Raw genomic sequence first — 144,179 nt, 5'->3', positions numbered from 1 at the left:
TCATCTTTTACCAGTCAGTCCGTTTGTTTTTATTCCCAGTCTTTCATCCATTCATCCGTTCTTTGCTGATAGTGAAACCTGTCATCGCATCTAGTTTCCACACTCAGCAAAATGACGTCATCTCAAAAAGAAACAAGAACTTGAGTTTGGATTACCTCGCTGAATCCTTTTTTAAACAGGGACTCTCGTTTCTAATTGTCCCCACAAGTGTTTCCTCCAGAACCCATTTCAATGCGGAGAAACTCACTTACAACAATTTTCTCGCCGACGTGTAATGCTTGTAATTTCCGATGTGCAGATCTGCTTAAAGAAAAGATTCACAAACAAAAATCAGTAAATATAAAACAAAATAAAATGAAAAATAACAAAAACAAAATGCAGACGCCCGGGTCTTAGGACTTGTCACTGAATATTCTTCCCATCAATAAAAATACCAACCTAAACCTACACAGAGTCAAATCAACACCACCTCAACCTTTTCATATTCATAAACCTATATGTTTTGCGTTCGTGAAACAAAATTGAACCATTAAGTAAGTTGAGCTCTTGAAATGTTTTAATTCTCTTAATTCTGCCAGTTTATTTCAACACTTATTCAATGACTTTTATTCAACTGCTACTTGGTCACTCGACTTTTACCTGTTCAAATTGCCTAGGGTTCAACAAAGTCTAGATCCCCGTTATCATGAAACTTGAACGGTGTACGATGATTTACTTACAGTAGTTTAGAATCATCACTCAACCTAGCTCTACTACTGGCACTGCGTGACTTTTCTCACACTGGAAACCAGAATTTAGTACAGAACTTTAATGCCTCAGGGAATCGCGTTCAAGGGCTGCCCCCCCCTTCTCTTCTTCTTTGTCCGTGTGTTCCTCCTTTATTAAATCTCCATCACAATGACGTGGCGCTCTGAAATAAAACTCACACTGTTAATTCCTCGTTTTCACTCTGCACCACTGCTCAGAGTGTTTTCTTTTCTTTTTAGTGTAGAGTAAACAATTAAGTCGAGGCCTTAAGCCCCAGATATCTCGCACGGGCATCATTTTCATAACCAAACCGCTCCGGACTCTGCTCCCCAGACCACACAAATGCCCTCTGGGCTTATTATTATAGCAAATTCTGTATTTGACTTTGTTGTGTGCAGCATTGAGCCTTTGTCAGTAAAGCATTCTTCATTGCAGCAGCTGGAGCATTGTGTGTCACTTCTTAGTAAATTAAATCAACATTTTGATTTTAGTGCATGGGTATGTATCAGTTTTTACTCCCTCAACAAGTGCATAAGTGTTCATGTGTGTGTTTCCCTTCATTCTAAGTAGGCGCATGCAGAAGTGTGTGTTCGTGTGTTGGTATATGTTTGTGTTCATCACCTTCCTGTTCTGTAGTTTAGGTAAACCAGCGGCCTGACGCATGGCCTAGGGTCCTCCCCTCCTCTTTGGGTCTGTTTTCATCCGTTGTTGCAGCTGCCTGCATCTTCTCCTTGTACCTTGACCCTTTTGCTTACTTTGCTCCACGGCCTTCTGCAGCTCTGCTGTTCGGCTCTTCTCAGAGGTCAGCATCCTTCTGCTCACCGTCCCTTTTCCTCCGGGCTTAATGCGCGTCTCGTCACAGCTCTGTCAGCTGACGCAGCCTGGGAATTTCCCCCGTGTAGTGAAACGGGCTTTAGGTTTAGTGCTCTCCGTCTCTGCTGCATGAGATCACTCTTTTGCAGCACTGTTGACATCCTCAAGTTGTTGTTGTGAGTCCAGCTGCTGTGGCCTTCAGGGGTCAAAGGGTCAAAGATGGTCGCGGAGAGGGCAACGATGGTAGAGGGGAGGGTAGGAGTCCAGGTCAGCTTCGGCTCTCAGAAAAAACAAAAACAAAACAAAACAGGCGAACAGGAAACTGATGTTGTGTTGGCTGTGCTGTGTTGGCTGTGTTATCCCGAGAGGGGAGAAACAACGAGATCTCGTCTCCCCCCTTTTTTGTTTTTGTTTTTTTTTTTTTTTTTTTCCATATAATCAACTCATAACCCCTCAAGTTGACAGGACAACACAGGTACGTGTTAAAATTCTTAAGATCCTGTTTAGAAACCTAAAAAGGAATTTCCTATCATTCAGTAGTCATTTGTCTTAAACAATCAACAAAAACATGTCCCAAGTCGACCCTTTTAACCACTAAATTTGTCGTGTCCTCACTTAATCCTCAGACCAGTGTCTTTGTCTTTTGACGTTACGTTGTTGTCCTGCAACCCAAAGCGTTTAATTGTCAGTAATGTATAAACTATATCATTTAAAAACAGGTGTATGTTAAGTGTCGCTACTTTAACCTTGCATGTACGTGCACATGTATGTAAGCTGTTTCTTCATTGCATGTATGGGTGCGTCTGTATATGGGTTACTTTAACTTTTTCTCAAACGAGGCATTTCTCTAACACGCACATGTGTCTGTTCCTCACCCTTCTCATATCTTTCTCTGGTTGTGTGTGGTTTTATTTGTTTCAGCGATTTACCAGGAACATCTTTTCCTTTTCTCCATGTCTTCCGCCAGAGGTTAACACTGGTGAGATTCAGGGACACAGCACCCAGAGCAGTTCAGCGAGAAAAACCCGCCTCAAACTACATTCTCTCTTTTTTGTTTTACCGGGAGGGGTGAGGACAACTCTGGTGTCCAGCCGTGAATTTTAGCCAAAGCTTGGCCTGTCTTCTGCTGCCGTACTCAGGCTTCCAGGTTAAGAAAAAACACCTGTATGAAGACACTAAACATACATTTAGTATTTGTATAAACATAACTGCCTAAATCATTGAACTCTTGAGGAGGGTGTATTTCAGAATCAGAATCAAAATCAAAAACTTTATTGTCATTGTCATGAGACCGACGACATTAAGAATGGTCCCCGATCATTGCATCATCCCTAGTAATATCAAATATAAAAAAACAATAAAATTCAATCAATAAAATAGATAGAATACTTAAAATACTAAGTATTCCCACCGTCATGCTTCAGACCGTGCATAGATTAACACAAGAGTGGCATGGTGGACATTTTTGTAGTATTCAGATGTGTTATTGCAGTTGGATAACAGCTGTGTTTGAGTCTATTAGTCCTTGCTCTGATTGCCCTGTACCGTCTGCCTTAGGGCAACAGTTCGAACAGGGAGTGGCCAGGATGTGAGGTGTCTTTTATGATGTTTTGGGCCTTTTTAAAACAGTGGGCGTTGTTTGACTCTTTACTAACTTTAAAACCCCACCATAACAATTTCTCACTGACAAACTTCTATGCATCCATTTAAACATGCGAAGCCAGCACAAAATCACACACATACCCCTACAGCAAAGCTTTAACATAACCACAATGCAACTCCTCCCTTAAACGGGAGAAATCACCCTGAATCAACCAACTCTATATAAAACGTCAAACAAAGATAAACCACAAACATTTCTACACTTCTGTGTCTTCCACGCAGCACAATAGGCAGAAAAACACCGATTACTCACAGTCTACAACAAAAGAAAAACCTGCTCTTTTCACAACTCTCACAGCTAAAGTCAAAACTCTTACCCAGTGCCTCTGAAATAATAAAAAAAATCACCAAATACTCGATTACTCTTTTCACTCGCTCCCTCTCACTCCCTTCTTCCTCATACAGCATACACGCTCGCTCCCGCGGACCCGCTCGGCCCCGCGGGCTCACTCGGCCCCCACCTTTTTCCTCTCACAGAGACAGAGAGAGAGACCCTTTTCCTTTTTTTTTATTTCTCCAGCACACATACACACACAGAATCCCAACTGAGAGAAATAGGGAGACAAGAGAAAAGAGTTGTAGAGAGGAAGTTTTTTAGCAGGAGTTTCAGATCTAACAGATTTATACAACTTATTTACACACACCGGTAATTTATGTTCTATTTATTGATTTTAAAGGAGAATTTGGGCCAGCTGGGTTTCTGCCTCTGTTAGGCACTAACAGCTGGGGCGCTGCTTTAAAGGTGAGTCAGCACTGAAATATCCCTTCAGGTGTTACCAGGCTTCTACCAAACCGGAGTCTGGCGGGTAACCTTGCCTAGAGCTTCCTGATAGGGGTGCTAGTTGGTTGTCACCTTGTTCACACGTCTCATTCACACTTCATACATTACCTGCAGTCACTCATTACCCTCCTTATGTATGTAATAAATGTGTAAAAAAAAAATTCTATGTGTGGTGTATTATTTTAACCAAAAGAGGAACCTAGTTCCTTTAATTGTGTAATCTGTGAACAACGGAGAACCAAACTGTCCTGCCCAGTGTTCCACAGCAAGCATTCAGCGTGTATTTATGTGTGTCCAATATCAAACAGAACATCAAAACATTTAAAACACTAAAATCATCGGGGTTTTAAGAAGAGATCCGTTTTCTCCTATTGATCAAAGGGACCCCTCCTTTGGACTCCAACCAGTACTTCTCCTTTTTAAGTTTTAGAGGATCTTTTCTAATAAAGTCCTCTGGGCCTTCCTAACCCTTCTGTAGTTTAGAGAATATTACTAAAAAATATTCTCAAGGCCTTTAACCTTTTAATTTGTTTAGAAAGGCGTTACTAATAAACCCTTTCAAGGTCCCAGACCTGCACTGAGGTATATATATCCGACACCGGAGAGCAACCCGTCGGCTGCAACCGTGGTCAGACCTCAGTTCACTCTTATCTTTATTCACTTATTCACTTATTTCTTATTCACTTATCTCTTATTCACTTGTCTGATTCTCAACAAGCCTTAAGTAAGCCAGACAATTTTGGTTATGAATTACTAGGAGTTTGGACACTAAGTATTTTTATAATGTTCAATATAGCAGAAATAAAAGGTCTGCTTACCTTGTTTTTGTGTGCACACAGCTTTTGTCCAAACTCCGTTCACTCAGACCACTGCCGATGTCCTCCCACCCGTTCCAGTTTGGCCTGGAGCGGATCCTGTTCGTGACGCCAATTGAAGGATATAAAAAAAAAACAACAGCAATAGAATAATATTAAACACAAAGTGAACCCGTCTTCCTTCATTAAATAGGTTCTTTTAGATGTTAAGGAGGAATTGACTTAACCAGGCTGGCGGAGAATGAAGACAACCGGACACCTGCAGCAGATGGGGAATCAGTGAACTTTTATTGAGACAGAGACAATCTCTCAACACAGCTCACATCAGGAGATTCCTAATATTTGCTGTGAGGATGGGTATATATTCTCTAAAACTTACAGGAGGGGGTTGTGAGGAAAGTGCTGCATTAGCAGAAAAACAACTCCATAAAAGGAAATCGGCCTTGGGTGTTCTAGCCTCTTCGCTTGCAGATATCTTCCACCTGCAGGATGAGGCGATCGCTTCTTATCGCTCTCAAGGCCAAAGTCGTGAGCACACATTTTTATTACACAGTTGCACAGTAACTTTAAAGCTGAACAATATTTAAAGCTGAATAATGTTTGATCAGATTATATTTTCTTCACTATTAATCCTTTAATTAAAGTGTTTTTAGTCCGATTGCCACAGGCATATGAACTCAAGCACCTAGCCTTGTCTGCCTTTACAAACATTTCTGTAAGAACAGGTCGTTCTAAAGAGCGCACTCACTTTGAATGTACTGTAATAGGATGGCACCATTGTAATACGTGAGTTTGTGAAATTTCTTCCACAATCAACTGTAAGAAATGATGGAATGAATGCAGCGTTCCAAACCTTCTCTAGCATTAAAATCAGTGCAAAAACCATGTGCTGAGAGCTGAGCAGCTGGTTGGTGTAATGTGTAGTTGACCCAGTACTGTGTACCTGCTACCTACTTTGTGCTAGGTAATTTTATGTACTAAGAACATGCAAACAGCTTTTTTTTTAATGCTGTTAAATCAGGCAGTTTGATATTTGAGTCTCACTCTAGGAACTGCAGTTTTTGGCACTTATACACTGACTTACACTTTTCAGCCCAGGAGTCAGCCACTTGTTTTTTAAAAAAAACACCACCAAAAAAAGACACCTCTAAAAGACACTCGAAAAGAGCCACGTTACTTTGCTTCCAGGCATTATGCTAAGCTAACTTGCGCCTACCTCTAAGCCCGTACGGTACTTAGACAGGAGATTAATTTTAATCTTGTGTAATTCTCCCTAATTTGTGGAGGCCATTTACATATTATGGTGTGCACAAAAGTGATTACGAGAGTTAAGCAAGGTATCATATATAGTGTCTGAGACCACATCAACAATCTGTCATATAAAGATGAGAATAATCAGAAAGGTTGAAGACTTCCACCCATCATTATCCAACTTGGGCACCATGGAGCTGGAGCCTATCTCAGCTGTCATCTGGAAGACAAACAAAGTAAAGTAAGTAAAGTAAAATGTATTTATATCGCGCTTTTCACAGATAAAAATCACAAAGTGCTTTACAACACAAGAAATGGAAATATAAAACAATATTTCCAACAGATAGATAAAATGATAAAAACAACATAAGGGGAATGCTTTTCTAAATAAAAATGTCTTCAGCTGTTTTTTAAAAGAATCAATGGAGTCCGTGCAGCGAAGAGACAGTGGGAGAGAATTCCACAACAGTGGTGCCACTGCCTGAAAGGCCCGATCACCACGAGTTTTAAAACGAGCGTGTGGATGAATGTGGTTTCAGCAGGTCAGATAAATATTGGGAGCTTGACCATGTAGGGCCCTAAAGGTCGGAACTAAAATTTTAAAATGAAACCTAAAACTTACAGGCAACCAGGGAAGGGAGGCTGAAACTGGAGTAATATGAGATCTTCTCTTGGTGCCTGTTAAGAGACGTGCTGCAGCATTCTGCACAGTCTGAAGACGATTTAAGGCTGATTTGTTAAAACAGGTAAAAAGACCGTTACAGTAGTCTAAAAGGGAGGAAATAAAAGCATGAATAATCATCTCAAGTTCAGACTTTGACACCATTAGTCTGAGTTTTGAAACAAACACTCACACTTACATTCGCTGAAAGTTACATGTATTATGAAGAAGAAATATCACATTTAATTTCATGTATGCCACCGATAATGTTGACTTTTTTGTTAACAAGTTCACATTTTGAGACTAATGGGGTTCAGATCTACTCATCAAAGGCTTGTTCAAATAAATCAACCGCCATTGTTCACCTGGCTGCGCCTCAAGTTTCCAGCAGAACAATGCTCACTAAGTAGCATTGTGACAGTGAGAAACACGGCATTGCATCCGTTAAAGTATCAAAAGTCAACATTTTATTCTCTGTGTCAAATCATGGCTAAGTGAGGGTCTTCTCAGGAGGCAGCGCATGGACCTCTAAAAGACTTTGTGGAAACTGGATCACTTTTATCCAAAGCGCAATCAAGCAGACCAAAAGTGAGGGCACCATCAGCAGATGGGTTTTGTTTTCTGAGAGTTAGAAAGGAAGCAACTTCATCACAGGTACAGACTTTACTGAATTCAAAAAAACCCAGAACATCCCAAGATTCCAATCCAAGATTTGAATCAAGAGATGAGAGTGTCTCAAATCATGAGCCATGGTTAATAAAACACTTTCTCAGGAGGGGAAATAAGACTATACATGACGGGATTTTACAGTGGATTGCCAGAGAAAAGGATGATCAACTGATCCTTGTTTGCAATCCATGGCAGCAGCAGAAAGGTGTATGTAAGGGGATTAAGACCAGAGAAAATGATATCGCAGCAAACTCTCAGCGAACCGCAGTGGTGGAAATATTCAGATTTTGTGACTCTGGAGTTGGACACCTACAGTGAATTGACCCGACTCAGATCAAGGAGATCCAGAACTGTATTCCTCAGAGACTTGCTTCACCCTTTGGTTTGCATCTTTGTGGTGCAGAATAATGAGTTCTCACCCACCTCAAAGGTTTACAAGAATTTCTTCAGACCTAAAGAACACCAACGTGTGCAGACTGTTACGAACTTTCCTCCACAGTCACTTGACCTCAAACGGAGGAGGCCTAGCATCGCACTTCACAAGAAGCTTCTTAGAATATTGTAAAATTATTCTGGGATGCTGATGTTCTGAATTCATATAAAGTTTTTTTTTTCAAAGCTCAACTTTTCAATCAAAAATTTAAAGGGGACCTACTATGCTTTTCCCTTTTTTCTATATAGTCATGGGTTCAGGAACACTCACCGTGCCATCCACAAATGCAGTTTAAAGCTCGATCATGCAAAGAAGCCATATGTGAACATGAAAAGCTGCCGTCCTCTCTGGGCTAAAGCTCATTTAAAATGGACTGAGGCAAAATGATTCATCTGACCGCAGAAGAGCTGTCAGATTAATCGAAATTTCAAATTCTTTTTGGAAAGCATGGATGCCACATCCTCCACACTAAGGAGACGGCCCCTCTTCTTATCAGCGCTAGTGTTCAAAAGGCTGCATCTCTGATGGTATGGGAAGATCACTTTGTATCCTTCTGATGCATCATGATTGTGAACATGAGCATGCTGATATTTCCCTTCAAAGAGAGCAAAATGCACTGCAGACAGCATGGCAGATAATAGGAGCTTCTATGGAAAATTACTGGGCCTTGTTCTGTCCCCATCAAGCTTTTAGTTTTTCCTCTTGTTCCAGCTCCTGCTTTAAACCTGACTGGTAAGGTTGTCCTAGCAATTAAATCCCCTTCCTGTCACTGCCTCTGTCACCTTTATTTTTATTTCTCCCTTTGCTCACCCTTCCACGTTTTCCCTTCTTCCAGTTTCAGGACTTGTGTACAGACTTGCAAAGGTTTCCGATAGAGAGAAATTGGGCATCAGTCTCTCATCTTTTTTCTTTTCTTCTGCCTTTTCTTATCATCCCTTTCTCCCTTCGCGCCCCCTCTATCCTTCTCCTTTATGCCAGACTGTGACTGCTGTCCTCATACAAAGAGCTGCAGCTTAGACTGAGACAAATATACATGCTGCAATAAGGCTAAATGTCTCCATTTCAATCCCATCTGCATTGTTCTTCATTAAATTCTACTATAGTGGTGTAATATAGGGAAAATTACAAAAATTCTAATGCTGTCCAAGTAAATATTTTCTATAGCTAGAAACACATTAATTAGACACTGGTTTGTGGGTTTAACACTGCTGTGCTTCTCACTGCACAGTTTTAGGTAAAATAAATGAGCTATGCCTGATAGCCGATTCTTCAGTTGATCAATCTACAAATAAACACATAAATTCACATTTTAAAAAAACCTCCAATAATGCATCAAAAATCAATGATCCCAAGCACTGGAACTATGCTGATCACTTAAAAGTCAGGTCATGGCTTCCATAATCGGATTATATTGTTCACCCGGACCTGTCACTTCCCTTTATTGTGAATTAGAAGCACTTAATGAAATGAGGATTAACTAATGAAACTAAAATTGTGGAAAATCTGTGCCAGCAGCCTTCACAAAGTCAATTGTTTATCCATCAGGGCTGAGATTATATATAAACGGATAAAGTGGTTTAATGGGGGCCACTTAAGTGAATATTTTAAAAGCCCTTGTTAAAAAAAAAGGCTTTAATTAATCATTAGGGTTTTTTTTCTTCCTACCCTCTACACCCACTGCTAATCCAGGCCTGGTGTTCCTCATCCTGACAGCCAATGAAATCGAGCTTGGCACCTTCAGCCCAACATTATAAGCAAATGCACAAGAAACTCTGCCTTAGCCTGCTGGATATGTCTCTCGCTCTCGTCTTACTCTCACTCAACACACCAGGGCTACAATTCCCAGTGACAGGCTTCCAGCCTCAGTGTGTGTGTGTGTCCGTGGAGGAGGACCTGGGAGTTCTGCGCCATGATACTCAAGCTACAGAGCAGCTCTTTTTGCTAATTGCAGCTATTAGGCCTCCAGAGACCATCTCAGAATCTAGCATGGTTAATGAGGAGTGCACAGTGAGATAAATGAGACATTGTATATCTAATGTTGGAACAATGATAGAGTGACATTAGATGTGCAGTTGAGGGGCACTTGATGCATTTGCTTCCCCCATGACCCCTCCACCCATCCCAACAGCACTGAAGAGGTATCGCTAAAAATGTTTTTTGAATGGGGATAATAGAGGTTATCATTTCCCTTTCCCGAGTGCTGATTAGGTCTTTGTACCCGAGCGATAGGTACTGTGGCCTACTCGCTTCTCTGTTTATCGTGAAAACCAGCTCATGCTTCAAACAATCCCGGGAATCAATGTTTTCAAAAGCCAAGAGCTCAACAAAGTTCAGGACCCTCGGGGGAATATAGAGTCCTTCAATTAAACATAAAAGATTGTCACCATCAAGAGAAAAGAAAATCTTTCGGCTTCAAAAGTTCGATTCGGGGACATAAAAATAACCCTCCCACTCTCTCTTTATCTTGCTCGTAAGATATTTATATAGTGGAGTTTGAAGGAATTGTAAAGCTCAGGCTTCATGGCCTCATGGTTTTTCACCCACCAGCTGCAGCAGGAATGTCACCAAATGACAGTGAAAAAGATTGGATGTCACTTTAATTTTAAGTCATAATATACTCATCTGGCGACAGCATTAGTAACAGCAGTCAAATGGGCCGATGCTTTTCACAGTAATGAAAAGCTACTATTTATGGATGTCTCTGCGCATTCTCTAGCTTTGCAGGAAATGTGATGGGCAACAGCAACGAGGTAGTCATGTTGCTCACTGCGTAAACACATGGTGAGGCTATGTATAGGTGCAGCGTGTCACCGAGGTGGTGGATGAGTATAATCTAGGTCTAATAAGCAGGGACAGTGGCAGCTCCGGGCCGGCAGAATGTACAGGGGGGGATATCAGTGGCTAATTCAATGAATCATGGTGTCAGTTTTGATAACCTTGTGACACTGCCACCTCACCCTTTAATCTAACACCCAGTACCAGTTTCTACACCAGGAGCACACAAATAGCATGTGTACACTTGATTTTATTGCTGGGAATACTTTGGAGGACTGTTGGACTCTCTCCTCAGTGGTTTTCTGGTGTAAATAAAAAGAAACTGTATTAACACAGCCTTGCAAAACCTTCAAACCTTGACTCATGTAATACAAATTTGAGATGTCTGTCCATTTACAATATATACAGTCATTTGAAATGGGAGGTTTCCCAGGACTCTATTGCACTCCATCATTCAGTGGCTTGTAAAACCATCTTTAGCAGCAATAACTCGGATTAATCACTTTCTATATGATTTCACCAGCCTGTCACACTGTTAGGGAGGAATTTTGGCCCTCTCTTCTTCACAGCATTGATTCAGTTCATTAATGTTTGTGGACTTTCGTATATGCTCAGCTTTCTTAAGGTCCTTCCACAGAATTTTATTTCTGATTTCAGGTTGTGGTCTGGACTTTTTCAGCCACTCTGTTTCGCTTCAATGTGTGGGATCGCTGTCCTGTTACATGACCCAATTTTGGCAAAGCTTTAGCTATTAGACAGATGGCCTCCATTTACTTTGTGGTACAGATGAGTTCAGTGATTGAACGGCGCCCAGCTCCTGAGACTGTAAAACAAACCCAAATTATCACCCCTCCACTACCGTGCTTAATAGTTGGTATGAGGTGTTTGTACTGAGAGCCTATGTTTGGTTTGGTTTCATCTGGTCAAAGGACATTGCTCTAGAAGTCTCAGAATTCATTCAGGTTCTGCATAATCTAAGCCATGTTCGTTTTTTTAACATGCCACCTAGGGTCTGTAGAGTCTACGATGTTGCTGAGCTTATGGTGAATTTCCTGGGATGTTGATTCCTCTGAAAACTGTGGCAGATACCTGGTCTCCTGCTCCACACCAGCAAACTGCCAAAATAGAGAGTGTCATACTTGCTGATCATCAGTTAATCTCGTACATTTGATGATCAACACCTGGCTGCTAGTTACTTAGTTGGTGGACTTAGCTTTTTGCAAGTCTTGTCAAACATTTTTCATTCACATGACTGTATATAGTTAATAAGGAGGGCTATGAGCTTTCTCTTACTAATGTTTGCATTTACTGTCACTTGTAATAATAATAAAATAATAATAATAAATTTTATTTGAGGGTGCCTTTTTAAAACCCAAGGTCACCTTACAAAGAGAAAAAGATATCAATAAAACAGTAGATTAAAACAGATTCTAATCAATTAAAATATAAAAAAACAGCAAAATACAAAAAACAATGAATAAAAACAAACCAAAAAAACAACAACAAATAAACAAGAGTTGACAGCAAGTAAAATTTATATTAAAGAGAGTAAGCCAGTTTAAAAAGTAGCTTTTCAGTTGTAACTTGTGTTGTGATCTATATTTCTTAACCCTGGAGAACCCATGGGGTCGGCTCTGACCCCATGGGTTCTCCAGGGTTAAGGCTGAAGGAAGTGAGTTCCAGAGCCGAGGAGAAGAGCGACTGAAAGCTCTGTGCCCCATAGTGGTAAGGCGAGCACTTGAGGTTTGATTCGTTTTAACAAAACTCAATGAAAGACAAAGAAAGTAGAGACTGCCCATCCTGAAGTGACGGGCTCGTTGAAGTAGGAGGCAGAGATGAGATGCGGACCATCGGGTGTTAATTCACCAAATCATAACAAAACTTACTTTCTGAACTAAACTGATATACTTAACACACAGCTTGCATAAAAAAAACTTTATTAATATTAAATCATGACTGCAGAAAAAGCAACAACTATTGAATAAATATTGCCTAACCTGGCCTTGATCAACCTTTAATGTAAAATAAGGGTTGATATGCCCGTCCCATCCCCTCCTCAATTACACTTTGTTATAACTGGAACCTGTAAAAGCCTTTCAGGATGTCTGGAGACTCTTCGCCTCCTATTGTAGGTAGATTCTATAAAGTATATAGTATAGTAATTTACTACATAAATATTAAAACACTGTATTAAAACTATTATTTTCAATTGGCCTTACCAAACTTGCTGTACTAATCTATATTTCTAGTCCTAGGGCAGAGCTTCATCACTACCAACTGACAGGCTACCAGCAAAGAATCAAGTACAGAAAACATCAATCAATAAAACATGACAAACCTCTTTCGATGGGTTTTATTCAGATACTATCTAAGATACTCATGTGTAAGTGTCTAAGTAATAAAGAGAACCATCGTTACACTTTGCTACAATACAAGTGCAAAGTGGAAGGAAGTGTTTAGGGGGTCTTTTGATCGTAAAATAAAATTCCCATTTATTTCTCCATAGATGATATTACTTGACATTGTGTTGTTTAGCTGTTCGTTGCACTCCAAAGAGTCAGTGTATCAATATCTCCAGTAATTACATTGTGTTTTAAATTTCGGCTACCAAAGTTGCAGCAATTATAAATGCACCTTACAAGCCAAGCTAGTTCATCATCAGCGTCCAGGACACCTCAGGAGAAGCAAACAACTCTAAAGTTCTCAGCTAGTTTTAACATTACATTACTAGTAACTGAGTACTTGTATCAGTTTAATTAAAATGAAGCTCTCTTGATTTAATCATTAGTGCAAAATGTTAACAACTGGATAAAACCCTAAGAGGGATGTGTAATGTGTTTAAATGTGTTAAACTCACTGTCATGTAGACTGGCAAAAAATGTAAACACGGAAAGCTTAAGATATTATAGAATGGGGAGGACGGTTAAAGCTGAACATAACCATGCTGAAAAAAGCGATGACAACCTGTATTTTCAGTAAATTCTGGATTCTGTTTTTTTTGTGTGTGTGTGAAATCCAGCGACCGTGACACTGTGTTTTATTCACACACTCAACAGCGAAGTGTTTTTAATCTGTGCTGCTCAGCCTCGTGCCTCTGACAGGCTTTATCTATAAAGCCAGCTATGTTCAGGGACAAAACAGGATTTGTCTGAAATGAAGTTGAAGAATTAGCAGTGGACATAAGTAAAATTACCTGAGAAAACCTTGTATTTTATTGTTGACTGAGGCATTAGCTTAAGGACATATTTAAAGAAGGATACACAATTTGAAAATGTACTTCACTTATATGTACACTGTTCCAATAAATAGTAATGTCAAAATATCTTACTGTATATTTTACAGTTTTGTACTGTCTTTCTAGAATATCATGAAATTTACATAAGCAAACTGTGATTTTACATGTCAAAGGTAAAATAACATAACATCACTGCACATATAGTAAAACACAATTTACTTGTTTTTTTAAATATATATTTTTTTACATATGCATATTTAGTTTGTAAAAATACATTCACAAATGTTTCATGATTTCACAAATATCTGTCCGTTAAATGAAAGATTGAACTGTTGAATTCAAATGTAATGCTATGGAAAAGTATATAACATGAGTCCTATAAGCTTGTGTTACATCACATAAGTATTATTATCCTTGTGATTTAGGGCGATTGTGGCTCAAGAGTTGGCAGTTCGCCTTGTGCTCAGAAGGTTGCTGGTTCAAGCCCCGACTCAGACGCTCTCGGTATTGTGTCCGTGGTCAAGACTCTTCACCTACTGGTAATGGCCAGAGAGGCCGATGGTGCGATATGGCAGCCTCGCCTCTGTCCCAGGGCATGCAATTCATTATTATTTAAATTAACTGTATATTTCTGTACATTTACGTATTATGATTCATATTGCCACATTCAGTGACCTTGTTTATAGGTAATTTCATTGTTTGATCACGTTAAAATGTTCCTAATTTAATGTCTAAAAGCACTTAGAAAAGGCAGAATCCCATGTGAAATTAGCGCAACAAACTCTATTTTCATTACTGGAAATAACTGTATTTTCATGAGGAAGTTATTTTCTGTTATTTTACGGTAGTGTTTTGGCGCCCCAGCTGCCGGAATATTATCGTTTTTTTAAGATGTTTTTTGTAACAGTGTAGATAGAAAACCTTTTTTATATTTATTTAGTATAGGAATAATTGTGAGATCTTTTTCCAAAGGAGGCAGGTGTATCTTTTCATATGTGAATCACTACACTAGGGCTCTCAAAACCTGCAACATGAACATGGACTTTGTATACGGTCTATGCAAGTGAAGGATAGGAGCTCATGCATTATGCATATACAAGAGGGACTGTAAATGAAATTAGAAAAATGCACTCTGCTTGATGAAATATGACTGAAATATTTAGATAGCACAGAGGTTCACAGAGATATGACCTAAGGTTCAAATTCATTCAGCCACTGGATCAACGTCCATGAAAAATGCTAAATTAAAAGTTAAAGTTAAATTTTATTTTATAAGATGTTGTAATATTTCTGTTGCAAGAAGCAAATCAGATTCTATGAAGCAAACCTGCGCCTGTAAAATAAAATAATATGGATGGATGCATAGGAACCACAGCTAGTCTGGTGGTTAAAATAAGATTGCATTCAGTATTTATTGTGACTTCAGCTGTAAATGAAATGTATGTAACTCACCTTACACCCAAAGTGAGAGGTTTTACTGAATTTCTTTTTCAGCATGTTGTCAAATGACAGCTTGGGCAGCTGAGCTCTCTGATAGCGTGGCAAGGCGAAGCCAATTACGCTGTGTCTCCAGTGCGAGTTCATACTTGTGTTTTTCTGGAGAGAAGATGTTAAGTTGATGATGTGGTTTAGACAGTAGCACCATCTTTTTCTCCCTGTGACGTTCTGTTGTTGCATATCATGGTGAATGCTTGGGTACATGTCAAATCTTGTTTTGGAAATGTATTCTGCCCACAGTAAAATCTTCTTTTCTCTCTGAGGTTTAGGTCCTGTTAAAGCTTTGAAAAGGCTTTGTTCTTCTGGCTCCACTGGAGGCAATCCACCACTATATTTTTGTATTCAATTAGAAGCTTGTCCAATACTCTTCTTAATTTAATTTCCAGACTTGGTTTTCAGTTTACGAGGACATCTTGGGTGTTGTAATTGGAAGCTGGTCACGGAAGTTTATTATTCTCTTACTGGAAATGCGTCTTTAACGATTCCTGGAGATTATGCAGATGTCTGAAAATTCTTCACTAGTTTTTTGGCATTGGCTTTTAATCTTGCTTGGTTTTTCTCATTTCTATAAATAGATATTTTCATATGAGTATGTGGAGTATACAGGTGAGGGACAAGATTTGGGTATGGAAGCTTTTTGTTTATAATGTGGCCTACTTGTAGACCCAGTTTTATAGATCCATCACATTTGATCAGGGTTTGTTTGCATGCCGGGAAACAGTCCATGCAGAGAGAATTAGAAGAGTTGCATTTGCCAAAATGCTGTCTCACAACCACTAGCTATTGTCTACTATTGTCAGTTTATTACCTTTTCTTAAATGAGCTGGAGGACTGAACAGAATGTCTTGAACCAGGCAGGAAGCCCCAAAATATTGTCCATTACCCTTGCAGCTGCACAGAGATCTAGTTTTCCTTGGTGTGACTTTTGGAACAATGTGCTTTGGACATTGGATGACATTAAAAGCAGTAATGGACAACAGCACATGGAGAAAAATTAATTCAGCATATAAGCACAAATACCTCAAACCAACTGTGAAGCACGATGGTGGATGGGTGACAATTTGGGCTTGTTTTGCAGCCACAGGACCTGGACACCTTGAAGTCTTCAAGTGAACCATTAACTCCTCTGTATTGTAGAGTATTGTAGTCAAATGTGAGGCCATCAGTCAAACAACCATACGTTGACCCGAATTTGGTCATGAAACAGGACAATGAAATTAAGTTGCTGTCAAAATCCAGACTTGAGTCCCTGCACTGCACAGAGTCCTGTGAAAGCTTTCTTTTTCACCTGACTCTACAAACGTAATAGCTTAAACAGAGCAGCTTAAACAGGATTTCTAAAAACGTCCCACGGGACCAATTTGCTATCATCTCTGATATTAACACTGACCAGCGGATGCTCTCTCTGGGGGTTTCAGTTATGATGACAGACACGTAGCTAGAACCGTTCATCCCTATCTCTATTGTGATTCATAATGAAGTTATAATCTTCACAGTGGAGAACGAGCAACATCAAAGATGTGTTCTTTGTTCTTTCGCAACTTCAGATGAATATATTCATTCCCTTCTCAATTTCCTCCTTTTCTTTCTTGGCAGTTCCTCTCTCCTTTCTGCTTTTCTTTCAGGCTTAAATCTCTGTCACTCTCTGCTTGCTGATGTTGGAGTTTTCTCCGGTACTCATCTCCATTTGGGATTTCTTGTACAAATCCTTTTCCCCATCAAAGTACTTCTTGTTCTTCTGTCTTTCTTTTTAAGACCAAGTCAATACCTGGATACAGCAGGGGCCATGAAACCAATCACTGGCAGTAAAGACAAAACTATTTGTATCTCTTAATTCAGCAAAGAGGTCAATGGACTGAAGGTTGTATTTTTCTTTTTTCCCCCGTAATCTTCTGGACAAACAAACCGATCAGTTTAAAGGCTAGCTTGACAGACGGGGCTGCTGTTGATCAAAAGGCCTCATTAACATTTCAGTCTGCCACTGCCCAGATAAGACAACAACAGCCATTTTGAGATGGGTGCCATCTGTCAGATGTGCTGGGTGGCCAATAATGATGGTGATATTTCATGTATGTTATCAAATAACAGATGCCACAGGTTTAATGTGTCTACTTTCCATTTTCCTGAAAGTAAGCATAATGATTTGGAAGCTATTTTTTTTTAAGTTTAGAAGAAAAATGTAATAATCTCTCCCTCTAAATAATAAAGAAAACTGAACATTGACTACATTAACCTTACAAATGTGTACTAAATGGCTCGCTTCAGTTATATGATGAAGAGAGCGTTCACCAAGGTCCAGTCTAAACAAACCGAACAGAAGACGGAGGGGCTGATGTAAACAACACGGTAGCTACAGAGGCCTTAAAATTGAATTAAATTATAAAACAGGGACTAACCAATGATATAAAACCTGATACGCGTTTTGAAGTTCTGTTGCTCTGTTCACTGTGTCCCTCCAGCTGCTGGACAAACATGCTGACAGTCAAATCAGACAAGTTACTGAGCCTTTTCTCTTTTCAACACTGGATCAGGCTTTCATAATTGTGCGGGCAGAGAAGACTCACGCCAGGAATACTAAAGACTTTATTCACCTTAACCAATGGACACATGATGCACGTTTGACTTGCTCGCTGGCTGCGGTTCAACTAAGACAAATAAGAATGAAAATCTGGGCTTCATTACACACTGTGTGGCAGACTGAAGGACGGCTGCAGTGGCCGCAGCTCATCTCGTCCCACCACGTAAAGTTGCAATGCTTGGACACAAATAGCAGATCTGTCCTGCTGCGAGATGCCTCCTGAAATCATTTAGTTCCACTTAAAAGGATTAACAAGTTAGACTTTTATTGCTCCATAGAACAAAATGAACTGAGGTCGATAGAGGCTGTTGATCAATACTAGTGACTCAGTGACTGCTCAACCGCAAAGTCTAAGAAGCTTTTCTTCTCCAGCCAAAAAGCAAAGTGGGGCAGAGTTATGAAGCCGATATTGTGCATGTTGATATTTCACGGCCTAACGAATCTATATATAAGTTCTGTGGGTGGTTAGTGAAGTGAAGGAGGTCAAACCACAATAAATCCTGAAAGGATTCACTATATTTATTATTGGTACTGATTCTATAATTACTATGAAAAGATGATTATAATGTATTATGGAAAGCAATATTTTTCTCCATCACAAACTTGTAAACAGAACAGAAATTCACTGTGTTTAAACTGTGTTCTGTAATTATCTAATGTCAGTTAAAAAATTAAATGAGCATGAACAATATTGCAAATTTTTTATTCATATTTTTAATCACGTTGTACAGTGTATGTACTCCGTGTTGTATGTTGCAAGTCATTGAGAATGGATACATTTGGAGTTAATGTACGTTTCTTAAAAACCCACCTTTGAGTTAAAGTGAGACGAGATAATTATAGTAGGTGTTTAAATACTATTATTTTCTGTTCTGCTGACAATTATGTGAAGGGAGAAAAATGGTATCATTCATAATGCATTATGATCAAATTTTAGGTTGGTTTTTAAGGTGGTAACACCTTTAAGGTGGTAAACACAATAGGCCTGTGTTTACCCCCAGCCCTTCACTCCCTTGCTGCTACACAGTTGCTAAAAACAAGCACACAGATGGTGTGTTCGCTTGCATCTTGACATCCTTCTGATTTGGAGGCTGTCAGAGCTGTAATCTGGAGACAGGTTCGGCGTGATACAAACAAATCGACGCACTGTTCAGCATGCAGGTGTTTTATTGATCTTTGCATTGTAATTCATGCTGGAGGCAGGATTGAGTGGCACTACAGTGCTGTGAATAACTAAATGCTGCCTTTCTGATTTTTCTTTCTATTTATTTATTTATTTTTGCAGATTTTGTCACACTTAGATGTTTCTGTTAGTGTGAGCTGCCTGTGTCGGCTCACACTAACTTAGCGTCTTAGCAAAATAGAGTGTAAAAGAAATTCACCCGTTATAGAGTTGAAGTGGGAAATAAAGAAAAGCTGTTTTGTGATTGGTATTCTTGGTTTTAATTTTAATCACTACAGTTGGCCATTGTTCCATGGGTGTCCAAACGGACTGAGTACCTTCTGGAACAAGTCTATGCTGGCCATTAGAGGAACTCCCATTTTTTCACACAGTTTCTGCTGTTAGAAAGAGCTGTTAGCATGGCTACTATACTTTTAAATGTAGTGCATGTGTCTATGTGTGTTTGTGATGGAGGCTGTTGTGTGTTTGTTGAACTTCAAAGAGATTGAAAGCATCAACTAAATCACCCGTCCCATTTTCCCAATCAATCCCACTTCAGCTATACTGCACTAGCCCTCCAGATATTTCCTCAGACTGGGGATCAATAAGCTTGAATGATTGAAGACCACTAATCCCATTGATACCCCCCCTACATTTGACTAAGATCTACCAAAAGACCAGGAACCATTTTCCTTTGCTTTCCCTAATTTAAGTGGGCTAAGTGATGGATAGAGAGAGGCTGTGTCTGTATCTTTAGGCTTGATTTTGATCACTGGCCACAGAGTATATTTGTACTTGCTTTGAATTTGTCACAAAGACTTTGGAGTGGTATCCATTTAGGCAAGTGCTGTTACAAATCAGCTGGCTTTTTACTGTATTTATCTTGGCACAAAATCCACTGGCCAAGAAACCAACTGGACGCTGTAGGCACTTCCTCTGAATTCAAGCCTCTTTGAAAATGTGTGATACCCAAACAAAACAGGGCCGCTGTTTGCTGTCCATTTCTGTGCTGACTGAGAACAAGGAGCTCTATACCAGTTGTCAGACCACTGATATTTAGACATCGACGCGACAGTCATCCCCACGTGATTACTTAGGATTCAAATCAGTCTTTTAACAATACAGCCTTTGTTGGCTCACAAAAACCCATCTGACCTATACACACAGCAATCCCTTGTTTTCATCCTCTGTCTTTTAGTGTTCTGCATCTGCAAACGACCTCCGGTAGAAGGAAATGAGATGCAGCAGGAGGCCTGAGAGAAAGCTTTTTGCTGGTTTAAGATCAGCCACAGGTATTAAGCTGCTCTCAGGGCCCAACAAAGCTCAGGCAAAAAGCCCAGGCAGGCAGGTGGGAGCGCGAACAACAGGGAATCAGATAGAGGGGGATTCATTGAGACACACCAAGGCACTATAATCTGAGGGAAACAGAAAACCAGGGCTTTAATGTTTGTTTTATGTTCAGAAAATTAGTGTCGGAACGCCGCTATTTGATGTTGGAATAAGAGATTGGGAGATGCTGATACTGATTTCATATTTTGTGAAGGTGCTTTTCCCCCCACCGCTCGTGTTCTCTCACATCATCATTTCTATCACGGCCATATCTCGCTCTCTACTCAGTCTGCACCCTTAATCCTACCTCTATCCTCTCACTCACAGATTGCTGTATCACACATACTTAAGAGTTTTCGCCTTTTTTTTTGTTATACCTCTGGCAAGAAAACAGACCTTCTCCTTTTTTCCCTCTCTTTGCTGCTTTGAGCACGTCATCAGTCTAATGCAATCAAGACCAGCCACCTGCCAACCAACACCTTTTACGGGACAGGACAACTGAATTTAGATTGAAGGAAAGAAATTCTTTCCAATGCAAACACACACACACTTAAATGATCTCTGTTTTTCCTTTGGTTTAATATGAGAATAATATGAGAACCCCACAATAACTTAAAACATCTCACAGATGGGTTGTTACGTAGAGAAAGCCAAAAGGTGAGTGCCTGTGTGTGTTGCTCTATTAAGAGTATCAATATCTACAAAATTAATACGGGTGCTTTAGCCACTGCAGCCTTAAGGGAAATAACACAGAAATGGTTTGGCATAAGGCCAAATCAATATATCCTTTAAATGACAAAACCACAGGCGACAGAGGTCTTGTGTGTGCTATCTATTGGACAGCGTTCGCAGTAATAGAGTTTGATGTATAGCATATTTTATGAGGTTGTAATATTTCAAGGTATGTGATATTTTACAACAACTGATAATATCCTATACTGCCTTTGCTGCAACAGATATCATAAAACAAAATCCTGCAAATCACAAAAAGCTATGTAATAATAAAGGCAGACAGAGCAGACATAAAGCCAGGCATGGTTCACGGCCAGTAAACCCAATATTAAGGAGTGTGTTGCAATACGTCCCCTACTCTCTGGCTTCATACCTATTCTGTTCCTACTGAATTTGCACAGAGAGACCTGTTTTTGTAAAGGAAGACAAAAACAAACAACTTTTTGCTTTTCAGGGTTGAGAAATGCGAGGAGACTTTATCACAATTTTGTCCGACATTCGATAAAGAAAGCGTACGAGAAACAGCTGCCCTTCTTTCTCCCACTCCCCCATTCAATAAAGCTCCCATTGAGGAAAGGAAAACAGCAGACGCACCTTTTCTTTTTACCCTGAGGGGAAGGTACTTCACATCGAGGCCATCACTGAAAGGTCAAGCCGCTCCGAATCTCATGGAAACTCCATTTAGGATACACACTTCCTGTGTCGTACTGGGCCCTGTCCAGCTAGCATCTCAGTTACAATAACATTTCCACAACCTGGCCGGGGGGGGGGGGGGGGGGGGGGGGGATATGAGCTCCAGAGGTGCAGAGAATGTCAGGACAACGCTCTGACCTTTTAATCGCTGTGAATACAGATGGGCATCTAACACTCTGTTGATGTCAGGAATATAACCTGTGTCGTTCACATTTACAGTGCCCTTTCACTGTGTCATTGCTGCATGTGTGTCTCTCTGTAACATGTTCAATTTTAACATTTAAGTATCTCTCTCTCTATGTATATATATATGTGTGTGTGTGTGTGTGTGTGTGTGTGTGTGTGTGTGTGTGTGTGTGTGTGTGTGTGTGTGTGTGTTTCCTATCATCAAACATCATTTATTAAGGGAAAAAGGCTATCCAAACCTACAGCCCTTGTGAAAAAGTAATTGTTTGCTGAACCTAATAACTGGTTGTGCCACCTTTGGCAGCAAGAACTGCATGCAGCCATTCATGATAACTTAATTTTGTTTTCTCTCAGTCAGATCACTGTAAACTGAGTGCTCTTGAGCTTCAGCACACAAGCTGAAAATCTTCATCAAGATTTTCTGACAGATACCAGAATTCACGGTTCCATCACTTGCAGCAAGTTGTCTTGAAGCACCAAAGCAGCCCCAGACCGTCACACTACCACCTCCATGTTTGAGGTTTAGTATGATGATCTTTTTATGAAATGCTATGTTAGTTTTACGCCATATGTAACGGGACTCAAACCTTCAAAAGTTAAACTTTTCTTTCTTCAGCCCACAGAAAATTTAACCAAAAGTCTTGGAGATCATCAGCATGTGTTTTGGCAAATGAGCCTTTGTGTTCTTTTTGATCAGCAGTGGTTTTCATGTTGGAACTCTCCCAATGAATGCCATTTTTGTAATCCTTTCTAGACCAATAAATGCCAGTAACGTTGTTTCTTAGCTTCTTCTTTTCAGATTGTGACAATGTGTTGCTTGTTGAGATCGTTTAGCCTGCTTCACTCTGTCAACCAGGTCCTATTTAAGTGCTTTGTTGACTCAGCAACTCTGACAGTAATCCAACCCGAGTGTGGCTGGTGAAATTGAACTCGGCTTTCCAATACGGTAAATGTGTTTAATCACATTTAATTCATTTAAGTTTGGATAACTGTTTTTCCTTAATAAATGAGAAGAACAAATACTGTTTATAAAATTGCATTTAGTATTTACTCTGGTTATCTTTGTCTGATATTAACATTAGTTTGATGATCTGATACGAGTAAGTGTGACAAAATAATAATAATCAAGAAATCAGGAGAGGAACAAATACTTTTTCACACAACAGTGTATACAGACACAAGATACACCCACAAATGCTGATGGTTTCTCCTCCTGTAAATTAAAAATGTGTCAAATCCATTGTTATGGTCCTGAGAATATGGTGAACAGACATGATACCTCTGTCTGTTTACAGACATCAGAGTAATGCCTGGCATCCAAGGTATTACTGCTCCATGCCAAACTATGTCAACCAAATGTTTGCTTGACAATATATGATGACAAAAAACAAACAAACAAGATACAATCTAGAGAGAAGGACTTTGCTTGCTTCCATGAAATTGGCCTCTTAGGTAAATGAGAGTGTAATGAAAGCCCTCTTCATTACTAATAGGAACTCCCATCACATAGATTGGCGCTTTACTCATTTGTAAACATTGTAATTAGTAAGGAATAATTGCACTGACTCAAAGTTCATTTGATTGGTTCATTTATATTTTTCTCTTAACCCTGGGAGGCCTAAGTCATCATCACTGATGACCCTAACTCTACACTGTGCTTCCCGAATATACTTTTTTTTATAACCCTGGGTGCTGATGCTTGGTGCAGCCAGCAGAAGGTTCCTTTTGCTTTTTAAGTGCTGACGTATCAGCCCTGCTTCTGGGTCCAAGCTTCGCATTCATTAAGGTTGTTGTCTGTTTACCATGTTACAAGGCTTTGTATCTTATTTTATTTATTAGAATCAAGCTCCTAAAAGTAATCAGTGATCATTGTCAGCCTCTCTGGCTTTTTATTAGCACTATTTATGTGCAGCTTGTCTTTAAGCTCAGTTTTTAAATCTTCCAATGTAACGTCAGACCATGGGCTCAGTTTGCCAGAAACCAAAATATCTGAAAGTTTCAGAAAAGACAAGAAACAAAATCTGAGAACAGAGAATCACTCTGAGACTAAGTGGAATGTCTGTGGCTACTAGCTTAGGATGAGGAATTTTTCATAGCGAGCAACATATTAATGACTAACCTTGTGTTGTTTATGTATCATTTCTGTCTTTTGACAGAAGTTTGACTTTTAGGAGAAAAATTTAGCATTGCCCTCAATCTTTGATCTGCTAATGTTTTTATATTATCCTAGCCATAGCTAGCCTAGCCATAGCTCTATAGCTAGCCTCTAGGTAGCACACGATTATACGGCAGCTAGCCCAATTTCGATAACCCTACGAACTTTAGACTGTGTGAGTCTAAAGCCAGGATTGTACCTCCTGTAGAGAAACAAAGACAAGTGTCTCAGCAGTACACATATGCACACACACACAAGCAACACACTGAAAAGCAGAGGCAGTTTCGCTGGCTGACAGTGATGGGACTTTGTTGATACGCCACGACAGCAGTGAAGAGATGAGCACAAAGAGGAGAAGTCAGAGGAGAGGAGAGGAGAGGAGCAAAGAGGAGAGGAGAGGAGTTGTATGACAGGTCTATAGGAGTGTGCCAAAATGAGAAGAACAAAATAAAGAGTTAGAGAAAAAACTAAGAAGAGGGTGGGATGAGTTGCAAAGTCAGCAGTCAGGAGATAGGTGATTGTGTGGAGGCTTCTTGGTAGGGCTGCAGGGAGCAGGTGGAATCGGCAGCGAGTTGAGTGTGTATGCGCACATGCTTGTGGGTACATTGTACACCATCCACTATGAGTGAAAATCCCAGATCGAATAGGTTCATATATCATCCTCCTAACGGTATTGGCTGTGAGTCAAATCTTTGAGATATCTCTTTCTCTCTCATTTTGACTTAATGACTCCAGGATCTGTCTCCATTTAGCACTATTTTCGCTCAGCTGTCATAACTGTTGAGATTTACTGCAGAACCATTTTTTTCACTCCCGCTGCAATTAGAAACACAAACATGTGTCTGAAGGCTGGATTAATAGCGAGAGTTCAGTGTTTTAAAGCCATCTGGATGATTACATTATTTTGATGTCCTAACATGAGAATTTTGCCCTTGGAGCACGCCCACCTCCTTGTGAAGGCGGTCGGCACTAAACTCAGAAAATGTTGTAATATAAATGTTGATTTTAGGAGATGGTATCTGTGAAAGAGGTCACGTAAAAGCACAATGTAAAAAAAAGTGTTTATCAAAAAGAGCATGTCATAAGATAAGAATGTTTTTCACTCTCGTGGTAGTTACGGTGATTAAGACTCCAGCTGTGTGGAGTCTTTCATAAACTGTTTATGCTGAGTCTGAGTCTGCAGAGGGTCCCGGTGATGTGGAAGACATCATGCCTCGTCCCTGTACCAAAGACGCCTCGTCCCAGTGGCCCCCAGGATTACAGGCCCGTGGCACTGACCTCCCACATCATGAAGACCCTGGAAAGGCTCATCCTGGACCAGCTGCGACCCATAGTAAGACCACACCTGGATCCCCTTCAGTTCGCTTATCAGCCTCGTCTCGGAACAGAGGACGCCATCATCTACCTGCTCAATCGTGTCTACACCCATCTGGACCAGCCGGCGAGCACTGTGAGGGTCATGTTTTTTGACTTTTCCAGTGCTTTCAACACCATCAGGCCGACCCTCCTGGGTGATAAGTTAGCAGCGATGCAGGTGGATGCTTCTCTGGTGTCCTGGATTGTTGATTACCTGACAGGAAGACCACAATATGTACGTCTCCCACAGTGTGTGTCTGACAAGATGATTAGCAACACAGGGGCACCACAGGGGACTGTCCTCTCCCCCTTCCTCTTCACCCTCTACACCACAGACTTCAGCCACTGCACAGAGACATGCCATCTTCAGAAGTTTTCTGATGACTCTGCGGTGGTTGGATGCATCAGCAGGGATGATGAGACAGAGTACCGGGCTGTGGTCGACTCCTTTGTCACGTGGTGTGAGCAGAATCATCTGCAGCTCAACGTGGCAAAGACCAAGGAACTGATCGTGGACTTCAGGAAGACCAGGAAACACTTGACCCCTGTTTCAATCCAGGGGGTCAGTGTTGACATTGTGGAGGACTATAAATACCTTGGAGTACACATTGACAATAAACTGGACTGGGCTAAAAACACCACAGCACTTTACAGGAAGGGCCAGAGTCGTCTCTATTTTTTGAGGCGACTGAGGTCCTTCAACATCTGCCAGAAAATGCTGAGGATTTTCTATGAGTCTGTTGTGGCCAGTGCGATCCTCTATGCTGTTGCATGCTGGGGGAGCAGGCTGAGGGTCGCAGATGCCAACAGACTTAATAAACTGATCCGTAAGGCCAGCAATGTTGTGGGGATGGAGCTGGACTCCCTCAAGGTGGTGTCGGAGAGGCGGATACTGTCCAAGATAAAGACAATGTTGGATAACACCTCCCACCCACTCCATGACATGTTGGTCAGTCACAGGAGCTCGTTCAGTGAGAGACTGAGATTACCGAAAAGCACCACTGAACGACACAGGAAATCATTCCTGCCTGTGGCCATCTCCCTGTACAACGCATCCACTTAACACACTGTTTGCTGCTACAACTACACATGTTTCTTTTCCAACTATTTATTTATAAGTGACTTATGTATGTATGTATGTATATATATGTGTATATATTGTACTATTCTTAGTTAGCGTATTGTCTGTCTTGTCTTAATGTTGGTTTAAAATGGAGCACTGTAACAAAAAATAATTTCCCCCAGGGATCAATAAAGTATTCTGATTCTGATTCTGATTCTGATTAATTCAAATATTTGCATGAAATTGAATATGTGGGCATGTGGAAAAATAAGATTCAGAATGAAAGGTACAGACATTTGAGTGAGGGTAAGCAGTTTAACGCAGATGGAAAAAGTGCCATGTACCAGAGAGGAAATGTCATACTGAGCAATGTTTAAAACTTTAAATTAAATTTTAGATTAAAGTTAGGAAAAGTTGTTCAAAACTCTAAATAGGTAAAAATAAGAAAATTCTTACTTAAATTTTGAAACAATATGAAAAACGAATATCTGACTTCTGAAATTCAATGTGCAAACACACACACTCAAGGTAGGAGAAACAGGGAGAAAATTACGAAGAACTGTAATGAAAACAGATTTTATGGAGTGATGAACCTAATTAGATTTTTTTTGGTTTGGTTCAAATTGTCAGAATGACAGAGGAGGACAAGAGAGAGGTACAACGGTCATAGTTTGTGCTGTTGTGGATCTTGTTGAAACTGGTGGAACCCATATGATTGGCGACAGCTTCGTTTTTCAGCATAACAATGATCGCAAACACACTGCTAGTGCAGTAAAAGCATACCTGGATAGAAAAACACTCAGTGGAGCACTATCAGTCATGTACTGGCCTCCCTTGAGCCCGGACCTCATCATTATTGAAGCAGTGTGTTATCATCTTGACAGAAAATGGGGGGGGAAAGGGCAGCCAAAATCCAAAGAAGAGCTTTGAATGTCTTTTAAGAAGCCTGGAGAACTATTCCTGAAGACTACTTAAAGAAATTGCAAGAAAGTTGCTGAAAAGAGCTCAGACTGCGATGAAAAATAAAGGTGGTCATACCAAAGATTGAATTTCAAACTCAGTATATATACAGTATTCTGTGAATCTTTGCATGTTTCAATAAATTGCTGCACTTATTTCCAATTTGTTATAAAATATAAAGAAATTGGAGATGCTTAAAACATTTGCACAGGACTGTATAAAGTAATACTTTAGTAGAAATAAATGGGTTAAAGTTCCAGATTTATGAAAGAGCAAAACATGGAAGAATAGAGGCTGAACCACCAATAAAGAGGGAATGCTTATCATATATGAGAAGGTACAATAAGATATTGTCTGCACCAATAATATCCCTGCATCTAGTTCCAGATGCTGAAATGTTATCACCATATTGTTTTCTCAAAAATATGAAGAAAATGCTAAGCAGAGGTGTTTAATTCAACCCTGCAAAGTGATGCAGTGGTTCCTTGTTGACTCTCGAGAGTTCAACTCTAATCACCATAAAACCACAAGAAGTAAATGAATTTCATTATCTTCGGAGGCCTGGTCTTTAAGCTAAGCTAAGCTATGAAAGCGTCTATGAAAGCAGTGACAATCTTCTCATCTAGCACTCGCCACATTAGCAGTGAAACATGATTGCCCAGACTGAGAGATCATTTCCTGCAAAATGCACTGGTCTCTTTTGTAATGCAGCACAACTTCACTGGTTAAACTTAAGGTCAAGGAGTACCTCGGGCAATCAGAGCGAAAGCTAACAAACAAATTTCCCACAGATGACTGTTTTTAACAAGGAGCAGGAAGGGCGCCGAGGGTCGCTACTATATCTGGACCCGAGCAGTGAACTCTATATTGGGGAGGCCTGGCAGTCAACAGAGCCACACACTCTAAAATAAACACACGCTCGTACCAAAATGATCCAAACAGCAACAGCAATCCATCCAAGCCAGCCTTCATTAAAGTGGTCCACCCAAGTTCTAATTATAGGATTACAGAGCAGCCAGCAGGACACAGCGAGGGCCTCTGGTTGGATGCCGCCAGATCACTGTACCTAGTGACCCAGGTATCCACCCACAAGCACACACACATACACACACTCCTGCTCAAAACACTCATTTATACACTACCCATTTTTGTCCTCCTCTCCACAGGACTCGGGAGTCTGAAGTCACCCAAACCAAACAAGACATACACCTGGTAAGTATAGTGCTGACTGCGTGACTCCTAAACATACTTAAAAATAACCTCAAAGGTAGAGAAAGCAAGGAGAGTCAGTACCAAAGTGTGATAGCAGAGGGTAGTAGACTGGGTCAGGAGATCTCTTTTCAATAACATCTTATTATAGCCACAGACAGTCTGGGCTTTTAAGATGTTTTAAGTGATGCCCCCAGAGTAGAGGTGTCACCATTTACCAGTCTTAAAGGGGAAAGACGCATCCTCCCTTTACTACTTTCCAGATTTTTTAGCCCGCTAGGGACTTCTTTTATTTCTTCTTCCTCTCATTTTTGACTCATCCCTTAGAGGTCAGATAAGTAAATGAGCTGCAGGCTCATTGATTATTCACACTGAGTAGTTTGTGCAGGTAGAAATCAAAGACTTTAAACTTTCATGGGTTCTAAGCTTTTATACAAACACGACAGTGATGGCGTGTTTGGGATGTTGGTTGGTATCTCACTGTAAGATCATGTATGTTTTACAATATTTTTTGTACTTCAGTAGTTTAAACAGGGTGATTCCTATAGATGTTTGTGGTGACATTTGGCATGGTATGGATGTTCAGAATCAACGATGGCAGCTTTGGTGAGCCTTTCACTGTTTTCATTGTGCATCATCTTCAGTCTAAATTTCAGTTAGGTTTCAGTAATGTGAAATAAATTATTAAAGTTTTCGCACATAAGAACCTGGAGCTCTTAATTAGCAAATACTAAGATGCTAGCATCTAAACAATGTCCATTTTTAGCTTCACAGACCTGCTGCCATGGCTCTAGTCTAGTTTCCAGTGCAAAAAAGAGAAATTTTAAAGCAAAGCTATCAGAAAAATACAGTGAGCAAAGTGTTAGTTAAATTGAGCTCAGCCAATCCACATCAGCTGACAGGCTGATTCATTCACATTCACATCCACCCCAGCTCCTCCCTTCATGCTGTCTCATGTCTGTTGTTATTTATGCCTGTGTGTGTGTGTGTGTGTGTGTGTGTGTGTGTGTGTGTGTGTGTGTGTGTGTGTGTGTGTGTGTGTGTGTGTGTGTGTGTGTGTGTGATGAATTGTTAAAAACACTAAGGGAAAGCTCAACTTTTATTAGTTGCTTTTTTTGCCACTATAACTGCAGTTACAAAAACACATAAAAAAACAGTATTTAGGCAAGACAGCGTACAACACAACTTCACATTGGGCAATAATAAGTTTTACTGCAGTCTGTGAACACACACACACCAACAGGACGTTGGCTGCAGCTCACTGAACATGCTGTCACTATCTCTAGATTGGAGATTCAAAAAGACTTTAGTGCCGTTGTACTGCAGTGCAGAGATGACAAAATTAGGTAGGCATCCCGTGGTTCTCCGTTTAAAAAAAAGAAAGAAAAGCAGACAAAATAAAAAGAGACATAAGTTAAATGGCAAAAAAAAAGAGAGATTTAAAAGTAGCAATAAAAATTTGAACAGTAGTAAACTATAAATACATAAATACACGGGGGGTGGTCACTGATTCGGGAGCCTAACAGCTTGGGGGGGGGGGGGGGGGGGGGAGCTGCTCAGCATGCTTGTGGTGTGTGAGTGCAAAGTCCTGTAACATCTGCCAGAGGGGATCAGTTCAAAGCGGGTGGTGAGTGGGGATGAGTGGGGTCTCAAGTAATCTTAGAGTCCCCTTCTCTGACATCTAGACAAGTAGATTTCCTCAACTGTAGGCAGCTGTGCGCCACACTGCAAATCCCTGTGGGCCTGCTCAGTGCAGCTGCCGTATACCAGTGCAGTGATGTCCTGAGTCGGCACGCTCTCCACTGTGAATTCGAAGAAATTGAGGAGGAGATCTCATGAAAGTTTGATTCAAGTAAAGGTTTTGTTGTTAGCTGTGTGCACTCCAGTGGTGTTCGCTACCAGCAATCTAAAGCTGGAGACTCAGATCGGTTCTTTTCTTCTGCCACTGCGATCCACTTGTTCCTTCTGGTATTGAGGGCATAACAATGCCCTCTGCAAAAAATGTTTATGGTGTTTGTTGCATGGATGGCTTGGCAGTCACAGGTAAAGATCTCATACAAGAGCAGGCCAGCGTGCGGGTGACCTGCAGCGTCTTTGGAAAAAAAATCTCCATCAGTTGATTAAGCTGGAGATGGCTGGGGTCAGCTGTAAAGTCTGTCAGCCCTCGAGGGTCACTTAATGTTTTCACATCTGACTGTTATTGAAGCATGACCGAACACCTCTAAGCGAGGAGTTCAAACCCAGTGCTGGACTTCCTCGTGTCCCCGGCAAGACGCATGACACACAAACACAGCCCTTCATTTATTAGTTTAATTTATGGTGCTTTTTGTATATGGAACAGGAGGACAACAGGTAGCTTTAGCTGTCAGGTCAGTGACTGTGATAGTGCTAAATATGAGAAAAAAAACCCAGCCCACTTTAGTTTACCATCTTGTCATAATTATTCATGGAGGAATACACTGCATATTTTGTAAATACGCTAATGCTTGTGTAGAGGTACTGATGTGTAAAGGGCTGCCAAGATGTGCTTTTTTTTAAAACCCCCAGGCATCATCTTGAGGAACAATGAATTCTCTATGAATATTACATTTCTTACAAATGAGATGCCAATTATTATTTTTTTATCAACAACTTCCATCCCTCTGTAACTAAGAACAAAGTGATGATCACAAAGAGGACACACATATCTCGCATACACCCTTAATATGCAATCAAGCAAAATGTCAAGCTTGCTTTGTGCTGACACCCACAAGTGATAATTGTGTAAACAAAAAGCTCATCATTCATTCAAATATTATAGAGAAATAGATGAAAAGGGATAACAAAAGAATACAACCCGCACCGAGTACACAAGTGTATTGAAACTGAAAGGAGAGCGCTGCGTTGGGTGTGACTCATTCAGAAGCTATCTGATTATTTTAAAAATTTCACCAGCTCTCTTGGGATTTTTTTCTAACCTAAGATGTTATTGTAGTAGTTTAAAAGTGTTTGTGTTTACACATCGGACTCCCAAGCTGGGCAACTGTTAATGGAAGATGAGGAGGGTGGGGGCTGAGAGGAGGGGAAGAAGACGAGGAGGAGGGTTGAGGAGCGAGAGGAGCGAAGATGTCGTGAGGCTTATTGGGGCCAACAGAGGGTATTGTTATCTATAATATCCATTCACATGTGCTGTATCAGATGCAGTGAGTGCGGCGCTTCTCAGAGATGGAAATTAGTCTTGTTCCCCACTCAGCCCTGGTCACACCAAGGGCGCATCAGACAAATGAATTTATGCAGACAATACATATGCAACGCTGATGATACAGAGGGTCGTGCGAATGGCTGAAAAAGTGATGGGATTTGAGAGAGCCGCCTGTCAGTTTGTGATTCAACCTGATCTCACTTCTGTCCACATAAAACTAAAAAACTGTCAGCATTTCATTTCCGTGCAGCTTCAGGGTGAATTTCATGTTTTGGCTGCTCCTGGCATGAGAAAATCACACAATGACTACAACTAAACTAAAGCCAACAATAACAAATGATAACAAATCTTGCATGTTGCATGTTAATCTGCACTGGGGAAGGCAAAAGTGGGAAGGAAAAAACCCCTTTTACAGGAAGAGACCCTGAGGGAGAGGCAGCCCTGCTGTGAGCAACTTAGAATTGAGTGGAGTAAGAAAGGGCAAAGACAGGCTGTGGAAGAGAACCAGAGGTTAATAATAACTAATGATTCAATTTAAAGTGGTGTATAAACACATAGAGAGTGAAGAAAAAATATACAGTGATTCATGGGATGCTTCCAGCAGCCTAGGCCTTTTGCAGCCTAACTAAGGGAGGATTCAGGGTCACGTGATCCATCCCTAACTATATGCTTTGTCAAAAAGGGACGTTTTAAGCCTAATATTTAAAGTAGAGAGGGTGTCTGTCTCCCGAATCCAAACTGGGAGCTGATTTTACAGAAGAGGGGCCTGAAAGCTGAAGGCTCTGCTTCCCATTCTACTTCTAAATACCCTTGGTACCAAAAGGTACTATGATGGCCTGATTATTTAAGACCTTGTATATGAGGAGAAGGATTTTAAATTTGATTCTGGATTTAACAGGTATAGAAATCTAGAAAAATAATAATTATTAATTAAAAAGAAAAAAGTTCCCAGCCTATAATGGCTCCATTCCTTTGATACACCCTTTTCTGTAAGAGTGTGAGACATAATCCAGCATGGCGCGTGGATCATATCTTCTTTTCAAAAGTGTTTTAAAATACTTTCGTTTAATCTAGTGTACCATGAACAAAATCTTTCTAGAAGAAAGTCTTGCACCTGGCAGACATCCTGGCAACGCCTGTGGGCAGTTATTTCAGGTTATCAAGGCCAAATCTGTACTTAAATGAACAGAAAGAAACACATAATTTATATTGGCAGACATAACACCTTCTTATACCACTTAAAACTACTTAAAAAGTGTGCCAAACCCATGAGCGCTACTGCAAATGTGCAAATTTGCTCAATCTAGATCAAAATGCCGTGCTTATTTCTGTTAAAGTCACAGGCCATGCTAAAAAAAACAAAATACACTTGCCAACATCTTTAGCAAGATGATGAATAGATAAATGAAACCTCATAAACATGCAGGTGTTAGCACAACAACACGACATGCTCATAATTTTCCTCAGGTGGCAGCTGATTGGCTGTTGTTTTGCTATTCAGCGTCTCTGTTATTTACAATGCAATAAAACCTAACGACACAGATTGTTTTGATATAGATCTTTGTTTTATTTTATTTCTTAATTTTTTTCTTTACATGAAATCGATAAAACGGTAGAGCTGCTAAGAAAATGAAAACATCATTTCGACTTGAATCCCCTCTCCCCTGAATTGATTTGGCAGACTTTGTACAGTAGCGAAGCTCACTCTTCACTGCGATAGTCCAGATAGGAGCGCGGCTCACGCTATCTCAGTATCTTCTGAGTGATCTCGCTGAGAGACACTGTGAAGTGTAGAGGACATAAATCTTATATATTTACGACCTTTGCTGTAGTCAGCTATCTGTTAGGATACCCAGCCCCTCTACTTCTCCTGATCTTGTCTGTGCAAGGTCTAGGTGCTTTTGATAGTGTTCCCACATGGCATGTGATAGTGGATGGTGTTTCTCAATCAGTCTGTTGCATCATAGGTTGTCACCGAAAGCACACCAGTCAAAAACAAGTTTTGTTTTTCTTTTTTTCAGGCATGGCGTTCCAGACAAAGGCTGAAATTTGACACTGGAAACCCCAAACTTAGGTGTCTTTGTCTGGCTATTGTTATGTTGTTGATTTTTTTCTTGTTTTTGAGCTGCGCTTCGTTTGTGTTTAAACTCGTGTTTCTGCTCAATAATAGAGTGAGGCCAATAATTGGGTGTTGCAAATTGTCATCTCACAACAGTCCACTTCTATTACCACAGCCGAAGCGTTAATGTCCTGTGACAGCACAAAAATAAGTAAAGAAAAATGTGTTGACACATCACCCCCCCTTACACACCAACACAAAATGAAAAAGTGGGAGAATCAACCATTCCTTTGGATTCCAATTGAAGGGCTCAGCCATGATTGCGCATGACAGGCCTCGCGAAGAACCACTGACCCATCGACTGCCGCGATCCATGTCTGACTGACATCGATACACATTCATCTCTGCTTGTTTCACCTCAGGCTAGTGGGCCACAGGCTGCAGTGGCTGGCACGAGATCTGGGCGGACAACAAGCATCACTTTGTCTTCGGCGCTGACGCCGTGACTGACATCAAACACCACAGAGGCCAATCTGATGGACCTTTTTGCTTTGTTGTGAATCAGCCACTGTTAAAGGGGCCCCCAAAATGTCACTGGTCATTGTATCTTATATTCGTTAACCCTCCATTACTCACTAATATAGGGGTAAGTCCGCCTTAGGGTCCTCCAGGGGAATTACAGCAATCTTATATGTGACTCAATAGACAATGCTGCGGGGATAGGTGGATAAATCCATTGTTAGTGTCTTTCTTCCTGCTTCCTCCTCAGTGTATCTCCAGCACACACGCACACACACAAACACACACACACATCAGATTAGCAGAGATCTCTACACTGTTGTTTTAATTTTGCCTCTATAGCAGCTTCATTAACATTCACAACTAATGCTTTGTTCCACTGGGTAAATTCCCGTACAGAGCCTTTCTTAAGTCATCTCCACTTTCATTTCTTATGAATCAGTGTTAGTGCAGCAGCCACTGCCACAACCTCCCCCCTCCCTCTGTCTTCTGGGCCCTTTTTAATTATAAACCAATCTAGAGAGGTAATCACAGACAGCATGATTAGTTACTCATAAACATATGCATATATGACATATAGTAGTTTATTGCTTCTTTGAACCTATTTACAGCCACTGGGAAGGGTGTGGGGGACCTTAATGCCACTCCAATTAGCCATAAGGATGAAACGTTACCCAGCTGACCAAATAGTTTGGCCGAGAGAAGAAGAATCTCTCATTTCAGTATTTAGTAAATGGACTTTTTGTGGTATGCTATATAGGTCTGAGGTGAGGGCAGCAGGAAAGCAAGGAGCCTGTTCATTTTTCTTTGCTGCCAAAGTCATTTCTTTGCCTTCAGAATGCAGCGCTGAAAGGTGCTTTGTGGTTTTCATTTCATGCAGCCTTTAAACATTATTGAAGATGCGATTGCTGCTGAGTGGCAGCAGTGGAGGATGGAACTGGATCCTCAGACTGATGAGCGGTCTAATAGGCCTGTCTAATGTATTATCGATGGATTGAGTGCCGTCTCGGAGGAGACATTTCAGAGAGATTCCAGCAGATGAATTTGAGATTTAAAGATAAATAAATAAATAAAATAAAATACTTTGCTGCTGCGTGTGAGCCAGCCTGGATATTGGCCAGGAGAAAGACGCCCTCTTCTTGCGCAGCCGGGATGTGCAATGAGGATTTATTCCAAGAGGAATACAGACAAGCAGTTATATGCTTCACATGGTCTCACTGTCCTCCCCCCTTCTCTCGCTCTCCCTCCCTCCCTCCCTCCCTCACCCTCTCTCTCTCTCTCTCTCTCTCTCCTCAGCCAATCTGTGCACTGTGACGCTGCGCAAAGGCAGGATCTAGCTTCGGCTTCATCATCATATTTAACACACCCACCCAGATTCACACATTCTACAAGAGGTGCGATCTCTTGTCCCGCTGTACTCCTAAAGGTTGCCCGGCCCCGGGAGGGAGGGAGATTTCGGTCTCCTGTTACCTTACTCCTTTGGCTCGCCTCTGGTGGTTTGACGGCTCTCGATGTGGCAGAATTACGCATCCCGGATCGCTTATAGGTGAATTGGAGTAAACACGTCGACTACTTCCCGGGGACTTTCCCCCAGAAACAACACTTAAATGTGAAGAGCTGCACTTCTCGTGTGTCTGTTCCGGGCTGACGTCCCGGCTAACCCAGGCCACTCTTCCTTGCGCAGGCTGGTCGGTGAGATCGATGCGCGCTGTCGGACCTCTCGGGCACCGACGTTTAACGGATCGTTTTCTCTTCTTGTCCCGGCTGCTTCACTCGTCTTGTAGCCTGCATTCCCTCTGATAATTTTACTGGCGGACAAGGAAAGGAGACCGGGGCCAGTGCGAAGAGGATGAGGCTTGAGCAAATCGACCGTTGGTCTGAAGCGACTCGACCTGTTTTACCTGGACTCGTGCGGATGGTTTGGCGCTTCGGGGATCTCGCCTAAAACCCACAAGCAGGACTCTGATGTTGAAAATACAAAGGCTGAACACTGAATCCTTTACTCAAGACGGCAAGCGAAGATGGGTCCTACGTGTTTAATGTGTATTTCATTAGATTGGCGTCCAGTCTGATAAACATCATCAGCGATGTAGTCAGCCTGTTCATCTGCGTGCTGATCATTTGCAGTAAGTACTCACATCTACTCAAAAGGGAGACCATGAAGATGATTCTCCTGCGCAAATTCCGGGTTTTGATCCTCATGGTGTTCCTAATTGCATGCTCCATGCACATCATGATAGACTTGTTACCAAAGCTGGAGAGGCACGGCAGCACCGGCTGCTCCTGCTCGCACACGCCGAGCGAGGAGCCAAAGAGCTGGGGCAAGCAGGGTTGGCCTAACAAACACAGTCTGCGGATCCTCCAGGACTTCAGCAACGAGCCCAGCTCAAATGTTTCCCTGCACTCCCTGGAGAGGGTCCCGGTTGCAGGAGATAAATCCCAAGCTTTCAGGAGACTTGACCATCACGGACAACGTGGTGACAGGAAGAGGCAGTTCATGCAGGACGCCGGGGTTGACAAGAACGTGCCGGCTAAAGGTTCAAGGCTGTCAGCTCTGTATGACCATCCTTTATATAAAACGTCGTTGCCGCCTTTGACAGACGAGGACACGCTGTTCAACGTCAACACGGACATTAGATTTGACCCCAAAGCAGCGGAGGATCAGGCATGGTAAAGTGTTTAAAGCCAAACTTTAATGCAACAAAACCTACAAATAAATATTTCATAATTTCTTTGAACATTACAGTAAAGTTCAGTCATGTGCAATAATAAAGTAATAACATTACAAGTAACAGGAATACTAATAATAACAATCTCTACCTCTCTGTTCTCTCCTTGTCCCTCTTCTTCTCTCCAGGGCTGGGGAGAGCAACATAGACGAGTTCAGCCAGACTGGGGAACTGACAGCCGATTCCTACCCCAACTGGCTCCGCTTCCACATTGGGATTAATCGATACGAGTTGTACTCCAGACACAACCCGGTCATCGATGCTCTTCTGAAGGACCTGGCTACCCAGAGGATCACCAGCGTGGGTGAGTCATATAAGTCAGCACAGGGGGGCAGCTTGATCGAAACAAAAACCAGTAGGTGGGCTTCAGTGAACAGATGGAGGGTCAAAATTACATTTGGTCTGAAGACACCATGTTGACACTGCAGAAAACGTTTCTCACTTATTTTGGGCTGACATGCGTCACTGCAGCGTGTGTGGATTAAATCTGTGCATTTTGCAGCTGAAGGTGAAAGAGCTCAGCCACCTTTCCGGTGTCATTTGGTGAACCGCTAAAACGAGATTATAGGGAGTGCGGTGTCTTACTTCAGAACTGGCTGATAGGCCAGTGTCTACTGATGGACACAGATACCGATTGTTGTGCTCATGGTTTAAAACCTGTGCAATCCAATAAAGATATCGCTTGTGATGACTGGGTCAGCTCACCCAATCATCACAAACATGTCTCATTTTTAATTACAGTTTACACAGTTCTCCTCTTTCCTGGCATTTTAAAATAATGACCTGTTATTAAATGGCTTAACTAGTGTGGCCAATGGCGATAAGCAAACACAACAGATGCCGATATTGCTGGTGAGAAAATTATAAGTACAGTTTTTAAGTCCTTCCTTTCTAAGTTAAGCTAGCACAAAAAATGATATGTTAAGAATCAAGAAAACTCTTTTCCTTTCAGGTTAAGAAGGCCAACATCGACCGATGCTGATGTCTTTCCACAAACATTTACAGAGCTTTAACCTAAATAACCTCTATTTAAGCAAGAAATTTTTATTTAAGTGTATGCGTGATGATCCTCTGGACTTCTATTATACATGTTTAAGTTTTGGAAATCCAAAATCATGATCACAGTGGATAGAAAATAATCTTACAGGAGCAGATAAAGCTTCAAGGCTACTTGCTGGGATAAAAACGAAGCCTAGTTGTGACTGAAGTGCCTTTTATTGATCATCACTTTTCAGTCGCTGCATGCTGAGCCTGTTGAACTGACAGCTCTGTAATGCTCAGCTCTGATTCCCTCTACACTACTGGGTGGAGTTATTATGTGAACAACTGTTTAACACCACCTGAAGCGGAAAAAGGGACGACTGTATCTAAAATTATTTCATCGGCGAGGCCCAAAATACAGCAAGCCGCACAAAACAAATTTCCTCTGCACGCTCGCGTAAGCAGCCCAAGTTGGGCCGGCGGTTGTGAGGAGGGGCTGCTAACTGACTGCGAAGCGTGCTCCTTGATCTCAAAGTTGTACACACAAGCGTGCATGAAGATGGAAGCGAGCTGTGGGCGCTGAATCCGATCAGCTCGCACGCTCCCGCCTCACAAGGCTGAAGGTATAATATAACACCCCGGTCTCTTCTCATGTATTTCCACAAAAGCGTCGCAGTGGAATACATCAAGCCCGAGAGAACACCTGGTCTCGATGCAAATCACACAGCTACACTGCCGTTTGAATCAAATCAAACTCCGACTTTTTATTTGATTGGCAGGTGGGCCATAAACCTAGCAAGCGGCAGAGAACCCCCAAATACTTGAAGAAAGTGTCAGTAGATACCTGATAGAGGTGATAATGTGTTGCGTCATCTGCCTATACTGAACCTAAATCTTTCTTTTTACCTTCTTTCTCTGTTTTTTTTTTTTTTTTTGTTCCTGCTTGGCTCAGTCTAGCTTCCTCATTCCAAGAGTGCTTGTTGACCTAAGGTCTCCTATCATTAGCTCGCTGAAAAAAGGTAGATTCCCAGATTTCAGGTTTTTCTGCCAGTGACTAAAATCTAAGTGGTCTGCAGCAAAGATTAAAAAATTGTTGGGGATGCTGTATACTTATGAAACTAGCCTTCATGCAGCATAACTAGCAGAGGAATATCCTTCTTTTCTGTTGTTCTAGTCAAGACGCTCTCTAATTTTCTCAGATTTTTCTTCCTCTTGCTTTCTGTCTGTCGGCCTGGGTGGATAGCGGAAGCAGTTCTCAGCATCTCTTGCCAGCTGAATACATGGTGGCTCAGTAATTACAGAGTCTTAGCACAGGCCTCAGGCAGGCTACCAATAGAAGCCAACAGTAGTCATCTATTATCTCAAATTCGGCATAGGAGATCTTAGATGTATTATATGAAGACCGAGCATGGAAAAGAGGACAATATCGAAGCTGATAGGATGAACCTGTAAGCTCACAGCCCGAGCAGAGACACAGGTAAACGCTTTGCAACACGGCAGGCTCGGTGAATACGGTTTGCTCGCTGAGAGTGGAAGCTGAAACATTATTTTCATGGCCCCTTGCATGCATGAGTTCCTAGCGACTACAGTCAGGGGTATCCATTATTTGAGATATCCCAAATGTCTGCATAAGCACACACACACAGCTTTGCACAGCAGCAGGTGGGGGGGCAGATGGACACTGATCTTTCTGCCTCTATTTTTCTGTAAACAGTCTGCTTGCCGTCATGATTCATGTATGTAAACATAAATGAACACATTGATAGAGGAGGTCGTTCTCTGGCAACGCGCCACCGAAAAACAGCCTCCAGTCGATCAGTGTGTAGGAAATAACGGGCACTCTGTCATCTCTGCTCCCTTTTTTTTTTGGTGAATTTCAGTTTGGTTTTCTGCTGTCATTCTGGCACCAGCTAGTCCCATGAGGGCCTTTAGACTGCATTATCGTGTTCAAAAAGGGAGAGAACATGAAAGATGGAAGGATGAATAAAAAAACACAAAGACACACACACACACACACACACACACACAGAAACAGCAACAGAGGGACAGACCCCCAGGAGAATACTGGGGAGGGAGTAAACAGCAGAGGAGCAACGAGCGCTGGATGCGCACTGGGTGTCCTTCACCCTCTCGCTATCCTTTGCCATCAAACAAACACTGTGACATCAGCTCTCTGTCTTTTTGGAGTTCAAACACACAAACATAACTGGCTTAGAAAAGACACATTGCCACCACTCGTGTATGAGCTTACATATGCAGCGGGGCTCTTCACTTAAATAGCAGAGGAGATTGATGTTTCTGCTGTGCTGTGAGATGTCGCTCAAGTGTAAATCAAATCATTCCCATTTAAAACAAGATCATGCCTAATCCATCTACAGGTTTGCTAAATGTAAGCAGAACATACTTCAAATTTATGATGTATGAGAACAAAGGGTGCAAAGTCTGTTGCTGTTAAGGAATTGCATTAATACACATGTATGGCAGTGTTACTAGCCATACATGTGCACAGGCATTTAATGAGCGCTTTTATACTGTGAGATACCTGAAAAAAAATTATTTATACACAACAATGATTATTAAAAACCAAAATAAAAAATAAAAGTGAAGTTAAGTTAAAAAAAGAGTAAAAAGTAAGAGTGAGATTGTGCGAGAAAGTAGTGCAAACAACATTAATAAATAATATGTGGGCTATAAATTTTAGAAAGAAACTTAGAAACAGTAGCAAGAAGGTATGATTCAGAAATTTAATGGGAGAAATTTTTGATTTAACTAAAACCGATATACAGTGGGTCAGTTTATCTCAGGGCAGGACTCATTTCTTCAACATACCCGCAAAACATGTGTAGCTAATATCAGTTGAAGTTAATAGCGACCTTGTCTGTTTGACTCCAACAGCAATGAAATCTGGAGGCACTCAGCTGAAGCTCATCATGACCTTCCAGAACTACGGACAGGCACTATTCAAACCCATGAAGTAAGTTTTTTTTCTCATTTTGAGATGTGCGTTCCTGCTAACCTTACATTTCTCCTGCTCGACCACACATGAAGCAGCGTTGACCCTGCTCTCTTTAAGAAAATAAAAACCAAACAAAAAAAACGACCTTCTTCATATGGTATTAAAGCTTGAGTGCCATTTCAGCATAAAACACGAACTGTGCAGCTTTCTGCCTTGGCTCACTTCCTTTTTTTCCGCATCTCACCACCTACCCATTCTCCTCACAACATCAATCTCATTTCCTCATTCTCCTTTCTGGCAATATCAAATTGCTTTCATTTCAGCACAACCTTGATATTAGATTGAAGGCCGACATCATTCTGCTGTGTCAGAGCCAAATGTTGAATAGGCATTTCACCTCTCGCAGCTTTAGGATGACACATCACATTCTTCAGTGGCCATGTTGGAGGCCTTCGGCTCTCAGCCTGAGACATTTTGTTACTGATTCCATCTGATTAGTTTTCCGTGTCCAGATATTATCGCACCATCTACTCGAGCTAAATGCCCCTATCTTGTTCTCAGCATGTGATCCACATGTAAGCAGACACCGTTGATCCAGCTTATCATAATCCAGTAGAAATGTATTGTTGCTGATATTTGCCTGTCTAGACTATTTCATCTTAATAGATTGTTGGTGATTGTTGGCAAGATCGAGGTAGGGATCGGGATCATGGCTGTAGGGGTGGCAATGTTGGTTGGTTCACCCTTTGATCAAACTTTGGTCCAGAGCAAAGGTTAAACAAGGCAATTGTAAATACTAAGACTACTACTAACATCCATGGCTCCCAGATGACAAATCCACACTAAAGTACACCAGCAGGTCAATTTTTTTGTACTAACTACTAACTGAATTGCCACAGAACCTACTGTCATGATTCGTGTAAGAGAAAGCGTGATGGATATTTTGGATGTTTGCATGACATCTTCTTTTCTTCTTGGACTGAAGTGCACATTACCTTCTCCATGAAGCGGGTACAGACACTCCCCTCTCTTTGATGATGAGCTTTAATTACTTTGATAACCTTCTTTCTTCATTAGGTCAGAACTTTTTTTCAATTTGTTCCAAGACTAATACCAGTAGCAAGTTTAAGGGTGGTGATAAAGTTATAAGCTGCCACTTTTCCGTCTTCACTGGTTCTTGAGAGCAAGGCCGGTCTTGAAGCAGTACTGTCCATAGATTTATTCCTTAGGTTCTTTTGTAGAAAAAGTCAGCTAACATGCTAAAAATGACATCATTAACCTCCAAACTGTAAGCTTGGACCTACCCAACAGGTTATATGTGAAGATATTTATATTTCTATCATAAAACTGAAGGCGATGGGCTTTCATGCCCATGTGAAGTGGTGCCACAATTCCTGTGAGCCTTATGGTTCAGCCACAAAGCCTCTGTTCTTTGCCTCATTTCTGTTTTTAATCTTATTCCACTTGTGAATCAGTGAACTACAGTAACCTGTATTTACCTGTGCAGACAATTTTAAACCCCTTTGGCCTAACCTGTAAATGTCTACCCAGTGGTTCCCAGCTGCCCCCTTTGGCCCACATACTGTGAAATATTTTATTAATTCACTTTTCCTTTGTCTGCACCATCATATTTAGAAGAGAATGCATCTTGTGAAGAGTGCTCCTAATTCCACATCAATTGATGGATTTAAATGTCACCCGTCCTTTGCTGTTGTGATTGTGATTTAATTGTGGGTTAATGGTTCTCTACGCGGGCTGTTTTTCTGGCCCCTGCATGTCAGTTTGGAGAGCGGGGTTAAGCCCGCGGATGATAGGTAGGAGGGAGGGAGGAAAAGCTATTCAGAGACTGTTGTAATTACTGTTTCGGTCGCACCCCACAAAGTCAGGCCAGACGCAACAAGCCTGAAATCATCCTTGACAGGCGGGGGAAAAGCAGAGATAAGAATGAGGAGAGAGGAGGCAAAGGATGAGAGAGAGTCTAGGGAGGTGAGGTGGGGCGGATTGGGGAAGGAGAGACAGATGAAGAGACGTGGGGAGAGAGCGTTGTCAATACATGCACGGAGTCCAAATCCACAGATTATCTCGGTGCACTGCCTCGAATTTGAACCCAGGCGCAAAATGTGAAATGACATTTTCCGAGAAAAGCACGGGCCGATGGTGTTGGATGTAAATCTGCTGCTTGACACTCGTGGCTGTCGGAGCCGCTGTGATGTTTGATAATCCTGAAGAACGGCAGGAACAAAGGGGAGCTATTTCATTTCCTCCAACTTGAATGCACTTGTCCTTAACAAAATAGGGCAACCCATGCAGACATGTACGTGTGTGTGTGCTCATTTGGGCTGCAATCAAGTTCTTGACAGATTTGCACAGTCATTCCAGCTATGTACACCATTTCCCTCACAGAGATCACACATGACACACACAGACACTCAAAAAAAACCCACACACACATCCACTTAACACTCAACATCATCCCGTCGTTCCCAAATCTGCTGGTGTGTTTCCACACGGTGCATCAAAGAGACAGAGGCTGAGAGATCAAAGACTTCTCTGGCTGCGCGCTTCTGCTCGACTCCTCTCAGCTCTAATGCAAATGTGTGCCAGGCAATCAGGCAGCGAAAGGCAGGCAGGCATGCATGCAGTGTATGGGGTAACGATCGACCCTCCAACCATCCATATCTGTGTAAAACTGCACTCTCGCTCCTCCTCTCTATATGGTTATCAGCTCTTCTGTCTCTTTCTCACTTTTAGTATTCTCCATCATTCTCCTCCTCTGTGCATGCAACACTGTCTGCCGTGTGTTTTTCTCTCTTTACTGAACAGCAGAAATGCAGAAATCCATTAACAGGCCTTCTGTATCGATCCTTTAGGTATTCTTTCCCCTGTTTTTCCCCTCAGTTAGAGTCAATATCAGATGCCACAGTCAGTATTTCTTTATGCATTTGGAGAAGCAAAGTACGCCTCAGTGTGTACTTGAATGTGGCAGATATTTATTTAGCTTCTTGCTGTACTGGGTCACCACAAAGTGGCCTACAGTATCTGTCTGTACTGATGCAATAGGGATGAATCAGACCATTAAATCTGCTGTCTGTGGTCCAGCTTTCCAGACATGAAATAAACCCAGTCTTAACTAGTCTAATCTAACTCCAGGGTTATTTTTGCAATAATTGTTAAGTCTGTGCTCTCTTGGAGGATCGAAGAGGCTTCACGGGATGTGGCTAAAATCCCAGCTGATGCCCAGCCCTGTGTTGCTTAAGCAGACAGATGAAAACATCTTTGTGCAATGTCTGTAACAACAACTGCATTGTAACCTGAGCACCATTCAGCTGGATGAGTAAGCTCAATTATCATCTTTGTCATCCTCTGCTTTCGTTATGTCTGTGGTCTGGACTGAAAGAACATTGATTTACAGCAATTTTACAATTTCTGCCTTTAGTGCGGCAAAAAAAGAAAGAAAAAAAACTTTTCAAGTTGGATGAGGAGCCAAAAGCTGGTCCTGTGGTCCTGAGACTCATAGGGAATCTTTCTAGAGTCTACAGTGTAGCCTATGTAAGTGATTACATCGTAGGCAATTGCCTACATTTATGCTTGTCCTGGTGCTTTATGTGTTAATTAGTGCGTTATGTCCTGTTGTTTTACATGCAATGGAAGCTGATAGGAAAAAATAACATGCTAGGACTTTATTCCCTCCCTTTTGTTGTGGTAATGTTTTGGGGTGCACATATAATTATGACTCGAGTTTTTCTGCTTTTTTGGACATTCCCCATTCCAATATTCTTAACATCTCATTTCAGGAAATTTGCGAGTCCTTATATTGAACCTATGATTATTATTTCTCATCCCGAGATCTGATTGTTTTTCTCTCACTGATAAATTAAAAAACTGAAGCAAAAAAAGTAGCTGGAAATGTACAGGAGGAATCGAGGGTGCTGAACAGGCTAATCGCATTCCTCAAACCGACGTGTAGTTACAGCTCCCAGGAGGAGCACATAAGGTTATATCGTATGTTATGTTGTAGGGTTCCTGTAAAGTGGTTTTTAAAATCAGAATTTTTAAAACCAAGAATAAACACCTCACAGGTAGAACAAAGCAAAATGAGACATAGTCACACTGGTTTTGTATTATATGCAAAACCATTCCAACAATTACTGCAAACCATTTCTAGATGCAAAACATCAGCAAAAGCAAAAAAGCCTTAAAAAGATGCATTTGAGCACAAACAGATGCTAAATGACAGCAAAGAAACACAAAATGATCATTAGATGATGGAGGTACCTGCAAATAGATGAAAAATGACCTCAAACACATAAAATTCAAACCTCCAAAGAGGTACAAAGACAGACTTTTGGTGTGTCTTTTGCACTTGTAAGTTGGAGGTTTGTGGAGATTGTGCCAAGTTGTCTAACAGTTAACATCAACCAGTAACCAGTGAGCTGTTTTTTCTTTTAATTATTATTATTATTATTGTTATTATCATCATCATTATTATTATTATTATTTATGTTTTACAGCCGTGCTGGCCTTGAACAAAACAATGGACTGCATTTCTGTGGCACTGTGGTAGAGTCATCCACAAAAGCTTCTGCATATGAGATGATAACCTCTCCACCAGGACTGGTTGAGTCATTTTGCACTGTCGTTTTATATATGAAATGACATCTTTTAACCAAAGTGTGGCACACAGGTACATTTTAGGCCCCTGAAGGTTCTAAATCTGTATTAGAAATCATCACGTTGCCAAGCAACTACATAGCAACAGGATAAAATGATTTGCTTTTAGCATTTATGCACCTATAAAAACATTATATTGTTTTCAATTCACAGCCAACAGCACGAACAAGCCAAACAATGCTAGTATGTTAAGTGTAGCTGACCTGTTTGAGTAGGATTACGTGATATTTAAAGGATCTAGAATCTTGAAAAATAGTCTAAATGGCAAAATGAGCTGCTTTGAGCTAATAATAATGAATGGTAACTGTGAGCTATACTTAATACTACAGTAAACTTTGATATCGTCCATTTTTACCATCAAACCATCCATCCATGCTCAAACCTAGCTCAGCTCACCTTTGCGTGAAACGTAGGATACTTTAATATCAGAAAAGCCTCCCATCCACACGTTTGATCAAAACACTGCAAAAACTGACTTTTGCTATTTACCATTACCATGTATACAAATCACATTTTCAGCTTCTGCAGCAGTATTACATCAAAGACAAGCTCAGATAGGCCCTTGGGGCTCACCAACAGGTAGCAGAAAACTGTGATTTATTTTTTTAACTTCATGTTCAACCCGGGTTTGTATGAATCCAAAAACCACTCGGGATGCCTGTGTTCCCTGATAATTTAACACTTTTTTTTCTGTCTTTGATGGACTGGCAGCTGTGAAGTCCTGCTCTGTAATATCTCACATTAGTTCCAAAGGATCACTAATCACAGCTGTTCTGGTCAGAAACTGCAAAAAAAGACTGCAGTTGACTGAACTGGTAGTACATGGTGGCAAAAAAACAAAAAATTGTCCATTTAAAAGGTAACAGTCTCACTGGGAGTAACCCTCCAGCAATGACACATTTTGTACCTTCAAAAGCTTACGTTCAAGTTCAAATAACAGTAATACATATAATGCCTTTTCCTGTCACAAATGTCCATGTACTTGTTAGTGGAAGTTAAAAAAGAGGTATGCAGGTTATACTCTATGGACTGGGCGACCTTTGGTACAAGTACTTGTGTGTTCAGCTGTTGCTGGGCTTGATTGTACTTTGAACCTGAGGCACTAGGTAACAAAAGCAAGCACTTCTGTTCTATTTATCTTCATCTCTTCTTGTGTTTTCCCCCTATCTTTTGTCTTTCTGTCACCATGACTTTGTGCTAGTGTCAACGGCAAAGACGTGACTGTAATATTTACACTGAAATTAGTCTCAGAGCACACAAAGCCCATTAGATGATGAGTGCAGATGATCGACGAAGGGATGCGGGGGAAGGACTGATGATTGATATAATGATGGTCTTCCGTTCCTTCTTGCTTCCACTTAATTGTATCGCTTGTCAATCAGCCCGGCTGTTGGCTCAGTCGCACGCAAATCAATTCCAGTGTTCCTCGAAGAGATATCCGCTCTTTCCGCTGCTCCTCCTCATCGAGAGATCTATATCTGTCTCGAGTCGGGGTCCGTGAGTAATTTTTGATTGACACGCCGGGGACACAAGAGACTGATGCCACACGTCACCTCGTTTGTGTCGATAACATATTGACCGCAGCGCAAAATAACAGCGCGCAGGAAACGTCTGTGTTAAATGTGAAATATTAGTGAGAAATTGCCTGTGTGTGCGGGGGGGATGTGTCATCAAGGTGCGTAAGCTGTGGAGGGTGGAAGAATAAAATAGAAGGAGCTTTGTTTAATAAGGGCATGTGTCCTTATTATCCTTGTCCTGCAAGCTGCCCAGATTTGTCCTTGAAAGAGGCAAATGACCAAAGACTGAAAAAAAGGAGCAGGACAGTTCAGCGATTGTTCCAGCATGTATTCAAACTGTGACAGTGCCAAGCAAACACAACGCCTCCGCGGACCAAGCTCTGTATTTGTCCCTCAATTTTTGTTATATATATTTTGACTTATAGTCGGGTTTTTGGTTGTTTGTACATGCGCTCTTGTTTACTGTATGATATTGTATTCACAAGGTCTTCTGTGCCTGTGCTTTGACTTTGAGTCAGGAAATAAAGGGATGAAGCGCCTGAGGACAAGTCATTCAGAGCGCGGATGATGAGTGCAGCTCTGTTTGGAAACAGAGGAAATTCATAGCAGCACAGAAGCAACATCAGGGCTGAAAGTTCCACGTTAACCCCCAAACTGCTGGGAAACGTGTCTGGAAATGGTGCAACGCAATATAATATTAGCAGAATATTATAAACGCTTGTAAAAGCAATGACCGCCCTTATGAAATATCTGAGGCCTATTCATTTTGTGCGTTACCGCTGGTTCTGTTTGATTGTTAAATAATTAATCTAAAATTATAGCCACAGTGCGATGTGTGATTTAGCAGCACTCGCTGCCTTTCGCTGCTCTCTCTCTCTCTCTCTGGCTAATATTTTGACTGTTTCCCCAGTGCTATAATTGTTTCACCAGGGTATTATTGTGCAGCCTTTGCCGAAGCTGAAATTAAAGTGTGTACGAGTGCTCAATTTAAAAGAGGTGCTCGCGCCAGCAAAGCAGGGACAACGCACACACCAGTCTTCTGCATGTGCTGTAGAAGAAATTTGCAGTAGCTGAGTGTACGCTGCAGCGGAATGATTCATACGATCAAATGAAACCCTTAGGCTTAGTAATCTGACCCCCTTTCTGTCTTCCCCACTGAGACCGTGACACACTGTGGGCTGCTTGTGCGCCAGGATCACGCAGCTGCTCTGTGTTTTCCACTAAATGTGTTAGTCTGACTGCTACATGTAGCGAGATGGGAATAATCTGACTAAAACTAATTTGGTGTAATTCACCCTGATGCCATGGAGTCTTACAAATATAATCTCACTCTTCTTCAGTGTTGCCAGGGATGCCAGGTTATAACTCACCTGCAGTTGTCCCGAGGTGAATAAGGGGAAGGGAGAAGATTGGGTGCATTAGTACAGTGCCGATCACAAAACAGATGTAGTCTGAGACGAGGCAGTCGACAGAACGCCCTGAAAAAAAAATGTTTGAACTTTTGATTTTTTTTGTTGCTAGAGTGAAGCGTGGCTGAAATGATCGATATTGGACAAGGTAGTGCCGCGGGGCAGTGATGCACACTGTGCTGTTCAGCTGCGGCCTGGTTCCAGTAAATCACTGCTTTTTATTTTATTTTTATAACCCCTGAAACACTAAGAATGTACTCAGTTTCCCTTCCTTTATATAAGCATATAAGCAAAGCAATAGCTTACATTAAGAGCTTTTTATTCAACATTATTGGCTCATTGAGGCTACAAAATTAACTCCATGGGAAAAATCATCCCCTTCAGCTTTTATTCTTATTGATGAATAACCCTCCAAAATCTGTACACCGGTCCCACTTCCCCAGTTTATTTCAGTCAGCAGAAAGTATACCAGCAGTTTGATTACAGTTACATTGGAATGCTTATTAAGTCATCTAAAATATTTCCAGTTAACTGACTTAGTTTTCAGTCACTTGTTTTTTCATTTTAATTACACAAAGCCAGTGCAGCAGGTACAACTAATCTAACTATACCTTCTCAAATTACATACCGCAGTTACTGCTAATTAAATGCAATCATATTTCATTTTGTCTGGAATTCTTGATAAATATCAGCTTGGCAGATTGAAATGTACTTTTTTTTTACAATGAGCAGAGCAGCAGTCTTCATATTCCTGTCCCTGTCCTACCACAGTATGAATGATTAACTCAGCAACTCACTCTCACAACCCTTCTGATAAACATTAACTCTTTGAGTGCCAACCCTAACCCTAACCTTACCCCTAACCCCGGGAAGAATAGGAACAGGAACAACTTTGGCCTTCACCAAATCTAAGGTTATAGTTACCACTTACGATGACATTAATGGTAAATTAAACACAACAGCTGAACGAATGAAATGCAGTCATATGAAAAAGAAAATGTTCACATCACTGCATAGAGTGCTGTGAAAAACTTCCTTTTCATATGACTAAGTACAGCCTATGAGCCAGTAACTTGTAAAAGCACCTTCAGCAGCACTAACATGAAGTAATCATTTTCTGTGTGACTTTAGAAGTCTTGTACGTCTTTGAGGGGGAATTTTGACCCGCTCTTCTCTGCAGCATTGCTTTAGTTTTTTTGAGATATGCCCCGATCCTTTTCTTTTCCATCGATTCTGTTGTAGATTGGCAGCTGTGCTTGGGTTCATTGTGCTGGCCAGGCTTTAGCTGTCATACAGGGCCTCACATTTCTAGAATACTTTGGAGTTCATTGTTGACGTAAAAACTGCAAAGCATCCAGGTGCTGTGGCTGCTAAACAAGCCCAAATCATCATCCCTCCACCACCGTGCTTCACATCTTGTTGAGACGTCCAGTCCTGGAAAAACTGTGGCATTGTGGTAACACACACAGCTGAGTCCTTCAGACCAGCAACCACCAACACCCACTTCTTTTACAGATGTGGTCACTTGCTGATCAATTATTAAATTGCATTTGATTAACAGCACCTGGCTGCCACTTACCCACTTCCTAGAGGCAGTAAGAGGCTGTAAAAGAACTCATTATCATAGCATCCATAATATTTTAGCTAATCTCTGTAATTTGCTACTGCAAACTTGGAACTTCCACTCTATGTATACCACGTATATTAATACTAATGGAAAAGTACAGACTATAGAAGACGCACATAGTAGATACTGTATAAGTAATCCCATACCTTTAAGTAGAGAGTAATCAGTAATCACCTTAAATATTTTGGTTTTATCAACCCAAAAAGAAAAAAATAACAGTGATAAAAAGAAGTTTAGAAAAAAATAATGCCACTAAATCTATTTAATTACTCAGTTTATCTGCTGTGAAATTCCCTATAATTAAAATTAAAGGATAAACTCTCTCTCCTCTGAAATAATCTCTTAATTTGGGCCAATGTCATAGACAGCATAGAGGCTACACTATAGCCAACCCTGCTATGAGTACTCAGCAGCAGAAGCTTACGCAACTAATCTACGGTCTAGCGGGGATGCAGGAAGCTGCACATGAGCAAGTGTCCCACTGTAATAATCTACTAATGTACTGCTGGCATTCTGCCACCTACAGTAATCAGGCGTCATGATTTACCGGTATGTAGAATGTAGGTATTAGTGAGCCTGAGATACTTTTTTATCCTCCACTAACATATTCTATTGACATGTCTGTTAGACGCTGGCATTCACTCCTTTTATGTAATTTACAGTTAATTTTCAGCAGTCCCAGCATCAGCATCCATTCTTCTCCCATCTTCCACACTATACATTGCTGTCGCTGCAATTGAAATCTCACTGTGTGTCTGTGTATGTGTATGTGTGTGTCACAGTTTTACTGCCACCTCTGATGACTTTGGACATGAAGGCGTCCCAGCTGTCACAGTACTCATACTGTCGGTGCCTAGGAGACAAGAAGGAGAAAAGTGTGCTCCTATTTCTTTGTCTTTTTGTGCTGATCCGTGTGCGTCTGTGTGTGTTTGTGTGTGTATGTTTTTACTCATGCCCCTGTGCATACAGCATGGCTCTTCTACGATACTGTTCCACGTAGTGTTTTCCCAGGCCTTCCAGGAGCAGGAATGTCTTGACGATATTATCAGTCAACTGCCCCCTTCAGGTAAATGTTATCAGCCTTAATGTTGTGCTGAAGAAACGATAACACAGTGTTGCAGCCAGCAGAGATGACAAGCCAGCATCCAATCTGCATATCAAAGCCTCGGCTAAATTCCTCTGCCATCTGTGTGCTTTTGTGTGCGTGTGTATGTGTGTTCGAGCAATCGCCAGAGCTGCACATGCTCACGCACAGACATGCATTTTAAATGCGTGCTGCGCTGCCATTTTTCTGCGGTCTCAAAAGCAAGTTTTTTTCGACTGTCACAATTGCGGTTCATCACTGATAAACTCATTGAAGAAAAAAGCAGTTAATTACTCGGGCATAAACTCCTCAGAAAACCTGATCCTGCTCTGTATTTCTATGGGAAAGCAGGCTTTGATACCATCTGTCATCTTGTCTCTTTGCTTTGAAGGGACTGTCACTCAGAGGCAGGCTTTACTCTGTCTCTGTCTGGACACAGTACACCTCAGCAGCTGATGTGACAATGGCAGCAGGTATTGATTCATCTGGCCTGAGTCCGGCCCCTCCACGGTGCTATTACTGCGAGCCAGATGCTGGAAGCAGAGGCACAGAGGGTGGCTGGAAATGAGCCCTTAATGTCTTCTGAGAGTCAGTGTCATGTGTCCTGTGTTTGGTATTGTGTACTCGACTTGGGTAGAAAGTCGAGTACGCGCTTTTACAATCTGGGACTGCAAAGCATAAACTTCAGAGAAGCTTTTCGCACCTTTGATTTTGTTTGTTTGATTTTGCTTCTCTTTCCGTGGGCCAATCCACGTTAAAGCTTCCACGCTTGTATTCGTTGTTCGTTTGCTTTCAGGACGCAAGATACAAATCAAGCAGGACCTGTAAACAAAAGTCACACTTCCTCACATCTCATTTTTTACTGGACAGAGTTTTAGAAAGCTGTCATCTTGTCAAGACAGAAATTCTGGCAGAAGGGCGACTTTAAATAAATCTTAACTTCAGTCCCTTTAACTCCAGCCAAGAATCGTGGACTAATTTACTTGCTGTGCTGTTTATACCAGCGTAGGAGCGTGTGGAGAAAACGCTTGAGTCTGAGGATCAGTCCTTGCAGTTTTTTTTCCTTTTGCTCAGCTCATCTCGCAATTTGGTCTTTGCACATTTGGACTGTTTACAGCGATAGGCCTAGATGCAGTTTCGCTTCTAAGGAGCGGCACGGCATGCCTCGGTCCAGTTAGTTGAGCCTGTGTGCTCAGGATGAACAAAGCCAAGGTACTGGTGAAAGCGTTGCTAGTCGTTTTAATTAAAGGAGAAGGAGTCTTTATTTCTGGACTTATTCTGAAGGGGGGAAACAAACCTAATCTGTTCTCCTGCCATGGTGCAGGACAGCTCTGGTTTTAGCAAAGTTTCCAACGTTTTATCGTTTGTTGGAGCTCCGCTCTGGTTTGCAGCAGAGCTCAAGGCCTCTTCTGTGATCTTCCTTCTTTTTTTTTTCTTGCCTTCAATAGCCATTAAAGCTCATTGTCTCATCACACTGTCCTGGCAGCAGGAACTGATCCCTTTTGTAAGCTGCAGTTAGTGTCAGGAAAAAACACCTTTAGACTGTAATGAAGCAGGAGGTAAAATACCATGATCAACCATTGCTTTTCAGCATTCCTGATTGTCAGGTTTAATTATAGCACTGCAAGGTCCTTGGCTGTTTTTTTGTTGTTTTTTTTTGCAGCATTTATCTCATTTCTTGAGATACAAGTGAAGCAGCTAGTCTCAGATGGGAAGATTAAAAAGTCAAACACAGCACCCGTGTCTCAACATGAATAGATGCCTAACATGAATCGCAATGAGAAAAAAACTATACTGAACTGTGAGTCTTTCTCTCCACCTTTTAGGAATGGATGTCTAAGAACTGATCATAATTTACAAGTGATGACAGCATGTAATTTGTTCCACTGGGATGTGCTGATTTAGTGGCACAATAATATTCTCAGTTGCTCTTTTTTTGTTTTTTTACTGGCCACACTTCAGTTTCATTACAGTTTATAGGGGCCCTCTTGGCATGTTAGCGCTCTCTGCTGAAATAAAAACAACAAAGACAATCGTTACATAATTTGACAAAGTGACAACAAGTGCGGTAATGTGACTTTGGAGGCTTCTCATTCAGAAAATAGACAAATCTACTGGAAGAAAGACTTGCTTGCCTGCATTAGTGCTGGAGGGACCAAGCATAGATTTTAAAAGACGGATGCAGCCACAGTTACATGACCGGCTGGTATGCAGACTCACATTTTGATGCCTTAAATTTATTTTTATGACCATGCCCATATCTTTTATTTTTGAAGATATTTAGACAAAAGTGTGGAGTTGTTGTTGCTGGCTGATGCTTGCAAGCTGCATTGTATGGCTACATGGATACAACAGATACAATAACACAATTTCACTCGCAAAAACTGATTGCAATGGAAGACTTCTTGAATGAGCTGTGCAACCAAATGAGTGAAGGCCTAGCAGATGGCTGTATTTGCATTGGCGACCGCCTTCCAGTCAAATCTGCCACATCTCTTATAATGTAAATTTTAAGCCTTAGTCAAATTTTACCTGCTGAATTATAAACAAAATCTTTACTCAAACATTTTGATGGGAGCCTGAAGTGGTCATTCAGTGAATTGCAGTTTTTTGGAACTTCTGCTTAGGCCTCAGTCACACAGGCCTAAAGATTAGTCAGAGAATACCTGGCAGCCACTGGTTGCTAAGGAAAAATAAGTATTTCCCGGTTGTCGAGTGGTTGATTCAAGTTGCTGGCAGCTGCCAAGTGAAACTGGTAACAAAACTGGTTGCGCTGCATACTTCATTGTGATTGTTTCCTCACTAACACAGTGTCACTGTTGCCTGTAGTTTGCATAAAAGATGCAGTTGAGTTGTCAAGAAAAACTTTAACTAACTAACTTTAATTAACTCTCTAAGCTGTAGTGAAGCTTGAAATTTGCAATAGAGAATATTAGCTTTCAAACTGAAAGTTTACCACTGCAAACAGCACATTACAAACAACACAAATTTAACTTTGAATAAAAATGTTTTTAGCTATCAGTTTGACTGCTGCTTAGCAAGACAAGTCACTGTCTGCCATGCTAACTACTGGGAACCTGCTATTGACTGGAGCTCGCAAAGAGTTTCTTGGTGCAAGTTTTACTGGTAGAAACCTCCATTTACCATTCACCAACCAGTCAAAGAATACACTTTTTTTCCATAGAGACTGGTGGCTGTGGGTGACTGACTGGTCTCTAGCCCTGTGCGATTGGGGCCTTAGGTTGCAGCTTTGCATGCATGTAATAATAATAATAATAATACATTTTATTTGAGGGCGCCTTTCAGAAACCCAAGGTCACCTTACAAAAAACACAATTAATAAAAGCAACAATAGTCATAAAATACATAAAATAAGTTAAAATTACAAAACAGAGCGTGACAACAGATAAAATCAGCATTAAAGCGAATAAGCCAGTTTAAACAGATGTGTTTTGAGCTGTGTCTTAAATACGGAGAGGCCCCACTGTGTTCACCAGCTAGTTGTTCACTGTGCTGGTGTTGAACAGTTAAAGCACAAATTGATTTTAAAGATTTTTGTGAAAACAACCGCCGCCTGCAGCAGTCAGCTAAACAAAGAGCTGAAATTACTGTAAAGCTACGAAGCACTATAGATTTATTGGCAAGTCCTCTCAGGTTGTCAGTGTTTTTCTGTTGCCCTTTACAACTCAGTTGCTATAAAACGTAAATATATTTAGAAGTTGAGCAGTGAATGATTTACAGTCTGACAGTTTTTTTGTGTCCTCATCATTTGCAGGAGAATCACGATACATCAACCCATCAGTTTCAAAGCAAATGTTTTTTTCAGCCAAAAGAAGTACAAAAAAATGACAGTGGGATTATTTGAATGTTGGGAGTGTTTTGGCCCTATACCATCTCCCCAGCCACACAGATTATTAATGTCAGTGGGGTGTGGATAAAGAAAGGATAAAGAAAAGACCATATGGCTGAGCTCACCAAAGGATTATGATTTGTTGTTGTTTGCAAAAAAGAAAAAAAAGAAAAAGAGAGGGAGAGGCAGGAAAAGTGACTTCAGCATTGTTAGGCCCTGCGAGGAGAAAGCAGCTTGGCAAAATTGCACGGATTAGTGTGCTGCGAGCGATGGTGCTTCTCTACCAACTGTGATGATGTGCTGTGTGTTCGCTTAACTCAGTGTAGGGCTATGGAGGAGGGGGGAGGTGGTAATGGCAAGGGGTGGTGGTAGCGGTGGGGGCATTTACGGTGTTTGCCTAGTGCCAATTCAAATATGAGCTTTGGAGTTTCAGTTCTTGCCCACACACGAGCTAACTTCAGAGGGGGCGTGGCTGACTCATCATTCAAAGTAATGGTCCGGTAAAATCATAGCCTAGAGTCTAAATCGAGGCAGGGTTTTCACCTTTAATTCTACATGTCCTCCCCTACTTCACTGTCAATGAACAACTCAAGCAGGGAGACCGCTTAAACATGCAGCACGCAACACTCCCTCCTCTAAATGTAAGAGTGTAACTCGTAATTTATCAGTCAGTCTGAAGAGAGGCTTTCGCATCTTTCATAGTGTGTAAGGAAACATTAAAAGCAGTTTGTTTGCGCTCTCAGCTGTGCAGTAAATGGAAAAAGCTGCAGTTAAGTGCAGCAGATGTAAGAAAAGGCTTCACATTAAATATGCAAATATACACAGATTCCTTTTTTTCCCCCCCCCATGTATTTTTTATACGCTGAATTAAACGTGCATGCATCTGTCATGCTGTGTACATCATTAGTTACTGTTAGCTTGCTGTATTTGAAGCCAGTTTTTCTCGAGGCTGAAGAAAGAAGGAAAAAAAATTGGCATGTTACATGAAGATTTGCTGCTCGGTGCTCTTGTAGGAAAATGCGTGACGGTACACGAGGAACTGAGTGGCAGTTTGTGTCTCAGTGGCCAGTTTGGCTTCTTCACTTTTCAGCTTTTTTCCTTTTCTCTTTGTGAATCTAGAAGATAGTTTTACATTTTATATGTAAGCCTAACTCATAAAGAAACTGTCTATCTGGTCCATTTGTGACAGTGTTCCCAATTGTTTTTGGTTGTTGTAGTCATTCCTCCTATCCATACATGATTCTGGAGATCTCTTAATAATAGGATTTAAATGTAGGAGATGCAGAACTAAATCTAATGCACCCCAAAGGTTCAGCTAAAACTAATAAGAGGTTTTAACACTGAGTGCCTTTTCCTAATGTTAGCCATGTTGCTCCAAGCAACGCCGGTCTGTCAGTTGGTTGCTTTGCTCATTTTCAATTGATTACCATGAAAACAGACATGCTCCCCACAAGTGGCTCCCAAGTAGGAGTGGGTGATATAGCCTCAAAATTATAATATATATACAATATTTCACGAAGATTTGTGATAATGATATTTCTGATAATCTAAAAGAAAGAAAATACTGAAAAAAGTAATGTTTTATTGATGCTTGTGGCTCGCAGAGCGCATGCTTTTTTAAGTGTATGTAAGGGAAGGGCTTTTTCCATCCTTTTCCAATGAGCTGCTATCACTGATGACACACTTCCTAATTTGAAGTGTGAATCTACTGAAGCAAGTTGCCAGCAGCAGCAGCATTATAGTGCAATCATAGTGACATAGAGTAAGGCAAATGTAATAATAATAATAATAATAATGGATTGGATTTATATAGCGCTTTTCAAGTCACCCAAAGCGCTTTAAGCAGTAAAAATGTAAAATAAATGCTTAAGGCTTTAGTTTAACAGTAAAAAAAAGCAACTTAATCTTGGAACCGATCAGAACGTGGAGCCTGCACAACTTTGTAACATCTTGGCTTGATCTTTCTCGTCCTAATTTCCCACCAGGTAACCACAACGGTCATTTCCATCCACTGTTTGCTTTTCTTGTCATATGGAGTGCAACTAGTGAGTGTCTCACTATATTGTTTGTGTCTCTGGGCCACCTCCCCCTCATTTACTGTCAGTGTTTAACCCAATGAACATACATGACCTTTCACTCCTGCTGGATAAAATGAAAATTACCACTTGTGCAAATGACATTCTACCTGCTGGGCTGTTTAAAAATGCTCTCTCTGCCACTGGCCCCTCTATTGTAGAGATATGCAATGCCTCTCTGTGGTCCCTAGTTTCTGTAAGCATGCTGTTGTTGAGCCGATATTAAAAAAGAGCAGTTTGGATCCAGCTCAGCTGAAGAATTATAGGCCTATCTCTAAGCTTCCATTATTGTCGAAAGTTCTGGAAAAAGTAGTTGCAGATCAACTTTCCACTTTTTTAGAAAAACATGAAATGTATGACAAATTTCAGTCGGATTTCCGTAAAAGTCACTCAACAGAAACCGCATTACTTAAAGTCTCTAGTGACATTATGGTGTCAGCTGACTCCGGAGCATCCTCAGTCATGGTTTTGTTGGACTTGACATCTGCCTTTGACACCATTGACATACCATCCTGATTAACAGGCTCTGGGACGTAGTCGGTGTGTCCGGTCTGGCTTTGAAGTGGTTTCAGTCGTACCTCTCCAACAGATCTTTTAGTGTTTTTGCAAATCAGTTTATGTCACATTCTAGGATCTGACATGTGGGGTACCGCAGGGTTCAGTTCTGGGTCCTCTTCTTTTTCTTTTGTATATGTAGGACTTATAATTAGGCAGTTCCCTGAGGTGTCTTATCACTTCTATGCTGATGATATTAAGCTCTATTGCTCTTTTAAGCCGATGGAAGTCCATAAACTGTCCTCTTTAATAAATGTTTTGCTTCCATTGAACAGTGGCTTGGTGACAACTACTGTTGAACTCTGAGAAGTCAGAAACATTAATTATTTCCCCCGACAACCAGATATCTCTAATCAAACAGCATCTTGGTTCTCTTGGCTCATCTGTTCACCCGAGCCTCAGGTACCTCGGTGTGATGTTTGATTCTACCATGTCCCTAGAACAACACTCTCGCCAGTTAATTAGGAACTGCCTTTTTCAGCTAAGAAACATCTCCAAACTGCGAACTTTGCTGTCTAAATCTGAGTTAGAAATGGTTATTCATGCTTTTATTTCATCTCGCTTAGATTATTGTAACAGCCTTTTTCTTTGTTTGAGCAAAAGGAATCTTGACCGTCTCCAGTTAGTCCAGAATGCTGCTGCAAGGATTTTAACTAAAACACGAAAAAGAGAGCCCATTACACCAGTGTTACGTTCATTACACTGGCTTCCAGTACATTTCAGAATTCATTTTAAAATCTTAGTACTGACTTTTAAAGCTTTGAATTGTGATGCCCCTGCCTACATTTCAGATCTTTAGAACCCCACGCTCCCTCTCGCAGCCTGAGATCATCTAATCAAAGGCTGTTGGTAGTCCCACGAACCCGTTTTAAGACCAGAGGTGATAGATCTTTTAGAGCGGTGGCCCCCAGGTTGTGGAATGCTCTCCCTCCATCATTACGTTGCCTTGATCGTATTTATTCTTTTAAAAAGCAGCTTAAGACTCATTTATTTAGATTGTCTTTTAATTAGATTTGTTCTGTATGTTTGATTTTTGATGTATTTTATGTATTTCTGTTTTTATATTACTGTGAAGCATTTTGTGGATTTTATCCTGTGAAAAGTGCAATATGAATAAACTGATTGATCGATTGATGAGAAAGGAGGAGGAAGGAAAACAGCGACTTCATCCATGTAGCCTAATGTTTAAATACGGAATTAATTGTTTTTTATTACTAATTTTTATTTAATATTTAAATGACTAATATCATTAACTTTGTCCTTTAATATCTTTGGTATGCTAAAATCAGTAAGCGTGATGTTCCACACCTGGACTCTGACAGCACCTTTTAGGCATTTCTCCTTTACCTCTTCATTCCTCTTCCAGCTTTTTCAGTTTTATTTCCTCATTCGCCTCTCTTCTGCTTCGTATCTAACCCTCCCCAGGCTGTTTCCTGTTTTTCTCTGTCCCTTTTTTTCTTCCCGTCACTTCTTTTAACCATCACTCCTCTTTCCTCCAGCCACACCCATCAATCTCTGGTCTTGGGAGAACTGAAAGCGAGAGGCGAGCCCTGCTTTCCCTCCCTCCAACAACACCTCCATCCTCTCATTTTCTCCTGATATAATATGAGTGATTCAGCTGGAAGGAAATGGCTCAGTGTGCCGTATTTGCTGCCCCTCTGCTCCTCTCCTGTGAGTTTCCTGACCCACTTACCCTCCCAGCTTTCACATCTCTGGAAAATCTGAATCTGTCATATATTGTTCCTCCTTTTTGCAAAAACTTGTTTTCCTCTGCTCATAAAGCCTCTCAGACGGCCCCTATAAATGCTTTACGAGCTCAGTTTTGTTGCTTTCCACCATTTTTCATTTCTGCGGTTTCCTTTTGTATCTGTGAGGATTTAATGGTGGCACAATGGCAAAAACAAGTTGAAACCTGACAGGTTGAAGGAGTAAGATGCATCCTCTTTTTGTTTTCTGGTCTTATGAAACAGAACAACACGACTCGTGTTAGTGAGATCCCATCAGTTTCTCCAGGATAATTTCCTCGTTCCATCTAATTTGTTCCCTTTCACTGTTTCTCACCCTCTTCTATATTTCTGTATCCATCTCTGTGTTTTTCACTGAACGTCTCTGCAGCAGTGCTCCACATCTTTATGTAGGGAGTCCATCTTCCCTCCCTGTGCACCCTTGCCATGCTAGTCCCATGGCTCCAGGGTTTTCCTATGTGTATTTATTATGTATTTATAGGCACTGAGCACTGTTTTCTATCTGCTTATCAACAGCCACCATGTACCCCACCCACCAATTTACCAGACACAGCCCTGGGATTTCAGGGCACCACAGGCCCTGGCTGCAGCCACTCAGACCTTGATCCCCGTTCTCTCTGTCTTTCATTTAAAAATAAATAAATAAAACTTTTCCCAAATCCCTTGATTTGTGCCATACCTATTTATGCTTTTTCCCAACACCCATTTTTTTTATTACTTTTCTTTCTTTTACCATCTTTCCCTGCTAACCCACTTCCTTGGCTTTCTGCCTCTCCCTTCTTAGTCAGTGTTCTGCTCTGCTGTTTCACAGAGGTTCGTTGCTCTCAGACTCCCAATCCCTTGCTGCCCCTGTTTTTGTTTTGTTTTGTTTTTTTTTGCCAGGAACTACAGAAAAGAACTTGCTTAAGCGCTCAGCTCTTCTATTCCTGTCGACCACGTATTGCTTTAGGTATGAGGTGTGAGCTGTGGATCAACAGAGATTTGGGTGCCATAAATCACACGTGCTAGTCAGCTACCATGTTGCATGTTGCTAAATCAAGTCAGTGTGCATTTTCCCATGTTTATGATTTTGCAACAACACATTAGTCAAAGAGGAGACACGCACATAAGCGCACAAGTTGGATCCTGCTACAGTGGCATGCCACCACCTTCTTAAGCAGGCGGCAAACAGTATAATTACACTAATTGTCTCAGCAATAAATTTCAATTCAGACATGAAAGAATTTGGAGGGGGCTGCATTACTAATTACTCGCATAGTTTGCAGAGTGTTGGGACAGAGACAGAGCTTTAATGTCAGGAACTGGCACAGTGGTGGATGGTGGATAATTTTAAGCTAGAATTGATTAAAGAAACTCACAAGTCGAGGCAGAGTTAAATTAAATAGTGCACAGCAGGCACATGATTAAAAAAAACCTTGTTGGTTGTTTGTAGTGCGCTGTGTGCTGGAAGTAGTGAGAGAAGGAGACAGAGATAGAAACGACTTGGGAGGTAGACAGAATGAACTGTTTGTCTCCTCACGCCTAATTCGGCTTCTCAGAAGGGGACGAGCCACGACAAGATTTGGTGACATCTTTTATTGAAAGTAGTCACGTGCTTGACATTATATAGTTCCCAAATTTTTCCTAAGAAATAAATCAGCTGGTACCGGTACCGGTTCGTGAGTCGTTTGTTACCGGGCCGCGAGAGTTGAGGCTCGGGTGTGAAATTTATGGTTTTCAGGGCTTTTATCGTTAACTCGGTCTTTTCCCGTGTTGTGGTTCCGTGTCTTATTTTGAAAGAAATATTTACACGTTACCATAGCGACCAGAGAGCATTAAGGGGCAGAGAGGAGGATGTTACTCTCTGTTGTTGGCGCATTTCAGGAGGACGCTGCTAATGAAGTTAAACAATTACACAGTGAATTACCCTTTATTAATATATTTGCAAAATACCACCGTTTTTGTCTTGGTTGGATCATTTTATTTTGTTGTATTTATCCACCAGTGAAAATATTGCCTGACATCAAACCGGTCCGTGGCGCAAAAAAGGTTGGGGACCGCTGATTTAGTTAATAATGTTACTCCATAAGCAGCTGGCCGTGCTATTTTCTATGCAGCAAGGTCGGAAAACGATGTTTCGGACTCTTATCAAGAGTTAGATGGGAAAATCAAAATGTGTCTCGTGTACACAGTGAAGCAGCTGTTTTGTTGTTCTTGAATAGTGAACAGAAAAACATTATTTGAAGTCATTAAACAAAGATTTATATTTGTAGTTTTTTTTTTGTTTTTTTTTCATCATTGTTTTTATTGCAGATTTTCCTTTAACACGACAGTGTCTCGACAGTAGACACAGAACAACAAAACAGTACAAACACAAAACGTACACAACAGCTCTTAAATAAGGCATAATACAAGATACAAAATACAAAATATAACATACAAGAGGTGGTGAGTCAGTCTTACAGCGCCCGGGTGGTGATCACGTGTGTAGTAGTCCTTTGAATAAGATAGCGGAAAGGTCCGGTCCAATATAGTCCAAAAAGGGGTGCCACATCCCATAGAACTGACCCACACTGTGGTGTATAACGTGTGTGAGGTATTCCAGAGGAATCAGTTCAAAAACTATTTTGCGCCAGCCACAGACAGTGGGAGTCCTATCGTTGATCCATTGTAAGAGGATATTTTTCCTGGCTGCAAATGTTAGAGTGTTATACAATCTTTTGTTGGCCGCCGCTTTTAGGCGGTCACTTGGAAGACCTAGAATCAGGGACAAAGGGTCCATCTCTATATCAACGTGGAAGATTTTCCCCAGTTCACCTGTAATGTCAGCCCAGTATTCTTGAAGCTTGTAACAGGACCAAAAACAGTGAGTTAAAGTCCCTACATCAGTTTTGCACTTAAGACACACAGGGGAAAGAGAGCGGCTGAAGAGGTGTCTGCGGTGAGGGGATACGTGTAATCTGTGTAAAATCTTAAATTGGATTGCTCTTGTCCGAGTACAAATTGAAATCCTTTTTGCGAGAGACCAAACGGTATCCCACTTATCTTCATCTATGGTTACTGACAGTTCCCTCTCCCACACACCTCTAATCCCCTGCGCATCAGTGGTAGTCAAAGCATTAAGCACATGGTAAAATGAACTCAGAGACACCGTCAGCTGTTGCCCAAACAAAACCCTCTCAACATCAGATACTTCAGGGTGCTCAGCAAGGGTTGTATTGTGAGTGATATAGTGTCGTATTTGCAAAAAACGAGAGAAATCCTGTCTAGGCAAGCCGTAACTGTTGGTAAGCTGTTCAAACGACATGAGTTCACCACCCGAGAAAAGGTCACCAAGAGACTTAATATTCTTATCAGACCATCGTTGAAAGCCGGGGTCCAAAGAACCCGGAGGGAAAGCAGGGTTATTCATTATAGGGGTAAAGGTTGATGTTATTCTCGATCTTCCCTCAAGACGGCGGACAATTCGCCACGCTTTTAGGGTGTTGATTGTTACAGGATTTGTACAAAGGGCCTTAATTCCGTTAAAATCATTACAAAATAATAGATCGCTCAGTTTGCATTGTGACAGAGCTGTCTCAATATCCGACCAGATTGAGGTTTTACCCCTAACCCAGTCGCTCACAAATCTTAAATGGGCAGAAAGCTGATACAATCTAATATTAGGTAGATCCAAGCCGCCCCTGGAGCTTGGCAGATGCAACACTGCCATCTTGAGTCTGGGTCTGCGCTTGTTCCAGATGAAAGAGGTGAGCCAACCATTTATGTCCTTCAGTACTCTCTTAGAGAACAAGACGGGGATCATTTGGATAGGATACAATAGCCTGGGCAGCACATTCATTTTGATCAGGGCAATGCGTCCTAGCCAGGAGACAGGAAGTGACGCCCACCGCTCTAGGTCCTGTTTGAGTTTGCCAAATAAGGGTGTGAGGTTGGCTTTGTACAATTGGTCGAAAGACGGGGTAATAAAGATCCCCAAATACACAAATCCATTAGGAGACCATTTAAAAGGAAAGGAAGGAACAGTAGCCGGCATTGTGAAAAGAGTACCGAGAGGCATGGCCTCTGACTTAGCCAAATTGATTCTATAGCCAGAGAAATGGCTAAACCTGTCAATCACCTCAATGAGACTGGGTACGGATGTTACAGGGTTAGTCAAAAGAATCAAGATGTCGTCCGCGTATAAGGTTATTTTATGACACAGCTGTCCAATCTCTAAACTACGTATTGTGGGCGTCGCCCTTATGGCCTCAGCAAGAGGCTCTATGGCCAGAGCGAATAGAAGGGGCGATAAGGGGCAGCCCTGCATAACTCCCCTATGAGTGTTGAAGTAATCAGACCTAAGTCCATTAGTCAGGACTGCTGCCTGTGGATTATTGTAGATAACTTTGACCCATTTTATAAAATTCTCCCCTAAGCCGAATTTGCCCAGAGTATACAACAAATAAGACCACTCAATTCTGTCAAATGCTTTCTCCGCATCGAGAGAAAGCACCAGGCCGTCATTAGATTTTTGCTTGAAAGCTACAATAGCGTTCAGTAAGCGTCTAACATTGGTGGCTGAGTTTCGACCCTTTATAAAGCCTGTCTGGTCCTCCCTTATCAGCACAGGTAAAAAATTTTCTAAGCGGGTGGCCAGAATTTTAGAAAGCAGTTTCCTATCTACATTCAAGAGGGCTATAGGTCTATAGGATCCGCACAAATCAGGACACTTCCCTTTCTTTAGAATTAGGGAAATGTTGGCTTCCTTCAGTGTCTGCGGGAATTCACCCGTAATGAAGGAGTGGTTGAACATATCAAGAAGCGGTTCCACAATAATATCCCGAAACTGTTTATAAAATTCACAACAGAAGCCATCAGGCCCTGGCGACTTTCCACTTCGCAGTGATTTAATAGCCTTAAACACTTCGGTCTTAGTTATAGGGCTGTTAAGGGCAGTCTTCTGTTCCTCTGACAAATTTGGTAAGTCGAATTGGGTGAAGAAATTATGCATCAGCTGCACCCCCTCCGGGACTTGTTGAGAAGAGTACAAGGCTTCGTAGAACTTCTTAACACAGTCATTTATCAGTTTGTTTTCATATATCTTGTGGCCACCTTCATCAGATATCGCTGCAATGGTATTCGATTCTGCGCGCTTCTTAACATAGTACGCCAGACATTTACCGGCCTTATCTCCATGCTCGTAGAACCTCTGTCTGGTGTATTTAAGTTTCTTCTCTGCATCTCTGGTAAGAAGGCAATTCAGCGCTGACCTGAGTGCGGTTATTTCTTGCCATAATGGTGGTGATGGGGAGGCAATATATGTTTTCTCCTTATCCATCAATTCGCTCTCTAAAGATTTTTGTTCCTCCATCCGTTGTCGCTTCTTTGTCGCAGAATACGAAATAATTAGGCCCCTCGCATAAGCTTTGCATGTTTCCCACAAAACAGAGGCAGTAGTAGCTGAGGGGGTGTTGATATCCAAAAACGCTTTAAATTCTGCAGAGAAGTGAGAGGTAAATTCCTCATCCTTAAGAATAATGGTATTAAGCCTCCAGTGGCGGGACCTATGAAGCGCAGCTTTAAGATCGAGATCCATGATTACCCTAGCGTGATCTGAGATGATTATACTTGTTATGTCGCACGATACTACTGAACCTAAGTCAGTTTTCGGGAGAAAAAAGTAATCAATTCTAGTTTGGGACCTATGCGGAGCCGAAAAAAATGTGTATTGCTTATCGGAGGGGTGAGTATATCTCCAAGCATCCACAAGTCCAAACTCGTCGCATAGAGCATGAAGCGCTTTGGCCTGAGGAGAAGGAGTTGCAATGCTGTGTGGAAATCTGTCCATAAACGGATTTAACATTAAGTTGAAATCACCACCAATAATAACGGTAGAGTTAGGAAGAAATGGGGCTAATTCCAGAAACATTTTGGTAAGAAAGGTAGTTGGGTGGGCAGGTGGAAAATAAACATTCAGTAATAAGATATTTTGGCCTTGCAAAATCCCTTTGACTATCGCGTAGCGGCCCTTCAGATCCTTAACGCAATCAGTTACTACAAAAGGTACATTTTTCCTAATCAACACTGCCACTCCTCTACTTCTTGTAGTGAAAGATGAAAAAAACACTTGTCCATATAATCCTTGTTGCAACTTCAAATGTTCATTATTATCAAGATGTGTCTCTTGTAACATAGCAACATCTACACCGTCCTTTCTTAGACAAGTAAATATCTTCCTCCTCTTAATAGGGCTGTGAACCCCTCGTACATTCCAGGTGCATATTCGCAGCCTACTCATTATTAGACTTATTCATGTATCACACAAAGCATATTGAGCCAAAGGGTTCACCACACCCTGGTTGAAAAAATAAATAAATAAAATAAAAATAAAAAAGGCATGAAAGAGCTGTGTGACGGAACATTCAAAGAACAGTGATTTGGCAACAGCCCTACTAAACATGTAGGGAAAAACCAATCTCCTCCTGCCCGTCGGGAAAGCCGAAGGGCATTGCACGCGCGTAACTCACGCCTACCCATAGACGAAAACACAGTCCGTCCGGTGCCCGAAGGGGTGGAAGATTTCACCTGGTCGCTTATAAGCAGCGAGGACGAAAAAAAAGAGTCATATACGCCTAGATTCGGCAAGTACTCACACCGGTTAATTAAGGCATAGTGTGAAGAAAAGGAGTACTCCGGTGGTTACGGGGATTCAGGGCAGCGAGTCCGCGTAGGACGCAGCTGCCTCCGGTGTGTTAAATCTCTTCTCCTTGCCGTTGGCAAACAGCCTCAGTGTGGCGGGGTAGAGAAGCGCATAATCCACATTCTTCTTCCTCAGGCAGCTTTTCACCTCGTCGAAAGCCTTGCGTTTCTTGGCTACCGCCGCTGAATAATCATTAAAGAAGGAGACTTTGATCCGACTTGTTGGTTGGTTCGGCTGCGTAGCCAGGCGTCGAGCTGCGGCCATCACACGTTGTTTATCAGCAAAGTTGTGAAGCTTCATAATGATGGGTCTGGCGCGCTGGCTGGGGCCCGGCCTCGGTGCTAGAGAGCGGTGAGCGCGGTCTAGTTTGATCTTCCCATTTTTAGTTGTGAGCTCGAGATAGGAGGGGAGCCATGACTCCATGAAGGCGACAACATCATTTCCCTCCGTGCCCTCGGGAAGCCCGACCAGGCGAAGGTTACATCTGCGGCTGCGGTTCTCTAAATCGTCCATGTGGTCTGCCATGTCAGTTACTTGTTTTTCGAGTCGAGCCACTTTCGCCTGCAATACACCTGCCGTGTCTTCCACGCCTGAAATCCGTATCTCGGCGTCTCCCACCCGTGTCGCCAGAGCCTGGATCCGAGACGTCTGTTCACGGATTGCGGCCAGCACAGTATCAACTTTAACATCCAATAAAGTTGTAATGCTGTCAGTTATCTTACTCAGAGCCGCAAGGATATTCGGGTCGATATCACTCCCAGTTTCCTCAGCGTCAGCGGAGATTTCTGTGTCGCTGGCGTTAGCTTCTTCAGGCTCAGCCGCCATAGGACCCACAATGTCGCTAGCTTGCACAACCGGAGCTGTCTTTTTCTTAGACCTGACGTTAGGCATTTTAGAAAAATAGTCGTCCAGACTCATTATAGAGTTACTCCCACGCACATTTGTAACGTTTCACCAGGTGAACACGTATTTTAGACGGATAATCGGGGGACCTCACCGGAGCACAGCGAGACGGGTGTTCGCGCTACGACGCCATCTTGCCCCTCATATTTGTAGTTTTAACCGGTGTTACTTTTTATTTAGTGGTCATTTAAGACGGAAACTTCACAAAGAGGGTTTAATTATCCTCCAGCATTCCCCATTAAAAACCCATAACCATGCTGTGAGACTGACTTGCCTGCTTCTCTAAATGTTTCTGAATTTGGTTAATTGTGATTAAAACATAGACACCCCCCCCCCCCCCCCCCCCCGCCCTTTATCTCTAAATTTGAACCATTAACAAATCACAAGTCTTACCACCAGCAGCATCTCAGATGTTTTTTTTTCCTCGTTCTTTTAAGACTAAAGCCACAGGAAATGAGGAAAATCCATTAGGGTGGTGGTTTTAGCTGCACCCACTCACCCCCCACTCCTACACACACCCACACACTCTGTAGTCTTTACTCCAGTCCAGTGGAAGCATATCACGCCCCGTAGGCCTGCGTGGCAAGGGCAGAGGAAATGGCCAGGCATTAATGGCTGCTTTGATTACTCTCTTGTCACTAATGTAGCAAACATGAAAGACGAGAAGAGAAGAGGAGGATGACTTCATCCCCAATGAGAGGCAATCTGATGGCATCTACGTGTATCCGGGCCAGCACTTATGCTGCCATTTGGATCACACAGTAACGTTGGGAGGTATACATACTGCACAAAATGTTCAGGTTTGGACAAAAGCGAGGTTATAGGATTCTTTTTTCTTTTGGAGAGGGCTGCTGCTCGGCATGTGTCTTGGCTGTTTTTTGGACTGTCTGACCAACAACAGTACTCTACATATAGGACTGTGCAAAAGTCTTGATCCAGCACCAAAGTAAAATAGAGAATTCTAACGAGCTTAAAAGTCAATATTTGGCTGCAGGCAAGCTTTCTGGTTGAGTAGGTAGGTCCATACTCCAAAACCCTTCCTTGAATGTTGGCGGCCTTTCGTTCCGTGATAGAGCCTCCACCATGTTTTGCACATATTTGTTGAAACACTGTATGAGACAGGTCGCCACATATTTTCAGTCCAGTTCTAGTGTAATTATACGTACCTCAGCCATGTCTCCCTGTTTCCCTTCTTTAAGAATGACTTCTTGGCAGTCACCTTTCTGCTGAGACCATTTCTCATGACGCTTCAGTGAACAGTAGATGGATCAACTGAAGGTCCAGATTCATCTCTCAGGTCGGATGCCGTGACTTTCAGATACCGTTCATCTGCTGTAGATTGTAGATTTTTTTTCTTTTTTTTTTTCGGCATGCCGCTTCTACTTTTGTCCTGAACTTGTCCAGTTAATTTTTTAAGAACACGCTGCACACCTTGCTGAGATGTGCCAAATTTGCAGTGATACAAAAAGGTTGTTTTTATGCCCGTCAAATGGTGTTATCTTTTTAGATTCAACTAAAGAAATGGGAACAAATTGTGAGTTTTGTGACAGGCTGCTAGTAAGTGCTAAAAGATCCATTTTAAAGTTGCTTTGCTGCTAGATACATCACTGGAGGTAGGTACTGTTTTTGAGATTGAAGGATTCATACTGTAGGTCAGTTTTTAAGTGGCTTAACAAACAAAGGGGAAAAAACATCTGAAAATCAGGTACAAGGACTGGACTGAAAATGAGTCAAAAATCTGATGACCTTCAGAAAGCCTGGAAAACTATTACTGGAAAATTACTAAATGGCTCATTGAAAGCAAAATAAAAGGAAATGAAGGATAACTTAAGACTTCTGCACAGTACATTTATATTCAGCTAAAATTGAAAATAAGGAGAAAATGTTTGTGGTTTTAGTCTTTCTCAATTAGGTTAAGGTTTTCAAGCCAACAAGCCCGAGGAGGCTTAGGTGCATATGCATGAGTGTTTGCATGACCGTGAGTCAACTACTTTAATAAAGTGTTGTTTTTTTAATATTTGTTCTCAACTTCTGAAATCTTGCCCCTGACAAATGCCCTCCGTATTATAACTAAAACGACTGAAACGAATGAAAAGTTAATATTTTCAAGATTGAAATCCTCAGCCCCGCTCTGAAAATGAACCGAAACGAAACGACAATAAAGCTCAAAAACAAAATGAAAAAGAGAATTAGAAAATACAAAACTGTAATAACTCTGGCTCTGACTCAATGCACCAGTTAGTCTGACGAACTCGTCTAAAACAACGCTGGAAAAAGCCAGAAAAACATCTGCGTTGTGTTTGCTGGTGTTTCCGTAAGTTGGAGTGTGTTTGATCTCTCAGGGCCACCATAGTTTCTGGACCAAAACAATTAGTCAAATAATAGATGAACTAAATTTTTGCTCCAACAAACAAAAACTCTTTGCTTCAATTTACAACGTAATGTATCAGCTCAACAAATGTTGCACTCTCCTTCTGCTCGCCGAGGCCTTCTCCAATGAGATTAGCCTTCACGGACGCTCTGGCCATTGGCATATTTGGATAACCAAATTTTCAATTTACCATATTCATGTGCCCAAGAGCACCGGTGAGTCATATAAAGCCTGATCATGTGCACAAAGCACAGACATGTGATGATCCGTCCTCTTCACAATTTCCGTTGCTTATACAGCCATTTGCCTGTCAGCTCGAGTAACACAAGTGCAGCAGGCAACCTCTGCTGGCACATGGAAACACGGGGTTGCATATAAACTACTGCAGTTATCTCTAAATGATTCAATTTCAAAGAAATGACAAAATTTAAATGAAAATGGTTCAATCAATTTTTTGGGGGAAAAAAGCAGCGAATTTTGAAAATGGACTAGACTTAATTTTTTATTTGAAAATGTACCCATCTTATCAGACTGAAATTATGACTGCAATTGAGAAAAGCACGCTGTCCCCCCTCTAATTGACACTTGGTAATTTGCCTCATTTGCCCAAATTATTGATGCTTGCGAGAAATCTTCTCAGCGTGCATGACAGATGAATGAAAACCCGAGAGCGAATCACAGAGCAGGCTTTATAAAAGGAGCCAGCTTGCACTGTGTAGCAGGGACTCAGCAATGACCTCTGAACCGCCAATTTTCCTGCTACAGTAGAAGTCGTTATTTTGAGGAGCCATGTTGATTTTCAGTGAGCTTTTGGGGAATTCATTCAGCACTGTGAATTAATTTTTAATAACCTCGTGCACTTTATTACAAAATAATTACAATGAGACACCAACGTGTGTTATAGACATAAAAAAGTGCTGATTTGACTCCAGAGTGAGACTTTCTGCTGTGCAGTAGCATTGATCAACCACATCAGCTCGTGTGTGTGTGTGTGTGTGTGTGTGTGTGTGTGTGTGTGTGTGTGTGTGTGTGTGTGTGTGTGTGTGTGTGTGTGCGCGTGTGTGTGAGTGAGACAGAGACTTGAGATTCTATTTTTCCACCTGCTCGCTCAGCATCAGACCTCACTGGAAACAGTCTTGCCTGCAGGTCTCATCTCTCCCTCTTTTTCTGTCTGTTGCCTGCTACCCAAACCGAGAAGTAGATGTAACTTCTCTGGGTTTATTTTACTCTGCACCCGAGAGTTCATTCCGTGTCAGCTTTGGCGTTACTGACCGTGACAACATCTGCAACACATGTCCATGAGAGCGTCGCCTCCTTTGGAAATGAATCCCCTCTCAACAGAAACATTGCTGCCATTCTCCTCTCTTTTCATTCCCTCCACATAATTCTATTAGTGGGTCCTATTCAGGAATGGCCTGATAAGTCTGCAGCACAATGAACTTTGCGATGGAGAGGTTCTTCGGGGGTTTGGATGGCGCCGGCCTGTGTGATGTTTCACAGAGCCTTGGCTTTGTTCTCTGCACTGTAGCCTCTAGCAGCAGCTACCGCTGGTGCTGTAAGCCGAAGTCTATCAGCTCTGAGAGGCGCTTGATGAGCTTAGGAGCCCCGTTTTCTGTATTTATTTTTCATTGTTGGGGCTTCATGCTCTGCTTCTAATACAACAAATGACACAAAATAACGTGTTGTGGCCGCGTATGTCATTAAAATGTGTTTGCATAGACATAAACGAGTTAACTGGTAGACATATTTGCAAATGCAAAAAAGGCACATTTATACATTTGTGCACCTGCACACTCTGTGACACAATCACCTCTGGGAGTATGTGCACATGCACATTTATGTACATGTATGTGTGTGTCTAAGTGTGCGCATCAGTTTATAAAACGCAACAGACAGAAACAAAAAGAAAAACGTTTGACGATTGATACAGGAACTAGATGCTGAGTATACATGCAAGTCCTTAGAGCGTGAAACAATGCATGCGGTTTAAAAGACAGTTTCAGTGAAGCCACATTAAAACTGTCTGTTGTTGCGGGCACCGATTATAAAATATGCGTTTTAAAGAAAGAACATCTCCTCTCACGAGTATTGCTGTTGTGTTGCCTCTTGTTCCCTTCCTCTGGCTTTTGTCCCACCCCTCTCCCAGTATCCACCCCCTCTCCCCCATCCTTCGGGTCTGTTGGGATGGAAGCGCAGTAACGTCGGGCCTTCTTGGTAATACCTTCTAATAAATCCGTTGCACGCTGTGAGAGCAAAAGGGCGGATGAGGGGGATTGAGGGAGGAAGAAGGGAAACTGCGACGAGGAAGAAGGCGGGCATGAATAATGAAAAGTGCCAGAGCTCACGCTGTCCCATCAGGGCCCGGCGACACCCCGGCTTCGTCTGTTTTGGTTACAGGCAGATGAAGGCTGTTTGCGCGAAAGGGAGCGGGAGATGGAACAGAAGAAGAATGGCCTAAGAAGTGAGAGGATGGATATGTGTTACGTGCCTTGAGTGCTAAGGGCAGAGGCGGAGAAGAGCAGAGAAGCTGATAATTAGCGGTAATTGTTGTTCAGGAGGGAAATCAGGCAATTGGTTTGGGTTTCATATCAGGCGTTTCAAAGAATTTCACAGTGCTTCTGTTCCCCGCTTTGTTTATTCTAAATGATTTCATATTATATTTCATGTGATTGCACCATTAGACAAAGATTTTCTTTCTTATTACAGATGCAATGAACACATCAGCTTATTATTTTTTCAGTTGATCAGTTAAACATCAATAAGTAGTTAAATATTCTTTTAAATCTTCTTCCTAGAGACTAAACTGGTGTCTGGGTATTCATTATAAAACGTGTTATTAGTGTTATTAAAGGGGAATGTCTGTCATATGTGTGCTGTTTCAAGGCCAAAGCTTCAAATAATGAGGTGAGTCCATGTCTCATTAATCCATAAAAGCCAAAAGCTCAGGTGTCAGATTGCTTTACATATTTGGTTTCAGGCAGTTTTCTGCTTTTAGATCTCAGTGATTTCAGTGAGAGTGAATATAGCCACATGGGCCTGATGTTCAATTCCAACATCAGGCCGGGGTCTTTCTGTGTGGAGTTTGCATGTTCTCCCCATGTTTGTGTGGGTTCCCTCCGGGTACTCCGGCTTCCTCCCACCGTCCAAAGACATGCAGCTTGTGGGGATAGGTTAATTGGAAAATCCAAATTGCCATTAGGTGTGAATGTGAGCGCGAATGGTTGTCTGTCCCTGTGTGTTAGCCCTGCGACAGATTGGCGACCTGTCCAGGGTGTACCCCGCCTCTCGCCCTATGACAGCTGGGATAGGCTCCAGCACCCCCCGTGACCCTGAAAAGGAGAAGCGGAAGCGAAAGAATGGATGGATGGATGGGGCCCTGCTGCTGACACCTTTTATAGATATAGACCAGTGCAGATTGGGAACACCCCATAAGAGCTGCAGTTTTGGAGCCATAACAATTTGGCCTTTATCGAACTCATTTAAATCCCTGTGTTTTCCCATTTTTCCCACTTCTAACCCGTGAACCTTGAGAACAAAATGTTCACTTCCTCCCTAACAAACCCACCCACTAACAGGTGCCATGATGAAGAGATAATCAGAGGTATTCACATCACCTGTCAGTGGTCAGAATGCTATGCCTGATAGGTGTATACGGTGTTAACCTAATGTCTTAGATATTCTGTAGATTGCATGTATGAGAAATAAACTTGATAGCTGCTGTCATTTAAGTGCTGCTTTGCATTGATGGTGAGAGTATCAAAAGAACGCCTTAGGAAGTAAACGCCGCACAACAAAAGCGCGTGACCAAGCACTGTGTACAGCACTGGCATGTGGGCCTGCCACATTTGCGCTGTAAATGTAGAGCTGTAAAAAGCAAGCTTCCCTCTGCACACTTGAGTGCACAGGGTGAGGTGGGGTGGAGTGTGTGTGTGGGGTTACACACACAAAGGGAGAGAAAGAGTGGCCATGACAGAGCTGTAAAGGAGCTGCTCTTTATGTACTTACACACAAGCTGCAGTCGCCAGCGTTTGTTGCTGCACGCCGGAGAGAAACGTTCAGTGTGGGTGAGTGAGCATGGGCTCAAGTGCTGAGCCGAGAGGGCCACTCACATAGTCACAATGGTTTGCAGAAAGACTTGAAACTTAAGAGAGCGACTCCTTTTACTTTCGGATTAAACTCCTCTCAGTAGTGAGACTCCTTCCCTTATTCATGCAGTATTTATTTTCTGCACTCTTTGCACTGACTTTTATATATATGGCAATGTGTTCTGTTGCACCTCCAGTGCATCCACCTGCATCTTATTACAGCAGACAATACTGATCCTTTTCTTACCTTGCTAACCCTATTTACTGAGCTGCTCAATTCCAATTGCATTGTGGTGATTGCATCACTGTGACAAAAGCTTACAAAGGCTGGTCAATGGCACCTAACCGCCGCCGCCACACACTAAAGAATCGCAAACAGTGAGCGAGCTGGAGTGACTATTGTTGACGTGAGCATAATTCAGAGAGGCTACATCAATCTTGTCATCAAAAATCAACATGCCTGTTAGTCTGTGTCTGTGTGAGTGTATATGCACGCTTGGTCGTGCCTGTAGTGTGTGTGTGTGTGTCCGATTCACCTTTTGGTCTGAGCAAGGTTTTACTGGACTGTGGGTCGATAGATCAATAGTGAGTGGAAGGCACGCACTCAGCAGAGCCAGAATAGCTCTGGAAAGGCCACGGCAATCAGTCTTAGCCGAGCCTGTCTTCTAATCATCCAGTGGAGATTTTTATTCTGAATGGAGGTTATTTTTTACAAATTGCCACGTCAAGTGAAGTTAAATGATGTTAAATATGAATGAAGTTAAATATGCAAAAATTACAGACACGGGTGAGTGAATGGGATTCCTTATCGGACTTGAGTCCGGGTTGTTTATTGTGCTACGTATGAGATGTACAAATGTTATAGCAGCTGATCAGACTCGAGGTCAGACTAACAGCAGATATAATCCCAGTGCTTGAGATTGAACTGTCATCCTTTGATGTTCACACTCAATAAATAAGTGTTTCTGCCTTTTATAACCAAAAGTGTGTAGCAGAAGAATCACAGATTTTAGATAGTTATTATGAAAGGAAATTAGAGATGGCACGATACCACTTTTTTATGTCCGATACCGATACCGATATCATAAATTTGGATATCTGCCGATACCGATATGAATCCGATATAGTGTTTTTTAATCAACAAAACAGTTTTTTTTAAATATCTTGCTGCATTTTGTATAAGTTCATACTCAAGTTTAAAACAACAACTACACTAAAGCTATTCTGTTATACCTGTATGCAAAAAAAAATATTTTATAGTTCAGCAATACTGATCAATCTAATAAACTTAGACCTACACCATCCTCCCTATTCTGGTATTTTAAAGAGTACTTAGCATAAATATTAAGCAGCCTAACTAATAGGGTTCCAACTCCCAGCAACAACAAAAATAAATAAATAAAAAATAGGGAACCACCCCTCACGCTCCACCTCATGATGCTTAATCGACGTAACCAACCTTAATTTGATGCAGTGTGAAAAAAAAATGCACAGGAATCAATAATTTTTCAAGAAATATTAAATAGATTCAACATCTTTCTTCAACAAAATTGCAGACTGCACAGATGGTACCTTCCCAAAGGAAAAAGTACTATAGCTTACTAGGGTATATATATTAGACTTAATAGTTACTATATACAGTAATTGACTTCTATTCATTTTACATCAAATTAAAACTTTGGGTGTCAGATAATTATTTATTAAAAGCTAGACATTTTAAATGAGAATAAGAAAGAAAAGTATGTCTTTGTGCCCCCTTTTCCCTGTTAATGCCCTATCGGCCCCCCTGGCTAAACTTTGCTAGATCCGCCCCTGCACAGTTACCAGCCGTCAGCTACATAGAAAAAGATCCTCGAGTAGAAAGTAATAATAAATAAATTCTAACAACAGCTGATCAAGCTTAAACGTGCTGCTGTTGTTCAGCCGCTGGTTTCCTCTTTCTGGTGCAAAGTGGGCCAAAAACAAACCAGAGAGACAGACTCGCGACAGAAAAGCCGATCAGCTGATCATTAAGCAGTTTCATGATTGAAGTAGCAGCAAGAAGAGGCAGTCGCTCCATATATCGTTTGTTAAGCTTAACGCAGGAATGCTTTACAAACATTCAGAGATGGACTTACACACTTGCTTTACTTCTCTCGGGATAACTTTGTCGGAGATGAAATGCCGGGTTGCTAGCGAAGCTCCAAATGCTATCCAGACCACCGACAGGTCCCGCATGCCACAGCCGCTCTATCACGTGATGCATACTGCTCCGACGTGCTAACGTTCTGAGGCGAGTTACGGCGTGTTGCAAGTTTTGTGAGGTGCTTTCGTGATATTTAATGGATCGGATTACATTTTTTATTTTTCTCCGATATCCGATCCAGTAATTTAGGTCAGTATCGGACCGATACCGATACGTAATATCGGATCGGTCCATCTCTAAAGGAAAGTACACCATCTGTCAGTTCTAATTTTTTTTACATATCAGGACACAATAAAGAGCTTCACCTGGACAACAGCACTTATTATTTTACTTACTTCTTTAAAGAAGAAGAAGAAGAAGCTAGAATGCAGAAGCAGTGTGTGAAAAACTCTTTCACCCTTCTTGCTTCCACAGGAAATAAGAGTAGAAGTAGCAGCCAGGTGCTGATAATCAAATGCATTTGATTAATTGATCATCAGCAAGTTTGAGGACCTCTATAAAAGCAGAGGCTTTAGCAGCTGTAGGTCTAGAGCATTCAGGTGTGTCTTAGTACAAAGCAAAGGAAAAAAGACATCAGCAATAATTTTAGAGAAGCACCTGCTAGTGGTCATCAACCTGCGAAGAGTTATGAGAGCATTTGCAAAGAATTTGAAGTCGACAGTGAGGAAGATATTCACATATGGAAAACATTCAAAACAGTTCCAGGTCTTCCCAGGAGCTGATATTTTAGCAAATTCCTCCCAAAGTCAGAGAGTGCAATGTTTGAGCAACTACAAAAAGGCTTCAGTTAGCATGCTAAACGTTAAAGTTCATGACAGTACAATTTGAAGAGGGCTGAACAAGTATGGCTTGTTTGAAAGGACTGCCAGGAGAAAGCCTCTTCTCTCTAAAAAGAATATTTCAGCACAGTTCAGGTTTGCAGAGTTACATGTGACCAAAGCACAAGACTTCTGGAACAGCGAGCTTTGGACAGACGAGACCAAAGTGGAGATGTCTGGCGCTAAATCACAGCGCCACGATTAGAGATAGCATATTAGCGTAAATGCCTCGTGTCAGCTGTCAAGCACGGTGGCGGAGGGATGATGATTTTGACTCTTTTTTTGCTTCAGCCATTAACTCCTTCATATATCCAAGTATCCTCAAGTAAAATGTGAGAGCATCTGTCTGACAGCTAAAGCTTGGTGTGAACTGGGTCATGCAACAGGACTGTGATCCCAATCAAAGCAACAAATCTACAACAGAATGACTTGGGAAAAAAGATGGTCCAGTCGAAGTCTAGTTTTCTGCAACTGCTTCTCCATTTTGGCTCAGTTTTGTTAAATGAATTATGGCACAGTATAATATAATATGTATTGTTATTTGTCTCAGATTGGATTTATATCATTAAGACCATATCATTTTTAATTGAAACCCCAGAAATGGCAGGTGGTGCGCTTTCCCTTTAGTTTGTTGGGGTTTTTTAGTATCCTTCAGTGGAAATAGCACAGTTAGGCTGTTTGTTGTGTTCGAGTTAGGTTGAAATTTAACTGTCTTTCAAGCTGTTTTATATGTGTAATAATAATTAACTGTAACAGTAGGCTAATAAAGATACATTAGGTAACTTAATACTTGCAAGTTATAATTCCCTGATGCTTACGCTTAGTGGGGGGGCACTTAGACGCATTAGCCCGCCAGGCTTGCAACACTTGTGTTTCCTTGAAAGTACCTGGAGTACCAGAACTCGAAGAACCTTAGAAATAGAGACAGAGTATATCAGAAACCTAAGGTTTACTGAAAAAATAAAAGCAAGGGTGGAAATCTCCCACTAATTCCAACTGTGCGAATCACAAAAGCTGCACTCGTTTATTTCCTCCACAAATGTCGTAGCATATCCTCGCTGTAAAGTGTCACATTTCAAAGGCACGGATATATTCGCAGTCTGTACAGTTGTGTAACATAATGTGATTATTCGGTCAATATGTGGCCCTGCATGTTACTCATTCACGCAGCGCCGTGTGAGCCAACTGATGGTGGCAGCGCTTCACTGATGTTGTTCCTTTGAAAGCTGAATGAATGCGGCAGATTAAGGATCATCTTTTATGCCGTACAGGGAAATTCATCATCTCTCCTTCCCACTTGCAGACACACACACACACACACACACACACACACACACACACACACACACACACACACACACACACACACACACACATTATCCCACCCTGCTTTAGAAATGGAAATTAAAAACAGTTCAGTCTTGCTCTTATATGGTTTATAAGGGAATCCACTGAAGCATGTTTGCATTTGTGTTTGAAAATCAGATCTTGTGAATGTTTACTATGCCTTCATGTTATGTTTCTCACATAGAGAGCAGGATTTCATAAGGAGAGAATTTATCCATCCATCCATCCATCCATCCTCCTTTTCACTCTTTATGATTAAGTCCTCTGACTCCAGCTTCCAGGTGGAAGGAAAAAGCATTAGACGTTTTTGCAATACTTAATTGAATTTCACTAAATTTTTAATCGAAGCCAATTTAATTAAGTCGGAGCCCTTGCTGATTTCCTGCTGGCTTTGGCGCATTCAAAACCAAGTAAGAACCGACTGTTTATTTCCAAGGAATACTGCAGCACTGAAAGGACAACTCCTGGAAGTGTCTCCCAGGCAGTTTTCTATCCACAGCCATTCCATAAATATTACTTTTTCTTCCTCCTCTGACATACAAAAAGAGAAAGGCATGTTTTTTTGTCTCTAATGAAGAAAGCGATAGATAAGTAGAGGTGTTGAGCTAAACGCTGGTGCTGTATTAGGATGTGTGCTGTTGCTGTATCCTGCACAGATAAGGAGATGATGCCTGCTCAGAGGGAGTGGTGAGTATCTCTCTCGGGTTATGCTGAAATGACGACTTCATCTTTATGGCCAGTTTATCTGGATGGAATATTTGCACAATATCCACACTTACCATGACGGATTAATGCGAAGATAATCCCAGTAGAAGTCTTAAAATTAATGGCGCGCACGTTTCACCTTTTTCTGTCCCTTGTCTCTTGCCATAGTCTAAAAAAGCCTCTCAATAACAATCTAGTTGAACATCCTTCTTTCAGCGTCTCCCTCCTACTCCTCCTCCTCCTTCTCCTCTCACAGCTAACAGACTTCATGGTGTCATGCCACGCAATAAACCTCTAATAGCTGTGTTTTGCTCAGTGATTTTCATTTAGGGCTATTCTTTGCTTAAGCACAGGCCTCTTTGAAGTGGCACCGGGAAAAAAAGGAGGAAAAAAAAGCTGTTGTGTTCTAAAGGCATTGGCTATTTATTCAGGATGACTGCATTTACATGGTGCTGGCCCCGGAGGACACAGAAGCTCAATTCGCAGCTGAATACAGATTCTTTTAAAATCAGTTTTATTGCATAAATCATTATATTGACATTAGCTTCATGCACACACGTTGAGAATGCATTTAACACGCACGCATAGCTGTTTTCCACAGGGAATAGCTCAAGCTGTAACAGTGATTTTTGCACTGTTTGCGTGTGCTAACCTAGTTGTCATCATGCTATCTCAATACTTTCATTACTTACGCAGTGTGTGCGTAAGGGTGTGTGTGTCCTATTCTGTGAAGCCTATATGTGCCTATTTGTAGTTCATTCTACCTACACCCCTCAAAAATGTGTTTACACACCTTCCTCTGTGTGTGTGTGTGTGCGTGTGTTAATGTGTTACGGAGAGAGAGGGGTAGAGTGAGCTTTGCCAGAAGGAAGCAGCTGTCTTTCTGTATGTCAGGCCTGGGATCTGAAGGGGTAAAGGAGTATAGAAGGAGGAGGAGGTGGAGGATGAAGAGCACTGCAGTGCCTGGGGAGCCATGACAGCTATCACACTTAGAAACTGTGACACACAAGTTAAACACGCACACACACGCACCTGGATTGGTCTGTGAAGGTTATTTAGAGAGCCCTTGAGTGTTTGCGGTGTGCTAGTTAAAAATCCTTGAGTGAAATTTTTACTACCTGACTCATTATGGCTGCTACGCTCGGACTTTACGAGGTGTTGAAGGTTGATGCTGATTTTTTGTGTCTTTATAAACGCTCATTTTTAAAATTTTGTAATTGCCAGTGTGAAAAAAAACAGGCGGCGTTTCTGTTGGGCTCAGCAGTGATGGGAGTATTAAGGCCTTTCACTCAAGAGGTGCCCTGAAATGCTTTTAAAAGAAGAGAGCGCACCGAGGTGCAGCAGGTCAAATCATGATTTTGAATTTCAAAGAAAAAACACATTAACGTCACATGAAAAGGCTTTTTTCCCTTTTCCTTTCTTTCTTCCTTCCTTCATTTCTTTTCTTTTCCTCCTCTTCTCTTTCCTTCAGTCCTCTTTTCCCCATTAAACTATAAGGAAATTAAGAGACAAATGTGTTGCACCTTTTTCCTGCCTTTTCCTTTCCATTGGTTTCATTTCCTTCTGTCACCTTCCCTAAAATATAAGGAAATATAAAAACAGAAAATGTTTTGCAACTTTTCCTTCTTTCTCCCCTCCACTTCCTTCCTTCCTTCATTTCTTTCTTTTCTCCTTCTTTCCATTGCGTTCCATTCCTTGTCTTGCACCCTTTTCTGTCATTTTCCTTCCTTCCTTCCTTCCTTCCTTCCTCCCTTGCCATCTTTCTTTCTTTCTTGCATTCTAGCTTTCTTTCTTTCACACACACAAAATGTCCTCTCAGTGCACCACCCACAGAGCGGAGCACTTACTCATACAAAATAAGATGTCACATCTTCCCATTTGTGCGGTAAAACCTGTGCTCAGACATAAGATTACAGCAGAGGGTTATAGCAGCAAAGGCCAGTAAACAGCAACACGTATCGTCAGATACAAACACGCAGGTGCGCCTGTCTCATATGCTGGTAAAAGCCTTTTTTCTCAATTTATCAAATGTCATTGCGCGAAAGGTCAGCTTTCACACGTGTTATGCTTGAGATAAAACAATGCACCGCCTCCTCTCATCCCCAATCTCCGCGTGGTTCTGATGGTATTTTTTGACCCATAAATGGTATTCGCTATCTTACCCTCTTATGCATTTAAAGCTTACCTGCTGCCTTGGCGTTCAGCTCCTCCCTCTCGGGGTTTAGAAAATCATTTAAGCTGCTACGTCTTCTTTCTATGAATGTGTGTGTATGCATGTTAACGCTCTGTTTATGCAGATGTGTACGTACGAGCGTATACGTTTTTGTGCACGCGATCTTGCGCTCTCCCCGCCATGCCCGTGGGTTTGACAGATGATGTGTGACAAGTGTGTGGAGTCAGCCCTTTGGTGGGAACCCGCTGGGGCTGGAAGATGCCCTTGTCTTTTTATATTTTGCAGCATATCTTTTTACTCCTGTCTGCTTTTTTTCTCTTCATGCTTTGGCCTGCGACCATAGCTGTGGGCTTATGGTGATCGATTGGCCGCTTGACTTTGAAACAACAGAAAATATCCTCTCCGGTCTATATCCAAACGCACCATGACATGGTGACACCCGGGTTATTACACATCACCTTGGATAGGATATTCACTCCGGTTGTAAAGTCAGATGAAACGATATGTTGGGGATGTTTTGTTTCCATAATTCAGCTCAGCTGCAGATGAAACAATACTGCAGCACAAGCAAGAATTGCTCAAAAGTGAGCAGTTGGACCATGAAAAACATGAAATGCAAATGAAAAAAAAAGCATATATTGTGATTTGTGTGGAAGGAATTCACAGTGAACGGCTTTGTGCATAATTTTGACTGTCACCACATTTGAATTTTTCTCCATAATGAATGCGTTTAAGCCACTGAGATGCATTGCTGATGTCTTAAAAAGGATTTTGATTGTGAGCAAGGGGAAAAACTCAACGAGGGAACATTCTGAGAAAGGAGAACCTTTTTTTTAAACTTTGAAAACGCAAAAGTGAACAAATAGTTAAGAGAGTAAATTTTGTTTTTTGAGGTTTTTTTTTTTTGGTTTTTTACATCTTACCTTCTCAAAGATAAAGGAGCAGATGAAATACACTGCGGTAAACACTGCTTTCTTCTGGAGCTCAAAGCTTGTATTAGACTCCAGAACACAGAGTTTAAACAAGATGCATATTATACATAAACTTGCTAAAAACTGCAGCTTTTGCTTCCTAAAGCCTTGAGAGGCCTTACATGGACAGCGAGATAGATTTCTCAGTTGTCAGCTAATGCTAGCTAGCTTGGTTAGCACCTTTGCTTTGCTACAATCTATGGATTGTATGAATGGATCACAGAATTTAGCCTGACATGCAAATAAAATACTGTAACGTAGCTAATTATAAATAGAACAAAGACATCTAACAGGCTGTTAATGCAGGTAACAGCACAGGAAATCATATTTCTTTGTCAGAAGTTTGCATTTGAAAAGTCTAGTTCAGAGGTGGTGCCTAACAGGTAGGCTGGGATTATACTTTCCTATATATATGCACCAAAGTATACTACATGATTTAACCACTTTTAGCAACAATAACTTGATGTAATTTTTTTCTGGATGACTTGATCGCTCTCTGAATTATGGCTCACTCTTCTTTACAATGTTGCTTCAGTTCATTGAGGTTTGTGGGCATGCCAGGGGTGTCCAACTCCAGGCCTCAAGGACTGGTGTCCTGCAGGTTTTAGATGTGTCCTTGATCCAACACAGCTGATTTAAATGGCTAAATTACCTCCTCAACATGTCTTGAAGTTCTCCAGAAGCCTGGTAATGAACTAATCATTTGATTCAGGTGTGTTGACCCAGGGTGAGACCTCAAACCTTCAGGATACCGGCCCTTGAGGCCTGGAGTTGGACACCCCTGGTTTATGCACAGCTCTCTTAAAGTCCACACCGCAGCCTTTCAGTCAGGCTGCGGTGTGGACTTGACTGAGTCGTTCCAACACCTTGATTTCAGTTGTTGTAGATTTGCTGCTGTGCTCAGGATCATTGTCCTGTTGCATGACTCAATTTTTGCTGTACAGTGGTCCCTTGATTATTGCGGGCGTTACGTTCCAAAAATAACCCGCGATAGGTGAAATCCGCGAAGTAGCCAACTTTATTTTTTACAATTATTACAGATGTTTTAAGGCTGCAAAACCCCTCACTACTATAGAAAAGTAAGTCTAGTACAGGGAGTGCAGAATTATTAGGCAAATGAGTATTTTGTCCACATCATCCTCTTCATGCATGTTGTCTTACTCCAAGCTGTATAGGCTCGAAAGCCTACTACCAATTAAGCATATTAGGTGATGTGCATCTCTGTAATGAGAAGGGGTGTGGTCTAATGACATCAACACCCTATATTAGGTGTGCATAATTATTAGGCAACTTCCTTTCCTTTGGCAAAATGGGTCAAAAGAAGGACTTGACAGGCTCAGAAAAGTCAAAAATAGTGAGATATCTTGCAGAGGGATGCAGCAGTCTCAAAATTGCAAAGCTTCTGAAGCGTGATCATCGAACAATCAAGCGTTTCATTCAAAATAGTCAACAGGGTTGCAAGAAGCGTGTGGAAAAACCAAGGAGCAAAATAACTGCCCATGAACTGAGAAAAGTCAAGCGTGCAGCTGCCAAGATGCCACTTGCCACCAGTTTGGCCATATTTCAGAGCTGCAACATCACTGGAGTGCCCAAAAGCACAAGGTGTGCAATACTCAGAGACATGGCCAAGGTAAGAAAGGCTGAAAGACGACCACCACTGAACAAGACACACAAGCTGAAACGTCAAGACTGGGCCAAGAAATATCTCAAGACTGGTTTTTCTAAGGTTTTATGGACTGATGAAATGAGAGTGAGTCTTGATGGGCCAGATGGATGGGCCCGTGGCTGGATTGGTAAAGGGCAGAGAGCTCCAGTCCGACTCAGACGCCAGCAAGGTGGAGGTGGAGTACTGGTTTGGGCTGGTATCATCAAAGATGAGCTTGTGGGGCCTTTTCGGGTTGAGGATGGAGTCAAGCTCAACTCCCAGTCCTACTGCCAGTTTCTGGAAGACACCTTCTTCAAGCAGTGGTACAGGAAGAAGTCTGCATCCTTCAAGAAAAACATGATTTTCATGCAGGACAATGCTCCATCACACGCGTCCAAGTACTCCACAGCGTGGCTGGCAAGAAAGGGTATAAAAGAAGAAAAACTAATGACATGGCCTCCTTGTTCACCTGATCTGAACCCCATTGAGAACCTGTGGTCCATCATCAAATGTGAGATTTACAAGGAAGGAAAACAGTACACCTCTCTGAACAGTGTCTGGGAGGCTGTGGTTGCTGCTGCACGCAATGTTGATAGTGAACAGATCAAAACACTGACAGAATCCATGGATGGCAGGCTTTTGAGTGTCCTTGCAAAGAAAGGTGGCTATATTGGTCGCTGATTTGTTTTTGTTTTGTTTTTGAATGTCAGAAATGTATATTTGTGAATGTGGAGATGTTATATTGGTTTCACTGGTAAAAATAAATAATTGAAATGGGTATATATTTGTTTTTTGTTAAGTTGCCTAATAATTATGCACAGTAATAGTCACCTGCACACACAGATATCCCCCTAAAATAGCTAAAACTAAAAACAAACTAAAAACTACTTCCAAAAACATTCAGTTTTGATAATAATGAGTTTTTTGGGTTCATTGAGAACATGGTTGTTCAATAATAAAATTATTCCTCAATAATACAACTTGCCTAATAATTCTGCACTCCCTGTATTATAGAATGAAACTAAATGCACCTGTGGTTGCCTTTGACGGTGCAAAATGTTTCGTCGACATTGTTGTGTTTGTTGGGGAGAAAAAACAAATATACAGTACAGCACTTCAGAGTCACACTGCTAGCAATCGAAGATTTATGTAAATGTGACAAGCTGAACACATGCTGTACTGTACAGAAGACACGGCACAAGATTGATTGACAATGGTCTACAGCCAATCAGGACACAGAACACAATGCGCTGTAAAAAAACAAACAAAAAAAACAAACCTGAGAAACAGCAAGACCACGAAAGGTGAACCGCATCATAGCGAGGGACCACTGTATACTTAAGTATACAGAGCAAAACAAGCTAAAATCCCTGCACCACCGTGCTTCATCCCAACTGTCCAAAGGATATTGTTACATAAGGCTGGTGGTTTTTTTTCAGATGCAAGTTTGTTGTATGTGGCTTTCCCCTTTCCTTTTGAATACACCATACACATTAATTTTGTTAGTGTACTCTCATGAACTTTGACAACTGTATGTTTATATCTACTGTCAAGATGGCTATTTTACCACGTGAATCTACTATGACTGACTTGCTTTTAATGTCAGCCTGCCTCAAGTGGCCATTTAAGGAACTGCAGTTTTGGGCCTTCATGCTGGCTTTATTATTAAACCCCTGAGGTTGTTGCGTGTTACTAACCACGCAGAAGAACTTTTAAAAAGAGAGCTGGTATTGAGTTGTACCATGGGAAATTTAGGGAATCCTGTAATAGCTCACTTATGTGGCCATTCAGACAATTTGCAATAGTGGCTGGTCTGAGATAATTTTACACAGGGCAGGAGATCTAATATGATACGATACTATATACTTTATTGTACCCTTAGGGAAATTTACTGAAGAATAAATTCTCATAAGGGTACAATAAAATAGTCATAGTGTATCACATCAAGGTTACTCGGTGTGTTTATTTCAGCTTCAACTGATCATTAAATCTAATGATTAGATTTTTATTTGCAGATCTTATTAAAATACTGTGACTTGATGTCAATAGCAGGTCAAATGGAAACGCCTTTTCCCCCCATTCTCCTTGGTCCCCTCTGTGTCTCGCTGGTGTTTCACAGGTCAACTATGTCCTGTATGCACAGGTAGATTTTCCAGATGCAGCGCTTTCATTCACCTTTATGTTTTCACACTGCTGTGTGTTTGCTAATAGACTTTCGCTGCCCCGGTGGCTGCCGGGGGCCCCTCGGAGCAGAGCCAAGAAACTGTCTGGCTACTCAGTGTAAACTATGTGTTTACAGCAGGGCCAGGGTCACAGTGGGCATGCTCGGCTCAGTGCATCTCACCTGCTTGTGATGATAAAGGAGCTGATGTTTGGTGTAGAAAGACAGCTAGTTCTAAATATACTGTTACTTTTCTCTTGCTGAGGAGGAGAAGAAATGCATGCTGTAGATATCTACGATTCGTTCAGCACGAGTCCGCCGTGGATTTGTAAATATTTTAAAGGTTGGGCTCGAGCAGGCAGTCCAAAATGAAAAGGGCGAGTAGCTTTCGAGCAGCCGACATCTCTGCCCTCCTCACAGTTTCCTTTGAACTCAGTGCATACTGTGTACTCAAACATTTATAGACTTTATTATGTGGTCATGCATTTATGTATGTTTCCTCTACCATGCTTTGATGGAACGCTTCCCTCGTAACGTGCCCTTAATGGTTTGTTTGATCAGGACGCGCGCAGATTTTCCAGAACACAGGTGCTTGTGTTCCACGACTCAAACACAATGTTACATAATACAAAACAGCTGCGTATTTGTGAGTTCAAAGGTACCTGAGAGACGTACCGTAGCTCGTCCTCCGTGTCATCACTGCTAATCTGCCTGTTTAACCTTTCGTCGCAATTTATTTCGCGTCCTTCCTTCACTTCTTCCTCTCTTTACCCTTTTTCCTCCCGCTCTCACTCGGCGGCGGGGCAGAGGGGGGGGCAAAATGACATGCTCTAAATAACTTTATTGACATTTGAATTGGTTGTGGACTGTGGTAATTATCCAGCCTTCCTGCTTCCTGGCTGGCATTCAGTGAGAGGAGAGCATCAGTGAAGCCACATATCAAGCCAGGCCACAGGCAGAGATATTTGTCTCAAGTATAAACATATACTGCTGGGCTCTTATATTCTTATTCGCACCATCATAGAGAACAGCAGTGATTCAAGCATATGCACCTTGGACAAGCTTTATTGTTGGGTCTGTGGAGCACTCACGAATAAAGCACCTTATTGTGGTTTCTTCCCCTATACAGGGAGAGGAGTGTAGCACGACTACGTGAAGTATTTTAGTGAGTTTCTTTAAGGCTGAGTGGCCATGAATCATCGCACTAGAATGTTTGTTCATTCTTATCCTCCAAGAAATCTCCATGACTACGCTCCTGTATGGTCAGCACAGTCATGAAACACTGGCAAGTTAGGGCTACAGTAACACACGTTTCCTTGTAGTATTTTTTCTTTTACATTATCTTTGTTTTAAACTACACAACAGTCTCCCAAACAGGGCTGGGGATCAGCTTTCGTTCCTTCTAAAGGGGTATTTTATCTACTGCTTTCTCATCTTATCACAATGTGCCCATAACATTCAAAATGTTTATGATTTTGGGCATCGCCATCTTGTTAACTTTGGAGCCAAAGAGGATTACATCCAAACTAGAGCCTAGGTATTTGGGGATTTGAAAAATCTGATATATCAGCCGATATATTTTTTCTTTTCCCTTACACTTGTTATTTGTGGTTATTTACAAGTCCTTACTAAGATAATGTGGCAGTGCAGCTAAGAATAAATGTGTTGCAGGTTACTTTTTTTCAGTCTGCTTAGCCTTCCCCATACCGCACCTCAATTCTTAATTAAGCCATTTGCCTTTATCTGCTAAAAACTGAAATATGAAATTATATTCATTTTCAAATAATTATATTTGGTGATACCAATATATCGACAGTTCTGTAATATCAGCTGATAATATCGGCCAAGACAAGAGAATATGGTTTGCAAGGTGCGTCTATACCCGTCTTCTAATCAGCATTTAGTATTATATGAATAAATATCTACTTGCCAAAATTGGAGCACAGGCTTCTTGACGAGGTTGCTAGGGCAACTGCATGCACAGATAGATACATTTGTCGTGTAATTCCATTAAAAAGACTAAACAGCACCGCAAACATGGTGAGAATGGTCTGGTACTGACTCAATATAGTGGAGGTGCATCCGCCTGTCACCTAAAGCAAACATGCAACTAACTGATAACTGTAAACTTTGATACATTTTAAACAGGTGATTATCACGTCAGCCAGCCTTGAATGGTCAGTTTTCCACCCACTTGAATACAGGTTGGCCCAGTACAGCTAATAAGGATTTATCAGCTTCACCTCAGATAATATAAAACTCTCAAAACAAACCCTTAAATTCAAAAAGAAATATAAAATTGTAAAAGAGCAATGTGTTTGGAATCCCTCTTATAGAAAATGCATGCTTGGGTTTTGCCATCAGTTTAACTGAGTTACAAGTGTGCCAGTGTTATAGGTTTTCTTTGGTTAATGAACTTGGACAACAAGGCAGCGCTTGAAGTACATTTAAAAAGCTTTTATGTTGTTCAGTTGTAAATAAAAAGATAGTTTTTGTTAGTGAGCTTTACTTTTGGTAGGTGGATGCATTGCACTGGTTGTTGTTCCTTCCTGTTTCCTTTGCTTCTGTATGCCAAGCTTTGCTGACCAACTGCGTGCATGTAAACATTACCTCTTCACATTTTAGTCTCCAAAATTCATTTATTCATTGGAGGCCGGTCCCCCTGTCGTTTTGGCAAACAATAGATTCAGCACCTGACTTTACGCCGCTGTTGATAAAGTAGCTGCTTAATGTGTCGGCGTGAATGATATTTTTTTGTGTCGCAGAGCTGCTGAGCAGCGTTGGGGGTAAATAGACGCTGCTTTCCGCCTTCATCATTTCATTTTTTTCCTTCGTGTGGAGCGAGAGCTGTGTCCCTGAAGCGAGGCTATCCAGAAGGAGAGAGCGATACAATCAAGAGACAGCGGTTGGCCTTTACTGGCAGAGTCTCAATGACCGCTCGGGAGTGAGGCCGAGAGTAAAAGAGAGGCAGAGAGTGAGGAAGCAAAGACTGAAGAATGTTAAAGGAGGAATAACTGACTGCTTATGTTAACTTTAGATGCTGAACGTAGTCGTCTAATGCGAAAACACAAGCCGAACGTCTTTTTAAAAAGCAATATTCTTGTATTTTGGGCAGTTTTGATGCAGGATTCACTCTCAAACTTTTCTGCTTGCTGCAGTCAAACTTGGCCACCCATCTGCACGAGGCTGCCTGTCAAATGTTCGCAGGGGAGATTGAGGATGGCGATAGATTTTAGAAAGACAGAACAAGAAAGATAAAGAAGGAGAGGAAATTGGTGTGGGGAGGGTTTAGTGGATGAGAGTGTTTCTGGGCTCCATGTTGGGTTAGTTAATGACTGGTGCATATGTCAGCCACGCAGCTGTGGAGCTACAATCAGCCAGCCAGCTGAGGAAGGGAGTGACGGATGGACTGGAGAGAGAAAAAGAGAGATGCAGACAGATAGAAAGTATTAAGCCGTGAATGCGCGCACACACACACACACACACACACACACGAAACTAGAGAAAACAGTTCTGAGGGAGAGCAGTGAAGCAGAGGAGGTGAGATAGAGGATTTTGAGTGAAATAAACAGAGAGAGCCATCCAGAGGGAATAGAGAGCGAAGGAGAGAAAGAGAAGTTGCCAAGATAGTTTCCATTCTTATCCTCCCTCAACTAGCTGAAGTAGAAATGGCAGAGGCTGCAGTCCAAATCATTACACTCAGCTGCCTTCCTGGAAAGTATTTACTGTTGTCAATAACAAAAAAAATACCAAAGAGAAGGCAGAGTGTATAAAAGAAGAAAGTTTCATGGCTCTCTTTGAATTCTTTATATATATTTACATATTTTCTATAAGCAGCATCTTCTCAGGAATTCTTTTCACCTCTGCTTCCTTTGACCCCCGTTCCCCCTCTTATTTTTACCGCAGCCATCCAGCCTGTCCTTCTCCATCCTGGCCCATGTTCCATCAGCTCTTGGATTTAAGCCTTTAAGAGCCTCTTTTCCCTCCAGTAAGAGCTTTAAGGCAGAATGTGTATGGAATGCAGTTTTTTTAAGAGAGGGAAGGATCAGAGCTGGACAGAAATAGGTACAGGGTGAGAACAGGAGCGGATGCTTCAGTAGAAAGTCTTTGACCTTGAGTTGTCCCCGCCTTCTCGCTGCCCCACAAAACACCCTGGGTAACTCTGACGAGGGTCTTTTTGTAAGGCAAGGACACTGGTTTATTGTGCCTATGTTATTACTCACAAATGGTGTTTGTAGTATTAGCTGTACAGGTGTAAAGCCTGGGCGGATTATCACTGACTGGGCTGCTGTGGAGTGAGACATCTGTGGAAATGCGTTATGGGTTAATGTTCAGTGCACCCGTCAAAGACTGTGACACTGAATTCTGGTCATTTTGCATGCCTGCAGCTCGATTCTTTCTGTATCCATGCTAATTAATCATTGAGAACAGTGAAATGCATGCATAGCTTGATGCGTAGTGTCAAATCGCTGCAGGTTGCTGGTTATGCATAAGGTGTGTGTGTGTGTGTGTGTGTGTGTGTGTGTGTGTGTGTGTGTGTGTGTGTGTGTGTGTGTGTGTGTGTGTGTGTGTGTAACCCCTCAGCTAACTGTGCTTTTTTTCTTTCTTGTGTTCCTGCAGGCAGACCCGGGAGCAGGAAACGCCGCCAGATTTCTTCTATTTTTCTGACTTTGAAAGACACAATGCTGAAATTGCAGCCTTTCATCTGGACAAGTAGGTGAACACTAGCCTGGCACAATGCTCTGAGACTTTTTGAAAACCACCAGTCCCTCATATAAAGCAGAAGATCAAAAGATTTTAGCTTTTCCGTACCTTGCTGCAAAGGACAAGATTATCAGCCGCAGGCGAGCTACACATCACCATAAAGGAGAAGATAGACCTTTTCAATGTAAATGTTTTATTCTGAATTTTATGTGCCTGTACAGGCACAGATCACTGTCACTAGATTGACATGCCCAACCAGTCATTTCAGTTAAAACCTTAAAAAAACAGGCAAGATATCTGTTTTTTTTTAAAGTGAATAAAACCATAAAGCAATTCAAACAGTGAAATTCCAACTTACCTATTTACTTTTAAAATGTAAAACAATGGCATCTTTTTCTTTTTCCATAACCCAGCTGATGAATTCAGATTGAACCTAAACATGTGTCGATGAGGCAGTCACCTCATTCTGACATGCAAAGCAAATGTAAGGCCTTTAACTTTATTAAAGTGCAGAGGGATTCAGAGTTGCAGATTTTTATTTGTAAAATGTATAAACGTCTTCATTAAAACACATTATAAAAAGCAAAAGGAAACACAATAAAAATACACTTTTATTCAGCTTCCTGGGTCCAACATGTTTGGAACGTGGCTAAAACAAGGAAAGATGCAGCTTGGCACAAACCAGAAGGCAAAAGCTCAATTTAACTGAAACAACGTTAAAGAATTAGCTGTGAAAAGGCCTCTTCCTTCAGGGGCAGCAGTGGGTGTCTGGCCTTGAGCACCATAACACCCAGAAACAGCCCTGTTGCTACAAACACTTCAGACTTAATAAGGAGGGGAGAAAAAAAGCTCATGTTCTTAAATTTACACTAACCTCCCAAGTATTTTTTCCACCCGCGAGGGCCAACATCCTGCAGGGCTTTGTTCCTCCCTGATTGCTATTTCTTTTTTGCCTGTCCTCGTGTCAGCTCATTAACCGCCTGGGAGGAACACCAGATCCGTGTACCGGTGTCTTACAGTAACGCTTTAAGACACGTGTGCTCGTGTGAATATTCTCCATATTTCGTGCGAAGCCTTGCTAATTAATGCGTGAATTCTCTTACATAATTGCTCGATTAGCATAATCTGGTTATTACAATATCACAGGATAGAAAGATCAAAATGTTGCCATTCTACCTGTTTTTAAAGGTTTGAATGAGGAAAAAGAATATAGCCGATTGAAGTCACCCCAAGTATAGCAACACATAGTCTTTACGCCGTGTGGATGAAAACCTTCCATATTCTTCTGCACTTATTTTCACATTTGCTTCCTGTCCCTCAGAAACTCTTTTTTTTTTTCACCCAAACACAGTGAATTGTGCGAGTTTGACCCATCCAGCAGAAGCTGTGAGCTCCGAGAGGCCATGAGTCATAACGGATGAATGCTGAACTCCTGCAGCTAGCATCTGACTGAACAATGACTACAGCCTCCTTGCTTAACTAACAACCAAGCTCTCTGACTTCACTGCCTTTACCAGGCTAGTACTTTACGGCCCACCCGGCTGCTGGAGAGACTTTAATGAAAAGAGAAATCCTCACGAGGGCCTCTGATCGACGAGCGAGAGCAATGAGTTTTAGTGCGTTGCTGTTAAAGTCGTGCTGACGTCACTGTGGCTGTTTGCTATTACGAGCAGAGGGCTTGTGTTGTAGTCTGAATCCTGGTGCTCCTCTGTGCTGACACGAGATGATACCGAGGTCTTGCGCACCTACACACAAACACACACACGTCTACACACAATAGGGCCATAGAAGGCCGTGATGGTGAATCTGCTTTTCCTTTAGGCACAATGACACAGTTCATCTGGAATTGCATTAGAAGTGGCGTTCTTCACCAGTCTGCTTCACATCTGGTCCTCCTCTCCACATACACACATGAAAATATGCTCCAGCATATGTGTGGGTTAAGGGGAAGAAGAGGAAACCAAAGGCACGAAAGGCCCTGTGCCATTCTAAATATAAGCCAGGCAGGGTTTGCCAAAAGCAGCGCTTAATTTTTTTCCTTATTTTGTCTGTTCTAAATTAGAGCCTGTCCAGAGGGCTGCAGCTGCTGCTGCTGGTGCAGAGGCTGAGGCTACACTGCCTCCCAGGGGGGCCCACAGACACACACACACACGCACAGGCACTTTTAAAGCATCACTAGCACAGCCGCGCACACGCATACACACACCAACATTGACAATGACTTTTCCTATATGGGCTAAACTGCTTTAGGCATCATTAATAATGTGATTGGATTTAACTGGGAAGTGCTGCATTAGGTAGTCAGCAGATTTAAAGTCATACAAGGCCAAATGTGACCTTAAAATATTAAACCATATAAGCCCCAATCTCACGAGACCCACTTGGGTCTTATACATTTTCTCAGCTGGGAATATGGGAAGCAGCGATTCCCACTGTTGTTCATTTCATGGCTCTAGCAGGTTCTCTTAAACCCAAACTAAATATAACGCAAGTTTGAAATGGGCACTGTGGGAATTGGGCTTATCAGAGGGGACGAAGATGGAAGAAAATGTGTGTGAGCGATAAAAGAGGCAGAAGCCAGCACTAGCTGTTCCCTTTAGCATGGCAGCAAGCCCAGGCCCAGCAGGCCAAACAGCACCGTACAACACCGCATCCTGTGTCCTTCTGTCTCTTTGACAGAGAGCAGGAAAGAGACTGCACGTGTCTGTGTCACTGCACCCGCCAACACACTTGATGGCATCATTTGTATGATGGGCTTGTTCTCCCATATCGCTGCATCTCTCTTCTCTCATTCCCGCGCCTTCATTTCATTTAATCAGTCTGTCTCCTCGTGTCTCCCTGCCCTCGGGCTTTGGCCATTAGGTGTTGTCAGAGGTATCAATTTTTAAAGAGCCCATGCTGGTGCTGTAGTTGGGTGGCTGCATACATGCAGGAAGACATTCACGCCATATTAAACCTTTCTCAAATGCGCATCTGGGCTGGTTTCCAGTCAAATGATGCAAAAACACAAACCCAGAAATAGATTAGAATGCACTGGAAACTTATATCTCTCAGCATATTAAGGCAATAAAAAGCTGCACTAAAGTTAAAAAATAGCTTAATGTAGGACCACAGCCACATGAAAACCACAGGGAGGTTTACCAGCATGTGACTTAACTGTCTGGTACTTGTGTCACAGTGCCCCCTTCTGGTAGTGAGGTTCAATCACATAAGGTTTCTCTATGACAGTACAGGTATTTCGCTCCAGTGGCATAACGGATGAAGTAGTGATTCCTCTAAGTGAGGGATTGTAAGTTCACCTCCCATTTGGTGTGAAAAAGCTTTTCTGCATTACAAACAGCTGGTCCCTGTTGCTGCTGTTCACACATAGAAGTTCAATACACTGCAGATTTTCAAAGGACAATGAAGGGAGGGGTCATCTGGTATCCTTTGGCAGCCCTATTCTGGCCTGTAGGTTGATGTTTGACAGTAAAAGTTGAACTAACTAAATCACATTTGTGCTTTTAGATTTTACTCAATTATGACTCAGTTGTTGCTTATATTATTATAGTCCATGCATAGAGTGAAACATTAGGTTAAAATAATGACCTGTGTCTTGTTGCAATTACTGCAACTACCAACACTGTTGACGAACGGTCCAGATCCAAATAACCACGGTTAATGCATCTTTTGTTTGGACGCGTGCACTCATCGCTTTCATACTTTTTTGGTGGGCTGCCTCTGAAGTCAAATGACCCTGAGTATTTGTCTCCATCCTGTAGGATCTTGGACTTCCGTCGTGTCCCTCCTGTAGCCGGCCGACTAGCTAACATGACAAAAGAGATCCGCGATGTTACACGAGATAAAAAGCTCTGGAGGACCTTCTTCATTTCACCAGGTACACATCTAGACTTTTTTAACTTCTCTTCCAAAAACCGCTCGTGTCCATGTGCAGTTTCCCAAACGTCTGCTGATGATCTGAATTGTTGATGTCAGAAGAACACCTTGAAAGATTTTTTAACATCCCCCCTCAAAAAATGCAAAAGCACAGCAAAAATCAAGCACCTCCTTGATCATAATGTAGAGCAAGTCTTTTGGCCTGAATTGCTGTGATATTCATTTGCATGGGATTAGTATTATCAGGGGACTTTACCTTGTGCCAAAGCACGACAGTTAATTAGCAATGCAGCTTTACATATTATACACGAGCAAAATTGTCACTGGATTAAAATTACTGACAATCTCAGCAATTAATACAGGTCAGCGAGCATCCCCAGGTAATTTCAATCGGGTGGAAAATGGTCTTTAAATATATGTGGACCGACTGACAAAAAGAGAAGAAGAGTGCAGTGACTCTTTAAGTATTTAGCACTGAGTGGCTGATCAGAGTATTAGTATATGAATGTGTTTGCTTTTATTTTTCTGACTTTTAGCCAACAATGTGTGCTTCTATGGAGAGTGTTCCTACTACTGCTCCACTGAGCACGCTCTGTGTGGTAAACCTGACCAGATAGAAGGATCTCTGGCCGCCTTCCTCCCGGATCTGGCCCTTGCCAAACGCAAGACCTGGAGGAACCCATGGAGACGCTCGTACCACAAACGGAAGAAGGCAGAGTAAGACGTCGATCCCGTGTTCAGACACTCTTGCATTCGCACGCGTTCAGTAGAAGCAAATACTGAGCGATTCACTGCATGAGGAGGTGTTTATTGAAGTCACTGACAGTTACCAGCAGCATGAATTCGTAAGAGCTGTGCAAGAGGTCAATGCTGGCTATACAGCATTAATTTCAATCTTATTACGACGCAGGAAAAAAACGCTTAGATCTAAAAGTACATAGCATAAAAGGGAAATGGGTTTAAAAGACATTTTTCCAAATCAGATGCAAAAAAATTAAAAGTATTAAACGTTTCTTCAGATGGGAGGTGGACCCAGACTACTGTGAGGAGGTCAAACAGACTCCACCTTATGACAGCGGCACACGACTGCTGGACATTATGGACATGACCATCTTTGACTTCCTCATGGGTGAGTGTCTGACATAAGACGAGAATCAGTTTTCTACCAACACCGAAAAGTCGGATTGTTTAGTGTTCAGTCGAGCGAACGTTATCATCCACGACTCTACTGCCATCAGTGGTTTTTATTTTTTTGTACTTTTATACAGTATGTAGCCTTATAAGCAGGTATATTACTCATATATCATAACATCCACTAGCTGATTTGTTTTTTGTTTTCCTCTTTCTTAACAGGAAACATGGATCGCCACCATTATGAGACATTTGAAAAGTTTGGAAATGAGACCTTCATCATCCATCTAGACAATGGCAGAGGGTGAGTCAGTGCAGCTTTAGTTTAGAATGGGTGAGTGCCCGCTGCGGGTCAGGGATGAGTTGTTGCTCTAAATAGAGGAGTTTAAGTATCGTGGGGTCTTGTTCATGAAGGAGGGCTTGGCTGCAGTGATGCAGACGCTGCGCTGGTGCATCGTGGTGAAGAGAGAGCAGAGCGTAAAAGCAAAGCTGTCAGTTTATTGGTTAATCTACATTCCTACCCTCACCTATGATCACGAGCTTTGGGTAGTGACCGAAATAATGAGATCACAGATACAAGCGTCATAAATGAGCGTGCTCCAAAGGGCAGCTGAACTCTCGCTTAGTTTGAGGTTGTGCAGTCATTTGAGAGGGTCTCACAGTAGGCCGGTCGAGGTGGTTTGGCTATCTAACAATGATGTCTCCTGACTGCCCCAGAGTGAGGTGTATCGGGCATGTCCTATCGGGAGGACGCCCTGAGCTTCGTTGCTTAAGCTGTGGCCCCCTGCGATCTGGCCCTGAATAAGGAGAAGAAAATGGATGGATGTTTAAAGTCCTTATACTAATTTATGACACCATGATTTCAGTTCTGGACTCTACTAGAGCAGCTTTGCATAATTAACTGTTAGCATCTCTGGAGCTCCACAAACAGCGCTGTATATCTGAGATAAGGAATAAGGGATATCAGCTCTCAATGACATCATAAAAAACAAAAAAATGTAATTTAAAAAAACTGTCGTAAGCTGAAAAAATTTATATCGCGTTGAAGTTTTGGCTCATAAGACTTGATTTCATATTTAAAACTTGCTCGTATATGAAATGTGAGCATCCACCATTGCAACAGTATACACATAAATTAAGGAAAATCGTAACAGGCTATGTTTAATTTTTTCTGGCCATTCAAATTAAACCAAATAAGTGAAACAAAAAAAGAATGCTCAGGTGTTGTGGACATGATGCACAGAAATCTGGAACCACATCCCATTTTGCACACTTATTTATGCTTTTCCATCCCAGCTTTGGAAAACACTCGCATGATGAGCTGTCCATCCTGGTGCCACTGAACCAGTGCTGCAGGTGAGGTCTTCATTTTTGATAGTTCTGGAAGGATAGTGTAATATAGAAGGAAAAAAAACCTATTTAAAAATTATAATCTGCATGAGGCTAGTAAAGGTGCACGTGGGGTGTTGTTGTATTTTGGTGTGAGTGTTGCTGAGCAGAGACAGAGATGTAAAGCGTGTGGCAGCGCTGACTCTTTTTTCCCCCGGCTGTTCTCTTTCTGCAGGGTAAGGAAGTCTACCCACTTGCGACTGCAGCTGCTGGCTAAGGAAGAATACAAGCTGTCTGTGCTCATGGCAGAGTCCCTGGTGAGGGACCGCCTCTCTCCCATCCTCATCCAGCCACATCTGGACGCCATGGACCGACGACTGCGCCAGGTCAGTGCTTCACACTCATAAAGCAGTTTGCTTGGGATTGTCTATTGAATGTAATAAATTGAAACTATAAACAGTCAGTAAACACATTCATTTGATAATTACTTAATGTTTTTCAGCAGCTAGAAGTGACTGAAGACTTTGATTTCCGGGAGTCATTGACCAGTAGAAAGTGTGTTTGGAGGACAAAAGAGAAACACATTTGCTTAAATGCAGTCTCAAATTCTTAATCCCAGATTTTCCCTCGTTTCTTTTCATTCATAAACAATAAGAGATCACGAACTGGAAGTCTCGGCTCTTTGACGAGTCATCAGCAGTACCACAGAGGTCTGAGAGTGGTGTCACTGTGCTCTTGTTCTTGGAAAAGCTAGTCAGTACGTAGTGGTTACAAAAAAGCTCACCGTGTACTAAAAGCTTGGCGTTTTCTCGTCACCAGGTGCTAAATGTGCTGTCAGATTGCATCGAAAAGGAGGGATACAGCTACGTGGTGGAGGACGACCTCCAGGGATACCAAGGGACAGACCACGCCCACAACGGCCCGAGAAGGAGGTAGCTGCCGCGGGGGGCGCTTGGCGGCAGGACTTGGACTGACTACCTGGAGATTTGAGGCTGGACGGACCAAACCCAGTCTACCTTTAAACTGAACTGGAATCCTGTAACGCAGATGAACTCCATCTGTGCTTAATTTCTCCGAGGGCTTAAATTCTGCTGAACTTACAGGAAAGCCCACCTGCCCGAGGTAATAGGCTGCGCAGAAGAGGACGCCTGCTGGATAGCACTGAAAAAAAGAACAGTGCAATAACTTGTAACTGTACTGATGCCCGAGACATGCTGAAGATTTCTGGACCGATCCGGGGCTTAGCAGAACCGAACCCACCACCTAGACTCCTTTGAAAAATCCAACCCTGAGTTTAGTGTACCACCACAGCCGACCCCGCCGACCAACCAAACCGCTAAAGTCTTGCAAAGGACGCCTTCTCTCGCCTTTCTGGTTCAGGACCCGTTTTTTTGAATTCAGTGAATTCCGAGGGACTCGTAAAAGAATCCGGCCCCCTCCTCTTCACATGCTGAATTATGTGTTTCTACCTGCTGTTGAATATTGCAAGCGTCATGGTTAACCAATCAGGGTGGCTGGAAGAGGTAGAAGGGGACTTCCTGTTATTGTCATTATGAAAATGATATTGATTTGCTGCGATTTTTATTTTTTAACTTTATTCCTGCTGAGCCGTTTCAGCATCTCATAGTTGGACGATGAAAAATATTCGACTGGAGTGGAGTACAGGTTTACTCCTGGATTAGCCCATGAATTATTGCCCATAAATGTTACATGTCCTTAAGAGAGTATTTATTATTTATTGTTCAAAATGAATACTAATCAGTAACATATTTTTCCTTTTTTCTTTGTCTTAAAGCTGAATTTCCTTAATTTGTCCACAAGAGGGCAACCTGAGCACGTGGGAAAAGGGTGGCCAGCTGCCGGGTACTGGCAGTCCCATTTTACAGGCACCACACATCGCCACCTGTGTTTACAGCATTTACAATTTTTTTTGTTCCCCCAACTTTATTGCCTTCAGCGCAACAGACATGCGGTTAGAGTTACGGTACCAAAAGCCAAATGTGACACTAATGTTTCTTTGTAATATATATTTGATGTCCAGATGTTGCTGTTGTGGAGAGATTATTTTTCAGGATGTATATTTCATTCATTACCAGCAGCTCATAGCTTAACTGTTGGTGTCGATGATTCAGTCACTGGCTGAAAGTTTAATATATTACATTAGGAAAAATCTAGTGCCTGTGCAATGATAGAAATACTTGAATGTCTGGATTCATAGCAGAAAGGGTTAAGCTCCTCCTGGGTACGAGCTATAGATAAGACACAGAGGTCTACATATGTGTGCTGACTCCATCTGTTCCATAAGGGGTTTTTATTAAGTTTCCATAGTCCTGTGTCAGGGCGGTACAGTGTGTATGGATGTATGGGTGGATCAACGGAGAACCTTAGATGGTGTCCTTGAAGTGAAAATGCTTCTTTTTTTTCCCTTTCTTTTTGTTTTTATTCCGCTCATCGTTTCTGTGGATTTTATCTTGAATTTTTTTGCATCATGGTAAAAGTGCAATAAAACAAAATCAGCATAATTTGAGTCTTTTTTTCCTCCGTACACACTTCTTCCTGACAGTAACAATGTGTCTTTTTCATTCTCTAAAGCAAAGCAAGCAACGTAATGTGAAATGTCATTAAACAAATCATATGCAAGCACTCTTCCGTCTCTTTTTAGTGAGCCAGATCATTTTGACTCAGCTCGAGAAGAAGAGTGAACCTCCTCATCCGTCTCAGTGCCTCGCAGCTTTCTGAGCTCTCTCTTTTTCTTCTGACCTTCAGTCCTCAGGATAGTTAGGATAGGATATTGGATTAGATTTGGCCCGTTCAACTTTAATGTGGATCCTTTGGTTTTGTGGGAGTAATTTCTGTTCCTTTTCATGTTACACGAAACACATAATGTGCTTCAACAACATTTAAAAATCTTCAGAACTCGTTACAAATGTGCAAATGTTCCTTGGTTGGTACTTTACCTGAAAATGCCCCAAACATTTCCCCAAACTTGCGAGACCTGTGAAAGTTAGTAAATTTATTTGAAGCCAAGGCAGAAGTGGGTAAATTGCAGTTCCTCTTGATCAGAGATGTAAAACTAATTTTACATCAAGTACCACAAACACTTAAGTGGGTCAGACCAGTAAAAACACAGTTCTGTGAGTGTAAACAAGTGTAGTTGTATATTTCATCCCTGAAACGTCTCAATATAAAAAAAGAGGTGCAATTTCAGCAGCGCATCTCAGTTTTACTACACAAAAGAAATGCTGCTCTATTTAATGAATGAAATCTATCAACATGACTCTTTGAGCTTAAATTGTAAAAAACATAAATACATGTGTAAGATTTATTTTACTGTAAACTCAATGTAAAAAACTGAATTTCCTATTGTAGAAAAAACAGGGGTTTAACTGTTGCTTTGCAGGTATTCATCAGTAAGACAAGCTCTAATACTTCTGAAAATACAGTTAAAAGCCAGATTAAAAAGGGGAAAATCGGCACCCCTGTGATACTGAAGAGCTCCACATCATCCAGTGTAATTTGTCAGGTGGTGGCAGTGAGGATGGCTGCACAGTGCAGTGCAAAAGAAAATGGCCCTCAGCCTCAGATCTGTGCATAACCATGTTTACAGTTCCCAGTGCACGGTTGTGTTTTGATAACCTTTCCTCACAGAACAGCCCCCGGAAAGGCTCTTCGGTTGGTTTACATAAATGCATGCACGCACACGCAGATACGCAGACCGAGGCAGACAGAGTGATGAATGGAGGAAGCTGCATCTGAGACAACCATCAGAGGGACAGAGAGTGACCAGAGGAGAACTACTGAGGGCCGTAATCACCGCGGCCGGCCGCAGACAGGACGCCAGAGGAAGCCTAGTCATGGGAGCGAGCCACGAGGTGCTTATCAGATCTCAGTTCAAACCAGCCTGATACTGTGACCTCTCCTTCTCCTCCTCTGCGCCCCTTTTCTTCCGTCGGTCCTGTTTACAGCCATGTTTGAACTGCTCTGCGTTTTCTTCTTGGCTCTACTCCTGAATGAGCTCAAATCAGTCATACAATTAAAAAAAAAACACGAGGGGACATTAAAAAGGTTTTAGAGCAATATCTTTACTTGCTTAAGGACATTTGTTAATGAGACAAAGGTGCCGCCTTGGCATCTGCTGCTCAGCACCTTACACTGACCGTCAAGGGTTAATCTTGCTTTTACCTTCACTTCAAAACTGTGAATCCTTTTGTGGATGAAGACTAAAGAACAACGTTTTTTTCCAAGAAAATTAAGCACGGTTTTGACCTTTCAGCTGCTCGATCAGCCGGCAGAAATAAACACAAGCACTGCTTTAACGTCTGTGCGTACGCACCAGCGTACCTATATGTGACTCCAACAGCAGAAAGGCCACACACAGAGGCTTGGCGGACCTTGGGGCTGTTTTCCCGGCCTCTGTCGCCCCACAGGAGAGCTCCAATTGCCCCGTTAAGAGCCCTTCAGAATACACATCTCCCTGTTTTAAAGACACGGAAACAATTTATGGCCATTAAAGAACATTATAGATAGCATCTACAATACTTCCCGTTGTTGGCTAAAAAGTCTGCCAGAGTGGACACACACATGCACCCTAAAGAGTTAACGGAGAGAAAAAGAAAACAAAGATGCAAAGGATTTTGTTTGTTGATTTGGGCTTTGCTGTTTTAAGTACATTTGGAGAGATTAAGCTATAAAAAGAAGCAAAATAAAACATGAAGGCGGCCTTCGAGCCCTGCAGACCACCCAGAATCCTGCTGAAGGTGGGGAGGGGGGAGAGGAGCAGTCTGTCCTGTGTATGTTCTCTCCGGGTACAGCGAGAGGCTGGGTGGACTGCATCAGCACAGCAAGAGCTTAGCAGAAGGTTGCACTGATTTTATATGATTGTGTACGAGTCGCAAGACTTGTCAAGCTGCAGTGACAGCTGACGGTCTCTTCTGAGTCTCGCTCACAGCAACGTTATTCTCACTGTAACGTGGCGGCTCTGCGTGAGCGCGCAGGAGGGAGTAAACACAGCCAAGCTCACCTGAAAACCTAAAGTTGCACTTTACTAGTTCCCCAACCAGGAGCTGTCGATTTGTCCTACATGATTGGAAGTGAGTTACATTTAAACTTTATTTTACACACTGGTCTGCTAATAAGTGATGGAGAATATGTATCATTGCTCCAAAATGAGCCGCAAGATGCCGCTTGTCTGTGTCAGATGGGGCTGGAGATTACAAGGAAAAATCTGGGAGTGTAAATTTGAAAGATTTTAATACCCTGCAGGGCATCCATCATCTCTGGCTGTGTCCAGATGCAGGACAACTGAGTGGAGGTTAGGGGTAAAGGTAGAGTGCAAGTTTTGATACAGAGAAACATTCTGCTGTATAATATATAGTTTAGATAGTATATATTATAACTCCTTAGCTATAATTCTCTTTCATGTGCTTTCAAGTCTCCAGTCATTATTCTGAAAAGTCAACTACTACTCTGTGTTGTAGCAACACTGTTGCAGTGTAGTCAGGTGCATGATTTACATCTGAGTTTGCATAGATTTTGAGTGCTACACCCACCACTTAAAGCAGAGTGTGTAAACAAATGGCGATCAGAGGTAGGGGACTGGCTTAGAAACAGGCCCTGACCCAAAAATAAAAACAAGAAAGGTGGGGAAAAGCGTTCTTTTCAAGAGGTTGCCGAAAATACTGGTGTTACAACGGAGGGTCGCAAGGGTTCAAAGACCTCGTAAGAGGAGGCTGCGAGTTTCGAGATCAGCAGCAGTTCCTGGAGAGCAGCTGGGACCAGGAGGGGAGGGAAAGAGGGAGGGGGGGGGGGCTGGAGGCAGCCATCATCAGCAGGGCTCGGAGTGAGTGTCAGCCGGCTGAGCAGAGCATGGTGGCAGAGCAGAGCAGCAGGACAGGGTGTTGCTGCTGGGCCTTGGCCAGGACACTCAGAGGAGCCAAACACCTCGGATTACACGTCAAACTTGTCAAAGTGTAGATATGTTTGACAACTCTCACTACCCCTTCAACTGTTTCAACTACGATGGTGACGGATACCCTTCTTCCAGCACGGACGAAGAGAAGAAAATGTGCAGACCGGCATACAGGTATGGAGGGTTATTAATAAATCTTTTTCTTTTCCCCCATTTTTTGTGTATTAGTCATTATACACACAATCATACACACAAAAAGACATATTTTACATTTAGGTCCAGTTCAGTTTTCCAGTGGGACTTTTTGTCTCTCTTTACAATGTAAAGTCATAGAAAAGCAGTTTAATAATAGGTCGTTAGACAAAATGCTACTTAGAAAAATGCCTTGTGTTTTTTTGTTGTTGTTTTTATTTCCCCAGTGCTATGAATCTGACACAAAACTGATGATAACCTGGTTTAATTTAACTAGAACTGCAACTTTAAAGTGAAGTTCATTATAATACTCAAAATGTTTCTCAGAAAAATAAACCAGACTTCTTTTTTGGGGATTTTTTACATTTATTTTTCAGCACCGCTGAAAAAACAAACTATATTTTGTCTTGTTGAGCTCACAGCCTTCTATGATTGGTGCTTACAGTACTATTATTCTCCAATATAAATTACTGTTATTTTAACAGAATCATTGCTAAAAAGGGTCAAGTAGAGGATCTATGTACTTTCTGATCTTTGTAAAATAAATGAAATCAAAATCAAAGATAAAATATGAAAGATAAAATATCAAAGATAAAATATTGAATATATTGAATTTTTTTTTTTTACATATTGACAAAATATTGTCAATATTTTTTCTTCTCCCCATTTGATTGCCTCTTTTCGTCTTACTATGTTTCACCTAATGAAAGTTTGCGTGTGTGTTTGTGTGTCAGCTACATCGCTCTGATAGCCATGGCTATCCAGCAGAGCCCCGACCAACGGGTCACTCTGTCCGGCATCTATGAGTTCATCATGAGGAGATTCCCCTACTACCGATCCAACCAGAGAGCCTGGCAGAACTCCATCAGACACAACCTGTCTCTCAACAGCTGTTTCATCAAGGTAAGGACCCACAGCACAGCGTGCAGGGAGAACTAAAAATGGTGCATCTCACACACAGATTTTTAGTTTCCATCAGGCTTTTTCAAGAAAGAAATCATCAGTTATTTGTATCATTGGTTTTAGTTCTATTCAATTCTGTTGTCATGATTAAGAAGCTTCCGTATACATATTTTTTACTTTCCTGATAAAGGACAGAAGATGTGTTCCTTCTATTACAGCAGCAGAATTACTTTTGCAATTATCATTATAATAATTATTATTATTATTATAGTAAATAAGGACATATTTTGTCTTATTTTCCGCAGGTTCCTCGGACTGAGGGCAATGAGAAGGGAAAGGGAAACTTCTGGACTTTTGCCACTGGCTGTGAATCCATGCTCGATTTGTTTGAAAACGGCAACTTTCGCCGTCGCAGACGCCGGAGAAACATGAAAATTGGCCTCCGTGATTCCAGAGAAAGCCCTTTCCACTCTTTGGAGAGCCACAGCAACCAGCACACGCCCTCAGCTCGACGTCCTGAGCCCGAATCCACCCTCTGCCCATTAAACCCCGAGAGACCAAGACCCGGTCCCCAACATAACCACCTTATCCCTAACCCCACCCAGCAAGGGAAACCAGAGTCAGAGATCAAGTTCAGCATTGACTACATCCTATCCACTCCAGATCCGCCCCTGTCTGGGCTTAGATCCTCCCATGGCCCCGTGCATATAGGGCCCCCAGGGCCGCCGATACACGTTCTGGAGCCACAGCACCTGAACCTGCACTTCTGGACTCTGTAAGAGGAGAGGGAAGCAGACATTAAACTTATTTCATCACGGTCTGTGTCTAAAACTGGGAAGTACAAGGACATCTGAGGACAGGAATTCCAAGAGGAATTTTACTTGAAAATGTAAATGCAGAAACAAAATAAGGAGGTACAGTATTGTGTGGTGGAATCTAAACGAAAAGTCTAAGAATACATGTGGGAATTCATCCAAGAGATTAACTTTGAACTTTCAGCAAAGGATATTATCATTATACTGTCTGTGGTGTCTAGTGCTGACATAGACTAGGTTTATAGTGTGTGAATGTGTGTGTGAATGGGTGGATGACTGGATGTGTAAAGCACTTTGGGGTCCTTAGGGACTAGTAAAGCGTTATACAAATACAGGCCATTTACCATTTATAGATTTTTGTCTGTCTGTATATACACAGAAATTGTGAGCACAATTATGATGTGTGTAAAACTGCTTTAAAATGGATCAGACAAAGGAAATTATTGGATTATGTTCAGATCAAAAGTTGATATAAAGGGGGAAAAAAACCCAAAATTGTATGGTTTGTTCTTTGAAGCGTTTCCCTTTTTTTTTTACACCCTTTAATGTGGCTTACACAATTTGTTTTTCTCTATTTACACCCCAGCTCAATCTGAAATCCCTACCCAAAAAGAAAATAACAATAATGATAATAATACTAATCCCCAAAATATTTTGAAATATTTTGTTTATTAATATAGGTATTTTTTAATACCTTCAATTAATAAATTATCTTATTATTTTCTACATAAAAACTGATCTGATCAGAGAAGCTCTAACATCCATGTAAAAACATAATAATAAGTATATTACATTTCTGGTTGAAATGTTAACATTTTTCAAATTAATTTTATATTGATTAAAAAAACATTTATTTTTGAGCATCTTTTCTTTTCTTTTTTTTCTTTTTTTTTTCAAAAAATCTCGTGTGAACTCTCTAAAAAATGTCTTTCTTTTAGTTACAAACAGGCCTTAGTATAACCACGGAAAGACATATAGGTGTAAATAAGTAAGTGCTAGACTCAAATTAGCTTTAGCTTCAGGATCCTTTGTGTTCTAAACAAATCCAGATTACAAATACCCAATTTCATACACTTAAATTTGATTCATATACTATTTAAAAAAAAACTTAACTTGATTTTATATTCCATTTATTGCTTTGATACCCACTAAATAATAATTGTATTCCGTAGTTTTATGTTGCTAAGTAGGCTAAATGTTAGCGTGCTAACATGCTACACCCTATCAGGAGACAGGATGATCATTGGATAGTCATTGTGTAGATTGTTGGCATCCGTGACACCGATTTCTGTCCATTTTAATTGGTCAGTTTATCTGTATGTACACTCAAAACCTGCTTACATTTAATATGCATTTTTTAAATGTTTTTTTAAGGGTTAAAAACAAGCACTAGATTAGCACCATTGCTAATGTAATTAGTAATAGCTAAGGTTTCCCAACTATGATAAGTGTCTGCTGTCAAGTAAGCCTGTTCTGCTGGAATTCAGTTATTTTAAACCTAATTTCAGCCTGCATTTTGCAAATTCTGTTTTCACTGACCTTTTGAAATCCTGATTGACTGACACTTAAATTCTAATCCACTCACTTATTACAGCATATTGTATTCATACACTTAAAGGAGGCCTAACTAAACAGGTCTGCCTAACATTTCTTTCCTATACAAGAGAGATCAATCATGGCATGTTCCTGCGCTGTGGAAGGGGACATTTTTCAATTTAACCTTTATATTATGTCTTGACTACATCAAAGGAGGGTTTCAACACACTTAACATGAGTGGCATTTAATATAGCATAACACTTGCAAGGTGAGGCCCAGGAGTGACCCTATTTAAATACCAGACCCCCCTTGCTTCTGAAGCTTAAACGGCAACACCACCCCCAGCAGCATGCGCACACCCACAAACCCCTGACGCAGTTATAATTAAACACACCTTATGCCTCTTTTGCAAATGCCCCTCATCGATCTGTATGGTTTTTAACATTCATACGTGAGCTGCCCCCCAGCAAAAAGTCTGTGGCGGCACAAACGTTTATGGATCAGCAAGTTTCCATTAACAAAGTTGTTGATGTTGAGGCGGCTGCCGTGATGCCGCGGATATATTTGGGTAAATTAACTTAGCATAAAGTGCTTCAAGGCTAAGGGAGTCTGAGGAAAGAGAAAGGCACCAGTGAGGCCCGAAAAGTCAATGCACATATTATGTTGTCAGTGAATATATGAAAGTGTAGCTACTGGCGCGGTGTCCCAATGAATGGCCTCTATTAAATAATAATATCTGAATCCGTCTCTTTGCCTCATTCAGTCCTTTTAATATTTTGCACCAGTCATTTATAATTAATTCCACAATATTTTCCATTTACAAAGTACGATTTTGTTTGAAACTTCATTATGCCCGTACTGCCAGGTGAAATGAGCAGCTGAGGGCGAGAAACAGTGGAACTGCAGGTAGAGGAAATTGGGAAACCACTGGTCTGCAACATCAGTAACAAGTGAATTATAAACACAAATAGGTCATTTAATCTTGAGTGTTCGCAGCAACTGGATTTCACTGAGGCTGTGGTGGGAATTATGGGATTGGAGATGAATTTAGGTGTTTTGATCTAAATGCATTTTGCACCATACTGTCTAAACTCTCCTTGAGCTATGGTTGCAGAAGTGCAAATGAATTGTGGGGCAAACACTTCCAAGACATATTAGGGTATACTAACTAATGAAAAGCAGTGAAATAGCCCGAGGACCTGCACATACACACACCTCTGCCTTTTGTCGTTTCGTGACGTGTGCAGAGCTGCTTTAAGACTGGAATATGCTATTATTTTCAAATGTCTTCAAGTGAGTGTCAGCAATGAGAAAATCAACATATCGTGTCAATCAGCTGCAGTTGGGAGACGTGTTTATATTTCGGCTGCATGCCCCTTCTAGGAATACAGCAGAAGTGGGAGGACTGGAAGTGACCGGGAGGGTTTTTGGAAAGAAAATGGAAAATAGGCAATTTAATGTAGTAAAGGGCTTGACATTTTAATGAAAATGCAAGCCATGAATCTTCCAGATATCTGTTTAAATATGTCAGTTCTCATGTGGCATGCATGCCAAGTTAAGTGAAGTTTTGGGGACAGCGGGGGTTAAAGGTTTGGTTGGAGGCACAAATATGCACAAATTGCACAAATAAAAAAGAACAGGGCGCATTTTGACATAGCCGAGAACAATGTGTTCAGATACAGCGGTTTAGCAACACTTTAAACCTAACTAAGGTACTATTTAAAGCTGTTATTTTTAGCACTCCAAACACCGATCTCTTGTGCTAAAATTAAAAAAAAAGAGAAGCAATGATAAAGTGGCCAAAGCTGCAGTTACTTTAAGTGTCACTTGTGGCTGGCTCCAAAAGTAAGTCAATCCCCACAGGCTTAAACGTCTGATTTCAGGCTGCATAAAAATATCTTTGGTTTCTATACCTAATCCACCCCGCCCCTGTTAAATAACCACCGGGTGTCTTTAATCGCTTTCTCAGATTTTTGTCAGGGTTTCAAGTTAGGGGTGTGTCTGCTGTAAGTGTGCCAGTACACGGGGAGCTCTTTGCCGATTGCTGTCTGCAAGGCCTCACCTCTGCTTATTCCAGTTGCTGAGCCACAGTGCTGCTGGTCCCTTTGGAAGCTTTTTGATGAGTTAAATTCTTCCGATTTATACACTTGTTTTGTAGCACTAATAAGTAGGTGCATTGCATTGCACCCAAGTATGCTAGGTAGGTTTTATGTATGAGGACATAACAAAAAACTTCATCTGGTTCTTATGAGGTTTTACATTTAAACAGAAACTCACATGAATAACAACACATGGCATATTACACTGGATCATTATCTATTTCACAAGAACTGAGCTAAAATGCAGAATGCATGATGATTGCATGATTTGACTTTTAGCAGTCTCTCACATCACTATGGAGGATTTTTGGCCCACTCTTCTTTACAACATTGCTTCAGTTCATTGAGGTCTGCAGGTATTTATTCATGCACAGCTCTGTAAATGCCCCAATGCAAAATTTCATACAGGTTGGGGTCTGAATTTTGACCATGCTATTGCATGATCCAGTTTCAGCCGAGCTTTAGCTGTTGGACAGATGGCCTCACATCTGATTCTACAATACTATAGCATACAGAGGAGTTCATGGTCAACTCTATGTGGCAAGGTGTCCGGGTCATGTGGCCATTCTATCACCATGCTGGACAGTCAATATCAGGCAATTTAATCCAATGTGGTGTTGTGCATTATGGCCAAACATTTCCACTTTGGTTTCCAAAGTCTTTTGGTAAAATGCTCAAAAGATTAATTTCTCCTGGTAACCTTTCCAAATACGCATGTTTCTCTCTTTTTTATTTTAAATTTGCTGTCCCAAACATCAGCCCTTAACATGCTAAATTAGACTTAAATCTTTTTTTTTCATATATATATATACATACATACATACATACATACATATATATACATATAAACATTAAATGAAAGCATTTAAAGACATTTAAAAATAGATGATGTTTGTCATTTTTAGCAAAGGCAAGATAATTAAGAAAGAAGCTAGGCATTGTAGTTTTAAGGAAATGTTACTGTAGTGGGAGTAAATTGTGCATTTACGGAGCCCATATTCAGCAGCAGTAGTCTCTAATGACTGTTAAGGCAGCAGCATCTGGGACAGACTTTTTCAGATAATGAAGGAGCAACAATGTAGTTTGTAATGTTTTTTAATAGCTGTAGACAAGTATTAACTTTTGTGGGCGATCGTGGCTCAAGAGTTGGGAGTTTGCCTTGTAATCGGAAGGTTGTCGGTTCGAGCCCCGGCTTGGACAGTCTCGGTCGTTGTGTCCTTGGGCAAGACACTTCACCCGTTGCCTACTGGTGGTGGTCAGAGGTGGCGCCAGTGTTCGGCAGCCTCGCCTCTGTCAGTGCGCCCCAGGGTGGCTGTGGCTACAATGTAGCTTGCCATCACCAGTGTGTGTGAATGGGTGGATGACTGGATATGTAAAGCGCTTTGGGGTCCTTAGGGACTAGTAAAGCGCTATATAAATACAGGCCATTTACCATTTGTTTTAATGGGATTTGAGAATGTGGAAAATGACATCATATATCCACTTAATACTGTTAATGTAGTGTCTATGAAACAAAACACAAAACCGTACAGAGAAAATGGATTAATACCAGCTTACTGGAATACAATATATTCTGAACCTAGAGTACACAGGTTGTTCATTATTTTGAATTTGTCCTCAAGATAAACTTTACACAACATCACTGCAGGGACCAGAGTTAGGCATAAAGCAAAAGTGCTGCTGAGCTGACGGTCCAAGAGGACTAAAATAAAGCTGGCAAAATGACTGAGCTATCATATAACCATGTTTGTGATAGACTGTTGTAACGTGCAGTGGAACTACAACGTGCCACAGCACTGTGTCAGCACTTCCTGCAATTTATACGGCTAAACAGACCACCGTTTGCGTTTGTTTTCTTGGTAAGTGGACGTTTAGTGGTTTTGCCTGTGCCCTGACCTCAAGCATGTGTGCCATGAGGTTCCACGGTGCAGCCACCAGGGTGTGCTAGCTAACCGTCTGTGGAGATTTGAATGCCAGCTAAGTCCAAGAAAACTGGATCCTCAGTTCAGCTTTCCGACCCAGTGGCTGTGCACACAGAGCCTCGGCAACGCATGTGGGGGAAAAAATGTAAGTGAATGTGGTATAATTAACTCTAAGTTTGTATTCGAAAGGCAGTCAAATACATAATCAAAGTAGTGACATGCCTCCACACAAAACAAATGACCATCTGAGACCAACACATGTATGTGCTACTGACAAAAATAACCGATTTACACCATATTAGAATATCTGTCTTCCACATTTTTTCAGTGAATTTGTCGTGAAGTGTAGCCAGAGGTCTCCAACACAAAAACATCCATTTGCCTCTGAGAGAAATCCACTGTTAAGTTAGCCACTCACTGTAAAAATGCTACAAAGACGTCCTGTATATTTCAGTGTACTGTGTGACAGACACACCCTTGTTTCTTGACCAGGAAATGCTCCAGTGACTGAAGCAGAATATGAGGGGCCATGTTTTGGGATGAGGGGATTCCCTATGAACAGCGGTAAAGCCCCATTAGTGTGGGGCCCATTGCACTCTAGGAAGAGATTGAGGTGCTGGATTTTCAGCAGACACAAAAACCACACAGCAGATCACACTGCTAATCTTTTATTAGAGATCATGCATAAGTCAAACAACACAAAGAGAAATGAGGCAACTGAGGAAAATTAGCAGTCGTACAGCGCAGCCTCCATTATCGGCATTGCTTTTCGTATATTCCAGTGACTAAGAAACACGTTGTTCTTCTGCAAAGCAGGTCTGAGATGACTCTCTGGCAACGTTATCAGTACGCTGGGGTTCAGTTACAAATCACTGACAGAGCTCACACTGAAAAAAACCAAACAGGAGAATAACATGTATTCATTGAGCTCACATTTGGAGCTTTCTTAGTTTAAAAAAAAAAAAAAAAAAATTAACTGTGATTAAAATGTTTCAGCGTCACACAACAGACACATAACACTAAAACAAGGAGACATAAAGGAGGAAGAAAGGAAGCTTCCCTTTCAAAATGTGCAATGATGATGCTTTGTTCAAAGTGTCCAAACTAAGTTACTTTGTGTCAGTTCCCCCCCCACGTGCTGGTCAATACATAAAATCTATTCAATATGTATCCTTCATGAAACAAAATGAGACAAGTAGTGTAATTCTTTAACGGCTACAGACCAGTGATAAAACACCTCCATGTGTTTACCATCCTCCACTTCCAGCCGCCGAGGATATCCACATACCCAATAAACCCAATCATGACAAATTAAATACACAAGCCAGCAACAACGTATAAAACAAACCAAGAAAAAAAAAAACAACTTAACTACATAAACAGAAGCCAGAAACACTAAAACATACACAATTTCCCATCTCATCCCTTAACACAGCTAATTTCCCGTTTAAAATTTTCACAATAAAGTGATTTAAAATACTGATCTTTAAGAAAAAAAACAAAAAAAACAAAACAAAGGAAAAGAAGTAGTGCTGAATAAATTATTCATATGCTCATTAATTAAATTAGGCTAAGATTCAGCTGATTTACAGTACGAGTTGAAACGCGGCCATCAAAGTGCACACTTGTTACGATTGTGATTAATGTTGCATTTGTTATTGTCGAGAGCAAAAAGTCTAATTTGTAGCCTGACGTCTGCAGCGAGCTCATTTCTGAAAAAACAAATCACGCTTGAAAGGTCAGGCCTTTAAAGATGGCAGCGTTAAGAAATAAAAAGGAGAAATGCACAAAAATCATGTGCAAACTGCTTCTGTTTTTATTCTTTAGGACATCTGTGAATTTAGAAAAAAGAAAAAACCCTCGATTTTAAAAATTAATGAAACACAAGAACACAATTATTAGGACATTCTTCCGTCCACATCCCAAATGAGATCACAAACTTGGTCCTCTAAGCTCCAACTTATTAAAATTAAAACGCATATAGCACAATCTTCCCTCAAAACGCAGTTAAAACCTACAGCGAGTAAAAACGTCTCTTCAGCTCCGAGCGTGCACCTTAAACAGCACTCATCAGAAAACCACTCCCATCCACAACTCCATGACACTACCATAAGAATCCATCAAAATTAAACTTTAGTTTACAAAACTATAGCAGCTTTCAGGCTAATGAATCTCAGCAAAATAATCTCAATAAATCTGTTGTGACCAGCAAATCACCGAAAAACTGCACGTACGTCTGTCACGGGGAATGAGAAGGCAAGGTAAGACTACACGTATCTGGGTACGGTGCGCCACGACGCCAATCCGCAAAAAACGACATCCCTTCTTAACCCTCGTCTCTTTTAGCTTTTGTAAATAATCACATGTGTACAATTTTTGTCCCTTCTCTTGAAAAAGCTCAGCCCAATGAGGTACATCCCTACTGTCAAAGCAAGGGCAACATATATCCTTTTTCAAAAAACAAACAAAAAACTACATTAAATTACCATCTCTTACATACTTGTGTAAGCTAAAATATACACACAACTAATAAACCCGACATTTGTCATTTACAGATATACAATTCAACTTAAGACAGACTTGCAAAGGGACCGATACAAACACCAAAACCAGAGCCTCGTAGGTATGATCAGTGCTTCTGCAATTAAGGGGGATAAGTCTGCAACAACATCCATAATGTTTCTGCAGCGGTTTCTTTAACAGTACAAACTTTGTCTTGAGTTGAGGGACTAGTTAGGAAACGAATTCCTACTTATGACAAGGATTCTTTTTTTGCCCCCTTTTTTATTTTTTTATACAAATCTGCAGTCCACACCAGGCTGAAGGAGATGATTTACACCAAAGAGGGGTGGGGGGGGGACCTGCTGCCTCACCGTCTCTAACACTGCTCATCGAGTGGGATCCATCTCATTTTGGCGTATGAAAATAGGATTTTTTCTTTTCCCTTTGCGTGAGAAATTAACGGAGAGCCTTAACATAATTCTACTGATTTCATGTGCAATTTCCTGTAGTGTGGGTCGAGTAGCGCTGCGATCAATCGTTAGCAGAGGTGGGTGTGATTCAGTGTCAGGTCGGTCTCTCCTAAGGTGAAGCTGCATAGCTGGTCGGGTCTAAGGCTGGAGGGGAAATCGGAGGTCAAAGCTGGGAGGTCTACGCGGCAAACAAAGTGTCCTCAGGTCTTTCTGGCTTTTTGCGGCTAGGGGTTCCTTGCACTGCTCCTGGGTTACCACTCGGGGGCGACGGTAGGCTGGGGACCCTCTCAACAGCTTTGGCTCTCTCCTCAAGGAACTTGTCAAATTCTGGGGGCAGAGACAAATTTTTTTTTTTTTTATTAAATAAAATGTGTTCAAAATACAGCTGGGGGAGCTGGAAGTGTTAGAAGAGAAGAATCACAGTGTCGTACCTTCACTTGTGACGCCTTCCTCACCTTCATCTCCCTTCTGTTGAAAAAGAAAAACCCACCATGTCACGCTGTGACAAACATTACCCACTGCAAACCAAAAGCCAAATTATGACCCCTTGACCAATAATCTGATTCAAACCACATTAAGAAACAAACAAAACACAAAACCCCAAAACTGACTTACCCGTCAAATTTCACTCATAACAAGAGCCACTTACCCATCATTAGCACGGACCAAAGGTTGTGACGGTAATATTAGAAGTTCTAATACACTTTCATTGCTCCCCAACCAAAACACTCGGCACACAATCTGATAAATTTGTGCAACATAAGCACAAATTTGCACAAAATAAGCACTAAAGTCTTGGAATGCATTATTACTCATTCTGGGTCACAAACACTCGCCCAGATTAGATAAATAAATAATATCACTCTATAACAGCTCTGGCAGTTAAGATGTTTTGGCTAAAGCAGACCTATTCTGATGGATTGTCATATATAGCATAGCAAAAGTTTTTTAAATCATGAGGTTAACATACAAACAGGTCATCCTTGGAGCCAAATGCTCACGCTTCAGATTGCACTATAACAAATTCAGTTTTCCTCATATAGTCATCTGAAGCAAAGAAAAAGCTTTGAGCTCAGCACCCTCCAAACACCTGATGGGCCTGACAAACGTTTTCAACCGGCTAGACTCAAAGTTTGTGGTTTTGTTTCCTCATCGTTGCCCAAACTTTAAATAATATTTGAATTGGGCATATACAACGTAGCTTAAATCACTGTTCAGGCAGTTAAACAGTATTGTTAGTGTGGCTATTTTAGCTTTCAAAACAGTTTGAGCTTATATCTAAGCAGCCTTTTATGTCACTAATGGACCTTCAGTAAGGTGGAAAAGGCTCTGGGTTGACTGCAGTATGTTTATTACAGCATGACTTTTGCTTTAAAGCTGAGAAACTGTTTTTATATCAGGTTTTTTTTTCTGAACTGCCACACTGCCAGGTGATGGGCTCTCAGGGACAGTAGATGAACTAAGGAGATATCTGTAAGCCAGTCCAAGCTAAATAAGGATTTTGTGACTGTAACTAATGCAAAGCTACTTAAGTGTAGTAACAATGCTGAAGAAAAGAAAATGCATAATAGGTCCACTTTAGCTCAAAATAAACAAAATGTTGCATACATTATTTGCATTCAAGACCTCATGCCATTTTGCCACAGTCTCCCATAATTATATCAGTCGCCCCTCACACAACACTGTTAGTAAAATTTCAGTGAACTAAATTAAAATGTGATTGATCAGTCAGGAAAACACCATCGAGTAAATGTGTTAATTTCAGGCTTCAAAAGCCAGTATGAAATTTTTAAAAAGGGATACGACAGAGTGAAAAAAGTAAAGAAGCAAGCATAAATGAACCAAAAAAAAAAAAAAAAAAAAAAATCATGATGGGCTCACCACGTCAGTACTCAGCCACTCCTCTATGTCATCCATGACAGAGGACTGGCCTCCGACAACCTATGGGGGCAGCATCGAGACCGCCACAGGTGGCCAGAACAAAAACAGAAATGAAATCCCGCCCCAAACACAACAGAAAATGACTTAAGTAAACGTCAGTGGTAACTCAAATGCAGCTTAATACAGTTGTGAGAAAAACAAATGAATAAACCAAAATCAGTGTTTGTGATAAAGCTATGAGTGCGCAAGTCATACAAAAACAAATCTAAGTGCAGGTTAAGCTGGGAAGACAGAGCCATGCTGGTGAAAATGAATAAAGCAAGCCGCGGTGCAGAGACGCCATGGCCAAAAAAACCCCATCATAAAATAAATAACAAAATAATAATAATAAAATCAAACTGGAAGCTCTATAGCATAGCTATTAATACAGCTAGCATAGCATTTCCTTCCTTTTTCTCAGAAGATGACAAAGCTGAAAACAACTTACAACTCTAGTTAGTACTGCATGAAAGACAAGATCCATCTCCCTACGCACCGCTTAAAAAATTATTGATTTTATCAAAGAAATTAAGAAGACGATGCACAGCTCCAGTGTTCAAACCCTCTCTGTTAAGCTGTAAGATGTAAATAAACAAAGAAACTGTATTTCTCAATTTATTTATTTTTTTAATCAAGGGATTAGTCGCATCTAGCAGCAACAGTGCAAGGATGAAAAAGCATGTCAGGGTCAGAAAGCGCACAAACACAAATATTCAGTATCAAAATTCTCCGACAGACTATGACAACACCGACTTTGAATTAAGACCCAAATTGTCACTGAGACTCACCCCTCCAGCAGCTGTCTGTAGAACATCCAGAGTGGGAGGAAGGCCTTCAGCGGCCTGGGTGTTTTCTGATGCAGTACTGAGACAAAACACATACAAGCAAATGTTATTTGCCCACTTTTAACAGAAATAAAAAGGAAGTAGGTTAAATGCCAAACTAAATTTGCCACTCCTCATTGGATTCTTACACCTTCTGTGGCTCTGACATGGTTCCGGTTCTGGTTTGAGCAAACACATCAAAGTCATCCTGGGCAGGTGGAGGCTTACAGCTGGACAGGGAGCTCAGAGTACTGCTCACACTGTCTGCTCCCATGTCTGGAAGAGGCAAAACAAACAAACAAACCACCTTAACATCAAGCTAACAAACTGCACAGAAGAGAATCAGACTTTACAAAAATAAAAGTAAAGAGAAAAAGGTTGTTTCTACTGAGATTCATTTTAAGAACAGTTTGGATCCAAACAATCGAGAACTAAAGTTATCTGTTGATTTATTTTTGACAGTCTTACATCAAACTGTCTGTTCTGTGTGTGCATGTACCATCGCATCAGACCACACAGATCCCTTTGTGCTATGGGAGAAATTAAGCTTTAGCTTGTATACACAGTAAAAGCTGCAGAAGATATAAAAGGAGAAAGTTGCCCCTGTTTTGAGGCAGATAGGAGAGCAGAGTGTGTGGACTCAGCAGTGATGCCTTCAGTGACACCCACATGACTGAGTGGTGGCACTGACAGCAGCAGGTACAGGAAAACAACTGACGGTGAACAAGAGTTATATGGTACATTAGTGATAACTCGAATTTTGTGAGTTACTGAATTTCACTGTTAATGGCTCCATATTATAGTGGTTTACACAATGGGCTTTTCCTTGAATTACACTGTTAACATTGTGGTGAGCTGCAAGTCTTTCCAGAGAGAGATTACTGAGACAGCTTGAAGTTCTCTGCACACCTACCTGAAGGAACCCTGGGTATGGTACCCACTGCACCCACAGTGTCACAACATGAGAAAAATAACTATATGGTAAATGGCCTGTATTTGTATAGCGCTTTACTTAGTCCCTAAGGACCCCAAAGCGCTTTACACTACATTCAGTCATTCACACAAAGCTACATTGTAGCCACAGCTGCCCTGGGGCGCACTGACAGAGGCGAGGCTGCCGGGCCCTCTGACCACCACCAGTAGGCAACGGGTTAAGTGTCTTGCCCAAGGACACAACGACCGAGACTGTCCGAGCCGGGGCTCGAACCGGCAACCTTCCGATTACAAGACGAACTGCCAGCCCTTGAGCCACGATCGCCCGTAGACTGATGCCTTTACCTGTTCTTTGTTCGGAGGCTGGCCTGTATTTGGTTGTGTAAATTATTACAAGAGAACCGGGAGTTTGTTAATCAACAGCACTTATCTGAAGAACAACATTAACTCTAACAGATCCAGACACCCCCCCCCCCATACTTCAAGCTTTAGATGCTGAACCACCTACCTACCAATCGCTAACTTGGAAATTAAGTTTCTGAGTTTTGCTCCAATCCAAGCCCATATGTCTACCTGACATGAATTTAGCAATATGTTCTGAACAGATTTGTATTTGAATATACAGTGTAATGCTGTAGCTAAAAATGTAACTGTTTCGAGGGATTTAGTGCATACCGAGACCAGCCAATCGGGAGGCCAGAGTAGCTGGGGAGGAGGGCCTTCCTGCAGGGGCTGTGACAGTGGGAGGCAAGCTGGTTGGGGCTGCATTTGGCATATTGCTCACCACAGCAGGGGAGCCTGGGCCGAGATCTATCAGGTTGTCTTCTGTAGCCTCACTGAGGACCTGGATGAAGGAGAAATGATGAAACAGTTTCAGGTAAAAATCAAAGGATTTATGATTTTTCGTATATGAGGAGCAAAATAATTTTTTGGGGGGGGAGGCTATTAAAGGCAGGGTTATTCAGTACTTAGCTTTTTAGTTTAACAGAACAAATGTGGAGAAAAAAAACAAAACACGAAAGTGTTTAGCTTCAGGAGAGCATGAAAAATGTCTGTGACTCGGGGCAGCAGCAAATCAACTCAATTTCTGCAAAACAGTTTCTTAAGGGGGTAAAACAATACAGTTTTATTCTAGAGAAATAGTTATGCTTCAATTCCACTTCATATAGGAAAAATGCCAATCAGGCCATTTATCATGAACGTAGAGTGATGAAAACAACCCCCTTAAGAAGGCAGAAATACAGCGGGCAGGGAGGAGGGTAGACTGAATCTTTGGGCTCTGTGAAACTTTCTCTGTTAAGACCAATTTGCAGATCTCAAACCCTGACGGTCTGAGATGACGGAAAGCCAACATGACAGTGATTCTAGGGCATACATTCATTTAGGTGCCATCTTAAGCTCATGTCGCTGTCAGCCTGCCTCCAGGTTTCACATATCATTGGCTGCAGACTGAAAACATACCATATGGTTAAAAAGGTACCGCTGAATGCTGGCCCCATGTTCTTTAGTCATGTATTGAATGTCACAGTTGGGTGACTGATCATTTAAAGGGGGGGGGGGTGACAATATTTTCATACTTGCCTGTTTCAGCTAGCCAAAGTAACAGAAGAACAGAAAAGAACAGAAAAGGAAGACACAGTGAATACCATTAACATGCCCGTGTATGGACAGACTGTAAAGGCATGATAGCTGTGGGAGATATATCATGCCTAAACGATCTGAAACCCACTAAGGTGGTGATACTTCTCCAACAGAAGATTCCCTTTTTTTAAGCACAAAATATTACGTTATCAGATCTGTCAGTTAGTTACTGTAGTAGGATTTGCATGGAAGTTAGAGGGTGTAATAAAGGTTTGGGATAAATCAGGATCCAGGAAATTCAAAAGGACTTTTTAACAACTTGATATTTCAAGTCACATCATGTGAAATTCTCCAGAAAACATAAACAAATCCAAATTCAATTATTTCTTCTATGCAGGAAATTTCCAGCTTTGGCAGCGGTTTACAGCCTCACACTGCTCTCATTTTGAATCCCATTGATTATAATTAATGAAAAATAAACTATTATTCTGTTTCACAATAGTGTTCTAACTCACTGTACCCCAAAAATGCACCTTTACAACTGTTTGTGTCCCTCCTTAAAAGCCTAAACTCGCTCTATGTTTAATTCAGTTCATTTATAACGTCTATTAATTCACTTTGATATATTTTTAATGTTTTAACTGAACAAATCGATGATGTTTCTAAACGTAATGTGCAATCGTGTCAATACTTGCCCAACCCTACATTCTACTATAAGCAGGTCCAGTCATGTGATCGATGGCATATTAAGTTAAGGAAGCAGCAGAAAATAAATTTGCTATTTAAACAGGTTTTTTTTTTTTTTTGGTTTTTTTTTTACTGATAGGTTTGAAACACAGCAAGGCAGTAATTTATAGACACATGCAAGCTTTAAATAAACAACACACTGCTGTTAGAAATTGTTCTGGAACATACTGCTTTGCGTCTTGCAAAGCAATGACTGGGCTGCTTGTTTTATTGTAATGTGCAATGAATAAAATACAAGCAGCCCAGCTCCAGCGCAACAGCAATTAAATTTGCATTCTCTGCTGTATAATCATGGTCTTTGTTTCACTTACTCCGCAGAACTTAAATACAGCAGGTCTGCTTGAACTATAGTGTAGAAATGCAATCTGACACTCGAATGAGAACAGAAAATCTAAACTAAATATAAACGTCTTCAAAGATGTCTCTATATTTTATTGTGAAACCAACTGCATGGGTCTTTGTTGGGTTTCCATTTAATTAGGCATGTACATCTGGTAAACAGCTGACACGTTTTGACATATAAAGACGGCACAGGAAAGCCTGACTGATAATGTTAACATGCACATCCACACTGCAGACACTGAAAGGTGTGGATGTCCAAAATAAACAGTGAAAATTAGCTCAAAACATTCGGAGAGGAACTCCAGGAATTTTAAGTATGATGCAATCACACTATGAGCTGACTCACCCCATTGTTTACACCCTGAGCTGAGGACCTTCCAGACCTGAACCTCTCATACCTAAAAGCAACAAAGAGATAGCATGAAAGGAAGGAACAAAACACCTGTAGTTTACCAAACTCAATTTGTGCTGAGAGGGTAAAAACAAGTTTGGCTACGTGCACGTTCTTGCACCCAAAGACAAGTTTACACCTGCATTTGCGCAACATGTTTGCCTGCGTTTTCTAACCTTTCATAGCGGAGGAAAATGTTGTTGAGGTCGTCATTGACATGCAGCAGCTCCTCCGTTACTGCCTCATTAGAAACACAGGAGATGAGCTCCACTATTCTCTGCTGCATAGCTCTACAAGTCCTGTTGAGCTCCTACACAAAACAAATGTACACAATACAAATGCTTACAAAAACACACGTATGCAAACGGATCCCAGTCTGCTTTTGAGTCACATTTGTACATGCCGGCCTAAAAAAAAAAAATTAAATAAATAAAGTTTTTACATTTGTTAATTTACAGATACTCACATAACACACAAATAAAAATGTAAGTGGTGTCTTGCCTGTAGCAACTCGTAGTCTGAAGCATCCTCCTGTCCTGGCACCATTTCTGTCAGCATCTCTGACATCACTTTAGTGTTTCCACGAACAATGTCCAACTCACTGCGTAGCCGGGAAATCTACATGATAATAGTGCAAGTTAGCCTAAATGCTAGCACTTGGAAACTGGGTGATTTAAAAAAACAAAACAAAAAACTAAAAAAGTAAAGCATAAATTACCTTAAGTAAAAGTCAATTTTATATTATTTCCATACATTTTAATTTAAAACACAAGTATTACTGTGGTAGCGAGGAAAACCACCAGAGAATGATAATTGCGAAAGTATAAAGGTGTGTCCCCTTCAAGATCATCTCTTTGTGCACATTTGGACTGCTTTCTGCACTCTGCTTCCACTGTTCACTCTTGGGCTTTGAAAGCAAACACCAACCTCTGTTTCAAGAGTGAGTGGTTTTCATTTGAAGGGCAGCACACGTGCTTGTTTTTCTGACATTCATTAGATTGTAAACTGGGAATTCCTTGCATAGTAACCTTCAGCTGAAACAGGCTGAACAGCAATGATGGTGAACGTGCTTTCAAGTTGGGTGGGGGGACCTTTGGATACACACATACTCATGACCCATCACTCACCAGATATACCTCCATGTGATTGACAATCAAGTTTAAGGATGACCACTGCGACACAGCAGAGGCTTAAAGTCAAAGGGACACAAAAGGACTTCTAGGAAGTACTCTATATTTATCACCTGCACTGAAACCAGTCCAGAGGTGCATAAGAAGATGACCTTGAAAACTGGAGGTGAGGCAATTCAAAATTACAGAAAGATCGTTAGTTGGGCAGATTCTTGGAATCTTCATGGTGTACACTTGAGAGCGGATATTAAAAGGAAAACCGTAGAATATCGTTGTTTTGTAGGACGGTTGTAGAAAATGTGGTCATAGGATTACCACTGTACCTGTTCAGGTGTGGGATTAATGGCTCCGGAGGCATGAATGTTGGGGACTTGAGGGGTGGTGTAGACTGGTGGCACAGAGTGTTGTGTGGGCTGAGTAGTGCTGCTGTGCTTGTGTAAAGTAGAGTCACCCTCCGGAGCAGTGGCTGACTAGAAACAACAGAGAAGGTGATAACAAACATATCATTAGGCAACATGTTACCTGGGAACGTAACCACACCAAATAGTTCTGGCAAAGAAACTTTAGCAAACTAGGCTGCCAAGCATGAGCTCTCCTACACGCTGAGGTGTATGTATAGGTGACAGCGTCTCCAGCTCTGATGTTGGGAACTCGATGCCTTTTCTCTTTAGCTCCTCGTAGATTTGAACCACACCCGTGAGGTCAGGACTGCTCCTGAATGCATCGGCCCACGCCTGGATAAAGATAACAGAGAGTAAAAAGAGTTAAAAGAAAAGAGAAATGAGCGTGACTGACTGAAAAAAAAGAAATTTAAACAATGGATAAAAGGGAAGGCTGAAAAGGCAAACAAAGCAAATGATGCGCAGACAGTAAAAGGAGTCTGTTCTCTGATGATATTTGTTTGTCTTCCCTGAATACATTCGGCGAACAAACTACAAAGCGTTTGGCTTCGCTCTTACCAGAGGGTAAATTGGGCTCGAGCCATTACAACAGCTTAAATACAAGACAACACAACAGCCCGAAAGAAATGCAGGTTACCAAAATGATCATAGCGCTTTTGACTTTAAACTTGTAAAAGCTATGAAATGTCCACACTTGTCAACTTTTATCAACTCCAAAGTGCACACATTCATCCCTAAGAGATGAAACAGGTGGTTAGTGAGATGCACCAGCATAACCACAGTCTGCTGCCCAGCTGGGTTTTACCTCTCTTACTAATGAAAATGTCAACAACACTCCAGCTGCTGCATGAAGGGAGTGTTACGCTATAAATGTTTCCCATGCATTTTTCCCAGTTGACCTTCAAGTCATAAACTGGTTTCTCTGACTACTAAATAAAAAAAAATAAAAAAAAAATTTAAAAAAAGGAAATCATCAAGCTTCTCTCTCACAACTACTGTATGCTCGTGCTCCTCCTCCATGCTGTAAGCTGTGGTCATACAGCATCCCTGATAGAAATAACAGCAACACACACAAACCTTGCTGGGTTATCTGAGCTCTGACAGGTAACTAGAGCTGCTACTGGCTGAAGCCCTGGAGACAGTGTGCCTTACCTGAGACTGTGCCTGGGGATGAAAGACCACCTGGGCAGCCACCACAGTCGCAACAAAATCCACAAACCGACTGAGTCACAAATGATTAGGTCTCTCACAGTGACGTACATCGTTGCAGAAGCAAATATATTAAGGATGCGTGGTTTGTGAAATTTTGGGCCCTTATGATACAGATGTTTTAAATAATAATTTGATGCTCATTTAGTTTTCTTTAAGGGTTTCTACCACATAGTGTCTACATATATAACACAGCTGAGGTGAATCTCAATATTTGTTGGGAATTTACTAGGTCATCTTATTAAAATGCAATATTTAAACAAGGTTAAACATAATTTGGTCCTCCCCCATATATACACATGCTACTTTCCCTTTGTGCAGAGCTCCACATACACTGTGCACTCTCTCTGGAAGTTATATATTGTCATAAAAACAGGGGGAAAAAACAAATACACGAGAATGCAAACTTTGTGCATTCAGTTCTGCCGTTCTTACCTGAATCAGGGCGAGTACTTTATCTTGAACAATGGTAGGTGGGTTGTTCTTGGGAGAGATAATTTTAACAAGCACGCCATCAACGAAGTCTCTGCTAGTCACTAAAGCGTGGAAACGATGGCCACAGTTCTTCACACACGTCTCCAGAACCTGACAGATGCACAGACGCCATCATTGAAATAGCTCCTCTTACAGAGAGGTTCAGAAGTTTTGGAGCCAAGATACAAAATGGACATAATGTGTTGGACTAAAAACTGCAAATGCAAATTATGTTATGCAATCAACTTAGTACTGATAAATGCAATCATAATACTTTTATTTATGTTACCGATAAATGCCAAAACAAAGCACCTTTGACCAATTCATCTGACTGTTATATAAGGAAAACTGATATTAACGTTATATGCTAATATATTATATAAAAAGCATACATTAGCTGCTCTCCTCCTGCTCATGTGAACTTACTGTTAAAGCCAGCATTACTTCCCTATAGTTCCGATTGCCATTTAGCCTTTTCTTCATTGCTCTAATGGCATCCTTTGGCCTGCATACACACATACAGACACAAGTCAAAACCCACATTAAACACACAAAAATACCACATTATAGCATGCCTGCCTGGTGTGCTTTTAAATGGACTACGAAAACATGTCCCACAGGGAAGGACACATGATTTCTAATAAGCTGATAAATTAAAGCTTTAGCTGCCATTTTCAGTGGCACTGACAAGATGTCAGATACTGTGACAAACATTAGAAAGTTGAATATCAGAAGCATGAGCCAATAATTCTTAGAGCAGAACAGCTACAGCATCAAAGAAGTAAATTATTAACTTTGTCTCTACTTCCAACAGAGCAAACACGCCTTGCATAAGTGGATGTGTTACACCCATTGCATTCCTCATAGACAAAAGACAAACAGACTTCTTATTACAGTACACTTCTGTAGGTTAGAGCCACCTAATCTTAAGTGCAATCCACTGATCAAACGTGGACTTCACACACCAGTTGCACACGTTCTGTACAAGGTTAATGAAGCACAGAGATAAGAAGTGAGGCCTCGCATAAATCTTCCTCATGCAGCCAGGGCTAGACTGGCTCACTTATGATTCGATGGTAGAGAAAAGGGGAAAAGATGAAGTACTTGATCGTGTTTGCAGCACTCCACAATGTAAAAATCACAGGCCGGTAAAACGGTAAAACCAAACCAGTGCACAGTTTAAACAGAATTTAATCAACACCTATGTGGTTATTCATTGATTTTCACAAGGTACTCACCCATCCTCTGTTTCATTGATGATGTCACATATTTCCATGTTGAGAGTCCAGTCTTCACTTTGTAGGGATCCATCAGTGGCTCTCTCTAAAACACACACACACGTACTTACATAAGGAAATCATCTTAATAACGTCTTAAAAACTGCGCCCCGAATATATGACGATGGCTGTTGGCTAGCTGTTAGCTAACTTAGCTGCTTGTCATTATTACAGATGCACACGTAAACGGCTTGTGCGACACAGGTAATGGCGTAATGGCACAAAGCACACATTAAATTTGTTAACGAGAGAGCTTACACAGTGACAGCAAATGTTGTAATAGTTAGCTAGGCGGCTAACGGTGGCTTTCCAGCTGTAGAGAACTCATTCAGGGACATTAGCATGCTAAAGGTAGCAAACCCGTAAATGACTATTACATAAAATAGACACCTCTCTAAGATATACACATACATCTCTCCACAATGTCCTCCCCTAAATAATTATTTGCGTACCAATGCAATGTCCCACTGGCGTAGTGTAAGGATTTCCCAAAATGAACTCCATCTTGCTCGACAACAAACAAGTCAGTCCATGGGTTGATAACGATGATACTTGAGGAAACGTCCAGCAAGTCCCGCCTACGCATCAACGTAATTGGGTGAAAAAATCCTATGCTCCAGTGTGATTGGACAGCAAGAACAACCATTATGAGAGTTGGGCGATTGTAAATAAAGGGAACCTTTAATTCCCTTTATAAACCAAACTGATATCTTATGGAAGTAGCATTAGCTCTTCTGTTGGTTAATGCGAACTTCGAATAGTTATTTTACGTTTTTACCCATTCCTGGTATTTTTAAAAAATATATATCTATATATTTATTTTAATTTATTATGATGATGCTTATTAGTTAACTATAGAAAATATTTGTCTTTAGTTATCTTTATCACTATAAAAGTGTTATATAAAGTGCATTATCAGATAAATATGACATAAGGGAAAATGTTTTGTGAAAAAAAGAATATGAATCATATCCACAAGCATGATGTCATTCCTTGATTTATATCAACTGTAATAACAACAATTCCTGTGAAGACTGCTCTTTGCAGAGAAGCTTTACTAATAAAGGCGTTCTCTCTACATTTTCAGTTTTACACTTCACCAGCAAAGAAAAACACCGTGACATACAGAACATAGTTAATTCATTAGCAAAAAATAATTAGAATTCAGAATTTAATGAAGTTTATATTTTTCACATGTAATTGCCAGAGCCAGACAGCACACAGTGCAGTCAGTACAGACTGAATAGTGTGCAGTTAAGATGAGCATATCTGCTTTCCAGTAATGACATTGTGGCTCAAAGAAAGCAAAAAAAACAAAACAAAATCAAATGCAGAATTATTGCTCCACTGCCACAGAGACAACAAAAACCTTCACTATTCTTCTGAGGCAATGTGTCGCTGTCCAAAATGTCACGGGTGATTGAGAACCCACTGGAAACTCTGTGAAGGGTGTCACACTTGGCAGCTGCTACATGTAAACACTGCAAAAAGGAGAGCCAGCATGTTTTACTGGAGTGAGATGACTGCATAACAGATCACAACAGAGCAGCTGTCACTGCTAAACAGAACAGACAGAATATGCAGCCTTTTTGTGAATGCAGAGACATTTATACAACATAGGTGCTGGGGATGTTCTCAGTAGTTGATCCTAATCCTTTTCAGTCCTGCAGAAGTTTATGTTTGACAGTCGAACTCTCGGATGTGAGGTGAACAAAAAGGGCACCAGCAGCAGTCCGTGCCCTCAGCTCATACATGTCGTAGTCATGGGCCCACTCCACGTTTCCCCAGCGTCGAATCTGTGAAGGGGGGGGGGGGGGGAGAAAAAGAAAGAAAGAAATACGTTAATAGGATTAAATAGAGAATATGTTAAGAGTGTTGGCCAGAAGAGCATCATAAATCAAGACATTTGCAAAAAAACAAGCAAAACTTTCACGTTTTATACATTATATACTCCCAGGGTAGGTGTCATGTAAGAGCGTCAGTAAAGCTAAAACAACAAATCTTAGAAGCTTCTCGTAATGACAAATCCGGTACAAAACCAGTTTTGTCCAACTCCTCAGTTAAGCCAATACATAAACTGACTGAAAAAGGCAAAAATCCTCATGCAAGTAATATAAAAAAAAAAGCATATGACTCAGCAATTCCCTACCTGGTATTCCTCCTCCAGTCTGGAGAGCAACACCGCCTGCTCCACGCTCAGGTGCCTGTCAATCATGCCCAGTGACAATACAATAGACTTGAGCTGGGTGATCACATATTCAAGTCCTGCACAGGAACAACAACACGCATGTAAAATTTAGTCAAATCACATATCAACCAAACCATGTGATTTAAACATCACACCATCTCCACTTCAAACAGCATTACCCTTCCTCATCATCAGCTGTGCCATTACAGTTACCAAACAAGCAAAACATGTTAGATACAGGCAAATCCCATCTAAAACAAGGTCAAAAGAGTGAAAAAACAAAACAAAACAAAAAAAGCATATAGGTCTGTGTTACCTGTCAGAGACCAGAAGTTGTGAGACTTGAGATGTTGCCGTAAGGTGTCTTTGGTTGCCTCTGGAATCTCAGGGCCCAAAATACTGGCTGAGGAGCCAATAGTGACGTTATATCTGCAGCGAAGTTGTGGGGAAAATAAAAATTAGTAAAGCACTTTCAAAACGAGAACGTCGATGATGTAGGAGCTCATCAAGCTCACGCGCCATCGCATGTCATAGGTCAGTGTAATGTGTGAGAAAGTGATGCTGTTTCTGTATCACTGGTTGGTTTTATTGCACAAACTAATGAGATTTTAAAAGTCATATCCAGGGAAAATTTGTCTCATTCTGCACCAAATGTGTGTGTTTGAGCTCAAGAGTACCATGACTACATGGTCAGTAGTAACTATGGCCACAAAAAAACATGATTAAATATCAGCATGTCATAGATTTAATCATAATGCTGACTTTATGGTGTTATAAAGGTTCCAGCCACACCTTCGAGTGGAGTCAGCCAACAGGACCAACTCCCTCCCTGATCATGACCAACAAGATCATGATCAGCACCACCTAAAAAGATACAAGTGGTGCACAACTAAGCAATATTTCAAGCTATTACATCACGTGGTGTTTCATGTAGTCCTTTCTTTAATATTAAGTTAACAGCTTCGCTAAATGGTTCGAACTGGATATTGTTCAGCACATCAGGAGTGAGATTTTAGCGAAACTGTAAGCACTGTGCATGAAGGTTACACTGGAGAAATCCCAAATTGAGCATCTGAAATTTGCCAAATGGCATCCTATTAGTTCTTGTTTTCAATCATCAGGCTTGTTTTTTATAATTTATCATTTTAAAACATAACTGCAATGATTTTGTGGCCTGAGCATGCTCAGAAGACTACATTTTTGAAAAAAGAAGAAGAAGAAGAAGAAGAAATAGAAGAAGAAGAAGGGCATTTACAGATGACAAAACTCATTTTATGAACATTACAAGCAATTAAATGCTAACAAGCACTCTGGGAGGAATAGTGATTCTTGTGAACTGTGAGCAGATGACTGTACAGACGAACAGATGGAGACGTCATCATAGCATAAGCTCATCAGCACTTTGGTGAAAAAGCTAAAAAGTTGGAAAGAATGTAAAATATGAATCACTTCTCCTTAGATTTAACTGAAATATACAACAAATACAAAGTATCAAGTGTTGAACATGAGTAAAAAAATATTGTTCTTTAAAAAATAAAAAAAAATAAAAACAGCACTCATTTTCAAATTTCTACTTTTAACATGTTGTAATTTTTCTAGTGGTTAACACATTTGCCTTACATGCCACTTCAAGACCAGAAGGAGACCCTTAACATACTCCTAGTGTCACTCCCAACACCAGACAAATGGGAGTATTGTGTCATCACAGCATCCATTTAAGATCTGTGTCAAATTAACATCTGGTGTGGTGCGCCATTGGGAGATAAGAGAGCAGACGAACATGCCAACCTACCTCAGGATTTCTTCTCAGTTATATAGCATATTTAAAAGATTTACAGTATCTAAAGATATCACATTCTCACGCATAACTTTCTGCTTAGAAGAGAAGGAATACCCGCATATATGGCACAAGGCTAAAGAACAACATGAAATGGCTTAAAGTTCCCAGAAATCACAGCACTAAACACTCTGTAATCTGACCAAATGGATAATAGAAGCTCATTCAGCTTGTTATGAATGAAACACAGAAATCCCTAACAGCCTGGCTCCGTAGCAAGATTGTAAACTGGTTAAACTGGCCAGGCTACAGTCCAGACCTGTCAAGAAACATGAAACAAATCTGGCCAGTGTTCAGGTTGGTATTCAAATAAATAAATAATTACTAGAAATTGCTGTTGACTTTTTTGCATTACTTTACTTATTTACTCCCCACAGCAAGTAATTCATTTATCTATGCAGGTGATACATAGGGATGGGTACCGGTATAATGGCACCGGTTCTGACATAACGGTAGTAACCAGACCGAAAAGCAGCGCACATTTCGGTGCTTTATTTCGGTGCTTTTTTCCCCTGAGATGTCATACACTTTAGATTCTAGCCAATCATTTTACCTTTGCAAGCGTAGTAGGCGGGCCCAGGTACGTACGTTCTTTTAGAGCAGAGCTACAGATTAAAAATGACCAAGGCGAAGCGGTCAAAAGTCTGGCTGTACTTCACAGCAAAAGATGCAAACTCAGCAGCCTGCAACAAGTGCTTTAAGGTGATACAGTGATACTGTGCAAAGGAGGCAACACCTCGAATTTGATGAAACACCTGGCAACGTTAAAAGCCGAGAAATGTGCCGTATTTGATAGCTTGCTGCGAGACCTCACACCGAGCACATCTACTGCGGGTGTGGTGTCTGTTATCGGACCCGGAGTTAGCAACATCCCCCAAAAACCCGAAGAGGAGAGTCCTGGCCCCTAGCCCTGCCAGTGTAGCAGAAATGGTGATGGATGATGATGGCAGCAGCAGCCGTTCTTCTCTGCGTGAGTAGCTTAATGTTGTTTGTGTGTAATTTACGTTGAGTATGCTAACCACGTTATTACATTAATGCACGTAAGGTGAACTAGCAAATACCATTGTAGTTACATGCAGCTGTCTTCTTGTTTGATGGCAGATACTCCCTTCACCCTTTCCATTGATTAAGCACTGCTTCCAGCCAAGAGTGATGCCATATATGCCCTATAGCTGCAGAAAAGGCTAACATTGTTACCTTTTTACAAAAAAACCCAGCTGAACATGAGAGGTTTTTGGACCAATTTTGTGTTCCCCATTCTTTAAGCACCGGTTCGAGCACCGGTTCGAGCACCGTTTAAACACCGGCACCGTTTCAAAAGTACCGGTTTGGTACTGGTATCGGATAAAACCTAAACGATACCCATCCCTAGTGATACAGGTCAAGTAGTTAAACTACAGACAAGAAGTAACTACTACATTACAAACTCTAATTTCCTCCTAAATTCAGACAAAACTGAAGTGTTTTTTTTTGTTGTTTTTTTTACTTTGTCCTAGAAGCATTACATGTAACCAGATATTTACTTGAGATGGTTTTAACTTGGCCTTCGGTAACACTATGAAGAATCTTGGAGTCATTGTTGATCACAGCATGTGCTTCAGTGAGCACATTAAACAAAAATGTAGGAATGACTTCATTTATTTGTGCAATATTCCTAAAATTAGAAACATCCCAACAAATTTATTATTATTTATTATTGATACTGTACTCATTATTATCATAAGGTTGCCTTAAAAGTTCCTTGAAAAGTCATTCAGTTGCTGAATATCACAGCCAGAGTAGTGACATGACAGATGGCTGCTCCACCCTGAGCCTGGTTCTGCAGGAGGTTTTTTTCCTGTTAAACTGAGTTTTTCCTTCCCACGGTCGCCAAGGGCTTGGTCAATGGGCATGATTATTGGGGTTTCTTTCTAATATTGCAAGGTCTTTATCTTACAACAGTGTCTTATGGTAACTGTTACAAATTGAGCTATATAAATACAACTGAACTGATGTGTATCAGATACGCTGCTCATTATAAGGCTTATGTTATTGCACAACATCATCTGTGTAACATTCTGTTAATAATATTACACAAAATCTTTATATGCCTGTATTTCTACAAAAATCACTATTAAAATAAGGAGAACATACACAAGATTTTCTTTAACTATTTTGAATTAAGTATTAAGTACAGCAATGTGAACACCACAGATGAGGCCTTTTACACCTAATTATTGTTATTAGGAAAAGAAAGGATACCCCGAAAAGAACACGAATATTTTACCTTCAAATCTGCAGCATGTACAACAAGAGCTAAAGCTGTTCTTACCTTTTTTCAATCCACTGCAGCACAGGGTCCCATTCATTCCTCTGCAGCTCGACTAAACCATGGGGCTCATCTACTCTGTAACTACACAAAACATAAATCCTACAACATTAAAGTCACAATAACTCCAATCAATTGGTGGCAACTAAGCAACATAAAAAACATCAACTCAGAAAATAACCAGCTAAGTTTGTCTACAGTGTGTCAATGTCTCTTTATAGGTGTTAAAACACTGATTTTTTATTAATAAAATGAACAAATGAGTGGCTCCTATGAGGAAAATGCTTTAAAAATGTGATATTTAACAGTGTAACACAAGTAGATTTTATAAGCAGGTACAGGAGTTTATTCTGCTACTGTAACAAAATAATTTTCTTTTTAAGTCAAATTGTAGAATTTTTCATATTTGTCTTTCAACACAATGTTGGCTTTAATTGTGATTTAAGTGACGCTGTTTAAGGAAAATACCTGAATACCATCATAATTATGATCAGGAAAGCATACATATTTAAAGCTATAAAGAAACAACAATTAACTGTAGTGCAAATCAAACTGTTCTTAAAGTATCATAGCACTCTGCAAAGGGACATTTTTTTCCCAAGGTGAAAAAGGCGAATATAAGTGTTACTGGATATTAATACCATACAATAGTTCATTTCCTGTCTTATTTTGTATAAATTCAAATTTAAATAATTCTCAGATGCATACGTGGATCTCTGAATGCACATGGGCATTCACAGGATATACGGACTATGTAGATGTATATACATGCATTCGCATATGAGTTTATGTTTGAAGTTTCAGAAAATTAAACAAACCTAAAATAAATAGAAATAAACAAGTGCCATACCAGATGGTGTCAGTCTCCAGAAACTTGAGAGCAGCGGTGATCATTTGTTCTTTGCTGCGTTGGGTGGGATTGTCGAGAGCCGTGTTGCACAGGGTAGTCTGAGGAAAGAGTTTCCCAAACTTAATATTACAGTGAAATTTTTGTATAAATATCATGGCAAAGTTATTTTAAAGGTACACGTCCTGCAAGTTGTTGGAAGATCTGGGTAACATTCCTTTTATAAATATGACCTATCAAATCATAAAACTCCTCTCAAATTTTCCTTTTCTCTGAACATTATTTTATGTAACGTAGGTGCCACCAGTACTTTGCTACAACTCCATGTCAAATGCTTTACCAAGTGCATAGTGTAGAACTTGAGTGTGTCCCTTTGAGCATCCCACTCAGTTGCAACAGCGATGGCCAAGGCTTCATTTGGCACCGTGAACAGCTTCCCTCCTGGAGTTTTCAGCTTCCTTTGGTCCAGGTTTATCTCATATAAACCACCTATATAGAGATATTTTTCAAAAGATATCCAGAATGACACAATCATAAAGATGGGGCAGGAAAACCTGCTACTACAATACTACACTTGACTGGATTACTAATGACAAAACTACAGATACCTTCACTTTGAGATATGCTGACATCTTGATAAAATCTCTTCCTTTCTGGTGAACAGAAAAACGCCACATCAGGGTGAAATGACACAAATCTTCTGTAGATGACGGGAGCTTTCATTCAATGTGGTTATTGCTCTTACCTGCTGTGGCTGCGGAGTATCTCGCAACACATTCGTAGTACTGATTTCTCGGGCACACTTTACTGAGAGAAAAAGCATTCCCAACCTGACTCTGAAGTCTAACTATACACCTAAGCATAGCGGAAAGTATGTGAAGATGTGATGCTTTTAAGTAAGGCTGACTGAGAAGAAAACACACCTGCGAGATGTCTGTGTCCGAAACGTCCTCATTTAACAAGAGTTAGCACTGCACGCATAGTTTCCTATTAGCATCAAGTCTTATTTTTAATCCATTTATCAGCTGCTCAATTCTTAAGCATCTCTTGTGTTCAAAAACACGCATGTGACCTTCGGCGCTTGACAGCAGCGTAGAGGCTTCTAGTTTCTTTGGGAAATGTAGTTTAAAAAGCGCTTCTATACGTGCGCTACACATCCTTACACAACAGTTGGAAAACTACACCCAAATATTTCCACGAAACCTTCCGCATGTCGAACCAATGAGCTTCGAAGATGTTCGAAAGCCAGACTCAGTTGACCAATGAGAGCGGCGGATACTTCTCGCTAAAACACCGCGTCGAAGTCCACTTCTTTGGGAGCTTGGTTGCTGGTAAACTGAACTGTAGCGGAATTAAGTGGAATTTGAATGTTGTTGGACCTCTTCGGCTCTCTGCCACCTCCTCGTAGACGCCGACAGAGTACCTCTCCTCGACGGCAATTGCCCGTGGTCGGTGCCCGGTCAGCGAAGCGGGAGCCATGCCTGTCCCCGCTGGATACCTCAGCGACTCCACCGCCGCGGCCTTCACATCCTCGGCCTCACTTATCCCGCCGCCCCCGATAAACACGCAGCAGCCCGGTGTTGTCACTTCGCTCCTGTACAGCGGTTCCAAATTCAGAGGCCACCAGAAAAGCAAAGGAAACTCTTATGACGTGGAGGTTGTTTTGCAGGTGGGGCAGTGAAGCGGCTATTTCGTTATTCAGTCGAGATGTCAGAGGCATTTGGTCATCTGTCAAACGGGCGGCATGATGATTGACAGGTGTTAAAATCAGCCTGTCCTGTCCCGTAGCCGTGCCCACGACTGAATACAAACAAACATTTTAAATTTGTTGTCAATGTTTTAATGCAGCTGAAGTAATTTATTACTATAAATACTAATAAGGACATTCAGAATTGGTGTAAAGGCCTACACAAACATTTACCTCAGTAGAAAATTATTTGTATTTGAGGTTGCTGTTAGAAATTAAATATTTAGCATTGGCTTTGTAAAACCATAACTTGATCTGAACTGATGTCAATGTGATGTAGTTTATTGTATGTCTTGCTTTCTTTTTAAAGCATGTGACCATGGAGGATTCCTACTTATGTGGCTACCTGAAGATAAAAGGACTAACAGAGGTGAGAGAGGTGATTCCCTTCATTAAAGCATGAGCATAAATAATTTATACCATGTCTGGCCACAGCTGTCATGGAAATTGTTGTGACTATTTTTGTAGTAGCAAACATGTCTAACAGTGCCAAGAGAAAAAGGCAATAACATAAGACAACACAAAGAGTATTGGGCTTTTCAACCAAAGTATCAATCGATGTTAAAACAGTGGGAAACGTAAGTACAGCTGTTTAGCAAAAGGAGTAGAAGGGCTAACTTCTTGAAGGCTTTTTGCATTTTTTTAAAGGTTTTTCTTGCACATACTGTCCACACTTTCCATTAAACATCTACTAATTCATTTGCTGGTCACTATAAAATATACATTTCTAGTTTAATTTCAACTATTGAACCTTTTCTTTGAGTGCTCTTTGAAATAGTTGAATCAGTGACTGCACCCTCCCCTGAGGCAGATCGCACCAGTTATTGTGGCCGTGCAACTCCTTTTTGATTGGCCTGTCGAGAACACATTGTTCTAATATGCATGTCTCATCAATAAAAAAATGTTGTTAGCTTAATACTTAAAAGTAGTTTTGAGATTGTCACACAGGTTCTTGAAATCCTGTAGGTTTTAATTTGTTAACGGCTTAAAGTCAGAACACCTTAATACCTACAGAAATGAGCGGGTAGTCGGGATCGGCCACAGACAGATTCATGGCAATGGTAGAGAAGATATAAGACACCCAACATGTGTTATTCAGTAGGCTACATTTTGAGCTCACAAACAGGCAGTTTAAGTTTGTGTTGAGGCTGTGTGCACTAGGTGTCGGGAAAGGCAACGTTTATCACAGGTTGAACTCGAATGGCCACACGTAACCAGAAGAAAACAAACAGTCAAAACAAGACTGTAGTTAAGTTAAATGACTTCCTGAAAACTTATATTTAGGCTTTTAGTTCATCCTCTGCTTCTTCCTTGTCATTTTAATTCAACTTTCTTCTGATTGGTGGATGTTATACTACTAATCATGCCTTAATAGCAACGTTTAAAGATGGTGTGAATAAGATGTTATCAGCACACTGGCAAAATGGCCATAACACTATCTCTGCAGGAGGTGTGTTAAAATCTATTTCACAGAGTAAATTACAGCTAACGCAATACATGCTATAATTAGTGTCCTCGGTTATTAAGATAAGATAACTCTTTATTGTCATTGCACAGTCATACATAGTACAGTAGTACAATGAAATTGGAAAACTGTCCTACGTCGGCCTAGGGCTGCCACGATTAGTCGACTAGTCACGATTACGTCGACTATCAAAATCGTCGACGACTGATTTGATAGTCGACGTGTCGTTTGAAGCTTTGTAAGATCCTGAAAGACGCAGGAATAAGTAGCAGGATTTAAGAGTGTAATAACAGACTGAAACAGAAGATGGCAGCACTGCATGTACAAGGATGCCAACTGCCGTTAAACCCCGAAGAAGAAGCTGTGTCCCAGAATTCATAGCGCGGCCCAGCTCAGTTTCCAACAATGGTGGCAGCTAGTTGGTTTTACTCTTATTATGCTTTCTGGGTCACAAAATAAATGTTTAACATATTTTCAGGCGAGAATGTAGCTGTTATTGTTTGGCTTTTTTTTAGTATTTTATTTGTTCCTGAGTAAATCGGTTTGGCTGAGATTAAAGTTTTTACACAGCTGAATAAACGTCAAGCAGACAGCTGATTATCAGAAGTGTGAGATGCTCAAGAATTTACTCCGGTGTCCTGTTATATTTTAGATAGCAAGGAGTTTATTAAACCACAACAATCTGCAGATTTCATTAAAATTTAATAAACTATCATCTTGTCTTTATTTTTAGTTAGCACATACCTTAAACACTTAAAGCTGTAAGCTAATGATAGTTATATAAGAGCAGATGCTGCTGGTGCAATAAGCTGTATGTCCAATGGATGATGATCTGATTAGTCGACTAATCGCAAAAATAATCGGTGACTAGTCGACTATCAAAATAATCGTTTGTGGCAGCCCTAGTCGGCACTACATATAACACGACACGATATGACACATCACAACGCAACAAACAACACAACACAGTATATTAACTTAGTATAAAAAAGAAGAATAAGTGTATGTGTATTGCACACTGTTATTATTGCACATTAATTATTATTGCACCTTGTTATAAATATAAATATTATTATTGTTATTGTTTTAAACATTGTTACCTCCCCCCTAAAAAAGTCCAGGGAGGTAGCCAGTCAGGTCAGCCATTTACATTGATCAGGGCTATTGCCCTGTTGTAAAAGCTGTCCATGAGTCTATTTGTTCGGGACCTCAGCAGCCTGAACCTCCTGCCAGACGGCAGCATCTTAAACACCCGGTGTCCTGGGTGTGTGCAGTCCCGTAGGATGCTGCGTGCCCTCCTAAGACAGCGAGTGCTGTACAGGTCCTTCAGGGAGGGAAGAGAATGTCCAATGATTTTTTTTGGGCCATATTGATGATCCTCTGGAGTCCCTTTCTGTGTGCTGTGGTGCAGCTGGAGAACCACACACTGATGCAATATGTCAGCACACTTTCAATGGAGCAGCGGTAGAAGACGGTCAGCAGCTCCTTCTTCAGCTCCATTTTTCTGAGGATTCTCAGAAAGTGGAGACGCTGTTGGGCCTTCTTTAAGACCGCAGAGGTGTTAGAGCTCCATTGGAGGTCTGTGTCTATGTGCACACCCAGAAACTTGAAACTGGAGACCCTTTCCACGCACTCCCCGTTGATGCTGACAGGCTGCAGCTCGGACTTCCTCCTTCTGAAGTCAACTACCAGTTCTTTTGTCTTGGTGGTATTGAGGTCCAGGTTGTTATCTGCACACCAATCTGACAGCCTCTGAACTTCAGCTCTGTACGCCGTCTCATCTCCCCCTGAGATGAGCCCCACCACGGTGGTATCATCTGCAAACTTGATGACTGTGTTGTCTGGGTGGGAACTAACACAGTAATGTGTGTACAGAGTGTACAGTAGGGGACTCAGTACACAGCCTTATGGAGAGCCGGTGTTGAGGCTGAGGGCTGAGGAAAGATGAGGCCCCACTCTAACTCTCTGTACACGGTCTGAGAGGAAGGCTCTGATCCAGCGGCAGGTGGTGGAAGGAAGTCCAATTTCTAGCAGTTTAACTATTGGTCTGTCCGGGAGTATCGTATTGAAAGCAGAGCTAAAGTCAACAAAGAGCAGCCTGGCGTAACGGCCCTGCACTTCCAGGTGAGAGATGGTGGTGTGGAGCGTTGTAGCAATGGCATCTTCAGTTGATCTGTTAGCTCTGTATGCGAACTGGAGCGGGTCGAGTGAATTACAGAAGTAATTACTAGGTAACAGCTCACGTCTTTGTGTTCCTGCTGTACAGAGCATCCAGAACATTCCCACTGTATGAATGCAGTGGTGAACTAGCTGTGACATTGTGTTGGCTTATTACACATACCTCTTATTTGTCAGTCTCTAAATGATCACTTTCTGTAGTGTTTTAGAATTGAAGTGTCTTTTATATAATTGAACATTAAGTAGACCGATGCGTTTGTTATCATTTAATGTTACTTTCTTTTTAATTACAAAGAGTAGAAGTGACCAGACGTGTCTTCAGTTGCTTCTCGTTGTTGTTTTAGGAATATCCAACACTGACCACTTTCTTTGCTGGAGAGATCATCAGTAGGAAACGGCCATTTCTCACTCGGAAATGGGATGCAGATGAGGATGTGGATCGTAAGCACTGGGTATGGTGAAACCGCTTTTATTTGTAAATTACAAAAATTATTCTCCATCAGACTGATTTATTCTGACCTATCCTGTAAACATTTTTTGTGTCCAGGGCAAGTTCCAGGCCTTCTACCAGTATGCAAAGACATTCAACTCTGACGATTTTGACTACGAGGATCTGAAGAACTCTGACTATATTTTCATGAGGTGGAAGGTACGATTACCGAACAGTGAACTTAACTATATTCTGCAGTAGGTTGCCTCTTATATTTCTGTTGGTTTTTCTCACCTGCCTGCCTTAGGAACAGTTTTTAGTCCCTGACCACACAATTAAGGACATCAGCGGCGCTTCCTTTGCGGGATTCTACTACATCTGCTTCCAGAAATCCACAGCAACAATTGAGGGCTACTACTACCACAGGAGCTCCGAATGGTGATGCAGCACACTAAAAGTTATTGTGATTCAAGGTTGACTTGTATTAGGAGCTTTAACCAGCTGGCTCACCTCTGAAAAGTTGCTTTATCCTAGACTGGCTGAAAATCTGGTTGGGGAAAACTCATTCAGTCAGCTTCTCTCAAGTTTTCTCAATTGTGGCTCCTCAGATAATTAGCAGACAGCTCTAGTTTAAAATGTGTAATTTTATATACACAAATGTTAGGGAGTTTTTATTGTTTTACTTGCTTATGCTTCAAAAGTTATGTTACACATATTTCTGTTTTCTGTTCAGTTTTCTGTTGAAACAGGAAGCTGACCCTGTGACACTGACAAGAGACCAGTACAGAAATACATATCCGCAGAAGTTGACTTGCATTATATTATTCTTAGAAATTGACTTGCAACACACATACTTTGTGACACACACACACAGCTTACACACACAGACAGCTTTTCACCCGTGCCGCACGTTGTCAATCTTAAGTGTCTCAGTGTTGTTTACTCACCTGACTGTTTGTTAACTGTAAATCTCTGACAACAAAGCAGAACAGTCCAACCCGCAGTTTGGTCTGTTTAATTTATGTGGTTATGCTGCCTGGTTATAAGCAAACTTAGCCCCACTTTTACTCCATCTCTAGTGTTTTTGTGCATTCTGTGGTAGCAGTTTAACTGTTGCTGTTCAAAATAGTCTCCAAGCCATTTTTATCTCACGAAATTCACACCTACAGTCAATTTACAGCCACCAATTAAACTAACATCCAAGTCTTTGAGGTGTGGTTGTTGGCACCATTGCCTTAGTCTTTCTGTATGTTGTACCTATGCAAAAATGTTCATATTGCCTCATATTATACAGAATTGAAGCCAATACCAATATATTTGCGACCAGCCAGTATCAGATAGGTGATTGATATAGGTCTGGCTGTAATATTGCATTCGCAGAAGTGCAGCACTGCTCTGTAGCCTGTACCTACAAAAATGTGCCTTCTCACTCTTATGTCTGTATTTCTCACATAGTGCTGATGTATATACATGCTGACATATACAATCTCCTACCAGGTACCAGTCTTTGAACCTCACCCATGTTCCCGAGCACAGTGCCGCAATCTATGAGTTCCGGTGACCCTGGTCGGCGTTGTGGATCTTTCTTTTGTTGGACTAAGACTTAAAAGCAAAGCAGAGGTCTGCAGACGCTACTAGGGATTTGGACTTGGAGCAGTACAAACTTTTACATGTTCTCAACCAGTGGGTGGACAGACGAAGATGAGTATACAGGATATAAGGGACAAATGAATGTACGCATGGAAATGCTGGAAAGGAAGAAAGTGCAGGTGTGCTCCCTGGTTGGAGCTTGTAAAGTCAGAACCAGCAGCAAAGACTGGGTGCGGTTCATATAGTGTGCCCCTTTCTTCATTTCTTTTAATGTCTGGCTTTAAAAATGCTTGGCACAATATCTCGAGACACTTTAAGCTGAGTTGGGAATTCCCCTTCTTATTTTGCAAATCGAAACGTATCCAGCTTTCATTCACTTGGAATGAGCAGAATAAACGGGTTCGGCGACCGTCGGACAAGGATTCCTTGCAGGACTCTGTTCTTATAAACACAATCTCTAAAGAAGTAAATCACCATGTCGGTGGAGGAAAGCCAACACAGAAGGTTAGGTTTATCAGGTTTTACAATTGGAGCTTTAATAAGCTCATAAGCTAGAAAGTCAGTATTTTTAAGCTAAGCTGGTTCTTTGTTTGCCTGCCAAGAGTATATGTTGTTTTACTCTGATGGTCACTGAGCGGCACTTTTTCTTTCTTTATTTTTTAAAAATGGATACAATCTGAGAGACACAAGCTTTTCCCCTGTGTTTATAAAACCGCTTGGGAGATCATCACATAGGATTGCTGTGGATCTTATTCTTTTGAGTTATGTTTGCACAGGTTTTGTTTTTGTTACTAAAATGCTTGCAGTTAGCGTTCTACACTTACATCCCAGTACACAAGCTTCAAGGCCGCAGGTTTCACACTTTTCATTTTCTTTATTACATGAAGGCTTTAGAGCCAGTACAATCCCATAACAGTATTCAGAAGAGTATTTTTTTATCCTGCACTCTGCATCAAACGAAAAGCTTTTTACTCCCCATGTGTCGTTTTAAATTAAGACCCCCCCCCACCACCCTACATTTGTCTCCTCAACTATGCAACACTTTCAAGATAGCACTCCCCAAAAGTAAGGCCCTGATATGTGAGAGGGAAAATTTGATTCTATCCTTAGAGTATATGAAAAAGAACTATCTTAATTAAAAGGAAATATTTTTGTTATAAATATATGTGACAACACTCTCCTGCCTAATCATGTTCCCCTTCTATTTGATGGTGCCATCTTTTTAAAGCTTATTAGAGTTGTATTATAACAAAACGTGTTTGTTTGAGACTAACATTGGATTTGATTGGTGGTGTGACTATAAAGAGTGGAATATGGATTTAAAAAAAACAATTTCAAAACACCCTTTGTTCTGTCTTATGTGTTTGACCTCTTTACAATAAGTTGTGGTACGTGTTCATTTCAAACTCTGATGAAAGGTGTGATAAACTGGAAGATCATCTTGCCCTCTGGTGCCCTCTAGTGTCGCTAAACACTTGTTGCAGCCTTCCTGAGGATTTATCGACCCTGACTTTGTTTTGAAGCATTGTGCAAAGGTCTTGACGCACTTGCAAAGGTCTTTTAAAGGTTTTTTTTGGGACGTTTGCTGCTTGGCTGCAAAAACAACCATTTTTAAGAGAAGGTTGTTTTTGTTCGTTTAGCCACTGGCCTATGAATCATAAGCACAAAGAAGGCACTTAAGTCAAGGGATCAACCAGTGTTGTGTCGAACACAGTTAATTTAACAGTTGACAACTTTAAATCTTTAAACACTTTGTTACTGGCAGTCTGTTAAAAAAACACATTTTGGTCACATTTCTTTAGTTGAATCGATATAAATATGTGAATTTAAAACACAGTTTGGCAGAGAGGAAACCGTATTTTTGCACCAACAAAAGGATTCACAAAAAGCTACAAACTTCTCAGCATGGTGTAAATTGTGTCTGTGAGAAATCTGACTAAGCTGGGCAAGTAGAGGACAAAATAAGAAGTTGCAGGACTAAAAAAGATCTGCAGATGATGAAAAGTATCTGAATGTCATGTCTGTAAGTAACAGGAAAAAACAATCCAGCAAAGACCTGACGCAGGATCTGAGAGATCCATTTGATCCTTTGTTTCATCTACCGAAACCTCATCAGAAATGGTCTCAGTGGAAGAAGCCTCAATGAAAGGAAAGCAGGTAGGAAAAACGGAGGAATGATAGATTTTTGCGTGACAATGATCCCAAACTTTTCCACAGTATAATCATGTTTGGATAGAAAAACACACAATAGAACAAACACTGTGGGTTGTGGATGGGCCTCCTCAGAGTCTGTACTTCAACATTTGTGAAACGGTGTGAGATCATCTGGATGAAGAACACAAAGCCTGGAGAACTGTTCCTCAAGATTAGTAAAGAAAGTACCAGAAAACCTGTCTCAGTGAGTTCACACCATGTTGTTCCTTGTATGTTTGCAAATGTTTGAATGCATTTCTGTATTCATTTCTTATTTTCCCAGCAAAGAAACCAGCTTTCAGCCGACTGAGACACAAACACACATCCTTTATTGAAAAAGAAAGTATTGTTTGAAAAGTAAGAAAGAGACGCTCTACTCGCCTAAGGAGAATCAAGCAGCTGCTTTAATTACATATATTTGTTAGCTAACATTTACCCACCTTTCATTATTATTATTGTTTGTTTTTCTTGTCTGCTGGCCTGAATTCTTGCAATGTAGCAATCCAGTTAGTACACAGAGGAAAGCCTTACGGATGGTTAAGAAATGGGGAAACTGAGTAGTTGTGTTAAGCTCAGGCTGGACTGCATTTTCCAGTTTATCCTCTCTTTAGTTTAGAGGCCGCAGCATCCCAGAATAAACAAAATCATTTTCACTACGTGACTGCAGTGAGAAGCAGGTGTTCATTGGAATAAACTAGAAATGGTGAAAGATAGCTAACCTATCAGCACTTTGTAGTGTTATCCCCCAACACCATGTTTTAGGTTCCCCTAAGAGTAAATAAAATAATGAGTAGTATCATCAATCTAAAAGATTTGCTTTCGCTACAGTTGTTGTTACAGGTAATGTAGTGCACCTGATTTAAACATATTCTTCAGCATTGCATCCTTCAAAGAATAGATGAGAAAAATACGAACACTTGTCAAACTGTCAACAGAAGCAAAAATATGAAAAAAGATAAGTGTTATTACAACAGTCAAATATTTATAATACAAATGACCACCACCATCAGAGGCACTCAAGCCCCAAAAATGGATAAACTAACATGTTAATGCAACTGACAATACAGATGAAGCCATTTTTGTGGTGTTTTGAGCACAGATTCAAAGGATTGTTGTACTGTGATGCTTCCTCTATCAACACACGAGCACAAACAAAGCTTCCTCAGAGACCCTTCCCTGTATTCACCGCCTTACCACCAGCTCGACTCCTCTCCCATCCTGTTAATTACAGCTACCACTGGATGGTGCTAAAAGCCATGCAAAAGAAATGCTGAATACGATCACTGTTACATGTCAATAGGCAAAAAGCAATAAAAAAAAAATGCATTATTACCTTTTAATTATTGCCCTTGGATACTTACAGACTACTGCCAAACAACACACTGCTTTGAACTTTCAGTTTTTCAGAATAATGTAGACAATGTTACATTTTTTGGCAATGTTCCAATTCTTGTCATCCGGAAGCTAGGACCTTTTTTGTTTTCATAACCTCAGGTGATCCAGTTTTTTTGCTTCTTCTTCCACGGCATGACATTCGTTACATCCCATCTGTGATTTATTATGCAGCCGGTACAGATATTGCTGCTCCTTCGTCTTAAGCATCACCAGCAATGGACAAAGCTGTAGATCAGCCAAAGACAATGAATATCTTGTTGTAAGAAAACATTTCCTAATACCAATGACACCGTTTTGCAGTTAGCCACTACAATGGAAACCACTGTTAATTACGTAACAAGGTCAAAAAAACAGATTATTAAAATTTCCATAACCAGTGCCAAATAAAAGGACCTATTTGAAGTTTGGTAGCTTGATTTTGCTGTTTGCGCATTTATTACAGTCACTGTAAGACGCGATACCTGCTAATTCTTCTTTAGATTCATTAATAAAAAGTTCCAGGTCTTTAGTGGATTCCCCCCCCCTCCCTTTTTAAGGACATTCGGACACTGTTTTCTGCTGTAGATAGTTTAGATAGCTTTTTAGTCATGCTACATCCCAGTTTTTTTAAGCAGAACTGTGCCAAGATAGACAACAAGGAATTATTTTATTTGATGGTGCAAAAATACTATAAAATACGAGGTTATAGCTGTCACTCTATATTATCTTTGCCAAATTTTTTTTCAATTTTTTTGCACAGAATCAACTAAAGGACAAAATGTGCATTCTCAGATTTTTTGATAGGGTGGATGGATGCATGGATGGATGGATGGATGTGTTTTTGTGACAGCCTGCTTTAACAAAGTGCCTTAATGTACAATTTAAAACTGGCTCATCCCCTGAGTTAGGTAGGTGACTTTTCTATGCTTGATTGATTTTAAATGAAAAAAAAAAGAGGTTAGGTACAAGAACTGGATCCAAAATGAGGAAACAAGCCTCAAGAATTGCCACTTAAGTGCATTTTTAAAAAATGTATATGAATGCCTGGTTGTTTGGAAGCAAAAAAAAACCCAAAAAACTTCTTTATCCCTGTTGCTAGCTGGAATAATTGTGACTTACGATCTTGGTCTGCTCTGTAGACCCTTTGTCTGGTACCAAGACTGCATACCGTCTGAGGGTGGACAGGGCTGGGAACCCTGACCTATGTGGGCGGTTTGCGTGCCTGAGAATTCCGAGAATAGTGGCAGGGATTTGTTACCAAATAACATTCCCATTCTAGTTTTGCAATATGCGATCAAAGTATTTGTTTTATGGCATGTGTTGTGCAGAATTCTTTCCCTGAAGGAGTGGAGCTGGGTCACTTTCACATTTTTTATTCCTTTCACACTTTCTCTACTCATTTCATCGAACAGAGTATTTTGGTTTGTCCAACAGGCCACTTAGCATTGTGAAAGCTACATTTCTGGCTTCCCAGAAGCTTTTTTTTAATGCAACTTATCAGAATATGCAGAATATATTTAAGTAAGTAAGTAAAGTTTATTTATATAGCACCTTTCACAGACATATGTCACAAAGTGCTTTACAAGGTAAACACATAATACAATCATAAAATACATCATAAAAACCCTGGTCTAATTAAAATTTTAAAATCGCACCTGAA

At 41.2% G+C, this 144,179-nt stretch overlaps 5 protein-coding genes across 7 annotated transcripts; 3 read left to right on the top strand and 2 right to left on the bottom strand.

Annotated features, from left to right (window-relative positions):
- Positions 1-35,853: 35,853 nt before the first annotated feature.
- fam20cb (FAM20C golgi associated secretory pathway kinase b) lies at positions 35,854-99,428 on the top strand. The gene is made up of 11 exons (XM_085465770.1): positions 35,854-37,191; positions 37,379-37,554; positions 41,127-41,205; positions 90,366-90,458; positions 94,211-94,326; positions 94,862-95,042; positions 95,345-95,454; positions 95,679-95,760; positions 96,753-96,812; positions 97,021-97,171; positions 97,605-99,428. The coding sequence occupies exons 1-11, from the start codon at positions 36,680-36,682 to the stop codon at positions 97,719-97,721; spliced, it is 1,677 nt and encodes a 558-aa protein (XP_085321896.1). The 5' UTR covers positions 35,854-36,679; the 3' UTR covers positions 97,722-99,428.
- Positions 99,429-102,610: 3,182 nt separating this feature from the next.
- foxl3 (forkhead box L3) lies at positions 102,611-105,113 on the top strand. Its single transcript, XM_085467207.1, has 3 exons — positions 102,611-102,867; positions 103,620-103,788; positions 104,094-105,113. Exons 1-3 carry the CDS (start codon positions 102,761-102,763, stop codon positions 104,565-104,567), a joined length of 750 nt encoding a protein of 249 aa, XP_085323333.1. The 5' UTR covers positions 102,611-102,760; the 3' UTR covers positions 104,568-105,113.
- Positions 105,114-110,813: 5,700 nt separating this feature from the next.
- On the bottom strand, positions 110,814-124,918 carry tom1l2b (target of myb1 like 2 membrane trafficking protein b). Of its 2 annotated transcripts, XM_085465768.1 has the most exons (15): positions 124,815-124,918; positions 124,324-124,408; positions 123,512-123,590; positions 123,047-123,196; positions 121,601-121,735; positions 121,325-121,471; positions 120,373-120,489; positions 120,048-120,181; positions 119,827-119,878; positions 117,486-117,654; positions 116,027-116,153; positions 115,842-115,917; positions 115,015-115,074; positions 113,565-113,601; positions 110,814-113,460 (listed from the first exon to the last, which is right to left on the bottom strand). In XM_085465768.1, the coding sequence occupies exons 1-15, from the start codon at positions 124,864-124,866 to the stop codon at positions 113,312-113,314; spliced, it is 1,569 nt and encodes a 522-aa protein (XP_085321894.1). In that variant the 5' UTR covers positions 124,867-124,918; the 3' UTR covers positions 110,814-113,311. The 2 variants fall into 2 exon arrangements, with proteins under 2 accessions (XP_085321894.1, XP_085321895.1); XM_085465769.1 differs by lacking the exon at positions 115,015-115,074.
- A 423-nt stretch (positions 124,919-125,341) lies between these two features.
- Positions 125,342-132,794, bottom strand: atpaf2 (ATP synthase mitochondrial F1 complex assembly factor 2). 2 transcript variants are annotated; one of them, XM_085465766.1, is made up of 9 exons: positions 132,466-132,794; positions 132,288-132,349; positions 132,151-132,195; positions 131,883-132,031; positions 131,546-131,643; positions 130,699-130,779; positions 126,867-126,979; positions 126,512-126,627; positions 125,342-126,158 (listed from the first exon to the last, which is right to left on the bottom strand). In XM_085465766.1, the coding sequence occupies exons 1-9, from the start codon at positions 132,495-132,497 to the stop codon at positions 126,021-126,023; spliced, it is 834 nt and encodes a 277-aa protein (XP_085321892.1). In that variant the 5' UTR covers positions 132,498-132,794; the 3' UTR covers positions 125,342-126,020. The 2 variants fall into 2 exon arrangements, with proteins under 2 accessions (XP_085321892.1, XP_085321891.1); XM_085465765.1 differs by having other exon boundaries at positions 132,288-132,794.
- A 33-nt stretch (positions 132,795-132,827) lies between these two features.
- LOC146702773 (glucose-induced degradation protein 4 homolog) lies at positions 132,828-139,583 on the top strand. Its single transcript, XM_085465767.1, has 6 exons — positions 132,828-133,211; positions 133,600-133,659; positions 137,277-137,384; positions 137,480-137,581; positions 137,670-137,800; positions 138,860-139,583. Exons 1-6 carry the CDS (start codon positions 133,020-133,022, stop codon positions 138,921-138,923), a joined length of 657 nt encoding a protein of 218 aa, XP_085321893.1. The 5' UTR covers positions 132,828-133,019; the 3' UTR covers positions 138,924-139,583.
- Positions 139,584-144,179: the final 4,596 nt, after the last annotated feature.

This window comes from Copadichromis virginalis, linkage group LG8 (assembly GCF_057382275.1).
Source record: "Copadichromis virginalis isolate Kocher_CV1m ecotype Utaka linkage group LG8, C_Virginalis_male_GT1.1, whole genome shotgun sequence".
NCBI classification, from domain to species: domain Eukaryota; kingdom Metazoa; phylum Chordata; class Actinopteri; order Cichliformes; family Cichlidae; genus Copadichromis; species Copadichromis virginalis.
This window is presented reverse-complemented; position numbering and strand designations above follow the sequence as displayed.

Excerpts from the sequence above, each read along its gene's own strand:
- foxl3 (XM_085467207.1), top strand. The coding sequence starts at position 102,761 with ATGTTTGACAACTCTCACTACCCCTTCAACTGTTTCAACTACGATGGT. Across the intron at positions 102,868-103,619 it reads ATGTGCAGACCGGCATACAG|CTACATCGCTCTGATAGCCA; the intron begins GTATGGAGGGTT and ends TTTGTGTGTCAG. Across the intron at positions 103,789-104,093 it reads TCAACAGCTGTTTCATCAAG|GTTCCTCGGACTGAGGGCAA; the intron begins GTAAGGACCCAC and ends TATTTTCCGCAG.
- tom1l2b (XM_085465768.1), bottom strand. The coding sequence starts at position 124,866 with ATGGAGTTCATTTTGGGAAATCCTTACACTACGCCAGTGGGACATTGC. Across the intron at positions 124,409-124,814 it reads GCCAGTGGGACATTGCATTG|AGAGAGCCACTGATGGATCC; the intron begins GTACGCAAATAA and ends TGTGTGTTTTAG. Across the intron at positions 117,655-119,826 it reads CTCAGGGTGTAAACAATGGG|GTCCTCAGTGAGGCTACAGA; the intron begins GTGAGTCAGCTC and ends TCCTTCATCCAG.
- atpaf2 (XM_085465765.1), bottom strand. The coding sequence starts at position 132,405 with ATGCTTAGGTGTATAGTTAGACTTCAGAGTCAGGTTGGGAATGCTTTT. Across the intron at positions 126,628-126,866 it reads CAACTTCTGGTCTCTGACAG|GACTTGAATATGTGATCACC; the intron begins GTAACACAGACC and ends GTTCCTGTGCAG. Across the intron at positions 126,159-126,511 it reads GACTGGAGGAGGAATACCAG|ATTCGACGCTGGGGAAACGT; the intron begins GTAGGGAATTGC and ends CCCCCTTCACAG.
- fam20cb (XM_085465770.1), top strand. The coding sequence starts at position 36,680 with ATGAAGATGATTCTCCTGCGCAAATTCCGGGTTTTGATCCTCATGGTG. Across the intron at positions 37,555-41,126 it reads CCAGAGGATCACCAGCGTGG|CAATGAAATCTGGAGGCACT; the intron begins GTGAGTCATATA and ends TGACTCCAACAG. Across the intron at positions 90,459-94,210 it reads GCAGCCTTTCATCTGGACAA|GATCTTGGACTTCCGTCGTG; the intron begins GTAGGTGAACAC and ends TCCATCCTGTAG.
- LOC146702773 (XM_085465767.1), top strand. The coding sequence starts at position 133,020 with ATGCCTGTCCCCGCTGGATACCTCAGCGACTCCACCGCCGCGGCCTTC. Across the intron at positions 133,660-137,276 it reads AGATAAAAGGACTAACAGAG|GAATATCCAACACTGACCAC; the intron begins GTGAGAGAGGTG and ends TTGTTGTTTTAG. Across the intron at positions 137,582-137,669 it reads ATATTTTCATGAGGTGGAAG|GAACAGTTTTTAGTCCCTGA; the intron begins GTACGATTACCG and ends TGCCTGCCTTAG.